Source organism: Haliotis rubra, unplaced genomic scaffold, assembly GCF_003918875.1.
Source record: "Haliotis rubra isolate DU_JTF1 unplaced genomic scaffold, ASM391887v1 Scf9, whole genome shotgun sequence".
Classification (NCBI taxonomy): domain Eukaryota; kingdom Metazoa; phylum Mollusca; class Gastropoda; order Lepetellida; family Haliotidae; genus Haliotis; species Haliotis rubra.
The window spans coordinates 1,253,311-1,397,489 of record NW_025767634.1 but is presented as its reverse complement, the minus strand read 5'-3'; the positions used below and the strand labels follow the sequence as shown (position 1 = coordinate 1,397,489).

The window sequence follows — 144,179 nt, the reverse complement described above, 5'->3', positions numbered from 1 at the left end:
TCCTGAATAATCATATTCTATTATTCTAAAAACACTGTTTGACAAAATGCTATTGTTATCATTTTGTGTTATAGTTATTAAAGTCGAATAAAACAGAGAAGTATATTTGTTTCTTCTCGTAATTAAACTGAAAATGTTACACATGCGGTTTCAAATTATTTTTTGTCAAATATGATGTGTCTCGTCTAGTGAAGTCTGAGAAACAAATGTTCAGACTTCACACTATAATAATCATTTCGAACAGGAAATGAGACATTGGGACCTTCAAATACGTCGAGTAAGACACATAAGAGTGGGTCCTTTTATTACAGTGTGCGTTTCCCTTCCGTCTTCCAAGACACGTATCCAGTCCTTCTCTGCAAGAACCGGGGCGGTTAGGTAGCCTAGTGGTTAAAGCGTTGGCTCGTCACGCCGAAGACCCGGGTTCGAATCCCTACATGGGCACAAAGTGTGAAGCCCATTTCTGGCGTCCCCGGCCGTGATATTGCTGGAATATTGCTAAAGGCGGCGTAAAACCATACTCACTCACTCACTCTGCAAGAACCAGCTGAAATTGGGAGGTCAGGTCAGGTGGTCAGAATGGAATACATGGAACAGAAATATTGGGAAAACTGTACAATCACCATTTCTATTTAATTTGTGAACTGACTTACTCTTCGGATCAATAACTAAGTAACGCCCCAAATATTCCAATATTTCATAAAACATGATCAGACAGCTGAAAAGCATATTTCTTAATTTGAAATTTGAAACTGTGAATTTCGCCTAAGAGGCTGTTAATTTTATTTTTCTACCGACCACTTGCCGCATATCTTAGTCGAAATTCGGATAGCGAGTTTACTTAACGAGGTTATTATGACCTGAAATTAATGGTCTCTTTAAGAAGACTGTATTGCATATCAACGCTGCATGGGTTAATAAGCCAGGTGTGCAAACTTTACTTGTAGCCAAGTGGTGAAGATCAATATCGTTGAATATATTATATTTGCCTCGTGTATATTTGAGTCACATTAACGCATAGCAAAATGTCACATATGATCGGCAGGGTTGTATGGACCGGGAAGGGTGTTACAGAGTGTTATCTACTAAAACCATCCAGTGTATTGCTGCCCGAACTTGGTGATCGACATTTACAAATCAGAATATTGGAACTCCAAACAAAGGTAACAAACGTTTCTCTCTTCTTCCTTATGAAAGTTTCCATCTGAATTTAAATCTTCAGCCAAACTTATTAAAAAAACATATCATAAGCCTTGCACCTCTGTTTTCAACATTTGCCGTTCTCATCTGAGGCAAGAAGAGATACAATACATGTGAAGAGGTATTTCTGTTTCCATAGTGATGGTTAAGTGTGAAAAGATTAAAATGACACATACATATCAGTGCATGAGGACACGTTGAAATCACAACATTTGCGTACATTAAATGTACAAATATCTTAAAATTACGTACATGTGTGTTTTTAATCATGAACAGAGCTTTGTCTATGTGTCTGCGTCGTGGAAATATATGCTGTAAGAGCAAATTAGTCATATTGAGATATAAATGTACTGTACTTCGTGAAGCCACAAAGCGTTATATATGTTATACTTAGGATTACACTTTCTCGGTAAAGTACAGATTCTAGTACATTTTGGGGCTGATCCCAAAGGGGATTCGAACTCACACTCTCGTCAGACATCTACCTAATCGCCAGCTTTCGGTGGTCGGAGCCATTTCAGTTTACACTTGTCAGAATAGTAAGTGTGAGTGAGTTTAGTTTTACGCCGCTTTTAGCAATATTCCAGCGATATTACGGCAGGGGACACCAGAAATGGGCTTCACACAATGTACCCTTGTGGGGAATCGAACCGGGTCTTCGGCGTGACGAGCGGACGCCTTAACCACTAGGCTACCCCGCCGCCCAGTCAGAATAGTACACCGAGTGATTTACACCGGTACACCTTCTATTTTTGTGGAAGCAGCGGTGGTTTAGTGAACTAGATCGCTCACTTTGTGATGCCGAATTGGCACCAAACAGAGTGTATGGGTTCGAATCCAGGATGGCACTTTACCCTAAAAATACTAGAATCTGTACTTTACTGAAAAAACACTATCCCAGGTATAACATGGATTGCTTTGACCTCTTTCTAAAATGCACTGTGCATTCATACAAACATGTTGTTGGTATGTGCCAGCACAAACCGCTCCATCACTATCTAGTATCCAATAACAAGTGTAGAGCAGGTGCGCCGGTTACGGCAGCAGTGGTACTTTGTTTGGAATCAATGTATTGGCAGAGTGATGTATTGGCGAGCTGGTGGATGCGATAAGCTGAAACACAGTTCACAATGAGTCAGCATTAGCAAGCAAAGCTTTCCTTAATTACTCAACAAATAAACACTTGGACGGTTCAATACAGAAATCAGAACAGGATATTGTCCACAACACTGCAATAACAATCTCCACCAACACAGCGACTTCCGTCAACATGTTTGGTTTGGTTTGGTTGCTGTTTAACGCCGCATTCAGCAATATTCCAGCTTTATGGCGGCGGTCTGTAAATATTCAAGTCTGGACCAGACAATCAGGTGATCTACAGCATGAGCATCGATCTACGCAGCTGGGATACGATGACATGTGTCAACCAAGTCATCGAGACCGACCACCCGATCCCGTTAGTCGCCTCTTATTACAAGCATGGGTCACTGAAGACCAATTCTAAACAGGGCCCTCACGGTTCCGTCAACTTGACACTGCCTCTCACGGTGCAAGGTCACAATGTAGTTTTGTGTAGCAAAGATGTTAATGTTGTTCACTGGTAACAGATGTGTTAAATGTTTGATTGGTATTTGACAACAATAAAGGACAGCAAAAGATACTTCTTCGCGGTAAGTAACATACGAGAAAAGTTGAAGATAAAGTTATGACCCCTATAACAAATTTTGAACTTAGTTGGGGGATGTCACACGATGAAGAGAATAGCAAGTTCAAGTTCACAAAAGTCATTAATTGTTTCATTCCCTATCAATCTACTGTAAAAACACACTCAACTAATCACACAATCAATTATTTGAGGTTTCTTTATAATATGAATATATATTATTTCACGAATGACCTGAGAAATTCTGAAATGGCGATAACTGTTACAGTTAGTTGTGAGAAAACTCCTATTTATACTGCCATGATTCCCTTCCGCCGCGATAAATAAAAACATGATCGGCGGCAGTGAACCAGCTGGACACATCGGTGAATAGCTAATTAAGTATCATAATTGATTCTATTTCATTAATTTAACGAACGGCTGAGTAATTGTGTTAATATCGCTCAAATATGGCGACAACTGTTCGGGAGCCAGTATGCGTATCTCAGGTTGGTCCCACGTGTGTTCTATTGGGTTCAGATCTGGTGATATGTATGCCACCGAAACAAGGAAATGTTGATCTGTGCCAGGTAATCACAGAGTAGTCTAGCATCGTTATGTTGGAAAATGGCGCTATGTGCTTCATGAATGGAATTAAATGATTGCAGCTAACAGTGATCCGTCGTACGGGACATGCAAGGGCTTTTCTTCCCAACTCCTTATTCAGATACAACAAACACTTACATAACATGGCATGCTGCACGGTGCACCACAGTTTATTCGTTTCAAACAGAATATAAATAATTTTACACAATATGTACAAACTACATCCATCGAGCCTTAAGTTATAAGGCGCCGTCTCCTTACATCGCTGAAGCAGCTACGAACCCGCCATTTACATCTTGCATTGCTCATGGCATATGCCCCCGATGACTCACGTATTCTAACGGCTCGCCAGCCTGGACATGTCCGTCCCACCCAACAGTGCCAGTCATCGGTCTGTAACATTACACGAGAATTAAACATTCAGTATAGAACACATACATATATACAGACAGTGTATATATCCGCTCTCATAGAAATCACATCATATAGCATCAAATCAAAAATGACCGCTGGTGCACCGCAGCTGAGAATGGCCTAATTCAAATTTCCCTCCCTTTTATACCTATCAGAGCGCCCTCATACGCATAGCATTACTTCCCTTTGTTGTATCTTCCGACGCTAGGAGAAAGAAATTTCATTCTAATTCGTACCTCAAACGAAAGAAATTATATTTCTCCAACTCCTTATTCAGATACAACAAACACTTACATAATATGGCATGCTGTGCGGTGCACATACTGAGACGATTTACAATCCAAGCGAAAGAGACACTTTCAAACGCTTCTCAATATCATCTTTCATATAACCGTCTTTTGCATTTTCGCTTTTCCACCTGCCATGACGCTTAAACATTCTATCTGGAACGCCATTGTTTACGGCTGCAGTAGCTCCACCTGCTCTCAAACTGTGCAGACCAAACTTCGATATATCACTCACATGTGAACTAAACACCTAAATGAAAAGCTCTCTCAAACGAGAATAGGACATGGGCTTATTGTCAGCTCTCAAAATGTAACCATTTTTAGTCTTACTCATATTTCTGAATATAAATTCAGGATCTTTCACTTTGGTAAGCTTCAAATATCGTTCCAACCATGCTACAGGGCACATATTTGTACCTGTCCGGCCTATGATAATCCAGGCCCCATCTCTATAGACATCAGTTTTTGACTTCTGAATAAACACAGCCACGTAAGCTTGACAAAATACTACATCACTCCGAGTTATCTCTAATAACTCCGATGATCTCATGAAACCTGAATAAGCTAACAGGCACATTACAACAGTTCTCATTTTGTACAATGAGCATTCCTCAGCATTGTCTGGTACAATCTTATTCAACAGCTCAACTGTTATAGGCTCTTTCTTAGAAACAGGCTTGGCTAACTTCCTCTTAGCTGCCTCAAGTACGTTTTTTACTAACGTACTCTCTGTGGGGCTTTCTAAACCAACTAAACCATGGGCATGTCTCAAGCTATAATAAGCTGTCTGAACAGGTGAGAAAGTCTCACTTTGCTCACACATTGCTAGCAAATATAAAGAACAGTGCAAAGGTGATACTGGCATATCTGTTGACATATCCTGGGCCAAAGCCCATTTCTTCCATGCTTTAAAACCATAATCATACTTCTTATTTGTGGAGTTTGCTCTCGAGCAAGACAAATACTCTGGAAGACTTCTTACGAGCTCCCTCATAGGTGGAGGTAAAGTCAGTATCTCACTTCTATATACATGTTCAAACACACCTGCAACACGCAAACAACATCATCAGAATATCACACGTAAAAGCCACGTAAATCGTTCCTCATGTCTGCTTGGTACATATGCCTCCTTACAAGTTTAAATCATCCAGGCTTTAACTTGAGGTATCCTTAAAACAACCAGAAATTGGCGAATACTATACAGGAACTAGTCTGTGACACTCCCTGGTAGAACATAATCATAAACACAGGGAGGCACTATCCAGTTACTTCACCCAGGACATAGATAAAGCATCCACTCCGTCACTTCCTGGATTCCAAAATCTTGAGTTACATCAACCTTTAGTATTGTAATATGACGCAAATCTTCAACATCAAATGGGCCCCATTAGGCGGGAGACGCGTTGAAACACACGTAAAATCATCGGCATCGACTATCTTACTTAGCACGCTCATTTTCACATCCATGCATAGATATTATATTCATTGCACAGCTTGAATATATCTAGAGCCAAAGCTTGAAGATCGACTTTCATGCTATTTCGACACAATCGACTCTACATTTTGAAGTAAACCATTTTACTTTGATTCCAAAATGGAAACAAAACTTTCATAACCAACAACACAGCCTTCAACTCTCCAAGTGAACTCCGTGACTCTAATGCCCACTGACCATGTGATGCTTCTACACAGTACCCACCAAAACCGGAATTAGCATCACTGTAAACTACCCGTGTAGGAATCCTCCATAAGAGTACACACTGGTGTCAATATGTGAAGCACTATCTCTACTCAGATACGATATCATTACAGTTTCTTTCACGTAGCCTGGAGTGTCTGAAGGAAACTTTGTCATTAGCTGAGATACCAAGCAACTACTTGCCCAACAACCGAAGCTACAGTAGAGACAAAGTTCTGCTATACTTCCTGATATTTTCCGTTGAGGAATAGACAACTTCATTTGTCTTGTATCTATGATAAAACCTAACCATTCGATCTCTTGAACTGGCTTCCATAGGGACTTACTTTTGAACAAAGCCTGCTTTTAACAAGTCTTGCTTGACAAGTATTGTACATTCGGAAAAAATGAAAGGATACCATCATCTAGAAAAGTAACAATCTTGTAACCTTACGCCAAAAGTTTACCAACTGTCTGCCTTAGTAAACACATAAGGTGCTGTACTCAAACCAAAAGGAGAACAAGAAATTTAAAGGTCTGTTCCTGAACCCCATGCAAATAGAAACTGAGTATGTTCATGGTAGATATTAATATGGTGATATGCAGAATGGATGTCGAATTTTACTAGCCAATCATTCTTTTCTATGTACAACAATGCAGTTCTCCAGTCCTCATACTTAACTGATCAGGCTTTCCACAGATGTTTATTCACTCTAGACAAGTCTAAAATAAGACGCTTCTTACCAGAATGTTGCACAGCTACAGATAAAGGGTTAACCACGTAAGGTTTATCTGAACAATGAGCAATCAACCCTCTGCGCAACAAATCTTGAACAGCTGATGACACAAAGTCAGAATTCTCCTTAGCAGATCTATTGTTCCTTATATTCATTCTTTTAGTCAAGGAGCTTATGGGATTCCGTGAAAGTTTTTTGATGAAAGCAAATCACATATTCTTTTGTGTTTATATGTCAAAGGAGTTTAAAAAAATGTTTGGTTCCAATCTGAATATTGATGCGAAAGCTATTTTTAGCTCAAAATCCAAGATGGCCACCAAAATTTAACCGGGAACTGAAAAAGTTGCAAATACTCGGAACAAAACAATGGTTTTAATATCAAATACCATGCATATTTGGTTACGGAATATATTTCTCATATGCTGTAAGTCACCAGATCTGTTTAGTTTGATTTTAGTCTTAAATTTACATTAAAGAGTCATTTTTAGCTCTAAAAGTTATAATGATGAATAAAACCCCCATTTCTTCACAAGGCATATATTTTGTATAGAACTAGTACAATATGAAAAAGGAATATACTTTTTACCCTGTTTATCAACTATAGAAGAGGTCTTTACATGAAACTGCGACCCAGAAATACTCTTCAAAAAAAGAAACGCACAAGTAATTTTTAGAAGAATTTCTTGCATTAGTTTAAGAGCTATTATTTCATTTAATCCCAATGGTAAAAAGGTGAAAATTCAAACATCACAGCCTTTACTGTTGTGTTTCTGTTCTCTTGAGTCCACAAGATGGTGTCAAAGTCAGTTCTTTGTATGGCCACCATTGGCAGCAATTACTGCTCGACACCATCTCGGCACAGACTGGATAAGTTGACAGTTGTGTACCTGTACAGGATCTACAGCTCTCTGACCATTTCCATATATTTATGAGCTTGGACCTCTCAATACCCAGTTCAAATGTGAAGATTACTCGCTGTAGGAACATGCGCTTCCTGGATTTGGATACTTTTAAAGACAATTTGCTAAACTCAGACCTTATACTTGAGCCACCATCTGATGCTGAGAGTCTCGTTCTGCTATACAATAGAGTTCTATCTGAGGTGCTATATAGACAAACATGTACCAGTGAAGGACAGAGTCATACCAGTCACTAAAACATCTGCTTGGGACTTCACACCTGAAGTTCGACAAGCGAAAAAAGACAAGAGGAAAGCAGAACGCAGATGGAAAACAATCTTTTCTGGAGATTCATCTCCAAATGTATATTTCAGCCAAAAATCACTCAACAACGGTCATCAGAAAAATCAACATCTCAATTCTAAGATTGAAGCCAACGAGTCAAGTCCAAAGTTGCTGTTCAAACTTTTGTTCAGTATCTTGAGTAAACACTTTGAATCGACACTTCCGACATCTGATGACAATGAAGTAATAGCATAGACATTTTCGGATTATTTCTACAAAAAGATCCAAGAACATTCATGACAAGATTTCGTCTTCTGCGGCTGTGGATGAAGCTGATATTCCTCCAAAAATGTTTGATGGCACGCCTCTTACTCATATTGATAGTTTCACTGATATTTACCAACATTAGTGCTGATTATTAACTCTTCTACTTCATCTGGTTATGCCCCAAGTGTACTCAAGTCAGCTCTAGTTAGGCCACATCTGAAGAAATCAAGCCTTGATTAGGAGGATCCAAAAAACTACAGGCCTGTTTCAAACTTAGCATTTATATCCAAACTCATTGAACGTGCAGTCTCCAGTCGTCTCATGGGCCACCTTTCCTGGCATAACCTCTATGAGGTGTTCCTATCAGCCTGCAGAGCACACCACAGCACAGAGACGGCCCTGCTGAAGATCCCGAATGACCTACGATTGGTATTGACACAGGACAAGTGGCCCTGCTCACATTACTTGGCCTAAGCAGTGCCTTTGACACGACTGATCACCAGAGACTCCTCAAAAGACTTGATACAGAACTTGGATTCAGCTTTATCCTGGCTGGCATCTTATCTACAGGACAGGACTCAAACCGTTGTTGTTGGTGAGTCTGTGTCAACCCCATCTAGGCTTGAGTGCGGAGTCCCTCAAGGATCCGTGCTTGGTCTTCACCCTCTACTCTGTTCCACTTGGCTCTGTTGTAGCAAACCTTAATCTTGACCACTTCTACGCAGATGACACGCAGCTGTGGAAGTTATTTCAGCCAAACACAGAGTAAGCTATAGAGCGTCTCTCTGTCAGACATCTGACTGTTGCCAGAACATATTCATGGATGTCATCAAATGCCTTGAAATTAAATTAAGAGAAAACAGAGTCCATTCTTTTGGGACAGGCTGGAAAACGCAAGCAGTGTGACATTACTAGTGTGTGTGTCTGTGGAGCAACCATTCCTCTTTCTTCCAATGTCAACGATCTGGGTGTTGTCATCGATCAAGATCTAAGTATGACAGTACACGTCAAGTATGTTACTAAAACTTGCTACTCCCATCTCCCCAATATCAAAGGCCAGACCGTTTTTACCAAAGATGCCTCAAAAACTCTCTGCTTCAGCCTAGTCACATCTCGTATGGACTACTGTAACAGCCTTTTGGCTGGATCTCCATCTTGTGTCACTGACCAACTCCAATGCATACAGAATTTAGCTGCTCGCATTACCTCCCAGATCACCAGAAAAAGGCACATCACACCAACTCTAAAGGACCTTCATTGGCTGCCCGTGAAACAAAGAATCTCCTTCAAACTATTCTGTCTCGCATACCAGTGCATGACTAACACGGCTCCAGTCTAACTCTCAGATCGTCTTTTGGCTTATGCACCATCTTGATCTCTCAGATCAGGGAATCAACACCTTGTTATCCCCAAAGTCAAACAAGCTAAATATGGACACCGTGTCTTTTCCTATCCTGATGATAAAAATTTTTCTCCCCACATATATTTGTATATCTCTTTTTTCAAAGATTATAACCATTTTAGAAAGTTATTCGATCTGATGACTTGAAAATTATTTCAAGGGATTTAATTGAGAGAGTGTGAAGCAGAAAATAGTGTTTTCTCCCCATCATTTCATTATATTCTTATCTATTTTCAAAGAACTCTGCTTTTAGAAGAAAAACTTCAAGCGTAATAATAAGAAATTGATAAATCATAATCTGATATTGACATACTACATTTTGAAATAAGGACTGCTCCCTTACTCACAGTCTCACCAAACAAAAATAAACATCTCTTTTTTGTTTCATACATAACTGTTCTTTAATAACTTGATTTACATTGAGTTGATGAAATGAAGCAATCATATACTTATGAAATGCACAAAACCTACATCTGCTTAAATTCGTCTGCTAGCTGCCATTTTGAGAGAGGGAGTGTTCATTATATATATTTTTTTAATTTAAAAAAATATATTTTGGGGTTTTCTTTTAATAAAATATTTCATGAAATAGAGAAACACACTTGGATAAAGGTAATAACCTCAGACTTTAAATATTTAACTCTCCCATTATGACCTTCTGACCTTTTGGCAACCTTTTCCACAACCATTTTGTACAGTGCTCAAAAGTACTATTTGCACCATATTTCAACTTGGAACCAAACTTTTTATTTAACTAACATGTCTTATGAATACAAAAAACACAATGTCTTGCTTTCATCACAAAACTCCCACGGGGCTTGAATGCTGTACCCATCCTACCAGACTATTTGTGGGGTAGAATAAAATGGTATTTTGTATCCGTTTTCAATAATGTCTAGAGCAAAATCAACAGCACATATTTCTTTCCAAAACGAAACATGATTTTTCAGTCTACCCTTTACAATTATATCTATCCCATCTTGTTCATATTCATAAAAGTCATTTGTAAGGCCAGGTGCAACAACGTTTACAGTATCATCACGTAATGTATACTCAACTTCAGGTTCTGTTTGCTTGAAACGTATCCTACTCTCTGTCAAGCTTCCCACGTTGCTGAGTTGTGTTGTTAAGCAAGGGACACTGACGTCTCCAGTGGTTGAAGTCGCCACACATGAAGCACGCTCCCGACCTTTGACCACGGCCACGAAAATTATTAGACTGGTCACCAGCATGAGAATCCGTTGAAGCTTGAGTGACTGTCGAGGAAGGACGCTGGATCGACTTGTAAGGATGCAATCGTGCGGAACGAGATGCCCTTGTCTTGATTTTCTTAATCGCTTTGCTTTCCGCTCGGTTGATTCTTTTGTCGTCATCAGAATCTGACGCCAATTCATGAGCCACATAATTGCGCACTGTTTCCCAGCCCCCCTCTGAGGAATCAGCTATTTTTATGTGTTTGTTTCTTGTCTGGAACCTGGAAACTTCTTGACTAATCAATTCCAAGGCGTCATCAGTTTTACCATACTGAAGAGCAAAACGCAACTGTTCTAACTTTTCCAGAGCTTCGGAATTGAAAGCAAACTGAATTTTGTTCCCATATTTTTTCCACTAATAGTCCCTCTCAGCTTTCAATGTGTGTACTTCTTTGGATGTTTTATAAAACTCATCACGAAGACCTTCAATCTTCTCATCAACTTCCTTCCTAATTTCAGCTTGTGATTGATCCAACTTTTTCAAAATGGCGTCTAACTTGTCGCTGTCAGTGTTGACTCCCCCGGGGCTGTCCATAATCAAAAATGACCGCTGGTGCACCGCAGCTGAGAATGGCCTAATTCAAATTTCCCTCCCTTTTATACCTATCAGAGCGCCCTCATACTCATAGCATTACTTCCCTTTGTTGTATCTTCCGACGCTAGGAGAAAGAAATTTCATTCTAATTCGTACCTCAAACGAAAGAAATTATATTTCCAGTGTATAAGATGACCACTCACACCGTGACATTACTGTCACCAAATCTTGTGCCGCCAAATGCTCATTCCTTCGTTCTGTGATCCCGGCCACGTAGGAGAAATCTCGATTTATCACTGAAACAATTCACGAACACTGCTAGGAGTAGTAGTAGTAGTAGTAGTAGTAGCCGCAGTAGCAGTAGTAGTAGGAGCAGCAGTAGTAGTAGTAGTAGTAGCAGCAGCAGCAGCAGTAGTAGTAGTAGTAGTAGTAGTAGGAGGAGTAGTAGTAGTAGTAGGAGCAGCAGCAGTAGTAGTAGTAGCAGCCGCAGCAGTAGTAGTAGTAGCAGCAGCAGTAGTAGTAGTAGCAGCAGCAGCAGCAGTAGTAGTAGTAGTAGTAGTAGTAGGAGTAGTAGTACAACCCCAAAACAATTTCATATTCCACTTGTATAAGTGATAGTCTAGCTTGTTTTGATAACACTGTCTCTAAAACTTGCGAAAGCAAATAAGGGCTTTAATAAAACCAATCAGGGTTTTGATTTTCAAATAAGGACTAAAACATGTCAAAAATGACATATTGTTGTAAATAGTGCCATTAAAATTAGTTCATGGGTTCATGTAAGGGCATCCTTCCTCTAGCCCCCGCCCCCCTACCCCTCTGTTGTTACAAGCCACTAATTAGTACCTCTAGCCCCTCGCCTGGCTGTTCTGTTAGCTGTACTCACTCCCCTGTAACTGAATTAACTGCTACTAAGCTCGTTCGGTTAGGTGTTGGTTGTGAATCCAGCCAAGTACAGCTTTTGCAACTTTTGCAAGCGCCTTGGACTAGAGCACATGTTATGTGAAAGAAATCTTGACTCATACCTGGACATATGATGGACAATATGTATGTTGCGTAAAAATAACTGATCTGACTCTGCATTTAAACAATGTGTCAAGATCTGAATTAATATATTTGTGAATGTAAATAAATATAGAATCTTCATATTTGTTTTGTCCATTATTAGCAACAGTGATCATCTACTGATCAATAATGATCACTAAGCCGTGATTCTCTATTATCTATATCAAGTACCGGTACCTAACGAGTACCTAACGAGCACCAACACCTGACCTAACGAGTAAATTAATAGTAGCAGTTAATCCAGTTACAGGGGAGTGAGTACAGCTAACAGAACAGCCAAGCGAGGGGCTAGAGGTACTAATTAGTAGCTTGTAACAACAGGGGCTAGTGGGACGGGGGCTACAGGGGTGGAGTCCATGTAAGTATGGTGTAAGTTTGAGTTTCAGTCAGTAAACAGTCTTAAACTTTAATTTTGACGAATTACTTGTTGCTTCCATTGCTTAACAGATGTACTTATCACGTATTATGGGGCAGACCTGTTGATATGAGGTTGCTGTCTGAGCTTTTATCTAAACAATAGTACATGTATCTCCCACCCACACGTTGAATGTGCAAAATAGAAACAATAAACATTGAATTGTTTTCAACAGACATTTAAAAATTACCAACCGACTTATTAAAGGTCACATGCAACGTAAAACACAACTTTGCAGATTCTGATACCTTTCGGTATGGACATACCGAAACAAATCGTCAAAAATGCAAATTCAACTTATAAAGTTGAAAAATAACGCGATGAAAAAAAACACGCGAAATCGGAGTTCAAACGTTTCACTAATTTTCCCCAGACTTTTCTGGGGAAAACGGGTTTCAACAGCTGGGCTGCGCTCATAGCACGTGCGCAAGTAAATATGTTCGCGCAGCTTGGAAGCGGGTTGTCGGGTGAATACTCGGTGAAGGCTTTGGTGTGAGCTATTTTTCTAATGTTTTGTTGATATCTCACAGGCGCGAGCTTTTTATATGTTATGACAGTAAATTAACTGTTTATATAATTTCATTTGTCTATTTCACCACACGTTCTTCTTACCGAGACACTTTCTCAGTTCGATACTTAAAAGCAATGTCATTATTTAGCGTTGACAGAATTTCCGACTGATATAGATATGTCGTTGTCACAGACAAAACTCAATGTCTTGTTTTATTGACACCTGTGTGTCTGTCTGCCTGCCTGTCTGCTAATGACAATATTCAATACACAGCTGCTATCACTGACCACATGCAATTTGAACTTAACACCAATCAGGCTATACACCATAAACAAAATGCATTGATTTATGGCCCGAGTTCGGTCTCTGTCACATTATGTAATTACACAGACAGACAGGTGTGATACTTGAACACATGACATGTTATGATGTCTGTTGATTGTAAAATGTTATACACAAAAAATGAGCATGTATTTACAAAACCCAACATCTCTCTATATATATACACACAATTAGCCGTGAAGGCATCTGCAAATGAACCAGCCGTTACACTTGAGTGCACACCCACCCGCTCTGACTGGGTTCGGTATCCCGGCTGCTTCGTTTCTTGGGAAGTAAACCGAAGTACACAATTTTGCACTTTCGATTTGCGATTGTACGCTTATAATTTTGTTTATATAATTTTTGGTAACCAGCAATGTATATTATATGTCATGAATAAGTGATAATTGTGTTTTAATTATGTTTGATTTTTGGGTTGCATGTGACCTTTAAAGTAACACAAGTTCGGACAGTGGATCCAGGAAAACAAAACGAATCACCCATCAACAACCCAGAAGTGACGTGTTTTCTGAACTGATCGCACTGAATTCCTATGGATTTCAATGAAGATGTTTCAGGAACAATTTTGTCATAAATCTGTCATAATATCGTAATAACTGCCCTAAAAAAACGTTCGATTTAGTCAGTATATACTTAACTTGTTCAATAACCCACTACCTGGAACAGCTCCATCCTCATTAATCGATCGCCCTTATTTATACACCAATAATACGACATACTGAACCAGCTCGAGCATTGACAAGGTCAAGGTCGGGATGGGCCGGGCCTTCGGGTATCTATAAAATAGGATTCTGGAATAGACCAATAACACACACGTAACACTACAAACACGACTAAGCCCACTAAAAACGCACACAAACCTACAAAGCATTAGGTGTAATTCTTATCCAAATTGGTCTTCTAGGCCATCAAATCTGTCCAACTGTTGCACGCAGTTCGGAGCAGAACGTTCGTATCGACGTCGATAGACACGTTGTCTCCCATCCCGTCGTTGCAGGAGGAAACACGATTCATCGCTGAACCAAACGTGTCGCCAGTTCCCCAGGTTCCATGCTTGTACCCCGTTGCACCATTGGACACGTCGTTGTCGGTGTAGTCAGGACAGGTCCAACCTTTGGTCGATATGTTCGAATTCCCACTTGTCTCAGACGATTTCTGATGATTTGGTCAGAAATTCTTCTAAGACCAGGCACCTGTCCTGCAGCGTCCGTTGCTGTAGGAAATCGGTGACGTAGGAGAAACACCCGGATGAATGGGTCCTGAGCAGGAGTGGTCACTCTTGGTCTTCCATTTCTGTAACGATATTGGGTCGAATTGTCTGAAGCGGGTGTATCGATGCTATAATCGACATATGGTGCTGTGGTGGTCATGCAAGGGCAGACTGGAACTCCCCTGCTTCGAAACGTCCAATGGCGATATTTCGGTTAGTAGTTCAATCGTTGCATTTTTTAAGTTCGTTTACGTCGGAAATTTCGTAATGAAATGATGAATTTGGGTTTGGCCTTTAATAGTCGATGTCTCTCCCCATGTTTCCGACACATTACACGTGCATTACGTGGAACACGTTTTCTGCATGCACGATTCATGTATTGTTTTCATTTTAAAGACAAACGTTTACAAACACGACAACAACCACGACATGAATAACGGGATTCAAACATAGGAATTGTCTTAATGACCATTGCTGCCATAATATATCGAAATGAACTGCTGCATTTTCTTTTTGAAAAGTGTATGTGTTTTAAGCACTTTGACTTGTATTGTGTGTTTTTATATTCGTGGGTATATATAAACTCGTGTATATGTCCCTTTCAAAAACGAAGGACAGATGAAATTTGTTCGCGGAAAAAAGCAGGCGAATAAAGTCTTTGTCACGTTTCAAATTTTACTTTGTATTACGCTTCGTCTTTTATATATAACCTTGACCGAGCCCGCTCATTGGTGTGTGAGTGTTCACTAAAGCAGTATGAACGTGACACAATGGTCGTAATCAGCCAGTAATATATTCACTTAAATGCATTCTCCGAGTTCGATTTGCTAGACCTATCATTAACACACAACTCAGAGCAGAGATGAAAAAATATATGTTATTTCAGTCTTGACAATATCAATGAATTTTATCTCGCATAATTATTTTCGATCGGATAAAATAAACAGATTGAAATTGCTGCTCTTTGGGCTATATTTCATTCAACAAAAAATACTTAAGATGTGTGTTTTGTAGAAGCTGAAATCAAGCTTCTACAAAACCCACATCTTAAGTATTGTTCGTTTCTTTTTCTTACGTTTCTAATCTTAAGCTGTTGTAAATTTTCAGCTATAGCATTATACAATAAAGGGTCTTTTTTTAGCTTCCACAGAATTTGGTAAGATAGATAACTGACGGGTTTCAGATATATTCTTTCATCCGGACAAAATGTGAGAAAAAGCATGTATGGATAAACGAGGTTCGACTTTGTTCAAGTGTGTGTGTGTTTGTTTTGTTTGTTTTGGGGGGTTTGGTTTGGTTTGGTTTGTTTTGGTGTGTGTGTGTGTGTGTGTGTGTGTGTGCGTGTGCGTGCGTGCGTGCGTGCGTGTGTGTGTGTGTGTGTGTTTTCTGACCTCAGGAAGGAGTGAGTGGGTGAGTGAGTTTAGTTTTACGCCGCTTTTAGCAATATTCCAGCAATATCACGGCAGGGGACACCAGAAATGGGCTTCACTCATTGTACCCATGTGGGGAATCTCGAACCCGGGTCTTCGGCATGACGAGCGAACGCTTTAAAAACAAGGCTACGCTATTGCTCATGTGTCAGGAATGACCCGATGGTCATGTATGTGGCTGGGTTTGCTCACATGTCCATGAACACCAGATGTTACGGTTTTACCATGGACAATGTATATAATTGTATCAGTTTACCGGTACCGAATGGCAATCACTTCAACGAAATGGACGTGTGAATACCAACCTTTTATCACATAAAAATTTGATTTGGCTGTATTCTCCCACCGGACCTGAACATGATAGTTCACCATACACATATCTTATAACGGAGGTGATGGAATCATGTAGTTAATGATCAGGCCAGTATCAATGCTTAAACGTGTCGATGGATAATAGAAAATACTGCAAAGTAGAACCATTTCGCTCATTTCAAAGTATTGTTTGACTGAAGTATTTTAAACTTGTTCCGATAACCACCTCCAAGTCATAGTGTATAGAGGTCTGAACAAGTCAAAGTTCGATTCCGGGCAAGTCAAAACATTGATTACACGACAGTCTCGTTTCCTGCTGACTGGGTTCCGTCCTATCGCGCAACTTAGTACAATAATCAGTCTAGAATTTCGAGACAAATTCATTCATCTGCATGTATAAATATTAATCAGTATTATTTGATAATATATTCAATGGATATTGCAACACTACGCTCCTTCTCATCCTTAGAAAACACGTCGTGCAGCACGCTCTAGCTGTCGTGCAGCGTGCTCTGACAAACTGAAATCTGGAAATCGTGGAAATCTCAAAACGAGGCTCTGCCGCTAGAAAAGTTTGGCGGTCTGCTACGGACGTGATTTTACATCAGTCACATTGTACGTTACAAAAATACACTGAATAAGCGCAAAGAAAACTTAACAGGTGTAACCAGTGAGTCAGATGAATCGTTAAAAACTGTACGAACTCTTCAAAGAGGACAGTCTGTGACGTCTTAGTTAAAGACATGCTGCCTAAACCTCGACACAAAATATAAAAATACGACTTTTTTTAAACTTTAAAATCAAAATTAATTGTAAATACCATTTTCTTGTGACACAAGGAATTAGAATTTAGTGTAACCATTGTTGTTTGTAGTGTCTCTTTTCACTTTCACACGAGAAAATTCGGATCAACTGAAAAGTAGGTCATTGTCTGAATTGGTTAATGAGACTCATGTTTCGGTTTGTGCGTTGAAACGTGTGTCCATGTGCTTGTCACTCTTCATGAAACGATAAAACAAGTACTGGTGGACTGAAGTCAGTGTGTAAGTTGGGGATCATATTAAAATGTGGCATGAGATCTCAGTGGACTAGACCTTCAAGTCTGCCATAATTCAAACTAGGACAACGGCCACCCACACATTCACATATATGCATATGTGAAATAGTGAGTGAGTGAGTTAATTTTACCCCGCACACAGGGGTGCCGTTCCACTAACCGATCTTAGCCCTATGCCAATCGTAAAAACCCCTAAAATCCCAATCTTAGCGTGACGTTACGATCGGCATACCGTTCCACTAACCAATCTTACCTAAGTCAATCGTAAAGTTAAGATTCAAAGTCTAAGTTGCTCATGACCAACTTAGGATAGCTAAAATCAATCGTAGAGAAACCAAAATGGTGGCTTTCCTATTCTATGTGAAAAATAAGAGCGAGCATTTCACCGTGAGCGTCCCCTAAAGTCCCCCATGAAATGAATTTGTATATTTCTGTGATGTAAACAAACACTGCACTGAAGCCTTACAAATGTCAGGCCAGTCTGACCACTGTCGTCATGGGAACACAACCGAGCGAGTCGGTGTAACACATTTGTACAACAATATTGCAACGTCATGGTTAAGAATAGGGACAGCCGTGAAGTGAACAATGTTCTGAAGCAAAAAAGATACAAATATGTTTGATTTCACTGCGCATATTTGGTGGGGGGATTCTAAAGGCAGGCCGCGTGTTATTCAAGACCACTGACAGATTCTACATACGTTATAGCCTCGTCACGCCTTGTTTATTCTGATTGACAAGGTTCAGGCACATATTAAAAGCTCTGACACAATTGACATTTTTAAAGTCCAGACTTAAAACCTGTTCTCAGTATATTACTTATAATCTCGGCTGTAAATATTCTCGTGTAAATTATCTGTACACAGCGCTTTGAGCATGCCCAAGGATGTGGAATAGGCGCACTATAAATATGCATTTATTATTATTATATTATGCTTGATACCCAGCGTTCTCACGCACTTGCACCTGAAACCAAGGTGCTCACTACCCTAATATTTTGCTCTAGGTTTTTTCTCCACGTTTACACTTGGTTGGAAAAATACCCATGAAGGCCCGGTTAGAATATTGAACTTCAATAACCCATGCCTGTCGTAAGAGGCCACTAACGGGATCGGGTGGTCAGGCTCGCTGACTTGGTTGACACATGTCATCGGTTCCCAACTGCGCAGATCGATGCGCATGCTGTTGATCACTGGATTGTCTGGTCCAGACTCGATTATTTATAGCTAAGATACATAGCGTTCACTAACATGAACGCTCATGTTAGTGAACGCTATGCATCTTAGCTAGATTATTTACAGACCGCCGCCATATAGCTGGACTATTGCTGAGTGCGGCGTAAATCTAAACTCACTCACTCACTCAGTTGGTTCGTAAACTACTTTCTATCATTTGCTAGACTATGCAAAGGGAGATAACTCGTGCCTCGCATTCCTCTATCTCTCGCACGAAAGAGTCTCGATCTAAGCTTGGATCGGATCGTAAGATCGGGACCGGCTACGATCGGCCTAAGATCGGGTAGTGGAACGGGTGTAACTTTTAGCTAAGACGATTGTAAAATTAGCGTAACTTGCTAAGATTGATCTTAGATAAGATCGGTTAGTGGAACGGCACCCTGAACTTACAATTGACAGCGCATTGTAGGTCTAAGACAGTACGTATATAGTTGACTACACAGGGTAAATACGGTCTGAACAAGCATCTTAAATTGACAGCGCATTGTAGGTCTAAGACAGTACGTATAGTTGACTACACAGGGTAAATACGGTCTGAACAAGCATCTTAAATTGACAGCGCATTGTAGGTCTAAGATAGTACGTATAGTTGACTACACAGGGTAAATACGGTCTGAACAAGCATCTTAAATTGACAGCGCATTGTAGGTCTAAGATAGTACGTATAGTTGACTACACAGGGTAAATACGGTCTGAACAAGCATCTTAAATTGACAGCGCATTGTAGGTCTAAGACAGTACGTATAGTTGACTACACAGGGTAAATACGGTCTGAACAAGCATCTTAAATTGACAGCGCATTGTAGGTCTAAGACAGTACGTATAGTTGACTACACAGGGTAAATACGGCCTGAACAAGCATCTTAAATTGACAGCGCATTGTAGGTCTAAGACAGTACGTATAGTTGACTACACAGGGTAAATACGGTCTGAACAAGCATCTTAAATTGACAGCGCATTGTAGGTCTAAGACAGTACGTATAGTTGACTACACAGGGTAAATACGGTCTGAACAAGCATCTTAAATTGACAGCGCATTGTAGGTCTAAGACAGTACGTATAGTTGACTACACCGGGTACATACGGCCTGAACAAGCATCTTAAATTGACAGCGTATTGTAGGTCTAAGATAGTACGTATAGTTGACTACACAGGGTAAATACGGTCTGAACAAGCATCTTAAATTGACAGCGCATTGTAGGTGTAAGACAGTACGTAAAGTTGACCGCTCATGGATTGAACCAGCATGTCTAATTGACATCACATTGTATTAACGGTCCAAGCCTGAGTTTTAAGATGACAAACCATTGCATACGAATGTGAGAACGCAGAACTGACAACACGTGGTACATAGGTCTAAAGACGGACGTAAAGGTGTCAGCACGGTATATATCGGGCTCAACTTGAATGCAGAGTAGCCGACACAGTGTACATACGCTGATTTGAGTGTTATCACAATACACATGTACAATCACAGGCTACTTTGTTGGTGCAAATGCTATCGTTGTTTATCGTTGCCATGTCATATCATACCAGAAACATCCTCTGGTACTCTCGAACTAACTGATGATACAGACAACGAGGAGACGTTAGTGTCACTCGCGCTTGTCTCTGTGGTGTACTTCCGGTTTGGTCGTTTCTTTATCAGACAGCAGGAAATGACACGTTGGAATCGACGATGAAGTTAGCCGAAGAGTTGATAATGTCGAGCCAAGTTGATATAACCCCGACCAGGTTGTAAACGTTGTTCCTAAGTTTAGGGAAGGGGTATTTGTAATCAAAGATGTTCACCAGCAGTATAAGTGCACCCGGTGACATGCAGAAGGGTCAGGCCAAACAGTGTAGGAGTGATACTCTTCTCGATTCTGCCCTGTCATCTGAGAGCGCATCGACTTAGAGCGGTACAGGCTGACACTGATGGCGATGTTGCAGATAGTGACGATAACGATTGGAATGAAACGGAGAAGAGAAACTCTGGTGATATAAAGCGTAGTATAAATGTCCCGACTCCGACAGTTTGAAAAATGTGGACGCTTGAGTCGAACTGACTTTAGACAAATCAGTTGGAACAAACTCTAGTTGGACCGACACTGATGGTGATGCTGCTGATGGTGACGACGACGACAGGGATGAAGCGAATGAGGGACATTCTGATGGCGTTTATCGTAGCATAAAATTCCCGATGTTTTTTCCCGAACTCTGTCAGCGTAAGAACTGTGGACGCTTGAGTCGAATTATCTGTAGACAAATCCGTTGGGACAAACTCCAAGGATGAGGGAATCAGGTGCACTATTACCAGAAGACTGCAGATGAATATTGAAATACCCATTGTCTTCTTTGACCACAGTGATTTGACTTTTAAAGGTAAAATCACAGCGCACCTCTCTAGCCAGATAACGACGATCAGTAAACCTGATGTACGACCAAATGCTCGCATAAGAAAAGATCCAAAATATGGAAAAGCTTTTCGGGAGATATATAGTCCAGGTTTATAGTCTAAAGCAATGGTGACCCCAATCAGACAGAAGAGTATCATCGCAATGAGGTGTAGAAAGTCACAGACAGTTATTGAAAGAAGAACCATCTTGGTTGTGTCCCGCATTTTGTGATGTAATAAGACCACAAAACTGATGCCGTTTCCCACCAGCCCAATGAGAGCTGTTACAGGCGTGATGGTCGTGTACATTGCCAACCGGAAGATGACCATGTGTTCAGCAGGGATGACAAAGTAGCCGGGTGGATAAAGTGATTTCGGTGTTGTGGTTGAGTTCCGTGATGATGAAGCTGTCTGCTGTGGAATTTTGGAAAGAATTGACGTCCGTGGTAGAGGTTTCCATTGTAGCTGGATCTGTAAATAAGGTTTACACAACTGTAACCATTGAGCTAATTTCACATTTTAAAGTTGTTGTACGAGGCCGAAATGGTATATTGCACCTTTCCGACTTTGCACGTATTACCATTTTGTAGGAGGTTGTCATGGCTTTGCATTTAGAAATATATAAGCACGTACCTCTCAAAGAAGTTATGTTATCACAGATTTGATATCGGTCGTTTGTACACGTGTAAGGAGGAACAGGGTGTTTATAAACCTGTGAAGTATTGTCGATGTATTAAAAAATATGTCAGTAAAAAATTGTATTGTGTTTTTTTCTTTACCTTCTGTTCAGCGATATCTGACGCCGAGAAACAAAAAAATCCAAAAATCTTTTATACTTCAAGCATTCGGCTTTCAAATGGTTATTATTGGTCAATACTCTTTCATTTAGTACTTCATATATTGTTTACATGTTTCAAGTGTTTTGAACTACTTTAGGCACCTTCCCATTAGCTTGTTTCCACGTGAAAGCAAAATCTGTTCAAACCATTTGCGACACAGAACGAAACAACTCACAAAACTGTTGATGAGGATAACTCTCCCGTGCATATATGTTCCTGGGAGTAACCGTCTAGAAATCGGGGGCTTAGACGAACGGGCTTGAACGGTTGTGGAAACATAATTTGCACCTCATTTAAAAAAGTTCCAACGGGGTGCATGTAGAGGGAAGTGATTGTCCTCAGTCGCCACACCAGACATCCTTTCTCGATAGCGGATAGTTTACAAACTATTTCAACGTGAAAACTGAAATATAACTTTTTAAAAATACTCTACCCATGTTAAGACCCCCACCTATCCCTCAACCTGCTATCATCTCCTCAACCCATGTCCGCTACAATTAAGACCATCATACCTGTGGCGGACATAGAACAATACCCAATCTCTTCAGAGCAGAAGCAGATCCCTGGTTGCTAGTCGCTGCTGAATCGGAGTGTTGGATAAATACAAGAGCATGCTTGTGCAGTATTCATTATTAAGTTGTTTTGTCTTGATGGTTATTATTTTGAAACAAAATCTGATTAGAAGTCAAAAGGATCAATATGATACACCCGTCGTCCACGTGATCATTATTGCTAGCGGTGGGGGTAGTTCTTATGATGTTTTGTAGAAACCAAAGTCTTGTTGATTCAGCATTAAAATATCAGTAACGGACCTTTCCTTCTATTGTTCGTTCTTTATATATCTATTCACCACTTATTCACAAGTGTACTAAACTTGTGTGTATGCCGTCATCCAATCTACCTGTTCACACACCGACCTATAACTCCACCTGCCGTCATCTCATCTACCCATCTTCACGCTCCCACCCATCCCTGCCGTCATCTCATCTACCCATCTTCACACTCCCACCCTTCCCTCCACCTGCTGTCATCTCATCTACCCATGTTCACATTCCCACCCATCCCTCCACCTGCCGTCATCTCATCTACCCATCTTCACGCTCCCACCCATCCCTGCACCTGCCGTCATGTCATCTACCCATCTTCACACTCCCACCCTTCCCTGCACCTGCTGTCATCTCATCTACCCATCTTCACGCTCCCACCCATCCCTCCACCTGCCGTCATCTCATCTACCCATGTTCACACTCCCACCCATCCCTCCACCTGCCGTCATCTCAACTACCCATGTTCACAACTCCCACCCATCCCTCCACCTGCCGTCATCTCATCTACACATGTTCACACTCCCACCCTTCCCTCCACCTGCCGTCATCTCAACTACCCATGTTCACACTCCCACCCATCCCTCCACCTGCCGTCATCTCATCTACCCATGTTCACACTCCCACCCATCCCTCCACCTGCCGTCATCTCATCTACCTTTGTTCACACTCCAACCCATCCCTCCACTCCGCCGTCATCTCATCTACCCATGTTCACACTCCCACCCATCCCTCCACCTGCCGTCATCTCATCTACCCATCTTCACACTCCCACCCTTCCCTCCACCTGCCGTCATCTCATCTACCCATGTTCACGCTCTACCAGTTCGCAGTATTACTATATATAAGGGCTTACTCCAACATGACTATGACACAAATGGTAAGCCTTTACGAGTGTCAGATACGATATTTGAAAGTATAAAACATGATTAATTTACATATATCAAACGAACCTTTGACGAATTTTGACTTAGCTGCATCCGGTTCGAACAAAATTTCAAACATCTACTCACCTAAAACGTTTTAGTCCATGAAATCTCAAAATGACCATCAAACTATGGTTTTGGACAAGAGAAAAGTCTGCAAAACGCACAGTGTATAGTGTCATTAAAAGACTATTGTGTAATTTCATACTATTACTGGAAAACATACTGCAGGACAGGAGTTTTTCCTTAAGTTTAGGTCTTATAACAATAATCGACGTTTTCAAACTGGGAGATGAAGAAAATATCTTTAACCGAAAGAAAATGTCGACACTTTGTACACTATCTGACAGAAGGCGATACATTCCATCATTTGTTTATTAATCTTTGGAAAACGAATGAAAACAACCTTTACACAGATTGTATTACACTAAAACAAATATATAAAAATTAATTTACCTTTCAATAATCCATGATAAGAACTTTGGGAAAGTTGTTCCAAAATGTTATAAAATCATTGTGTCATTGTTTAACACAATCAAATCAAGTAATTCTCTTTATTATCAAGTTGCAATACATTTTTTCTTACCCCAGAGAATCTGTATACATGCATTGCATGTTCGGCAATGACGTTTCGTATCTATCCTTTAATGTGTGTGTGTGTATATTATGAATGGTGTAGAAATGTATATGGCGTTTTACTGCTGATGGCGACCTGAGTGGAAACAAAAGATCAGTTCAGTTTTGAACGAAATTCCTTTCCTTGCCACTTCTTTCCAAGTAGCCCGCTAGCCTGTGGCTAGTAAAAAATCCAGTCGGGACAGTAAATCTCCATTAGCCCGACTGGCTAGTGAATTTTCATGGGGTCATTTTGTTACTATGTAACTCTCTTCGAGTTGTTAGAGTTACAATGCACTTTTACATCATGCAAGATTATGGCCTGATAAAATGTTCTTCATATTTGCAGCTTAATGATGAGACCCGTCTGGTGAATTATTTTGGCGGGAAATAACTTTCAGGCATAGCTGGCCGGAGTGGCTAGCAAATTTGGAAACTGTTTCGCACACTGGAAGGGGTGCATCACATTTCGACCAATACAATGAAGTAAAACTGAATCTATACATGCGCACCGTGAAAATACCAAATGGGAACAAATCCATATACATATTATAATATCAAAGAGCACATATCCAATGACTATGGATCTCCCTTGAGGAACAAAAGCTAGCAAGGAGAACAGCCGATAAATCACAATACTAAAGAGATGGATATAAAATCATTAAAATTAAAATTAAATTACAGTTAAGACCATCATACCTGTGGCGGACATAGAACAATACCCAATCTCTTCAGAGCAGAGAAGATCCTGGCTGCTAGTCGCTGCTGAGATCGGAGTGTTGGATATATACAAGTCACCCATCCCTCCACCTGCCGTCATCTCATCTACCCATGTTCACACTCCCACCCATCCCTCCACCAGCCGTTATTTCCTCTACCAATATTCACGCTTCCACCCTTCCCTCCACCTGCCGTTATTTCGTCTACCAATGTTCAAGGTACCACGACTCTTGTCACTTTTAGCATAAACTATATCCTCGAAGACGAACAATAGCAGGTACGGTGAGCTATTTTGCTGTTGAATCAACATATTCTTGCTTGGGCATAATCCTCAGTTTCTAGAAAACACCACCCCCACAGCCAGCGATATCGATCACGTGGACGACGGGTGTATTGTATTGATTTTTGACTTCTAATCAGATTTTGTTTCAAAATTATAACCGTCATGACATTACTACTTAATAATGAATACTGCACAAGCAAACACTGTTAAATATCTCACACTCTGATGTTTTCGGCACCTGTGTCATTATACGGGTTATTAATGGATGTGAGGTGAAGTCGAAAACAGATCAGCAATCTGATTGGTTAGTGAAGCAATGGTGTTAGGTTGAAAAACCATTGATCACTGAGATATTGAAAAGCGTCTGGCAAACGGGATCCGCTTCGGCTTTGAAGAGATTTGGTATTGTTCAACGTGCGCCACAGGTATGATGGTCTTAATCGTTATTTCATTTTCAATCGTGATGTTATTTATTTTATATCCATTCTTAGTATTGTATGTATTAACTGTTATCGGCGGTAGCGTTTGTTCTCAAGGTAGATTCATAGTCATTGGATATGTGTTTGGTATATGTCTGTGGATTTGTCATATTGGGTGTTTTCACTTGTGTATAATACATTTAGTTTTACAATATGTATAGACTACTGTACGGTCGAAATGCGGTTTACCGATTCATGCTGTACTTGAAATAGAAGTCGATTTTCATTAAGTGGCAAATAAAGTTACTGCGTTGATAGTATCAATTATTCCTATTTGATAAGTATCGGACAAGATTGATTTTACAGCGTTCCAGAACATTAGGGTATTGTCGTTTTCGTTGATAAATGATGGAGTACCCACGGCCTATATGCAGTAATACTGACTCATAACTGGGGTTAACGATTTACAGTTTCTTCCCTTAACATTGGTTGGTGTTTAATGCCGCACTCAGCAATATTCCAGCTAATGGCGGCGGTCTCTAAATAATCGATTCTGGTCCAGACAATCCAGTGATGAACAGCATGAGCATCGATCTACGAATTTTCTACCCAAAAGACATACAAATGTTGTTCACTATTTATGTAGCTCTATTAATAATTCTACTGTCGCGCACTTCACAAATCTGAACCATTTGACGGAAGGCGAGCGGGTTATCATATGAACTGAAAAGAATCCGGCACTTTTCAAATAGTGTTGGTTAGTTTTCCTGCTGATGGCTTTGTTTCTTATCAACGAACATATTACATCAACTGCCAAATTATTTTTTGTATTTCTGATATATGTTAATATATCGGAACATTGCAATAAATAAACCAGGCAGATCCACTGATTTATGTCATAAACATGTGTGTCTTGAACATAAGATGACCATGTATGAAGGCAAATATTTGTAATGGAGTGTATTCGCCTTTACGACCATTTAAGAGGTATTCCAGCTATATCACGATTTGTTTTTGTGTTTTGTTTTTTTGGTTTGGTTTGGTTTGTTGGATGTGTTTAGTTTGTTGTTTGTTTTGTTTGGGTTTGTTTTTTTGTTTGTTTTGTTTTTGGGGGTTTGGTTTAGTTTGATGTTTTGGGGAGGTTCTTTCTGTTTGGTTGTTGTTGGGGGTTGATTTTGTTTGTTTTGGGGGCTTTTGTTTGTTTTTGTTTTTGTTGTTGTTGTTTTGTTTGTTTTTGGAGGGATTTTTTGTTGTCGTTTTGGGGGTTTTGTTTTTTTTGTTTTTGGGGTGTGTGTTTTGTTTGTTGTTGTTTTGGGGTTGTTTTGGGTGAAGAGCCCGATTTGATGCAGGTATTAGATGTATAGCACGTACTAGCACGTATCGGGGCGGTGGGTCAGCCTAATGGGTAACGCGTCTGCTCGTCACGCTGAAGACCCGGGTTCGATTTCCCACATGAGTACAGTGTGTGAAGCCCATTTCTGCCCCCACCCCCACCCCACCCCGCCGTGATATTTCTGGAATATTGCTCAAAGCGGCGTAAAGTCAACTCACTCATTCACTCACTCACAATACCACGTATGGTGTGGACAAACCTAGAATCCGAATGAACTTTGATCTGAACCCACGACCATAGGTTACTGGCACGCCCTGAGGACTCCTTCACATTGTAATAAGGCGACTTCGAGGACTATGCAATCCATGTTCTTTCATGCAGGTTTAATGAAAAACATAGTTAACGAGAATAAATTAATGACAACTGAACCATTGCAGGCTTCAATATATTCAGGACTGTGTAAACACCATAATTCCAACATGAAACATCGATCTGCATAGCGCGAGGCCTGAGCAGAGACGTTGAAAAAATGTCATTTGACTAAATTATACAATACTAGTATGTGAATCTCATTATAGGGAAGCTTCAAGATGGTTGCTGGCTATTCGTCCCTAAACTTTTCATTTAAGTGTAAAAGGAATGTTAGTCGCTGTCTAACTAGTTCCGGAAATGTTCTTTTGTATTGAATGGTGTGTTGTGACGTGATGACCTATTGGCTACTGACTCTCCTTAATTAACACCTTATCTTAGATTTTTACAGCCTCGTTTAGTCAAACACTTAGAGTATATTTATTGCAACATGCGTCCATAGTGGCCTCACCTGTTTAGATTTCAGCCAATCCTTTCTCATGGTGTGTTTTGTTTTTGCCTTCAATAGAGACATTTGCAGCTGCCTCTTGATGCATGTTACCCAGTATCATACATGAAATAGATTTAGCTTCAGAGATCGATCTCCACGTATAATCAATATGCCATTATGCATAGCGTTGAAACAGTAACGCTTCCACGTGTACTTCAACATGATCAATAACAACTACGAACTGATGAGAATAAAGCAAATATTTAAAAGTAAGACGACATCCTGGTGTTTTCATCACTGACCAAACTCAGACATCAGATAAACAAGGGTATTGACACAGTCTTTCCAATGCTTCATGCATGAGACCACGCTACACGTTATCGAGTTCAACCTTTAGCATTGCCCTTGTGTAACTGTGCAACACAGTTATCACATTTTCGCATGAACAAGCCATCATGTTCAGGTGTATGGTCCATCCGATGGATCGCGATTAGCGTTGAAAATCGACATATGAAACAAACGTTATGTGAGTTGTCGTGTCGTTCAAAACACAAATCACAGACAAATCAGTGATTGATATTGTGACAATGTTCCGTATCGACGTGGTACCATGACTTGCAATCAGCCATGTTGCCATATCAGGAGATGCTATGGACGCCTCTTAACCGGATACCCGTAAAGATCCGGGTTAGAATTGGTCTTCAGCAACCCAAGCTTGTCGTAAGAGGCGACTAACGGAATTGGGTGGTTAGGCTAGCTGACTTGGTTTACACATCGTATTCCAATTGCGTACATCGATGCTCGTGCTGTTGATCACTGGATTATGTGGTCCAGACTCGATTATTTACAGCCATATAGCTGAAATATTTGCTGAGTGCAGCGTTAAACAACAACCAAACAGAGAGTGGGTGAGAGAGGGGACCACTTGCTGGTAGAACAGCCAAGATAATCATCAAGCCTGTGTTGTGATATTTCAATGCCACACCTAGATGCTCCACCGGCAAATGTACCGACAAGTGACAAAATAATGATCGTTTGTTAAACAACCTTTTTATTCGGGTGTCCAAAATTATGAGACAAATCATCAGAGTTGGTCTGTCGATTTCATGTGACTGTGCCAATTTGGTTTTGTTGTAGTCATTAGATTTTTGTGTTAGTGAGCAATTCATCGGTCTTAAATGAAATCAAAAGGACTGTAAACAGGAATAGAATTGCCATAAAACCACTATTTACCTATACCAACATTCAGCTGGATTATTGTTCTATATCGTGAAGAAACACAATGCAAATAGTACCCATAGTGTCTAGGATATGGATTTTATAAATGCTATCCAAGATATATGGATATACAGTTTGAATAAACCAACAATTTACTCCAAGTACCAGTCTTTTCACCTTGAGTAATCCCTAGTTGTCGGTCATCCATTCATACAATGTTCATCGCCATTTTGCCTTTTAGGTCCAATAAAATTGGTTTCAGCAAATAAACGATGAGACCGATTATTCTATGGCGTTGACGTTTTGTTTGAAATGCAGAATTAATGTTTCATATGCAGATTACAATTGGTTTTGGTCACTGAATGAAAAAGCTAAACATTTTTCGCAGTGGCACAATATACAATTATGACTGAGTGAGTATGGTTTTACGCCGCTTTTAGCAATATTCCAGCAACATCACGACGGGGACACACATTGTACCCAATTAAATTATTACAAACATTAACACAAAGTACTGTCAAGGACACGTATGTCAAACACATATGTCACACCTATCTCTGTCACTATACGAGGTGTGGTTGAGCTATGAGGAAGGGCGTATAGTACACACTTACCCGGTAGGTATTAAGTGAAATGAAGGGGGTTGTCAGAATAACTATAACATGACAAGAGAACTAACGTTAAACCGTATCCTGATCAACCAGCCCAAATATGTCTCTGTTTTTCTTGGTAAAGTGGCTTCATCTCCAATATTATCCTACTGCCGTCACAATTGACGGGATAATGCTGACTAAAACGTAAAACAACAGTCATTAACTCAACCACATTCATATCAACTTTACTCACTATCACTTTTCGATACGCCATTACAGATTATAGACCTCAACTAAATATATAAAAATATCAGTCGAATGCCTAATGGACTATGGTCATTAATGGGACAGTACGGTCGATTCGCAATTATGGCGGTTGTTACATGTTCCTTGCATGGGAAATCGCTTTCCAAGGTCAATGACATTATGTTTCTTATCATTCAACCAAACAGCCTATTTAGCACCATGACGAAAACGTATAATATACATAAACCATGCGATTCTAAACTTAGTGGACGAGTGAGTGAGTTTGTGTAAACCATGATTTAATACGCCTCCTAATATAGAATATGTCATAGATGTCTGTATCAGTGTTATGAAACTCCGATGTGCCTATAATGCACTCGTACTAGGGCTGTGACGGGTCCACAATTTCTACCCGGGTACCCCGCCCCTATTACCCTACCCTACCCTGATACCCGTTATGTTAATTCCTGAAATGGCAAAATATTCTTCAGCTTGGAGACTAAAAATATCGAGATTTTCAATATGTGTCATCAATGTCCTATTTGCATGAATCGATCAAAATCAGTTAAGAATACTGAAAAAAAAGAATACTGAATATCTTTTACTTATCAGTGTTAGAAGACAGGAAGATATTTAACAATTAACACATATTGTTAACCCTAATTGATAAATTTTTAGACTGACAATATATTGTTTTGTATTACAGAAACCAAGACCAACAGCAATATCACCTGGAAAACCCCAACACAATCATGCCATCTTTCCTAAACCACACAAACGTCAATCAACAACTTGTCAACATCACAACGACTACGCCAAAGTCAGTATATCCACCCGGCTACTTTGTCATCCCTGCTGACAACATGGTCAATTTTCGGTTGGCAATGTATACGACCATAATGCCTGTAACAGCTCTCATTGGGCTGGTGGGAAACGTCATCAGTTTTGTGGTCTTATTACGTCACAAAATGCGGGACACAACCAAGATGGTTCTTCTTTCCATAACTGTCTGTGACTTTCTACACCTCATTGCGATGATACTCTTCTGTCTGGTCGGGGTCACCATTGCTTTAGACTATAAACCTGGGTTGTATATCTCAAGAAAAGCCTTTCCATACTTCGGTTCCTACTTACGATCGGCATTTGGTCGAATATCTAATATACTGATAGTTGTAATATCACTGGAGAGGCTGTGTGCTGTCCTCTTCCCCTTGAAAATCAAATCACTATGGTCAAGGAAGACAATGGGGGCCTCAATATTCATCTGCAGTCTTCTGGTTGTTGTCTTATTCGTTCCCTATGCCCTTGAGTTCGTACCTACGGATTTCCCTAAAACCAAATTCGACAGAAATGATCACAGTTCTTAAACTATCGGAGTTCGGGAAAAACCGGAAATTTTATGCTACGCTGTACATCGTCAGAATGTCCGTCCTTCGCTTCATCCCCATCCTTATCGTCATCGTCTGTAACATCACCATCAGTGTCAGTCTGTACCGCTCCAAGTCCGCGCGCTCCAAGATGACGGATCAGAATCGTGACGAGTCGTCAGCAGAACAGCGCATCACTCAGACATTGTTTGGTCTGGCTCTTTTGTTCTTCTTCTGTATGACACCGGGTGCCATCAATATCCTATCCCAGCTATTTGACTACGAATACAACTTTCCTATAACGCGGAACAACGTTTACAACTTGGTTGGGATACTGGCAGCTTGGCTTGAAATAGTCAACTCCTCCGCTAACTTCATCATCTATATTATTTCCAGCCGACCAATGCGCATGGAGTTCAAACGTGTCATCACGTACCGGAAGTGGACACTTTCAGACCGGAAGTACGAAACGTCCGCAAGCGAAATAGGATTATCAACGATGTCAGTTTCAACAGTGTCATAGTGAATATACATAGTGAGTTAACATGTTTATTTAGTATTTCATTGCACAAATAGACAGTTTGAGAGAAACAAGAAACCTGCTTGCTGAGCGAAAACTATGATAGTTTGGATAAAGTCACAAAGAAAACATCATTCATGTTCCTGGTTGTGAAATGGACTATGTCTGTTTGGTATTTCGGAACGGACCAACATGCTAAAGAGCTACTACACCGCTAAAAGTCGTATTGTAAATATTGAAGCACAAGACTCTGTAGCTCACTTATAAAGAATATAATGACAGACAGGATTTAACTGCACTGGTATTCTGTTTGTAATCTATAGAGATACCTTAGTTTGGATCATTCATACAACGTTTTAACTCTATTGGTCTTGTAATTTTTAAGATGTCGAAACACTGAAAATAAAAAAGGTGTGTGAAAATCAAAGGCCGACGCCTCATCAAATAATAAAACCTTCCAAGGATTGTAAAGTAACATTAAAGGGATAGTAATTTATTGCTGGTGGGTGATGATGATTTTTATGGAGAAGCATGTACAATGTGAATGACCCCCCTAAAATTTATGTACAAAGTAAGTGACCCCTCCTGCATGTCATGTACAAAATCAATGAGCCGCCCTCCCCTTCCAATAATTTGTCAGCATATTTGTCAATGATATTTATGTACATAAAATTTAGTAATGGCAACGCAATTGTTTGTTTTGTAACGCAGCATTCAGCAATACACTATCTATTCAAAAGGTATACCGTAAATAATGAAGTTTTAACCTGTAAATCCAGTGACTGACCATCGATTTATGCGAATGAGATACAATGACATGCGTCAACCAAGGCAGCGAGCTGGTGGACCGCCCGTTCCCGTTATTCTCTTTTTAAGACAAACATGAGTTGCTGATGACCTGTACACAGGATCTTTACAAATAGGTGAGCAAATAGTCAGGTCGTGAATATACATTTGGTCAGCAGTCACACGCAGTGACCGCCCGATCATAATTTTAGTCGGCTCTTTCGTAGAAATTAGATACCTGGCGTATTCAGATCCGGAATCCATTTTGGGGGACTAATTACGTAATGGATAAGTAAAGGACACATGAACGTTTAGTTTCGCTACACAAATTGCCTATAAACGTTTGAGAAACATTATGGCCGGACATGATGCATCGATTTCAACGACATCAGCGCGATTATATTTTGCAATTAACCAAAGAACTGTCTTGATCTGTCCATCTTACCAACTCAGCAGGCTGCAGGCATTGCCATTATGAAAGAGTTCTTTGTCGACGAACAAACCTATGTTTGCGGGTTTCCTAGATACATATCAAACTCTCTGTATCTGTTCTCTTCAAAGCTGTGTATAACAAAATAGAAATGTTACTTCTTTAAGGTTATTGTTTGTCAAGAGGATTTCCCTAAAGAAAACAATATGATCGAGTGGTTTGATTGGGTTTCTTAAAAGTTTACAGATGGCAAATAGACACAATTTCTACATATTAAAGAAGTTGTTGTCCGTGAATTGTGTCCACTTTGATGCCATTTAGTTTGTACAAGTACATCTTTTGTTGTTCAGTCTTTTGAATTGCTGTTGACAAAATACCTGAGGCACTGGTTTGTTTTATGTTTATATTAATTTCGGACAGGTGCTCGAAGCACTCAGGTACTTGTCTGAGGAATCAACAAGCTCCGTAGCTCACCTGAATATTTGTGGAATATTATTATGTAGTTGATAGGTGAAGAATACGAAAACATGAAATAAAATATGACGACAATTATGAAAACATAATTAACTGAAGTTTCGACACAACACAGCAGCAGGTAAATTCCATATGATAGATAGTAAGGTCAGAAAGAATACCAGTTGTTAATGTGTATATCACATACATAACAACGTATGGTATGGATTTACAACTTCTTTAATATTTACAACACGACGTTCATATTTACAAACGTCGTGTTGTAAATATTAAAGAAGTTGTAAATCCATACCGTACGTTGTTATGTTACCTTCCAAATGCCCATCAAGCATCTATATCACATACGTTACATCAAATACTACTAGCTAAATAATGGGGGAATTGGCTGCATTGTGGCTGCAATGTAAGCAAATATCAGTGACTTCATTTCTATGAAGTATGGGCTTTTATCATAATATGGTCAAAGCAAACTGTCATATCTGCGCGCCGATAAATACCTTGTACCGGACTAAAAAAGAATATATTAGATTGACCCGATTTTACTCTGCTTTTATGACAAAAAGAGGTACAGGCAACATAGTTTGCCCATCGAATCCCGTGTCGAACCAAATTCCGATAGAAGAGATGGCAATTGTTGTAGCCCTGCCTTGCAGTCAGTGGGATAGCACTATATGACCGCCTTATTCTGAGGATGTACAAATAGACACACGCACGACTGCACGTCGTTTTCAGCACTACAACATGAGTCAATTGTTTCTCTGAATAAACTAGTTTATCGTTCGTCTTTTTTGTTTTTTTGTTGGTTGGGGAAGGGGGGCTTTTTCTGTTTTGTTTTTTTGTTTTTTTCTGTTCTTTCTTCTTTTCTTTTCTTGTTTTTTCTTTGTGTTTGTGTGTGTGTGTGTGTGTGTGTGTGTGTGTGTGTGTGTGTGTGTGTGTGTGTGTGTGTGTGTGTGTGTGTGTGTGTGTGTGTGTTTGCGTTTAGATTTGCCATTTAGATATTCCTTGAGGGCCAATGTATCCAGACAGTAAGTTAAATTGAAGTTTGGATATTTAGTTCCTTTATGCTAATGTATAGTAAGATATTGATAGGGGTGTTGCGGTACTTTTTCCCATGTGTATATGTCAACTGTTCGGAAGAATCCGGGGACCTATGTGCATGATATCATGTCTGGGCGTCAGTCTCATTAACGTCAGATCTTAAATCTCGGCTACCGTTAAACAAAGATCTATCGACATACCAGGAACGATAGACATCGACTTGACGGTGAAATCAGTCGTACAATCCGTAACAGTCTTTTTGAATACCCCGCTTTAACATATTAAAAAAACAGTTCGACTGGTTTTCTGATCAGGTGACGCCCTGGTTGGTCGGCTGTAATGTTGTTCTGACGTGACCCACAATGAACTTCGTGATAAGGTAATTCTGCAGTAGCAAGTACCCAAATCTGATATCATTGAGATTGGTCTTGGTCAGGAGACATAACCAGTTCATAACTTCAATGACTTAACTTAATCCTTTCCCCAAGAACAGATACACACATAAATACCTGGATGGTTTCCCCCTCTTGAAATAATTCTTCATACGGTCGTACCTGAGCGTCCGGAAATAAACTTTACAATACAAACAGAAAAAAACCTTGAAGTTATTGAAAAATAGAGGTAAAAATACAATAAGCTTCAAATAACAGAAAGGTTGCTGTAGTTGAGTCCAGTTGCAGTTCGATTGGTAATAAGTTCCACCACTTTGGACTTTGAACACAGACAGAGTTCAGCCAACTTTATTTTGGTGTCTCGTATAACGAAGTTCTGTCTTAACGCTCGTGGTTGTTACATTTTGAATCGGTTCATAGGGGGATCTTGGAGAGCATTCATCATTTAACGATGAATAGGTCAGAGACGGAGTACTGAAGACTCGCGGCCCATCTGAATATTCATCAACATAAAGCATCATCACAGATCAAATTATTTGAAATATAGATTGATACAGTCATGTCCTGAAGGTTCATAAGAACAAAAAACAAATTGCGCATTAATAATGAATTACTATCACTGAAGTGGAAAATTAGAATTTCAACAAGCGAGTCCTCAATCAATTTGGGCGATTATGTGAGAAATCACAATCGAATTATCCAAATAAACATGCACATGGGTCACACGGAGGCCAAAGCTCATGACAACATATATTTCCTCAAATACACGCCAACATATAATATTTCCTCAAATAAAAGCCGTGCCTTGATTATATACTCCGCGAAGTGTTTATTTCCAGAATGTTCCGTTATTATCTATGTGATTGAAGGACAGACTTAAAACGTATGAAATTTATCGTATCTCACACTGTATCTGCATTTATCACACAGTAGTGCGGTAGGCGGAGAGCCCAAGACAACAACTTCTACCGTGAGACAATCACGAGGGAAACAGTACGAACCGTGTGCAGGACAGCAGGTGTGTTCTCTGGCCGAGATAAGTTGCTGCGCCAATAACAGGTGACAAAACTGCTGATGGCCCTCCATCTCCGACTCGGAGATATATCTTAAAAGGTCACATGCAACCAAAAAATCAAACATAATTAAAACACAATTATCACTCCTTCATGACATATAATATGCATTGCTGATTATGAAAAAACAAATTAACAAAATTATAAGCGTACAATCGCAAATCAAAAGTGCAATATTTTGTACTTGGGTTTACCTCCCTCGAAACGAAGCAGCCGGGATACCGAACCCAGTCAGAGCGGGTGGGTGTGCACTCAAGTGTAACGGCTGGTTCATTAGCAGATGCCGCCTTCACGGCTCATTGTGTGTGTATATATAGAGATGTTGGGTTTTGTAAATACATGCTCATTTTTTGTGTATAACATTTTGCAATCAACAGACATCATAACATGTCATGTGTTCAAGTATCACACCTGCCTGTCTGTGTAATTACATAATGTGACAGAGACCGAACTCGGGCCATAAATCAATGCGTTTTGTTTATGGTGTATAGCCCGATTGGTGTTAAGTTCAAATTGCATGTGGTCAGTGATCGCAGTTGTGTATTGAATATTGTCATCAGCAGACAGGCAGGCAGACACACAGGTGTCAATAAAACAAGACATTGAGTTTTGTCTGTGACAGCGACATATCTATATCACAGTTAGAAATTGTGTCAACGCTAAATAATGACATTGCTTTTAAGTATCGAACTGAGAAAGTGACTCGGTAAGAAGAATGTGTGGTGAAATAGACAAATGAAATTATATAAACAGTTTATTTACTGTCATAACATATAAAAAGCTCGCGCCTGTGAGATATCAACAAAACATTATGAAAATAGCTCACACCAAAGCCTTCACAGAGTATTCACCAGACAGCCCGCTTCCAAGTTGCGCGAACCTATTTCACTGCGCACGTGCTATGAGCGCAGGCCAGCTGTCGAAACCCGTATTCCCCAGAAAAGTCTGGGGAAAATTAGTGAAACGTTTGAACTCCGATTTCGCGCGGTTTTTTTCATCGCGTTATTTTTCAACTTTATAAGTTGAATTTGCATTTTTGACGCTTTGTTTCGGTAAGTCCATACCGAAAGGTATAAGAATCTGCAAAGTTGTGTTTTACGTTGCATGTGACCTTTAAAAAAATTGTTTATTTTGACATTCTCTCCCGTTCGAATTTTGGAAAAAAACATTTCTGGCTGATTCTTCTTGATTCCTGTCAATTCGAAATAAGTGTGAAGGACCCTTTACGAGAACAATACCGGGCTCACCATACATTCTTGACGGGTGCCGATGGAACATGAGAAAAAGTCTGTGAGACTTTTTTAGTACGAATGCATGATTTACACTTGGAGTACATGTCGCGTAAAACTGATAGAATGGGTCCAGGGATATTATACTGAATGAGTCTGTCAAACCGAAACATGAGTCTCATTAACCAACTCATACAATGACCTACCTGTAGTGAGAGAAGACCATATCAGACTTTCAAAGATATCCTCCCACGATGGAAGTTAACGTGCAGTTACTGTGCAAAGCCGTGGTAGATGCAACCGCTCTAGTCCCATGCAGATTAGAGGCAACAAGCGGTGGTAATCCGGCAAAAAGTGGACCTTTTCCTGGATACTCCTGGTGTATACGCTCAAAATGTCCCATCACTAATGGTCCGAATCCAGCTCACGCAACGAGAGCAGAGCCTAGTATGTGGCTCTTACGATCCTTATAAACACCTCTAGGTGACATATCACCATAGTGGTTTATGCTGAGAGAAACACTTATCTAATCGTCCAAAACAGCCTTGTGAGGCGGGAAAGTCATTGACTCATGATCACCCCCATGAAACTTGAAACATTTGCTATCATCTCCCTCTGACGACATTTTAAGTTAAATAACCTAAACATTCTCCATACTCCCGACACTGTTTGGAGGATCCGGCGATGGTGAAGAGACGGGATTCAAACAAAGTGGTATCCAACACTGCACTCCAAGGCGAGTCCTCCCCAAAAGTAAGTCGTAAAGGAGTCCTTGCCGAATCGGAAAGGACCGAAGTTGGTAGGATCCCTCAACGCTGAAGATATTGCCTGCGTCATGGTCTGGTTGGTATATGACCCAAACGATTCCCAAAATATATAGTCCTCTTTAAAACCTGGTTTCCAGAATCATTCCCGACCGCAGCATTTCTGAAACGATCGGAGTTTCGATCCTCCCAAATACGATCCCCGATAATTGGGGACTCTGATCTCTGTAAGTATCGACGAATCCATATGATCCTCAAAGTCCGCTTAGTAGGGTTCTCACAACAATCCGTGATCGTATCGTCAGATCTGCGACAAACGTCTAAGAGTCTATTCCTCCCTTTGCACATGCTGCAACCCATGTATTCTCATTACAAAATAGGTTTTCTCGGCCAAGTAAGGCGTGGGCATGTCCATGGCTAAAGTAACAGCTTCCATTTCCATTGATACTGATATTGCAGCAAGCCAAGATGATTCTCAAGCGCGAATGAATAGTGACAGATGATGCAAGGGACATTGCTTCTGTAGACACGTGATTCATTGATACATACAAGAACCAGATCCCCAATAGGATTGGTCAGTGTACTAGTGATGATGGATCACAAATGATAGGACATGCAGCTCAATAAGCTAATGTTGCCAACAGGTGACTAGAATGTTCAGATGAAACTCTAAACCAAAATATACTCATTAATGAGTGAGTGAGTGGGTTTGGCTTTTAACAATATTCCAGCAATATCACGGCGAACGCTTTAACCACTAGGCTACCACACCGCCCCGTCATTAATGAAGGGTCAAGCTATTGGTAACACTGTTTCTTAAATGTTTATTTAAAAATGTAATTTTCTGAATAAAATTGATATTTTATACTTATCCTGACTCGTGCTTATTTGCTTGTCTTCTTCCTCTTGCGAGCCTAGTGGAACACTTGTATGTCCTTATTGAAGTTCCCTTCAATAAAGTGTACGTAAAATCACTACTCACCTGAGTTATCCCTGTTTCCTGTTTTGGCGGGAAAAGCGGCGCCACTGTCTTCCCACGCTTCACTCTCTCCTGATAATGAGCCCGACACTTGAATTTGCAGGGAAATCCAAAGTGTCTAGGGGGGAGGAGGTTGGGAGGGCTTACCTCATGAGTCAGGATAAGTATAAAATATCAATTTTATTCAGAAAATTACATATTTTTCCTTATCCTGACTCATGCTTATTTGCTTGTAGAATCCGACGGATTTGGAGGCGGGAAAAAATACTTTATTATTTCGTGTAGTGATTTACGTCAATATATACCCCCCTATGGGAACTTCGTATTGGCACTGTGCTAATCTCTGCTGCTGTTTGTGACCCTGTCCTTTCAGCTGCCTTTTTGATGGGGGGGACCACAATTGTTAACTTTTGGTCCTTTCTTTTTGTTAACATTTATATGTGGATTTTGCAACTCCATTTCTTGATGCAAGCATCAAGTGGAGAAGCGACCCTTTCCTGTACGAGTATTCTTACAAGTACTGGGTCATATCACTTATGCTAGTCGTTAGACGTGCAGTTAGACTTAAGCAAAACTCTGCTGAGTGTAGGCTTGGTAAGTCATGTGATAAAAGAGCGAGACTTCGTCTCAGCGTCTTTGAGGAACTGTCAACTGTTGTGCGACAACCAGTGGGCCGAAATGATGAATGCCTGGGACGTCCTCGGTGGCGATATCTCTCAAGTAGTGGTTTGCAAACACCATGTCTGATTTCCAGAAGCAGCCCTCCATTATCGTCTGTAATGAGCAATTCCCATGTAGAGCGAGTGTTGACGCTAGAGCTCTAATTTCGTGTGGGTTGGAGGCTCTTGGAGGATCAAGTCCTGCTGCCTTGTAGGCCCGTAGTATGACATTTCTGATCCAGATTGATATCGTAGTGCGGGAGACCTCCGTCTGTGTCGCTGTCGATATCGGGACGAAAAGTCGCTTGCACTTGCGTCTCCTAGTTCTGGATCGTTGTAAATATATTTTCAATGCTCTCACGGGGCACAAAGATAAGTCATGCGTATCTTGTGGTCCGAGGACGGAGGATAATGCTGGGACGTCGAATTGTCTGTCCGGTTGACCTGGCAGTTGATTCTTTGCGATGAAATCCCATCGTAGTCCCATATGCACTGTGTTTTGATTTTCATCAAACCGTGTTCTCTCGTAGTCTAGAGCATGTATTTCCGACATCCTGGCTGCTGTTGCTAGGGATAGCAGAAACAGCGTCTTTTGTGTCAAGAATTCGAAGGATGTCGTCTCTAATGGTTCATAGCCGTCACTGGTGAGATGTCGTAGAACAACGTTGAGGTCCCACGCCAGAGCTTTGAATCTCTGTTGTTGGTCCTCCAATTTATAAGAGCGTAACAAGGCCAGTAACTCTGGTACTTTCGTTAGGTTGCCACCTGTCCTCATAGTAATGACTGAGCTCAATGCCGCTAGGTATGTTGAAAGCGTAGACCCTTTTAGCCGCTTTGTTTGCCGTAGGTGACAAAGGTAGTCCGCCACTTGAGGGTGTGATGCTTTTCTAGCTGAAAACCCGTTTCTGGCAGCATATGTCTCGAAGCTTCGCCACTTGTCGTCGTACATGTTGCGTGTAGACTTGCGTAAAGCTAGTGTCACTGCTTTCGCTGCTCTGGCGGAGTACCCTCTCTTGTTCAAGCACGCCTTGATACAGTCCGGCGCTGGCGGTGGAAACACGTACGCGTTTAGTCCTTCCCAGGATATGCTGAGAGCATCCATTGCCAACGCTCATGGATCTGGTACTGCAGAGACGAATGTTGTCAGCTGATTGTTGAAACGTGTGGCGAAGAGGTCTATCAACGGGGCTCCTATCTCCTTGATGATCTGTTTGAAGATCTCGGGATGTAGCATCCATTCCGTGGAGATGGTTGATTGGACGGGAGAGTGCGTCTGCTATGACATTCCTGGCTCCTGGAATGTGGCATGCTCTTATGTGGATGTTCAGATCGTCGATTAGGTCGAACAGTTGAAAGCAGAGGTCTACCAGGTCCAATGATCGTGTTGATCCTTGCTTGTTTATGTAGAACGCCACTGTGGAGTTGTCCGTGTGTACCATGAGATGCGCATTCTGTAGAATGTTGCTCAAATGGAGAATTGCGTTGACTGCTTTCATTTCCAGCATGTTGATGTGCAGACTTTCCTCTTCCTTGGTCCATTTCCCGGATGCCACATCGTTGTCGAGATGTGCTCCCCAACCTTGGAGTGACACGTCCACATACAGATGAGTCTTGCACTCCGGCTCTGCTAGATAGATGCCTTCGCAGACATTCGCTCTCTGGGTCCACCATAGTAGATGAGGTCTGAGGTAGTCCGGGAGACCGAAGGGATCTGGGTCGTCGAGATGAGCATTGATGAGGACCTGTAACAGGCGTAGCTGTAATCTCCCTCTGGCTGTCATGTCTTGTGCAGACGTGAGGAAACCCAACAGACTCTGCCACTGTCGTAGTGGCCACGGAGAGAGTAGGGCTTGTGGGATTGTCTGTTGAATCTTGAGTCTTCGGTCCTTTGGTACGACGATGCGGTTCTGCGTCGTGAGAAATCTGATGCCTAGGAACTGCAGGTCCTGCGTAGGTTCTAGGTCCGACTTGAGTAGATTCACTAACCACCCCAGCTGTGTAAACAGTTTGATGGTAAAGTTCAACTGTAGTCTGAGATGCTTGGGATCTTGATGTACTTGAATCCTGTCGTCGATGTAAACGGCACTGCGTAGACCTCGATGATGTAGATATATGACTATGGGTTTCGTCTCCTTGTAAACAACCAAGGGGCCGATGATATTCCAAATGGCAGGACCTTCCATTGGTAATGTAGCCCGTCCAGTGTAAACCTGAGGTACTTCCTCGAGTCTGGATGTACAGGAATATGCAGGTAGGCGTCCTGTAGATCTATGCTGGCCATGTAGTCCATCGGATGGACGAGGTGGATTAGTTGAGGTAGATGTATCATGCGGAACTTGGGAGGTCTGCTCAGATATTCTCTGTTGAACGTGCTCATATTGTAGATGAGTCAGAACTTTTCTTTGGAGTTTTTCTTGGGCACTAGGAAAACTGGGGAGTAGAAACCTGGCGTGATGTTGGTTTGATCTACGACCTCTATGGCTCGCTTTACTAGTAGAGATGAGACTGCTTCTCGTAACTGCTCTATCTGATGAGTCTTGAAGTCGAACTTGTGAGGGTCGACTGTAAGCGGTGGAGCGGCCTGTAGTTGTATGCGATATCCGTTTCTTAGGATGTTGGATACAAACGGATCTTGAAGTATTCCCCAGTTTTCCCAGTGTAGCTGAAGGCGTCCACCCACTTGTGAAGGTTGTACAGGAACGGCTGGGGGTGGAAGACTCCAGTCGTTCCGAACCCTTCTTTCATCGTCGATAACTCTTGGCGCCTCTGGGTGCCCTGCCTCGTCCGGACCTCGCTCTGTAGTTGCCGACGGGGGCGACGAAAGGAACTTTTTCCGCCTCTGGAGCTAGCCACTGTCTTGTCCCGTGCTCTCTGTATCCCAGGAAAATTGGACTTGCCCGAGTAGCACTGGGATGTTTGCCTAATGACGCTGGCCAGAGTATCTATGGACTTGATCATAAGGACCTCCCTTGAGTCTTTGGTAACTTCCTTGGCAACCTCGTCGATTCCTCCAGCGAAGATGGAAGGAGTTGACCACGGAGCTGTGTAGAGTGACTTGGTAAAGTGGTCACTCCAACTGCAGGAGGCGAGGAGACCTTGTCGACGTGCCAGTGTCAGCGCTGCGGAGATGGATGAGAGATGGTCTGTCATAAACTGTTGGTCCTTCTTCTGCATAAGGAGGGCCGAATATATCATCCTATCTTCTTCCGCAGTAGAGTCTCGGAATTTAGCGATGAGCGTTTCGTTGACTGCCCTTGATCTGTTGAGGCCAAAGAACATGCGCCTGGTCATAGTTTCAACTTGGCCTTGGCATCACTGATGACTTTGAAGTTCTCATCGATCTCCTGTGCCTTCAGGAATGGATCCATGTTGTGGAAGGAGAACTTTTTGGCGTTGAACTGTGGTAGATGCGGCGCCTGGGCTTTTGTGGCTGACTTGAAGGCTGCGTCCAGGTTCTCGGGGCCGCTGCGATGGGATCAATCGGAGGGAGAGTGATCGTGTCGACATCATCCTCCTGCATGAGATAGGTGTGAGCCGGATTATCATCCTTAGATGGTGATGCCAAATCTAAACCGTTGGCCATCCAGTAGCGTATTTCAGCGTCCGAAAAGATGATCCCGCCGTCATCCTCAATGACAGGAGTGTTGAGTATGGGACGTTGATCCTCCTCCGATGGTGATCGAGGTGGAGTCCTTCGCGACTGCGGTGACCTGTGTGGAGACCTGCGCGCAGACCTGCGCGGAGACTTGTGTGGAGACCTGCACGGAGACCTGCGTGGAGATCGGCGTGGCTGATCGTCCGAATCCATAGCAGGCGATGACCGAGTCGTCCTTCGCGAATGCCTTCGCGGATGCTGATCGTCCGAGTCCGTCGCAGGGGATGGTTGAGGCGACCTTCGCGCAGGCTGGTCCTGCAGTGTAGATCTGCTGCCAGATGTCACGTTGATGGAGGGCCCCTCAGAGACGACGTCTGCCTTGGAGCCTTCGCTAAGGCTCGGGACCTCTTTGTGGGCTGGCTGTGACTTCTTCTCCAGGCTGTAACGCTGCTCCATCATCTCCATGATCTGTTGGGAGAACTGCCGCATAAAATCCCCCGGGTTGAAGGTCTGCAGTGGTGGTAGCGCTGCCCTTTCTTTCTGCGGTGATTGCAACGACGAGCCCACAGGACGCCATCTGTTGTCAGCGTAGATACCTCGGGTTGCGTGGAGATCTGCGCTGAAGTCACCGTAGCTGAGACTGGTCTTTTCTTGGGACGAACCTCTGGGATGATGATCGGTTGATCATCGTAGAGTCCCTGTTCCGTCAACGGGACAATCTCAGCTGAGAAAGTCTGTGTTGTCTGCGCTGACTTCCCCTTGGTGGTGGATGACGCCCTGGGGGTGCGGAGTCTGCGCTGGGTGGTTGACGATTTCCGAGTCTTAGGCTGAGACGACGGGATGTCCGGAGTAGCAGGTCTCTTCTTGGAGGTGGCGGACTTCGTCCCACGCCTCTCCTCCGAGGGAAACTCCAGCGGAACATCAGACGGAAGGGGGTCGTCAGACAGCAGTTGACTGGTGAGGGACTCCGCTGATTTATCCATGACTGGACCAACCCGTTTAGACCTATCTGCAGCACGTCTAAGGACGGAAAGAAGGTATTTATTAAATGCACAAGTAGTTAAATGCTTGCAATTAATGCAGTGGGAGCTGAAAGAACATGGTACCGTGCAGCTAGGGCACGATTGATGAGAGTCAGCAGCAGAGAAACGTAATCTACAATTGGAACAGTCTTTCATGAACGTAAACAACTGAACAAACACGGACTAACCCGTGAATAAACAGTGCTAAATACGATTAAATATGAAACCATATTGTTGAAATATACTAGCTAAACCTCTATAAAGTAATAATAGAGGTGACTAACTAAGTAATAAAAGGATATAGTGCCGTATAGGAGACACAGGCGCTCTCACAACCTGCTCACAGGGCGAAGAAGGAGAGAGTGAAGCGTGGGAAGACAGTGGTGCCACTTTTCCCGCCAAAACAGGAAACAGGGATAACTCTGGTGAATAGTGATTTTACGTACACTTTATTGAAAGGAACTTCAATAAGGAGATACAAGTGTTCCACTAGGTTCGGAAGAAGACAAGCAAATAAGCATTAGTCAGGAAAGGAAAAATTATATACATTTGAATGTTTTACAAGCTTTCTTAACAGTATAGAAAAACACGTCAGGTCGTTGAAATGTCATTACTACGTTCTTTACATCGTCCAATACATCGTGTTACAAATGGCACATTTTTTATTCAAATTGTCAATATAGAAATCCACCTGCCACTTAATGTCAGTGGTTTGCACGTGCAAGTCCCTCTATCCATGGAAAGTGGAGGACATAACACATGCATTGATACTTTTTCACTGCCGTTTACTGTTCAGGTACCTGTTTGAAATCGCATTTCAAAATGAGACGTTTTTTGACACTTGCTGAAAGGGGTCAGGCTATAGGCCTTTTGGAATCTGGTCAAACTCATCGGCAGGTTGTTGTCCGCTTTAATGTTGTTGAGAGTGATATTGGTAGACTGTGACAGAGCTTTCAAGCCAATGGGTGCGTGGAATATGCACGTCGACCAGGTCGCCTCAGAGTCACAACAGTCCGAGATGATAGGCACATGATTAACACTGCGTTACGTAACAGATTCCTTAACGCAACAGATCTTCAGACAGAACACTTCAATGTTAACAATGTAAAGAAATCCAGGAGCACCGTTGGTCGACGTTTAAGGGCAGCCGGGCTCCACTGTAGGCCACTAACACCAAGTCACATGCAGTCGCGTTTAAGATGGAGTAGACATCATGGCCGCAGGAATCAAGTCAGTGATCTTGTGTGCTCATCACATATGAAAGCAGATTCAATTTGTCCTTCCATGGTGGTCGGCAGAGGATTTATCGTCGCAATGAAGAGCGAGTCACAGATGCAACTGTGGCCACGCATAACCGATTTGGCGGGAGTTGGTCATGGTTTGGGCAGGAATTATTCTTACTGGACTACTCCACTGCACGTGATCGACGGTAATCTTACCGGACAGCGTTATAGGGACGAGATTCTGGCTCCTATCGCAGTACCATTCCTGCAAGCTATGCATGGTTTTTATGGTCAACCCTATTTACTGCAAGACGAGCATGCCTGGGATGAACTCGATCGACGTGTACACACGTCACCCAGCACCAGTGGATTACCCTGGACTCCGCAGAGCTCTAGTGGAGGAATGGAATGCGATTCCGCAAGCTTTCTTTATGAACTTGATAAGGAGTATGAGAACAAGGTGCACCCGTGTCTTGGACGCTCGAAGAGGGTACACAAGATATTGAATGAGTGCTTCATGTTTGTCATTTTCATTTTGGGGGTTGGTCTATAGTGCTGTTTAAAGTTTGTGTCTGTATGTCACGATGTGTCACGTTTGTCAACACATTAAACATTATGATGATACTATTATTATTTCTGAGAAACCTTTCTTTACATGTGCCATATATCATTTGACCATTTATTACTGACGCCTAGAATATGTTAACTTTATAGACGAGAATAGTTCTAATATCATAAGATACACAAACTATCTGAAGAAGAAAGCTTAACCTTACAGTAAACTTCGCCCGAAGAGAATGCATATTACTATTAGCTTATCCCAATTCTTGCTTAAATTGAATATGAATAGCAGTCCTCCCGGTCTGAAAGGGAGTACTCAAAAGAGGTGAACCACCCCTGCAACTTGAACCGCAAGTGTATCAATGATAGGAAATACATAGGAATGTCAAAACGGGAACCTAAGGAATCTCCAGGATATGCAATGCATAGGAATGTGGAGAGAAGTTCTATAAGGTCAATTAAAATCGCCCAGTTGCAGGAAGGTACCAATGGATATTACAGATTTCACCTTGAAACGTTACACCTCAGTGCATGGTTGAGCTCTTGCCAGTCAAATAGCACCTCCATTCTCCAATCCTGTTTGGCACCAGAAACAGATGTGTACAAAACCGTCAATTAAGACCTTAACTGTCCATTTTTATAAGAATTCAGAAACTAACCCACCAAACAATTTCATAAGGCTTGTATGTTAAAAAGGGAGCTGCAGCAACCTTATTATCTTCATGCTCACTGTAAGTGTAACTCACTTTGTCTCTTGAAATTTTGAAAATAATCTTTCGTGGTTCACAACTTCATATAGCCGTTCTTATGTTACATCCAATTTTGAAACACAAATCAAACCCTTAGAATGGTGATGTTGAAGAGTTTATTGTCATCAAAATGGTCACAGTTTACAGGTCAGAATAAAATGACAATTTCAACATGGACATTATTTATGTTGATCATCCAGCATATCTTTCACAACTTAAAATAAACACAACACATTGGATTAAAATTGTCAAAAAGTTTATATTACAGAATATAAATTACATATTAAAATCTTTTTCACAGTTTGAGGAAACTAGTTGTCAAAAGACAAAGCTAAAAATATCTACAGCCAAGTTTGTTTGAATACTGTAACAACAGCTGTCGAGATTTCAACTGGACTCCGTCAAGTCTAGCTTTTCCAGTGTTCTTTTCCCCCAAAATTCCTCCAGATCAAATGCCTTAAATCCTGAAAAAATGTAGAACATGAATTTATCCACTAAAATTCATACACAGCAATGAGGCTATTATCAGTATGTATTTTGAAAGTATACAAAGATAACGAGTTTAGTGAGTGGGTGTGCATTGCTTAATATCACAGTAATATTTCCAAAGCATCATGGGGGCCTGCAGATGACTGACTGACTGACTGACTGAGTTTAGTTCTACGCCGCTTTTAGCAATATTCCAGCAATATCATGGCAGGGGACACCAGAAATGGGCTTCACACGTTGTTCCCATGTGGGGAATCGAACCCAGGTCTTCGGTGTGACAAGCAAACAGTATTGGAATCTATCCAATTTTAATCCCAACTGACAATCAGACGAGAAATCAAACCTAACTTAACTTTCCTTGTTAGTTTGTGCAAGGTATGCGCAATGATTGTCATTCATTTTATTTTCAAATGAAAGACCAACATAGCAAAAGCTCATTTTGTGTTTTAGACCTGGTGAACTAATATTTTGTTATGAACTTACACACATTAAATGTTCTAACATAAAAGAATAAGACATGATAACCAACCTTGCAATCTGGGATTTGGATTCCTCTCTTTGTACCACAGAGGAGCGTCTGTAACAAAATATGAACTTATTATACAATGAATAATTAATCCTTAAAAGACTCTCCAAATATACTGTAAACCGGAAATATTCTGCGTCTTGAAAATTTTGCGTCAGCGTACCCCAAGCCTGTTCTGCAACGTATTATTTTTGCGAGAATAGTAGGCTTTGCAAAAACAACATTGTTAACTAAAACTACATTGCTTCTTGCATCAAAGGGATGACAGGTTTCTTATTAATCCCTTTGATCTCAACAGTATCAACTCAGTTCTAAGTTGTTTTTGCTGAGCATTGTATTATTTGCAGGGATTAAGATTACCCTGTGTATTTGTCTGGTATATAGAGCCAGAAATAGCAATCAGCTGTGCACACGTTTCCCGGTGAGCTAGTTAAAACATACACAATAGTATAACAGATGAATTCTGACGCAGTCATCAGTAAAATATAATACATGAAACTAGTATTTAACCCAAAGAAATATATCCTAGCATTGTGTTATTTTAATTACAGGTTTTGCTTAATAAATGTAAAATATATATAATCAACACTAAGGTTTTTATACTGACCCTCATGAACATGGAAAGCGGAAGTTGTACCCACATGGAATGAGGTGAAATAAGCATGCCATTTAAATTCACACACATTTTACCAATGCTACTGTAAACTAGCAGTCCATGGCAAACAAGACGGCAATCAGTTCGTGATTGTTGATAATATGATGTGAAATTGGCTATCGCTGTTGGAGGGAAAAACGTACCCTCACGAACGAGGTAAGCGGAAGTTGTACGCCCGTAATATACATCTATTTTGTTATTATTGTGTGCAGAATTTGTCTGTGTATTTTCATGAATAAGATGTCTAAGATATTCTTGATGTAAATTTACCTTTCTTAATATAACTACGCCGAGAATTTTTTGCGTGGGGAAGAGAAAGGCAAAATTCGCAAAATATAAACTGACGCAGAATATTTCCGGTTTACAGTATGCCAAGCTGATAGTTTAGCCATATAAGTAGGTCATAAACTTCAATCAGAAACTTTCAATCAAAACATTTTAGGGTGTCTGAAATGGCCAAGGGAAGCAACTCCCGGTCACTGCTAACAGTAAAAGCAACATATACAGGGCCATCAAATAAATAACCAAGGCAGGCAAGATTGCATGGATTTTTCTGACTTGATACTAGTCACCTGAAGAATAGAATGCCTTTTTCTGGATTTTGCAAGTTAATTTATAACAAGAAGACAAAGTCATCAATATCCCCCGCAATGGCAAAGTACTCTTCATGGATATGTCTACGAGTTATGATTATGTCAAATGTTTGGTGTGTATATAGAAAAGTGGTAGGAGAGTATTGAAAGGTTTTAAAAGTTCTGCTCCAGAAAGGAGCACTACCACCAGTTTCAGTCTAAGTCAAACTTGTTGCCATGGAAATGCAAGGATATTTTATTCAGAAATCCAAGACTACCAAAAGGCACCAGTACAGTACCAGACCAATCTATGTGCCAAGTTTGGTGAAGAAATAGTGAACGGTTTTAGAGTTCTGCTACGGAAAAGAGCACAACCACCAATTTCAATCTAAGTCGAACTTGTTGCCATGGAAACGTCAAAAATATTTAATTCGGCATACCAAAACTACCAAAAGCACCAGTACACCACCAGATGTATGTTTGTGCCAAGTTTGGTGAAGAAACATTGAACGGTTTTAGAGTTCTGCTACGGAAAAGAGCACTACCACCAAATTCAGTCTAAGTCGAACTTGTTGCCATGGAAATGCCAAAAATATTTAATTCAGAATACAAAAACTACCAAAGGCACCAGTACACCACCAGATCTATCCATGTGCCAAGTTTGGTGAAGAAATATTGAGCGGTTTTAAAGTTCTGCTCGGAAAAGACAAATGTGCACGGACACACGCACGGACCGAGTCCATTTTAATACCCCCGCAAAATGCATTTCTGGGGGGTAATATAAAGAGCTGTGACTGGTTCATTGATCAGTTTTCAAAAACAGTTCAATATAACATGTGAGCATCTTCGTTTCTGAAATTAACATTAATGTTTCTTACATGAAAATGTAAAAACTATTGCAAAATACAATGCTTAACAGTAACACTGACATTACGGTTAAATCTGTACACAGTGTATAAAATGTAGCCCGTCCCACCGCCCTTGACGGTCTATATTTGTGAAGGACGGTCTCTTAAATAATTTAGGCCGTCCTTTGGTCTGGGGAAATATTTGAAAAAATACACTTAACTTGGTTTGAATGAAGAGTTTTAGTTTTTGGGACTGGCTGTGTTTGTTCAGGACTGGTCACTTTTTGGACTGCCAGTCCTTGGACAGGCTGACTTTCAAAACTATTTTATACACTGCTATGCAGTTATTAAACATTGTAATTATGTTCATTGCATTTAGAGTCTATGATCAAATGTGTGCAAAGGTATTTTATGTAGAAATCATGCAGTTAAGCAAGAAAACTAAACATGTAATAAACCTTACTTTCTCTTTCTGATTTCTTGCCTACTTCAAGTTCATGTCGAACTTTGTTCCAGGCTGCAATGAGAGAAACATTCTGTTACTGACAAGGAAACATACAACATGATCAGTGGATTCACGATATGATGACATACAGTCATCAGAATTACACATTATCAACATCTTATTTAATTCTACTACTGACAGGGCCCACATACTATAATAACGATGAAACTACACACAATGATAAACAACTCAAACACAGCATGATTGTAGTTCAGCTTCAATGTAGTTAACTCCTCTTATTTGAACTGGAAATATATAGTGATTTATGTGTGGAGACATTAAAGAGAAGAGGAAGACATATGCTTACCATCATTTAGGTACTTTACAATATCTTCATGTTGTTGAGAGATGGGCTCTTGTGGCGCACTGTTGCTCCTATTCACATGAGCACGCTTGCCATTTACATTAAAAACAGGTTTGGGGGAGCTGCAAAAGAAGAAACATAATCCTACTCATATAGTTCGTTTTACAGTAACTAATGACATTAATATGGTGTACTGACTGACTGAGTTTTGGTTTTACGCCTCTTTTGGCAATATTCCAGCAACATCACGGCGGGGGACACCAGAAATGGGCTTCACACATTGTACCCATGTGGGGATTCGAGCCCGGGTCCTCGGCGTGACGAGCCAACGCTTTAACCACTAGGCTACCCCACCGCCCCTAATATGGTGTACACAATGATACCCTGGGTGGCATACATGTTTCCTAACATATGAAAAATAAACTCAGTAATACAGTATGCTCCCTTAACCACAATGCATAAGCATTTCTTGGAAGTGTACCAAGAACATACAGATATTCAAAAATCTGTTTCAAGATGTAATGACCACTTATGCAGGGTTTTACATAGCTTTTCAAAACTGGGAGCCCTGGGGACTCAGGGCATATTTTTTTGAGAGTCCATTTCGAAATTTGGGAGTCCATCAATGATCATGGATGCTTCCCATTTGATAATGATTATGCTATAATATGTATTAGTATCAATGTCATTAGAATAAAGATTGTAAACAGAATGTTTATATTTTAATATGGGATATCATTACAAAGTCATAAAGTTCTTTCCCAGAAGAAAATTATATTGCGTCCACATGGACACACATGATTTTAGTTTGGGGGGTACATCATCAAATTTCTGCGTCCAATATGCAGGAATCATGCATCCCGTAAAACCCTGCTTATGGTGCCCATCCTAGCAGGGTATCTTGGCTCAAAGGCGACTTTCGGTCAACAAACTTGAATCGTGATGCACTTTGAAGTTTCCTGTCTTACATATGTTTGTTTTAGGCATCATAATTGACGGGTGGCCAGTGCAGAATGGACAAATTTACTCAACTTTGCTACCTTACCTAAACACATGCTCACTGTGTCTGATACTTGAACCATGAAAACATTATGCATACATATCATCTTGCTTGAAAACAATGTATGGATTTTATACCAAAACCTTGCTATCACAGTTCAATAAAGAAGTTGCTTTCCATTAATTATATCTGCTTTGTCATCTGTCAACTTCCAAGAAATGGATATCAGACAATATATATGTCAGGGTTCGACACTCATGCTTGTCCACTTGCCCGTGGCAAGTACTAATTAATCAGGGCAAGTAAAATTGCTAAAAGGCTTGCCCGAGTGGCAAGTACATATTTTTTCAACTTCTAACCTCAATTCACTGTGTGGTCGTGTTTACAAATTGCCAAAAGCAACGGCAGACTTCATTGGCTGGGACTGTTTTCCTTTTACCATCACGAGTGACGTGATTGGGTGTTTAGTTTCAATGCAAACTCCTTGTCTCGCTAACGCGTAACATGGGGCAAGTAGTATCTGTGATGGGCAAGTAGTTTAACTTTTCTACTTGCCCTCTGGGCAAGTGGGAGAAATCAGTGAGTGTCAAACCCTGTATGTATCTCCCCACATCCGCAAGTGTGCAGATATTTGTTTACAGTTGGCAAGAGAAAAGCAGAAAGAGGTTTATTGGATATGTGTCAAATAGAGTGCAAGGGAACATCAGGAAAAATCTCATGAGTCAAATAGTGAAGTGTATATTGATCGTAATACACCATTTATGGAGTAAACAAAATGTTAAATATAACCTGAAATATATTTTTTGCCGTTGTTTACTTTTGATACAACCCTACTGCAACCACTGGAGTCAAGGTTCAGTTCAAGACCACACACTAAGACTAAGATCTACTGAAAACATCCCAGATAGCATTTAGACCTTGGCCCAACATTGGCAATGGTTTTGGCAATGGTTTTGCCAACATTGCCAACGTCCGAATGCTATCTGGTATGTCACCCTTTGCTACATGAGCACTGAACATGTTGACTGACTGACTGAGTTTTGGTTTTACGCCGCTTTTAGCAATATTCCAGCAACATCACGGGCGGGACACCAGAAATAGGCTTCACACATTGTGCCCATGTGGGGATTCGAACCCGGGTCATCGGCATGACAAGCCAACGCTTTAACCATTAGGCTACCCCACCGCCCCTGAACATGCTGAAATACCACAACTTTTTCAAGTATATGTATCAACTATGAAGCCAAAGGAAGAGTATCAGCGAATGGGTCTAAAGCAACGTATAGAGCCCAAAACTGTGGTAAAAATAGGATGACTGAGATACATCTCGAAAATCAACTTTCTTCCAATGACTTTTTACCTGATCACAAACTAGACTTATGTGGACGACATTGGTATAAAGTAGATACATAGTCACGTTCTATGGCACTTGCTGAACCAAATAGCATTTACTCTACTTGAACTCACGACCCCAAAATGGGCGTGGTTACACTGCCAGGTGCGCGAAGTGACCAATGGCAAGGTTTGATGTGATTTCATCATCATCTTACAGCCAACACATTTCAGCATTCTCTGTGACGATGCTTTTAATACTTTGGGAACATCATATAAATGTCTCATGTCACGAGACTGACTCAAGTCGCCACAGCTGCTACTGTTAAATACCTAGTGAAATATGGGTATTTACTTTTAGCGTTCTTGCGCTCTTCTCCCCGCTGAACTTGAAAAAACCGACCTTGACTCGGATGGTCAGAATGAACAGTGTTCATGCTTTGCATTTTCATTCAGAGAATCTTCTACATGGTGGTATTAACATGAAACTAACGCGCAGAATAATTAACTTCCGGTATTCAATTTCTTACCTCATAACGGGCTCTCCTGGAGCACGTTTTGATGAAATATCCCGACTTTCGAGGCTATCTAGTTGCTTCGGTGGACCTGAAATTGGTCAAAAAGTGTGATCAACACATTCTAGGAACCCTAATCTTTTCAACGAATCATATCTGACATTAGTGTGTTCCATGGAACGTCTCAAATCTGAATTTTAATCTTACCTCTGCGGGTACTCGCAACAATTTTGCTGGGACCCCTCGACAATGCATACATCCCTTGTCGTCTGCCTGTCGTCTGCGCATCATTCTGCGCTGTTGATGCTATTTCCCTCCTGCTGCTTTCATATGTGGAGGCGAAGCTTTCATACACTTTTATCTTTTGCAACTGCGTTGTTATTACCTTCTTAGTATGTATAATTATGCTACAGACGTCTCACTGTAAATTAATACACATAGCGATAGAATTATACAGAAACTCGTCGATGAAAAACGATGTTCACGTTTCGATGAATAGGGTGCATGTCATAATTGAGAAAGTTATGGATTTATTGTTTTAGCGCATGCAATTATTTTTTTTAGAACATTTTATGCATTCTCAGTTGATTAAACCAGTAAATTAACTTACCCTTAAAAGAAAAACTTTAAATAGTTTAAAATGAACAGCAGCAGTAACAAGCGCCGCTGGTGTAGTGGTATCATGCAAGATTCCCATTCTTGCGACCCGGGTTCGATTCCCGGGCGGCGCATTTTTTTTTTTTTTCTCATGATTGTCTTTTTCATGTATTTCCTGCAACATTGAGTTTTCTCATCCAATGCCCATTTTGATGTGGAAATCAAACATACAGGAATGTCATTTGTTGTATCACAGACATTTGTTGTTTAAAATTAAAAAAGTATCACATTGCAATATGTGAGCTCATTAAAGATACTTTTGCCTTGAACATTGACCACATGTGAGAACAAAAAAAACTTTCCAATTCTGGTACTTGACTGTGAAATCTAAAATAATGGAAACATGACTGTACTGGGTCTTATCACCATTAAATATCTTAAGTGATTGACAGGATGTGTAAGTATAATTAGTCTCAGGCTATCTGACAGGTCCAACACATTTTATTGAAACACTTGGTATGGAATTTCAAATCTTATGACATACAAAAAATAGCAGTTAATGATTACCCTAGTTATTAGGAAAATGTATCAATTTCTCATATGGTATTAATTATATCAGAAAGAGGCAGCTTTATCCCTTCAAACATTAAACATATTTTGCATTCCATTAAGAAAGATTCTATCAGGCTATACAGTGGAGACAACAAAGTCTAACTCGATCATGACATAGCAAAGAAAGCTGGGTTAGAGGAACCCTTAGTTGTAGAATTATGGGAACAAACAGGATCAGGTCGCCAGGCATGCAGACTTGGATAACACATGCACCTCTATCACAGTATCCTGTAGATCACTCCTCTTGATATCAAAGGACTTCATGGCCCAGATTATTTATAGACTGACCTCATATGACTGGAATTTTGTTAGTGGGGCATTGAAGAAACTAGGACTACTCAAGTCAGCAAGCATATTTTCATAACTCAAAACCACATGGTTGTGCATGACAGTGAGTGAGTATGGTTTTACACCGCTTTTAGCAATATTCCAGCAATATCACGGTGGGGAACACCAGAAATGGGCTTCACACATTGCACCCATGTGGGGAATCGAACATGGGTCTTCAGCGTGAAGGGCAAACGCATTCACCACCAGGCTACGCGTCAACTCCTTGTGTATGACAACATTGTAACCATTGTTTCAAATATACTGAACAACATTAGAAACGCACCACCCATATAATACGAAATATCCCCGTCAAACTGAAATGTACCCATGATATCTGAGCATCGTCGGTGCATTTTAGTGTGGTGCATGTCTAATGTCGTCAGTATACTTATGATGCTGCACCTGACGTTTTACAAGTTTTGGGAGGAAATACAACCCCTATTCTTGATTATCATTTAGCCAGCATTTTGAGGACTCGAAACTGATGTTTGATGTGTGAACATTTGTCAGACAAACATTGGCATAATGTGATTACTGAAACGGTGATGTTTAACATTTGTTGTAAAAATTAGCATCAGTCCTTCAGAGATATAATGTACATCAGAAAATTCTTTAAAAGTGACAGTACTTGTTTCATCTTGCATGATATTGCTAAAAATGAAATCAGAAGCTGAGCTAATGTTTCAACACTATTTGACCACCTAGCTGTTCTTAGTATCAGTCTGTTACCTCCAACTCCAGTGCAATGCCAAGTCCAGACAAGCAAATGACCCTTGTGCCTACTCTCTGTGAAAACTCAACTGCTTAATGCAGAATACTAAACATTTGGTCTTATGATTGACTGGTAGAATGCAGATTTCAATGAACAAACACAAACAAGTTTGAACCCCTCTCTCAACCCACAATAGTTTTGTTTCTTGGGATATATTCATAACTTATTAATTTGAGATAAAAGTGGAGTTAGATAGATTAAAGTCAGTTTTGAAAAATAAAGCTGGTGTAAGTACTTGTGCTTTGTTCAAGTGTGGTCTAGTTTTACTGAATAAAGACCATTGGAAAATTCATTCCAATGATTGATAAGTTGAAATGATGGAATTACCAAGCATGTATTTACTAACAATCTCCAAGACTACTCATCAACTCATTCTCAATAGTCTGCAACCCCACAACCACAACCTTATGCTGAGGACATAGACTGTCAAGTGGCATTTAAGGGCTCCGATCATAAACCTGTTCTCAATGTTTTAATTTTTCTACAAATTGGAATTAGTGAGTAAGTTTTGGTTTTATGCCGCTTTTAGCCGTATTCCAGCAATATCACAGCGGGGGACACCAGAAATGGGCTTCATACATTCTACCCATGTGGGGAATCGAACCAGGGTCTTCAGCATGATGAGCGAACGTTTTAACCACTAGGATACCCCACCGCCCCACAAATTGGAATTAAATGTAACTGTCAGAGAAAATAAACACAGAAAACATTTCTGTCTCATTCCAGTGCTACACACTCTGAAGATTAGTGAAATGATGTTTCCACCAGTCCTCGGGTCAAAGTTGCAATTTCTAAGGCTACTAGTGGGCCCATAAACCCATTTGCTTTTAGCAGGAGTTATTACATGTATGTCAACATTTAGTATATGAACTATTTTTTTTTTTTAACAAGGAACTGATGGATAAAATCAACTGATTTCTTTTATTGATTTTTTTTCAGATGGTCACAAACTCTTGCTCCATATTTTAATTGAAATGTGCATAACCTCACCAAAATTAGTGGTCCAGTTGATTTTATAATCACCATAGTTTAATGTATGTATAGAATGAGGTAGTCGTTTATTTCGGGGTGGAAATAACCTATTGCCCAACATCCCAGTCCAGTGTTTTTCTCTGTCGGGCAAGCAAATTTGTATATCACGCTGTACCGGTGTCCAGTTGACTTTCCAATGTTAACTATGTTGCTTATTTAAAAAATGAACAGGAAAATCAGCCGGTATAGTGGAAAAATTATCAGGGCAAGTGATTTTACATGTGCCACTGTACTGGAGTACACTAGCAATTTTAAAGTTATTTCCACCCCTGTATCTGTATATGTATTAGTGAGTGAGTATGGTTTCACACAGCTATGAGCAATATCCATGCAATATCACGGCGGGGAGCATCAGGAATGTGCTTCACACATTGTACCTATGTGGGAAATCAAACCCGGGTCTTCAGCGTGATGAGCAAATGCTGTAACCACTAGGCTACCCCACCACCCTTGTACATGTTATATACCTGAACTTAAATAGTTCACAACAGAAGATCCAACCAATATATTATGGCTTTATTACCAAGTACATGCTTCAATGTAGTAGTATGGACAGTCAACTCCAGATGCAAATACAGTCATCAGCAACAGTGAGTAGTTCATTAATATACTGAACATCATTGAAAACGCACCAGTCTAAAATTGTCCATATTTTCATCAAGATGGATTTCAGCATGACAATGATCAATGAATATAACTAACATGAAGTCGAAGGGCATGTCCAGTTGAAAAAATGCTTTAGAAACAAATTCCTGTCCACAGTATGACTCTTAATTCCAAAATGCATCAACATGCACCCATGCCATGAAAAAAACGAGAATTTCATTCTGAAATCATACTGACTGTGACATGAAAAGCAGGTGTATGAGAACGATTCTCATTGCTTCACTAACGATTGTGAAACGAGGACAGAGATGCCGAGGTTAACACCTCACGAAAGAGAACGTGCACTAGGCATGATTCAGGTTGGCACCAGCAGCAGGGATATTGCTCGACAACTTGGACTTGGCCACTCCACCATAGACGACATCAGTTGACAGGCAGCACCCGTGACCTTCAATGACCTTGGCAACAACGTGTTACGATGCTCCATCAGGATTGCCATATTGACCTTGTCCATATCAGTGATTGAACTAGTTCAACATTGATGTGGGGGTCATCAGTGCTGACTCCATGCCACGCCGTCTACACGCTACAGGGCTCCATGGAGCACTTGTGGGACGAAATTGGTCAAAGTCTTTCGCGGGACAACAGATGCGAAACATCCGGGAACTTGAGGCTGCACTACTGCAGAAGTAGAATGCCATCCTCAAGAACTCTATTCGGATGCTTATTGACTCAATGAGGAGACGTTGAACTGCATGTGTCAATGCAAATGGCGGTCACACGCGATATTGACTTTTCGATTTGACCCCACGTGTGTTTGATCCTTTCTGACTGTGGAACATTTCAAAGAATGAGCGTCTTTTCTGTGTTGTTTTTGTCAGTCGTTCATCTGTTATTATCCATTCAAAAAATATTAATTCCTTACACATGCTTTTAATACTCTGAACTTTTATAAGTGGTGTGTTTTCAATGATGTTCAGTATATATAGTTATACTGAGCCACACCTGCTGACAAGACAAGCAGTCACAAGTAGTGAGCGTATTCAAACAAGGATCGGAGATGAACATGGGAGGAATCGCTTCAAGAATATTTTCATCAATAATTACAATAAGCGGATTCTACATTCAGTGTGACACCGGTGCATACATTAATTTCTCTTTAGATGATGTTGCAACAAGCAGTTATGATGGAGCTCAATAACAAAATACCACTAAAACATCAGAGAAGTCTTCAGAATACCACACAACCTACTAGAAGATACATGTCACATTCTCTATCACATGATTTGATTAGATCATCATGGTGAAGATTTGAAATGATTATTGCACAATTTCAGTCTATCAACAGCAGATAGTAAGTTAAAAAGATCTTGATTTCATATTCTTGACGAAAAGTCCCATAAGATAGGTGTGATCACATTGTATATATGCACAAATTATACTGTATAATTATGTTCTGTGAACATTACTCATCTGGTATCATGGTTATTGCTGAAATAATTTTGAGAGTGAAGCTATATAAAAATTATCAGAGTATATCACTGTATGTGGGGCTCCGTTGTCACTTCCAAGGCTTGTAAACATTATGTTCATCCATAGCCATAAAAACATTGATGCTTTAAGGTGTATTGGTGACATGTCTAGTTTCAGTCAGTGAATCAAACCAAACTGTGTGCAATTCATGGTAGTCAATGAGATCTACTCATGAACCTTAACAAACTAAGAAACACTGAAAGAATTCGTGGAGCAGATGACTGTTATAGCCATGTGTTACACACTGTCATGCAAGAAATACTGCCATTAATGTGCTGTAACCTGAACCCTCATTGGCCAGTGCACTCCCTAGCATCTTGCTTGAACGTAGACTCAGGCTTGATCCACTGATCAGAAAATAATACTACACCACATAGTCTCCAAATACATGCAAGGGTGATCACGGAACATAGTGTGTACAAGCCATTCAAGTATAGGGCTCGTTGTTTTTACATATCTCAGCTCTGACAAAGTATGATTATCATATAACAAAAAATCAGATCATTTTACAAACAGTCATAACTTTAACATGATTTAGCAAACGTGAAGACTTCATTGACAGTAGTCAACATCTGTCAACACTACCTTTCCATCAAAATTCAGAAAGAAAAAGGTGGAGTCCCCACCATATATATACTGATCAAACTGAGATATATTCCTTTGCTTGAAATTGAAATGAAAGGATATTCCACATGTGGAAACTCAGAGTGAGTTGGGTTTTAATTCCAGCAATATCACGTCAGGGGACACGAAGAATGGGCTTCACACATTGTACTCATGTGGGGAATCAAACCCAGGCCTTCGATGTGATGAGCGATTGGTTTAACCACTAGGCTAAATCACTGCCCCAAAAACTCTTATCCATAAAACAAGGAAACAAACTGGTAGCTTTCTCAGTGATCGGACTTGCTACCATAACAGATCTACTGTCCTACTGCTTGTAGAGGCAAACACTCTGCACACATTAAAATTATGACTTTTGTTAAATAGCTCCAAATTTTACAAAACCATTAAGCAACAATGAAACATACAGATACTTATAAATGGTCGGCCTTTGTTTCATCTGATTAAAACACATCCATTATCACCATAAAGACAAACAATTCATGTCACAAGTGAAACAAATACATTAATCAAAAGATATCAGTGACGCCTCATTCTCCTGATGGGTAGGTGGCTGGTTCTGTGGGGGCATCTGCTGTGGAGGGGCACCCCCCTGGAACTGTCCCTGGTTGGGAGGAGGTCCCATGTATTGTTGCTGGGGGTTGTTGTAAACAGCTTGGTTCTGAGGGGGAAGGGCTCCTGACATGTCTGGAACAGAAGGCATTCCATCTACAATTGGGATCAAACAATACCAATGCATTAACAAAATAACGGAGTATGAAGTACTGTAAACATACTTTTTTTCGCTTGGTGCAAATTTCACTTGGTGCAAATTTGACAGTTTAGACTACATCACGCGGTCAATTAATCACGTCGGTCAATTAATCGCGCAATCAGTAATTGCAGGAACTGCCAGCTGTCTCTTAGGCCGCCACTACTCACAGGAAATCCCTACCTGCGCGATATATATACAGTAATACGTTTACTGACGGAAGTATTAAGTACTTAGGAAGTGAGATATCGTGATGCAAATATAAAGAGATGAAAAACACATCTGTCTTATGTTCCAAATTCTGACAATCTGACGATGGCATTGCGAAATTGACTATCAAGGAAATGAACTTCTACCGTACACGAAGCTTTTTGTGATTTCATTTCGTGATATGCAGGAATAAATATAAATACAATCTTAATGAATAAATACTGCTGTATTATTTCTTTCTGAGTCGTTTCATGGTAATCCGTTTTGTATCAAACCATCTGTCACTACGATTGGTCAAAATAGAACATGTGAGGACATGATTTGGGAAATCCATTACAGCGACAGTTAAGTATGATTCTTTATGCTACTATCAGTCGTCATTTTAAGATTCCCGTAGATTTCTGTCTTCAAACTTGATGTGTTATGGTAACAACTCAGAGGTGAGCGTGGGTTTATTCGCTGTGTATAAATTTTTGCAGTAAAATATTTTGCGCGAAAATATAACCTGCGAGATATATAATACGTTTACAGTAGTTATTTTCCATGGAATGCTAGGGACCTATTCTACCCAGGGAAAGTTATACAGAACAGGAACATATGGTTAGACTTTCATAGTTTTGGGTTTACAAATTGTTCAGGTGAATAATCCTGGCCAGTATGTAGGACACATAACATAAATTGATATGGATTTTTTTCAGTTCAAAACAAATTTGTGTACTGCCATATTTGTCAAATCAGTTTTGTAATTCTTATAACTATTATATGGAAAAACAGCCACAGTGTGTTTTACACTTAAAATGTCTTCCAATTATATACTCAGTTGTGTTTTCAATAGTTTGTCTTTACAAAGTGACATAACTTCTTTCACAACATGAAGCATACTCACTCTGCATGTTGAAAGTGTTGTATTCCATATTAGGTTGCATTGATGCGTAGCCCGGGGCAGCAGGTGCTTGTTGCCCCCCTGAGGCTGGCATCTGTGGGGGCATACTGGAGGGAGCCTGATCCGGGTATCCTACTCCACCTGGACCTGCCCCAAAATTACCCTGGGGCGGACCTGCCATTTGACTGCCGTCTGTCTGCGTCTGAGAAGGTAAATGGGCTTGGTAGCCCCCAGGAATTGTTGCCCCTCCCCCAGGTAAATTTGCCCCACCCCCTGCCATGCTGGCCTGTGGTGGGGCATATCCTATGTTGGGAGGCCCTGCTTGGGTGTATGTTTGTTGAGTGTTAGGGGGCATGTACATTCCTTGAGCAGATGGGGCTCCACCACCGGGTGGAATCATATTGGGACCCTGTTGGTTGTAGCCCCCAGTTTGGTGGACTGGAGAGCCTTCTGTTGACCCCACAGGGCTGAAACCATGAGGTGGGCCCTGTTGTTGCAGATGAGGGGGCCCTTGAGGTGGCATTCCTTGGGGTGGCATCTGGCCTGGGACACCCTGTGGAGGCATCTGACCATACATCTGGAACAGTCCAGAATCAAGTTATTTGATAATTTACTTAGTTGTAAGAAGATTACACAGGGAATTCACAGCTGATCAACTGTTAAAACATTATCAACATTTTCTCTGTTGTGAAAATTCACATAGCTGCATTCATACTTCATGAAAATCACTGTCATTTCTGTACATAACTGAAAGCCAGTGTAATTGCTGCAGTTGGTCCTGAAAGTGATTATTTCAGAGGTAAACCAGCCAAACATTTTATTACTAATAACCAAATAATCATGAAGTAAGTGTAATTCATCCTGGAAAGAACATCACTGGCAACCATGCCCCTACCTGTTGTGGCATGCCCTGGGGGTAGCCGTATGCCTGCATCTGCCTCATCTGGGTCAGGTGTTTCTGCTGCTCAAAACGCATCTGCATCTCTCGTTCCTGCTCCTGCAGGCGCTGTAATGCCAACTGTCGCTGCATCTCTAGATATTCCTGAAATCAATACAATCCAGCAAGTTTTTTCAGGGAAATAATTGGTGTTTCTTATGGATATGATGAACTATAGATTTATCTAAAAGATATAAATTATTTTTCACCCAGAGCTAATTTAGATCTGCCTCTTTAACACATTTCGGTTTCAAAGATCATGAAAACCAATAGGAAAACTACAGCATTTATCAAAGTAACATCAAACTCATCTCCTGGCTGCATCACTCATGAAAATATCAACTTGGTCAGGTCATGTGATGACACTCGACCACTGAAACAGTCTCACACCAGAAGTGTTTAAAGACCACCAAAATTAGATTCTTGTAATTAACACTGAGCTAACTTACATGTTTTTTCTGTCTCATGATCTCCAGCTTCTGGGCCATCTGTATCTGCCTCTGACGCTCCAGCTCCTCCATCTCACGCCGACGCTTCTCACGATGTTCCTCACGCAGGGCATCCAGGGCCTCACGGGCATCTCGTAGCTGAGCAAGTTTGTCCTGAAGGCTTTCATAATGACCTGCACATAGTGTTGGTATAGTCAGTGTCATGGGTTCAGTTCAGAATCATAATGGACCACTCAGTGCAAACATATACATGTACAGTGGAAACTGTCCATTAAACATGTCAAACAACTAGCACACCATGAAAACATTCTCACAGGGATGAGATTGTATCTTACCACAGCTAATAAATCTCCATCACAGGGAAGAGTGATAAACATACGCTTTTTCCCATTTTTCAAAATGGCATTGTTAAAGCATGAGCAACAGCTAAAATAGAAAAAGTATCTGCACAAATCTTTCGTAGAAATGTGACAAGGCTTGATAACTTGAAACAAAATCTTTCAGGGCTGGTGATAGGTATTGTGATAGTGAGTTTAGATCTACGCCACACTCAGCAATATTCCAGCTATATGGGGGCGGTCTGTAAATAATTGAGTCTGGACCAGATGATCCAGTGATCAACAGCACGAGCATCAATCTGCGCAATTGGGAACCGATGACATGTATCAACCAAGTCAGCGAGCATGACCACCCGATCCTGTTAGTCGCCTCTTACGACAAGCATGGGTAACTGAAGATTCTAACCCAGACCTTCACGGGTCAATAGGTATTTGTATGACCTATAACCTGATTTAGCAATCCATGCACCATACACATTTTGGTCAACCCAAAAAGACCTTGCCACGACACTATAATTACACAATCTACACAAGCATCTTGATGATCCATCCTTACTTCGAAGGTCCTCTTGCTCCTGGATGTACTTCATTAGTTGAGGGTGCATGTTGCTTATAACAGCAAACAATGACTGTACTGATGAGTCATTGGCAATGCTGCGACCACGTTGTGAGTTACTGCGCATTCGATTGACGAAAATCTCAATGCTGCTGTTGAGGGCATTGAGAAACTGTGCCTGATCCTCATCTGTTTCACCATTCTGGTAGGGTGGGTACGTCTGTATTTGCTGTAACACAACAGTTTAATTTGATGCACACTGATATACATGGGACTAGTCCATTAGTCAAATACTAGCTCTTTCCACTTGTCAAAATTGTGCAGATTTATCTGTTATGAGCAATGGTGTCTACCCTGAATTCAGATTGAAGAGACTTGTGGCAGAAACACAAAATGGTTCGATGATAAGTAGAACTCATCTTTAATACAGTCGCCCAAATCCACTTTTTACAGTACTTTTAAATCTTTTTTCCATACAGAGCAATACCTACACAATATTAATCTTAGAAAATTCCATGTTTCATTATCCAGATTTAGATGCTCTTCACATGATCTTATGATCGAGAAGGGCAGATATTATAATATTCCAAGAGAAAACAGATTGTGCAAATTTTGTGCACTAAATGTAATTGAAGATGAGTCACACTTTTTGCTGGTATGTCCTTACTATGCTGATTTAAGGACAAAATATCTACCACAATATTACTATTCACATCCTACCATGTTTAAATTTAATTTGATAATGAACTCTAATAATACAACTTATATTCGTAAACTTGATATGTATATCCACCATGCTTTTGAACAAAGAAAATAACGTTTGCAAACATTGTGATTGTATGCCATTATTGTTTTTATATTTTGTACTATAGGCCTGTGGCCTCTTCAGTAATGGAATAAAGACATTTGATAAGGGGATAAATACAGGTACTAGCATCAATAACAAACAGTACAATCTTCTCCTGTCAAATACGGTCAGCTAACAGCAATCTCTATCGCCTACAAGTGTTCGAGGAAATGTCACTTTGTGCTACAGTTACCACCATTACTATTGTATCACAGAGACCTGCTAAAAGTCTGTAGCAGGAAAACAAGTGACTGAAAGAATGAGCAACAATCACTATCAGCCAAGTCAGGTCCTGACCACTCGATGGCAAACACTGGTTACTTCGGACCAATTCTTCCATGCAAATCCCACAATAATCTCAAAAGGTGACTGTGAATGGTTACTGAACAAAAACCTTAATAAGGACTCGATAAAATGACAAAGTAAATAATGCCATTTTTCAAGATTGAGATGTGTCAACAGGTTCTTACATTTACCTCCTGTGTCTTAACTGTTGATGTCTTGGGCTCAGTGGTAACTACAGGAGCAGAGGGTGTGGTAGTCGATATTACATTCTGATGCTCAGACTTCTGCTGCCAGTAGTTCCTGTTGAGGTACCTAGCCAACTCAGGGTCCATGTCACTCGTGTCAATGGTGGTCACAGCCTGGAAGATACAACCAAATGAATTGTATGCAGATATTTGTACAGCTGCTCAGTAATGCAATAGCTGTGATAGAGACAATGTACCATATACTCTTTTCTAAATAGAGACTTCTGACATGTTAAAATGTCAGACTTAATTCAATTTATTAAAATCTAAATATTTTAGATATTTAAATACTTACCTTACCTCATGGTAATGTGCATATTACCTTTGCTCATCCGATACAAAGATTGGAAACGTGATCGATAAGTATCCTTGTTGAATGCTATCATGAAACTAGTGACGTGTCGATCTCGCCTGGCGAGCGGAAGCACGTCCCCCAATCCCGTCATGTGGTAACTTACCTTACCTCATGGTAATGTGCATGTTGATCCGACAGTAAGGCAGGAGGGTCGGACACTGGCGAGGACCAGCCAAAACTATCAGACCAACACAGCACAGCACAGTCTTGTTGTAGAGCTGGAACTGATAAGGAAACACAACACGAGAGAACGTGTGTTAACCTTAAGACAACCACTAAGGTGATTAAAAAAGGATTATCACCTAGTGAGAAGACCGCGTCAGTTGCTGAGCTACCATGAGCGGGCCCTTCACATCCTCGACTGCCAGATCCCGTCCATCATAGTGGGGACCGAGCAGTTTCTGTGCAGGGCCATGGTGGACGCTAAGCCCAGATCTCATGCGGGTTGTTGGCGGTAGGGCTAGGCAAATCAGCAGAGTCGTAAGATGCGAGGATAGTCGAGCAAAGCCACAAAGCGATGGTATTCCTGTTGACCTCACCCTTCGACGCAGAAGAAAAAGGAATAAACAGGCGTTTCCTGGTGTGTCTCCTGACTGCCGACTGCTTGATGTACTCTTTTAGGGCCCTGACGGGACACAACCCAAGTTCATCGGTCTCATCACTGCCCACTATAGAAGACAAACGAGGGATGACAAACAAATGATCCGGTTGGCAACTGGTTCTTGGCAATGAAGTCCTAGAGAAGACCCAAATGGACGGAACCGTGACGAGCCTGTTCAAACCGAATCCTGGTGACGTCTATGGCGTGAAGCTCACCAACTCTGGCCGCAGTAGCAAGAGCCAGGAGAAAGACTGTTTTCCTGGACAAGTCCCAAAGGAGGCCTCAGACAAAGGCTCATTAGGACACCCACGAAGGTGTTGTAAAACCACGTTGAGATCCCATGCTGGAAGGCGGAACTTCGACTTCTGATCCTCCAACTTAAAAGCTTTCAGCATGGCCAGAAGTTCAGGAATCTTGGAGACCTTCCTATCAGTCTTGACTACCAGCACTGAATTGAGGGCTGCCAAATAAGTACAAATCGTACCACCCTTCAGATGACGAGTATTGCGTAGGTAGAGGAGGAATTCCACAATAAATTGAGAAGCTTTAACTGGATTCTTGGAGCAGTCAGCACAAAACTTCTCAAACGAAGAACATTTGTCATCGTACAGGCTGCGGGTGGACACTCTGTGAGCACGGGCGATGATCTGGCCACACCAGCCGAATAACCCTTGGATCTCAGTGCTTTCTGAAGATGGCCCAAACGCATAGATGAAACCTGTCCGGATCTGGGTGCAACAGCCGGCTGTGAGGATGCCGTAGAAGGTGCGGCCATTGTGGTAGCAGTTGAGGATCTCCTTCGGCGTGCCGATGTAGTTTGAGGAACCAGGTTCTCGCCTGCCATCCAAGGTGCAACCAAAAGCAGAATCATCCGCTTGGTCTCCTTGAGCTTGGCTACGACCTTGGCAAGAAGTACTGTAGGAGGAAATGCGTAGGCGTCTAGACCTTCCCACGAGAAGGACAGGTCGTCCACTGCCCAAGCGGCAGGATCCGGAAGGGGAGACACGTAGACCGGAAGTTGATGGTTGTGCTTTGTTGCGAAGAGGTCCACTAACGGTCCACTAATGCTTCTCGAGTCTCCCGCCTACAGGTATATCGCAGATATGGACGACTGGGGGCGGGAGCTCCCAGGCGTGGCCACCCAGAACATCAGCAGCGCTTGTACTTGGGTTTGCCGGTCTTGCCCAAGTCCTTTTGGTTACCGGCAGGACAACGTTGGAAGTTGTTGGGACGTCCCCTGCCATGCCCTCTAAAGGCTCCACGAACCGACATCCTCCTGGACTGGTAGAGGTTGGTGGTCCCTAAGCTGGCGCTGACAAAGTGGTGAAAAGATCGGAGCGCAATCTCAGTTTGGGTTTGGGAGGCACGCTCTGAGAAAACATCCAGGATCTTATCCGAGAATAAGGTGGGAGCCGCAAACGGGGCACACATCAGTCTTTTCTTGAATTCATCCTGCCAGGCACAGGGAGCTAGTAACCAAGTTTTCTTAGTCACAGTGGTGGCAGTAAGGCCGAATGAACGTGATCCACCACGTCGGACAGTACTCTTGCCTGCCACCTGAACATAGTGGTAAGATGATCTAAACGGGAAGGGTTATCCTCCGAGAGATCTTGAGACATGGCCCCCGTGGCCGAAGCAAGCACGGAAAGGGGCTTCAACGTTCGACGGAGTTCCTTATCAATCTGGCGATCCTCCCTCTCAAGGAGACCAACCAGGAGATCCATGAGCCGGGGATCCTGAAGAATAGATTCACTGGATTGTCAATCTGGGCCTTCGTGAGGAGGCTCGCTCTGGAGCGTTCCGGAGATGAGGACTGGCGGGGAGGAGAAGTCGTAGATCGCCGATCTGCTGAAGGCGTAGAGGCGTTCTCAAGCTGAGCCGTAGGTGTCGAGGGAACCTGAGCAGTCTCACAGGCGTCGTTAGAAGACATAAGGCGCTTGCGTTGAGTAAAGCATTTGTTCCGAGCAGCTAGGAACGCTTTAAAGTCGGTGGAAGGTAGGTCCCAGCAAATCGAACACTGAGAGGTCCAAGTACACACTGAGTCGACCAGACAGTCAGGGCAAGCAGGGTGGGGGTCTTTAGCCGACTTCTGAGACTTGCACTGATTGCAGTAAACGTGGCATGAAGGATAAAGTGATGTGTTCTCGTTGTCACATGACGGGGATTTGGGGGCGTGCTCCCGCTCGCCAGACGAGATCGACACGTCACCAGTTTCATGATAGCATTCAACAAGGATACTTATCGATCACGTTTCCAATCTTTGTATCAGAAGAGCAAAGGTAATATGCACATTACCATGAGGTTTGGTGAGTTAAAAATATAACATATTAATTCCTCAAAGAAATATAAACATGAAATAACAACCCCTTGTACATTAGCACATGATGTAATAGATGTAATACAGTTCACCCATAAAGTGTCTCTGCCTGAAATGTTATGGTCACCTTTAACTTACATGACAAAATAAGGTAAAGAGAAAATACGAACTTCAAAGCTTCGGACAATTGAAGTAAAACATAACACACATTCTCCGTTTGGCTAAAACAAATAGTTAACATGTTTCACTTTAAGTTAAATATGGTAAAACACATCTCACTGTTTCAACAAAACAATGGCCACAAGCTAGGTTCTGCTCCCAAGCTCATCTATCCCAACATGGATTGTTCCAATATTGCAATAGGTGTGTGGGTATTCTATTGTTGCAGGAGGTGTGGTGTTAGTTCCATGCTTCCATGTGTGAAATAAGTCACCAACTTCACTAACTACCACATGGACCCTTCATATACGTAACCAAGCTCACACCCAAGCTCACACCCAAGCTCACACCCAAGCTCGCCCCCATTTCATACCCAAGCTCGCGCCCAAGCTCACAGTGACTTCTCCTTGAACTTCCAAACTTCTCATATTGACACTAACACACAGAGAATCAGATACATGAGGGATTTATCCATGTTCCTCTGGCAGGAAAATAATTTTTTGTTCAAAAGGGTTTTTGGCCTTGGATTAAATAATATTTTAACAATATAACACTAAAAATGGTAAGATTTGTAATCGTTCTTGCAACTTAAATTAATCAAATTATAGGATATTTTTATCAATTGACAACATATATCTACAATCAGTATGAAAGTGAATTAGCTATGAATTAAATCAGGATTAGGGTTAGGTATTCCCAACTCTAATCCTTACCTGTCCACCACAGAGGCAGGAATGATTGGAATTCACTCCCTAAACAGTAGGTTACACTTTAAGGCCCTGCCTTTACTCAACGCCATACCATTAGTTAGTATTTCAAGGCAGGAACAAGAAATGTGTCATTGCTAATTTGAATATATGCTGACATTTGCTGCAGATTTGTGACCTAACATTGGTTTCTAAGCAAGTCTAAATTAGTCTGTGCATATACATAACAAATCTTAGATTGCACCGCAAGTGTACCCCATATAATTTATTCTGCAGTGATTGTTTTCATTTCAGCATTCATATGATACACACTCATCAGCATTTTCACTGTACTCATTTATTTATTTATTCTATTACAAAATGATAATTTAAAAAGTTGTCCTTAATATTAAATTCCGACATCAAGACCAATTATTAAGAATCCTATGTAGTTTGCCCTAGAAATAGTTGATTATTGTGACAACAATATAATGGTTTCAGCTTTGTCATCTTACATAATGCAAATATACAGTGGAAACCGCCTAGGTAAAGACCGCTTAACTAAACAGACCTGATAAGTAAACACTTTTCTTTGGTCCCGGCAAATTTCTTTTTTAATTATCACTATTAGAGTTTGGTTAACTAAACTCGGATAAGTAAACAATACCGCTTAACTAAACGTCTTCTCACGGTCCCTGGAAGTAAATTACTTAACAAGAGACTGGAAAACCAAATTAGTGATCACCACATAATCCGACATGAGGGGCACGTGTCAGTCTCCAGAGCTCGCTGGCAGCACGCAGTTGACAATACACTGACAACTGGAGGCCAGCCCTGATAAGTGGTCCATTGTTACATATGCATACATATATATATGCATATGGTTGTCATTTGCAGGTTTTTATAAGTTTGGATAAGTAAAATACCTGATAAGTAAACAAATTTGGCGAGTCCCTTGAAATTTTACTTATCAGGTTTCCACTGTATATGATTTCAAATAATGTACACAGGGGTGGAAATAACCCATTGCCCGACATCCGAGTCCAGTGTTTTTTTCTGTCGGGCAAGCAAATTTGTATATCACGCTGTACCAGTGTCCAGTTGACTTTCCAATGTTAATTATGTTGTTTATTTTAAAAATTCAAAAACGGCTGGTATAGTGGAAAAATTATCAGGGCAAGTGATTTTACATGTGCCACTGTTCCAGAGTACACTAGCAATTTTAATGTTATTTCCACCCCTGGTACATAGTGTGATCATAATCAAAGGTGCAAATGACTGACCGCAGCTGGCTGTGACATCTGAGTGTTTTTCCCTGACTGCGGGGAGGAGGATCTCTCATCACCGCTGTACAGGGAGTAGTTATGGCGCAGACGCTCCCTCTGAAACACCAAACACCACAGTCATTATTAATGCAAGATATCATAACAATAAAAATAACAGTCATTATTAATGCACATATATTTAAAGTCACACCATTTGTACACCCTATGTTCAGTTGTACTCAATAATTTCAGAAGATAATTCTGTCATTACATGCACATGACAACAAAAACATGTACATGTATTATTATTATCATCATTATTATCATATTTTATAATCAAATAGTATTTTGACCATTTCAAACTGGCAAGAGATTACCCATCATTCAACACACAGCAAGAGAAATATTTGTGTCTTGAACCAAACCACAGTTGCATCAGTTTGTTTCTCATCCTAATGTGTAGCACAGTGTAATATCAGATAAATTTAAACTAAAAGGTATGAATTTGTGGGTAATATGATTGCTTTGCATGGACTGTTCCATATTTTCAGAAACTGAGAAGCGGGGACACTGCAGACAGAAACATGATGCAGACCTGGTAGGAGGGACCGCTTACCTCATGTTACCTTACAAATAAATCTCAATTGAAGTACAGACATTTGTCACAACAACATTTGAGACAGATGCATAATTCATAAGAAAGTTGAGTTCGTTTCATTTGTTGCTGTCAGAAAAAGAAAAATCACTTTTATTGATTGCATTTTCTATTCCCAGATGTGTTGTCCCTCCTGTTACTTTCTGTCCCTGATGTCACAATTCTGTCCCCCCTGTTACCCAGTTCAGAAGTTACAAGTGAATTAAAACAATTCAACATTGTGCGCTGTTCCGTGTCACTCTACCAACTGAGTCATACAAAATATTTGTAATAATACAGTTAAACTCTCCATCTCCAGGTGAAGGTGTATGATAAAAGATACTTGAAATATTGAAGGTGGCCTGTATCATGCATATGTAAACAATGACTGTAGTGTATATATTTCATCAACTGAATTGGCTTTTTTAATGTGATATATCACAGAATAGAAAAGAAATCTATTTTAGACTGGAAAATATGCACATCATCTCAAAATGTAACATTTATTTAGGTGTATTTATAGACATGGGTAAAGATTACAATGCATAACAATCCCACTCAATTCAATAATGAACAATTTAGTGACTGATGTGAACATTTTACAAAAGGTAAAGAGATCACAAATGTAATGTACACATCATGATTCAGCATTTATACACTCAAACTGTTATCTTGATAGAAACAAACATGTCATACTTTCTACACAGGCCATATGGCAAATTAATAAGATATGTGATCTATTAATAGATATGATCTGACCTACTTTTCTGTTACCAACACAGATATGTCCTGTGTCTGATACTATATACTCCTTTACGGTATGTGGCAAACCATACAAAAGTATAGAGATACTAAATCCTATGTGAAAAGCCTTCCATCAAATACCATGATTTTGGTCACTTATATGAGCCTGGTGTCAACAAAATCAAACAATAGGAGACTCAACGACAAAAACCTACCAGTTTTACTGATCATGTCATATGTACATCCATTATGAGATCCTGTAAGTCACAAGAAAGACAAATACAAACAGTCTATACACATCACTCACTATCCTCCTGTGAATGACATCTCCCATGCAGACTGACAATATGCTGCCACCTGTCACAACTTGCTTCCTGATAAGGGGAGACAACTCTTACCTCCTTCTCCTTGGTTTCATGTTCACTCTTAGACAGAGCAAGTGCCAGTTGCAACTCTTCTTCCTCTTGAAGTTCCTGCTCAGACTTGACAGGTGGGTTCTGCTTGGTGAAGAAAAATTCAAGAGATGACAAAAGACATTAATTTTTCTTGAAAGAAATTCCACAAACATAGAATTTAATGTTGTTTATTTCCATTTTTTCCCATTACAATTACATTGCTGTAAAAATAAGGCCCTGCAAAAGATCAAGATGTATGTATTTCTAAATACTACAAAATGACATACTGTCCACTGTATTCCATTCAGAGCTCTTAATCGTCGTACAAGTTATTACAACTTAAGGGTCCATCTGCCTTGCCATACCTGTGGCTGTTTGGAAAGGGGACTTGCCAGGTACTCAGCAGGCAGTTCATCAGAGCCAGCTTTTGCTGAAGGTCTGTAACAAGCCATAAAGTTATTAAAGGAGACGAGAATTTATTACGAGACACTTATTGCAAGCCACATTTAATCATCAATAAATGTGATGTCTATTTGTTCGTTTCAAGATGGTTACAAATAGCAATTAGAACAAATATCACCTCCATCACTCCAGAAGAGCATTTTGATGAGAACCTCATTTTTAATTCATTGTGGTATTATCTGTAAAAATTTCATATCACAGCCAAAACTCATGTCATCATATATTAATTATCAGTTTTTCAGTCCCACCCACCTGAACAGCAACTACATTTGATTGTCCCTAAATATCAATTGACCTAGAAAACTTTCATGTTCATTCCATACTTCAACAAAGAAAGACAAGCTTTATGTGAATTACATCTGTCAACAGTTCCGTACACAAACAACATAAACATTTTATTTAGAAGAAATACATGACAAATACTTTACAATATGAAAGATTTAGCAGAATATTTACTGTTTCATTTTTTGTGACCTTATCCTGCTTATGCACACACAAAATAAAATCAGAATATTTGGCAACAAGACATTGGTTTACTTACTTGTTGAGATTATCAAAGCAGGCATCACAAACTCGTACTTCACGTTCAATTCCAAACCTTGGTATGATAGAGTTCTTTGAGGAGCACTTGCTGCAGAATACCTCCCCACAGTTACGGCAATGGTGCTATGGAAGAGAAGGTGTGAAACGACATTGAATTGAACATATTGTATTTGTGAAAGGAGTAGATTACAGCAGATCATTTACCATCTCCTCTCCTGTCACATTATGGTGCAAATTTGGAAATTTTAAATATAAATTGTATATTTATATACTTATCCTATCTCACGGTATGCACTTCTCTCTCTTGATTCGACACTGAGTGGAACGATGTTAACTTTTTTCCCTTGGCCTCTCTTGTCCATCCGCCCAAGCACTCCATGCTACCCTCATTATAAGACAGCTTCCTAGTTGTCATGCAAAGCATGCGGCATGCACCACTAGCTACCCATGTGACTATCTCCGAATCATCATTCTTATTCTTGGAGCCACTGGAATATCAATCTTGGAGAATCTGCATAGCGGGGAGGTTGGGCAGGAATCCGTCACGTGAGATAGGATAAGTATATAAATATACAATTTTATATACTTATCCTATCTCAAGGTATGCACTTATCCCACGGTCGGATCGGCGGGACGCAGATACCCTGTGTCTTGTCAGTGCGAACAGTAGAACTGTGTAGACTGGAAACAACCGTAGATAGCGATGCACAAGGGAGGCCTGTTACGACTAGCCCAACTCCTATGCTTGTGAAGAGTTCCTCTGAACTCCTTGGCTTACTAAGCACAACGTCTCCCAGGGAGATGGGTGCTCCCGAGCGATGTGGTGTTCGGCCGCAACCTCCAAAGAAGGACGCAGCTCAGTCAGAAAGGATGTCACTTTGCCAAGATTTTCAAGGTACCCCCATAAATTAAAGTCATAGACAATAATCAGGCCAGCCCCTGCTTCGAGAAGGCCCCCACAGACACCGACCAGGGGCGGGTGAAAGAGAAGCACAACTCGGAAAACTCAGAGTTTTAACGTTCAGTTCCAGTCAACATCAAATTGACCCTCACTCCTTTACATAAGCTTAGTCAAAGGATGAGCCTGGCAACTTCGGAGTCGGAACGCAATGAAATCCACTGGAATTCGGGAGTGACACACTTCACTGACGTAATTACTTCGGAAAAGTAGAGGTCAGGAAACGTGACATGTCAAACCCTTCCACATCATGAAACAGAATCGAGCTCCAGATTCGTCCAACCACCGAGGCGGTAGTATCTCCGTGTCTTAGTATAAAACTAAGTGAAGTAGTTCTAACCCATACGCGATTAAAACATAAGGCAGACATCAAGTTCAGACTTATATTCAGGAAAATACAGGGAAGCAGCATTCCCTATCTGCGTTGGTTGGCCGTAGACAGCTGTTGTGCGAGAACAAGGGGTCCAAACTGGTACAGGTCTTGGACATCCTTGACTGAGAGGTCACGAAGGTAGTGCGAGGAGAAGACCGAGTCAGATCGCCAGAAGCATCCTTCCATAATGGCGTGGAGAGAGCAGTTACAATGCAGAGCCATTGTAGATGCTAACAGCCGTGTCTCATGTGCTGTCGGGGCCCGGTAACCCAGCGAAGGTGTAAGCCCGTAGGATGGTGGCTCTCATCCACAAGGATAATGTGGTGCGAGACACTTCCGCCCTGGATGTTGAGGACAACGGAATGAAGAGGCGCTTGCGGAGACGGCGGCAATCTTTAGAAGCAGCAAGAAAAATCTTCAAAGCCCTAACAGGGCAAAGCTGCAGGTCTTCATTGTCATATGGCCCAAGGATTGTGGACAACGGTGGGATGGTAAAAGTATGATCAGGTTGTCCCGGCAACTGATTCTTCGCTACGAAATCCCAACGGAGACCGAGAAAGACTTTGCCATGCTTCTTCCGTTCGAACTGGACTCTGTTAACGTCCAAAGCATGAGTTCAGAAATCCGAGCAGCTGTAGCTAAGGCCACAAGGAAGAAGGTCTTGAAGGAGATCTTCTCAAAGTCCTTCTGAGCTAGGGGTTCATAGTCCGCAGAGGCCAAATGATGCAGGACCACAGATAATCCCATGCAGGAGGTCTAAACTTCTTAGACTGATCGGCCAACTTGAAGGACCGGAGCAAATACTGAAGCTCAGGAACCCTCGAGACCTTAGAGCCTGTGGTGGTAGCCAGGACCGAGTTGATCGCAGCAAGGTAAGTGGCCAAAGTGGAACCCTTGAGCTTCTTAGACAACCACAAATGCTGAAGAAACTCAGCGACGATTTGAGGCGAAGTAGAAACGGGAGATGTAATGCCTCTGGACGTGCAATATCTCTCAAAACATTTCCACTTCTCATCATAAAGTGAGCGGGTGGAAGTCCGATGAGCAGAAGTGATGGCCATAGCCACTCTCCGAGAATACCCCTTGGCGATTAAGCACTTCTGCAGATGCGCCAAACTTGCAGAGACAGGGTGCGAAGGGATACATGCCACCGATCTGAGTGAGGGTGTAACAGTAGGTTGTCCCGATCGGGAAGAGGAACTGGGTTTAGGTCTGCGAGCTGTGCGAGATCGACAAACCAACTCCTGACTGGCCAGTAAGGCGCAACCAAAAGCAGTAGAATCTGCCTGGTTGCCCGGAGTTTCTGGATGACTCTGGGTAGAAGAGCCGGAGGGGGAAAGGCGTGAGCGTTGAGTCCCCCCCACAAAATCGCCAGAGCATCGAGATCCCACGCTAGTTGGTCTGGTATCGGCGAGACAAACTGCGGGAGCTGATGGTTTGAACCGCGTGGCTAATAGGTCGACTTGGGGCCTTGATAATTTGAAGACCAGTTCCCGAAAGAGCTGTGGGTTCAATTGCCACTCCGTGGGAGACGGCCGATCTGAGCGGGACAGCACATCTGCAATGACATTCCTGACTCCGGGAATGTGTCTGGCTCGAGCATCGATCAGATGGAAGAACCGAAACGCCAGCTGAAGAAGGTTTGGAACCTGAACCTGGTCAATGTACCCGGCGACCGTGGAGCTGTCTGTTTGAATCAGCAGGGAGGACCCCCGAGGTTCCGTCGCCCAATGTCAAATGGCGAGAAGAACCAACAAGAACTCGAGTTTGTTGATGTGCAAGTCCTTTTCTGCCCCGACCACAGCCCGGCCGTCTGATGATGAAGAAAGTGAGCCCCCCAACCTTTGAGCGACGCATCAACGAACAAGTGGTGTGTTGGAATGAACGGCATCAAACAAACTCCAGCGCAAACGTTCTGTTCTACAAGCCACCACTGAAGAAAAGGACGTAAGGGTTCGGGAAGACGGTTCGGTTCTGAGACGAGATACATATGCAGGAAACGCTGCAACGGACGCGGTTGCAATTGTCCCCACCGTGTCAATGCCTGTGCCGATGTCAAGAGGCCCAAAATATCCTGCCACTGTCATAAGGTCCTGGCCTGCGACAGTGCTAACGGAACAAGCCGTTGAAGTTTCAGCCATCTACGAAGTCAGGCCCGGGTGCGTGTCGAAAGTTGCTCCGATGAATTGAAGGGTCTGGTTCGGTGTTAGTTCTGACTTCTCAGCATTTAACAACCAACCTAGTTGCCAGAGAAGCTTTGTACTGAACTACTGAACTCCAACTGACGTAGAAGAACGACTGGGTTCTCTGTGCCTGAATGCAGTCGTCTATGTAACTTTCGAACACGACCCCATAGAGATGAAGAAACCTGGTGATTGGCTTGGTGATCCTGGTAAATAGCCAAGGGGACGTGAAAATTCCAAAAGGCAAGGTAAGCATCTTGAAGGTCTAGGCTGACAAGAAAATCCCCCTTTCTTTAGGATGGTGCGAAGAAGGACGATCGATACCATCCGGAAATGAGGTGGGCGCTGAAGATGGTGGGCATTGAAATGTTGAAAATGAGTCTTAGTTTCAAGGAGTTTTTCTTGGGAATCAGATAGATGGGGGAATAGAATCCCCGAGTGCTGGGCGCCGGACCGAGAGATTGGACTGCACATTTCTCTATGAACGTACCTATGGTGGAGTGAAGAAACTGGACCTGGTCCGCCGGGTAGCTGCGATGTACTTGATGCACTGTCAGCGACGGGTGTCCGATGACTGGAAGTTGATAGCCTTTGGCGAGGAGGTCGGTCATGAAAGGATCGTCTAGTATCGTCCAGTTGGGAGCGAACCTCCCTAGTTCCCCACCCACTGGAGAGTCGTAAATGGGGACGGCTGGAGGTGGGAGTCACTGTTTGGGGCCCCACTCCCAACCCTGGGGTCGGACTTGGGAGGACGTCGGGAAGAAGTGCCATGGGAGGACCTGCTACCTCTAGCTCGGGACGAATGGCCATGAAAACCCTGACACAGTTCCGGATGAGACGGCACGAACCATTGAGGCCTTCTCTGTATCATGGAAACTTGCAGATGACATTTCTGGAGTTTCAATAATTCCACCGAAACTTGAAATTGAGTGTCCCGATCCACCTTCGCCGAAACTTCCCCAATCATGACATTAAACAAGGATTCTGCAGACCACGGTTGACGGAAGAGTTCAGCCTTAAACCTGTCATCCCATGAAGACAAACTGAGCGGGCCGCAACGTCGAACTGCCTGGAGATAACCAAGAAAATGAGACTGCTGGTCAAGTACGATCTGAAATTGGTCCAGTATAAGGGACATACAGCCCCTGATGTAAGCATCCTGATCGGTGAAAGAGAGCTCCACTAATGCCGCAAACGCGTCCACCGCCGAATTGATGCAATTGATCGAGGGTAAGGAGTGACGAATAGCTGTGTCCATGTGAGACAGTTCTCTGTCCTCAACTAGAAAGGCTGAACAAGTCCTCTTCCCGCATAGTGTTTGGAAATCTTCATCCACCGAAGGGGCAGTAGCCAAATGACTGGAAACCATGGGAGTGAGCCGCCGGTATGGAAAATCTAGGCGAAGACAGGCCATCCTTAATCCTTTTAAGGCTTCAAAAGGCATGATCCAAGGACCTAGTTAGATGAGCAATACAAGGCTGTGATGGGAAGGTAATAGACGTCAAGTCTCGTTGACTCATGGAGAAGGAATGAGTTAAATCCTCCGGGTTCTGTGACATAGGGAGGTGGAGTTTCTCCACTATCCAAGCTAAAACTTGAGGTTCATCTACAAAGTCCAAACTTCCCCGTGGGGAATCCACAACCGAATGTGCTGGAGATGTAGGATCAGGTGGAACACCAGGACTAGGCGCCGTAACAGTGAGCAGCCTGTTGTTGATTCCAAGCAGTAGTAAGAGCACTTAACATCGCAGCCAGATCTGGGGGAGGAGTAGCTTCCTGCACAGGAGTCCAGGAATCTGGCACAATCCAAGTAGAGAGACGCGAAGAGGCAGCAGTCCCGTCAGAAGTCGTGCCACGCTCAGATCGAAGCTCGGAACCCTGTTGATTAGATTGTCTATCCGTAGAACCATATCTATGTCTGGAGGGGGACGAACCGGGAGAGGATGCACAAATTGAGACCCGCTGAGGAGAACGGGAGCGAGGAGGGGAGATATTGCAACGATAACGACGATCCCTGGATCTTGAACGATAGGCAGCAGTCAACCGTGTAGGAGATCTAGGTTGACGGGTCGAGTGCGCAGAACCGGAAGTCCCATAATGATGAGAAGACGTAGTCCGAGGAGGTGACTTGGAATGAAGAACCAATCTCAACGAAGCAGAGGGAGACGTGTGCTTAGTTGAATGCGAACGAGTCGAAGAGTGGCGTCTCAGGCGGTGAAGTAGACCTACCAGGTCTATCCGGTGAACAAATCCAAATAATAATAGGAGACTGATCCAGACGACTCAGTGAAAGCCACGTTCGTGCTGAGGAGATGTGTCTGTTGGATCCAACAGAGTTAGGGGAAGTACTCAGCTGATCCAGAGAGAGGCATTCCGCTGAATACCGCTTGGAAGAAGGCCGTTTCGGCGAAAGTCGATTCACCACATGCCGTCTCAGTGAAGTCTTCCGTTTCGGCGAACGTTGTTTCGACGAAGTTCGATTAGGTGAAGTCTGTTTAGCAGACGATCAATCCGGAGAATGCTGAAGCTTAGACTGGTGTTTCGATGAAGACCGGTTCTGCGAAAGCTGTTTCGTAGAGAGCCAGTCTAATTCTGGGGAAGGTGGACAGTCCGGCGAAAGTCGAGGTGGAGGGGAGCAGACAGGCGAAGCGTGATCCGGCAAACTGTGATTCGAACTGGCAGGCTTCGGCGAAGCTTGACGCAAGAAAAAACACTTCTTTTCACCGAATGGGAAGGAGACGGCGAAGTAACCACTGACAGGCGTTGAGGCGAGGTAGACTGGTTCCTCTCACTACTGGATGAACGATGAGAGCGAGAACGGCTTCTGCGCAGTCAGGCGTAGAGATCAGCTGATTCTTGTCCGAAACAGATAAGCCAGGTTGCTGAGATAACTGGTCCGGAGAACGAGAGACAGAGAGCGTAGTTCGAGGGTCCCGCTGTGTAGAGGTATCCTGAGGGGTGGTAGCAGTCTCGACAACCACTACCCGGGACGTGGTCGAAGACGAAGGACTCGGGCTGGAATGTTGAGAGCCCAACAAATTCCGAAGGTCTTCTGATGAGTAAGAATCTGATGACGCTCTCATGAAATCCCCTTCATTCGAGGGAGGGAACTGTGACCGCCGAGCAGACAAAGTAGGACGCTTAAACTTTCCTTTCTTGGAGGGACTGGGTCCGTCAAGTGAAGCGGCATAATGAGCTCTGTCAGCAACACGAGCGCAAGCCCGAGTGTAGTCACCAAACGCCTCTAAGGTAAGATCCTTGCATTTATCGCAACGAGAGTCCCACACAGTCAACACAATACGCATGTGGATCACTCACGGAGAACACTTTATTACACCAGGAGCATTTTTTCCTCTTTTTTTTTGGCTGGTCAGCTTTCCCCATGTTGTAGACTAAGTTGAAAACGTTGAGCAAAGCAAAGTATGTTCACACTCAAGTGTGACAAGAAAGAGAATGATGATTCAGAGATAGTCACTTGGGTAGCTAGTGGTGCATGCCGCATGCTTTGCATGACAACTAGGAAGCTGTCTTATAATGAGGGTAGCATGGAGTGCTTGGGCGGATGGACAAGAGAGGCCAAGGGAAAAAAGTTTACATCGTTCCACTCAGTGTCGAATCAAGAGAGAGAAGTGCATACCTGTACATATATTTTCCTCATGTTGGCCATTTAATTCAAATTTTGACATAGGACCTCAAAGGCAGGAGACAGAGAGATTTATCAGTGAAAATGGTGTATATACTGATTAAAAAAGTGTTCCTTCCTTTCATGAAAACGGGCTATTCTCACATACTTTCAACATGACCAACCGGTGATTGTTTCACACAACTTCCGCAGGCCCACACAAGCTTATCCCCCACCTTCCCCATGCCCAAAGGGGCTTGTCTTCATACCTTCCCAAATGAACAAGGGCTAGTCTCACATACATTCCCCCGACTAAAAGGGACTTGCCTCACATAATTTCCCATGGCCAATGGGGGTTGTTTTACATAGCTTCCCCCTAACCAATAGGGGCTTGTCTCAAGTACCTACCTCACGGGTCTTATCTCACATACATTCCCCCGACCAACATGGGCTTGTGTCACATACATTCCCCCGACCTACATGGGCTTGTCTCACCTACCTTTCCCCAACCAACAGGGATTGTTTCACATACCTCCCCTGACAATCAGGGGTTTGTCAAGCACACCTTCGTCTATCAGACCTACCTTTCTCTGCACCATGCCAAAAGCCACCCTGCATCGGGTACACACATCACTATCCTTCCATTCTGGAGCTTTCTCTGCAGCAAACATGGCATCTGCCTCCTTCAGCGTGGGAAACTTGTAACCTGGACCATGACAAGGTCAATCTCATTAATTTGGAGCTCTTAACCAGTACCACTACACAGTCAATCTCAATTATAAGGAACTTGTCACCAGGACCAAGACACAGTAAATCATTGGAACCATTCGATTGTAATTATACCATGAGAAAAGTATAGTAACTAGTTACTTGACCATGCCATTTCAAGATTTATGAAGAGAAACTTGATTTTCCAAATCTGCAATCTCATTTCCCTGACTACATATGGATTAGATTAGTGACTAACCTTCCATCTTCATGAGATGAAATGTGTCCTGCACTACTTTGTAGCTGGGCTCATTACGAAATGCATGGGACCACACCTGAACCATCTCTAAAATCTTGGCCTTCACTGGGTCGTTTCTTGTCTGTAACAACAAAAACATAATAAACATTGGTATATGGACTTCTACAAGGTGATCTTACTAGACAACAGGACAGTTCACAAGACAAGAGCTTTAGACCAGTGGATAAAGTTCCAGATGGATATGTGACTATTTCACTTTACAGCACTAAGATCATTAAAAGTAAAAGCCAGCAAAACATCACCATATATATACTGAAGCATTTATCAGTTTAACACAAATGGGCTGTTTCATTTGTTTAGAAATACAAGTTGTCACCTTAGCTTGGTCCTTCATGAATTCCATGAACTCTTTGGTGGCCACTTCTCCATGTATAAGTGAACCACAGTTCTTCATACAAGACTCCAGGACCTAAATACAAAAATAAATTCATTTAACACTGATTTTCATATTATTTTGCTTATTTAACAGTCAACAATTTCAGCAATATCGGTAATACCACCATGCGAATAACATACCCTGGACCAAACCAGTCATTGATATAATTGGCAATGCCCAACACTGTGGCCAGTGATACGAAAACAAAAAAATAATGTTACTGAACTCGATCATCCTATCTAAATTGTTACCTATTATAACAAGTTTGAGCATACCTAAAATCAAACATTATTATAAGAAAGCCATAAATCCCCTTGCATCATGAACAAATGCATTCCCACCTTTCAAAAATAACTGAAAAATATCCAATAAATAATTGGTCTACTGCATATTGATATTCTTAGCATCACAGTATCATAAGCAAAGGGACTGGCTAACTTTTATTCTGGTAATCTAAGCAAAAATATCACAACAGTAAACATTTGTGATAAAAATTACTCAAGACTATGTTACTGGACATCGGGAAAGAGCATCAGTTGCCATATTACAGTCCTCGGCTATATTTGTTAGTCACAGACCACAATGAATTTCTAAACCTGCCGTATTAACCATTTTAACAGATTCTGTTGCTATAGTTACCTGTAGAGCAAACAAGGACACATGTGGATTGTCAAACTGGATCTTCTTCCTTATTGCAAGTACAGAATACTTTGGACTGTGAGTGAAAACAAACACAGATATAACACACAGCAAGGATCCAGATATATCATTCCAGGATGACACACTTCCTACTTTCCATTTATTTTGTTGATTTCAATAACATATATCCAACGAGAATACTTTTACAGGTTCAGACTCCTTTTCTTGTCATGAGCATAATTTATATATACAATAACAATATACAATAACCATGTTTAAATCAAAAAAGCAGAAAATAATTAAGTGAAGGGCTTTAAGAAAGGTATGTTCCACTTTACCACTCTATGTATTAGAATTTAACAGCTGTAATAACAGAAAGAAATATTCATTTTAATAACCAGATAGGACGCTGAAAAAATAATACATTCCTGTCCACTCATCCACAGTTCACCATGTTCACTGTAGACTATTTCTGCCCTTCCCACGGCAATTGCCCTTGATATAAGATACCAATTGCCAAATAAAAGAAATATTCTTACGTAACATCTGCCTGTCTGACTGAATCACATAGCTGCAATATGGAGTCCCAGTCTGGCTCTAAAAGCAACTGGCTTGTAGCTTTTTCTGCAAGAATGAATAGATCATGGTTTCTAACCTGTCACTAAAAAACATGTAAATGAAGTGCTATTTTTCAAAATGCTCAAGGGGTTTCAGGATACTGAAAACATTTTTAAAATACTGCAACAAACAGAAGGTCTGCATAAACTTTACCTAAAAAGAATAACGTAAAACAACAGCAACCAAAATCACACATATTCTTGGCCCCAAATACATTACTATCTATAACTTGGAGTCAGTGTTCAGACCAAGCTATTACAAAACATGATTTTCTTTGGAAAAGAATGGAATATAATAAGTTCAAGATGATCTAATACATTGGCGACACAAATATGAAAGATATGTACATATGTCATGTATTTGTTATGAAGATAGAAAAGATTTTGATGTTTGAATAAACATAACTTTTTTTCCAGAGCTGATGATACAGTCATTTGTCGAACGCTTACAGTGTCATCATAACAACATATAACACACAACAATGTAATTAGTTAAAACGTCAATTTTCTTCCAGAAATTTCAGAATGAATATTTCTCTTGAGTCGTTGTTGTAGTGTTACCAAAAAAACTAGAATCATCACACTATCAATTTGTCACTGGTTTCCATGTAGATTTGTGAGGGTCATATTCTCAGTCTTGGTATTGTTTCATGGACCTTCACTGCAGGCATAGGCCTACACTCGCTTGACATGGAAGAGCTCTTTGTTTTACCCGAGTCAGTCAGGTATATCAATGACATATCAACCACTTCAGACATAGGACATAGAGTTGTTTTCAACTTATTCTAAGATCAGTGAAAAGACATATCACAGTGCTGGGTGTATACTGGATCAGAGACCATATATCGGTATATGGTCTCTGACTGAATTAACAGCTCTTAATGAGTTCTAATATTCTCAACAGCAACGAGTTTTGATCATGACAATGACATTTCTGGTTGATAATAAACACCTTCTTCAAGAAAAAAACATGTCTGGTGTAGGTTAAACAATTTTAATAGTTGAAATGATAAACTGAGCAATCATATTTACTACGACTCTTTAAGCATTTGTGATACGCAACACAGGAAGAGGTGGCGGAAATAATAATAACATTATTCAACATGATAATAGGCCCAGAAGGCTTCTGTCGAAGAGTGAACTAGCTGAATCAATTATACAAAAACTAGTGATCAAGAAAATTGTTCAAATTAAACAATTCTTACCAAGAGCTCGATCGAAAGTTGCCGATTTGCTGCTGAACATCTTGTTTCCGTGAAATAATCTTCACTGACTCACTGTCATCTGTGTCTGTCTGGTCAGCTGCAGTATATACTATCTTCCTACTACCTATTTTATTTAGGACGGCACTGAAAGGCCTCTGTTAATAACAATATTTACTGACACATTTCTATACAGAAATGGTAACGTAAACGAGCACAATTTGGACTGTGCTTGCTACATGTTCACACAGACACAGAGACAAACACGCACGTACACCCACGCTTACTGAAATAGGGGGAAATAGTGAATAGCAGTATGTATAAAAACCATACGCTGTTAAACGCAAATTTTATGAGATATGTGAAGGGTGTTCAAGTGAATAGGGCTGGGTTATTATGCACATGATATTGAGGAATAGAACACATGACTAATTCAAAAGCAATTCAAACTTACTTGACTATTATTTTCCCCAAGCGTAGTCCTCATAAGTATGAGCATTTCGCAACGGCATTCATTTGATCTGTTTCCTACGAGTTTGTGATGAATGAGTATACATTGGACCTGCATCAGTTGGGATTCCTCCCGTGTGATGTGAACTGAAACAGAAGAAGGAAAACAGTCCGAAGCGGTGTAAATTCGTAACCATGGAGAATTCGTAGACACTCCCAAAAGAACATTTTGCCAACTTTTTGCACAACCGATGAAAATGTAGAATGAGGACAATTTTTGTGGATACAACTTCTTCATTCTGTACAGGCGACGTTTCGACATAGATCACGAGATTCTAATGTCGCTGTCAAGCAAGTGTTGCTGGTTGTGACTGCCACGTCGACGACGATTGACTTCTTTGATTGTCATTCTAGAAGTTGAAAATGTGTCTTGCACTGTGGAACACTCAACAAATCCTATTCTTGTATAAATAAAGACAATTGTTGCTTAAGTATATGGGAAAATATTGAATACTTTGACGATGTTTTTATTATTATCATTCAGTTCCAATATTAATACATTCTGTGTTTCCTATGAACTGTTACGACAGGTTAGAGGTGTAAGAGAATTCAGGTAAGTGATTTCGTAACCAAAATCACAATATTTTGTTACCATAGAGAATTAGTACATCGGCAATCCCAAGAACCCCCTAAATATAACCAGAACTAACTCTTTCACTGGAGCATGCATGTCGTCTTTGTATTTACATAGTTTTAAAGGTTGTTATAGTGTTGTTCTTTAACATAAGGAAAAAGAAGAAGAAGACGAAAGCACAGACCATATAGTTCATAATTCATTAGTCCAACCTCGAGTGAAAAATATATTTTATTAAATCACTATATCAGATAAATGATAGTGCTTCTTTAAATAAGAAAAGTTCAGTTGAATTTGTACTTTTAGGCAAAAGTTTCTTAGTAAAACCAGTATACAGAAATAACTTGAAGTAGTTTTTAGGGATGCATTATTTGTTTAAGGTCACTTCTACACTCCTTGTCAGCGCGCGCTACCTTCCGCTGTTCCCGTTTCAGATCTATTACAAATCTAGAACCACTGTTCGGAGCTTTACACATGCTTATAAGCTGTACAATTTTTTTTTCTTTTAATTCCAATTTATTATTTAAAAATGTCTAATACATCAAGTCACTAACTATGTACAGTTCACGTATTCAGTAAAATCAGGTGTTAACTAAAAAAACATTTTTTGTTCTTTCCGCAAGCGAGGTTGATGTAAACATCCGGTATCAAATATTCCGAAGTGATGAGAAGGCCTCGCTGAACTTGTCACCTGGATTTACTATGTTTTCACATTTATTCCAAATAATTTGTTAAGTTGCTAGTCATGTGCCTACTCATTGGTTCATCGGGTGTTGGAAAAACTCTTCTACTAAAGAGGTTACAAAGTATCCTTTAATACTTCATTTTGTCAGTCATACAGACCCTGAAGCAAAATATATCACAGAAAGCCCTCACAAATGTGGCAAGTCTAGATTTCCACAGCTTCTGAAAATGAAGAAAGTCTCAGGGCTCTTTACTTTTTTAACTATGAGCTTTTTTCTTTAAAATATGTTCATTTCAGAGACTAGTTGTTAGTCTATACTTCATTATTCCCAGCCAGCTATGCTGGTCGGTGAGATTTCAAGCCAATTTGTTTTAATAATTATATTCAGAATTTCATATATTCTACTTTGGCTACTTACACAGCCACACGGTTATGACACTAACCAGGGTCACAGGATGCCATACATGTGAGTTCCCTAAGTTGTAAAATTGCAAACTTCACAGATCCATAGCCCGAAAAATAGAATTACCTTATCGTGTCATGGCCACAGTAAACAAGTTCAGTTGGGATTGTGAGTTAGGTCCCCAGCAACCCATGGGTTTTGGTGACCAGGTTGATTTCATGTCATCTTTCCACGATGTAGTTCATATGAATAAACTTGTATTCCAGCTAACACCTTGATATAGTGCAAAGTCGTCTAGTTATATGCTGGACTAACCACGATGATGTAGGGTGTTGCACATAATACCACTCACTGGGTTGTCTGGTCCGGACTTGAATATTTGCAGACAGCTATCCTATAGTTGGAGCAGTGTTATTAAACAAAAGTGTATGTTCTGATGGAATTATCAGAGTTGTAGCCATTGAGAACACAACAATCTGCGGTGCACCAACTGAAATATTTCATAACTTGTTTGAGTGGTATTGAGAAAAGTGTATGTTCTCGTTTCATTCCTATTTCTTGCAGCTTTTTCACTAAACATTCACAGTCATTCATAATAGGGCACTGTTTGTGAATCTCATATACAGTTCCAAATGTCCAAATGAGCATTTTCCTTAGTGTTGTGTAGATTACCCCACAAAGGCCACAACAGAGACTGACATAGCGCCCATGACAATACCAACAGTAAGTACAGATGCAGTCCATTACAAATATGTCCAGTATATATTTTGTTAATCATCAAAAGTATAACAATAGAATTTATGTGTTATCATTATACTAATGATAACCATTAAATCATGGCTTGTTTTGGTGACAGTGAAATCATAGCTTGATGGAATAACACATTTACTAATTTTGAACTACAGTATATTTTGATGTTTGGTCCAACAAAAGTAAAAAAACAACAACATATGTATTCCATTAAGATTAGAAAACAAGACACGTTACTTCTCTGCATAATTCTCTTCTCTTAGTAATGAGTGAACACATTTTTCTATGGTAACATGTTTAAGGGGGACTCTGTGGCCCTTAACTGTGCTGTTATAATATCGGGCCGGTGGGGTAGCCTAGTGGTCAAAGCGTTGGCTCGTCACGCTGAAGACCCGGGTTCGAATCCCCACATGGGTACAATGTGTTAAGCCCATTTCTGGTGTCCCCTGCCGTGATGTTGCTGGAATATTGCTAAAAGCGGCGTAAAACCAAACTCAGTCAGTCAGTCAGTCAGTTATAATATCTTAATCTAGAAACCCAATAACACTTGTCATTTCTTTAAGGTTATGAGAAGGATCCCTTTAGTTTCATGATATATTTTGAACACTGTTAACTGGTTGAAGGAAGATATCAATAATTACTCAATATTTCAGGTAGGAACAAACTTGACCACAGTGACACTTGGGCGACGAGATGAGATCACACTCAGAGAACTTGGAGGATCTATGGTCCCCATCTGGCATAATTACTTCAAGGATGCTGGCTCCATTATTGTAAGTCAAATCTGGTTGACAGATTGTCTGGAGTTGGGACTGACAGTAAGATGGTGCACGTAGGGTGATGTGATGTAGAGGTGTAAGTTTTACTTAGACGTACAACTGTTTCGCAAATTGGAATTTGCAGGGAATTTATGCAATAGATTCAGTTCTTTTCAACAGCTTGTGCTAAAACCATTTGAGTGGGAAACTATAACAGCCTAAACATGCAATTTAAGTAGTTGTCACGTAAGTTACCGAATGTTTCCTTACAAATGCTTTTCAGAATAGCTTCAAGATTGCTGTCTCAGTCTTCTCTGCAGTGTAATCTGATTCCAGTATATAGTCAACCTAATAAACCAGTTTGAGGTTGTTGTGTAAAATGATTCTCTACAGTTTTATCTAATACCTGTACATGGTGCACCTGATAAACCTATTCCAGACTGCTGTGTTAATGATTCTGTAGTCTGATCTGATTCCAGTACATGGTGGACCTCACAAACCAGTTCCAGATTGTTCTTCAGTATGATTCTCAACTATGTGATCTCATTCCAGTACATGGTGGACTTGACAAACCAGTTCCAGATTGTTCTTCAGTATGATTCTCAACTATGTGATCTCATTCCAGTACATGGTGGACTTGACAAACCAGTTCCAGATTGTTCTTCAGTATGATTCTCAACTATGTGATCTCATTCCAGTACATGGTGGACTTGACAAACCGGTTCCAGATTGCTGCCTCCTGTATACAGTTGTTGATGGTGCTTTCCCACGCAGACACCCAGGGTCTACCTGTCCTTCTCATCCTCAATAAGACGTAGGTATCTAGTTAATGGATTTAGGTAATCTTTATTTTTAACGAGGTATATATTGTAACATCACTTTTAAAACGGAGCAGTTGCAACAAATGGGTCCTGAGTATAACAGAATGGAGATTTAATACACTGGAGTTTTAAGGAGTGATAGGATGTTTTACACACCAGTCATCAGACAGATATACACAATGTGTCAGTGAGTGAGTTTAGTTTTACGCCACACTCAGCAATATTCCAGTTATATGGTGGCAGTCTGTAAATAATCGAGTGTGGACCTGATAATCCAGTGATGAATAGCATGGGCATCTATCTACGTAATTGGGATACGATGGCATGTGTCAACCAAGTCAGTGAGTCTGACCACCCGATCCCGTTAGTCGCCTCATACGACAAGCATGGGTTACTGAAGATCAATTTGAACCCAGATCTTCAGGGTGCATATTGTTTCGCATATGTGAAGACCTCAGCAGACAGCATGTGAGTATGATTGTTGTCTTATATCACCAGTCAGCTATGCACGATAGTTATTGTAACTGACAAACGAAGACCCTTAGACACAGAGGTTTCATGTCACCAGTATGTTACCTATATTGCAACAGATATACACATTGTATCACCTAATCGAAGACTGTAGCAGACAGAAGGTGATTGTGTTAATGTTGTTTTATGTCACCAATCAACAATACAAACATATATTACATCAGATATGTATAAACGTTATATCACTTATGAAGACCTCAGAAATATGTCACCTGTACTGCAACAGATATACACATTGTATCACCTAATCGAAGACCTGAGCAGACAGTAGGTGGTTATGTATGAAGAGCAGTCTAATGCTATGGCGGACCTCTGCTTGCAGCGACCTGCCGACTGTGATGAGCCATGGGGAGCTGGAGTCAATGTTCCGACTACAGGACATCCTCACTCACTGCCCCAAGATCTCCGTCCTCGAGATGAGTGCCAAGACTGGACATGGGCTGGACATGATCGCCAAGTGGATCCTGCAGCATCACAAGCCAGCGCCACCCCCCAGTCAGGCCCATCACAAGCCAGCGCCACCCCCCAGTCAGGCCCCTGCAGAGTAGGACCCAAGGGGCTGGGGAAGCTAGGCATGATGAGAAAACTTTCAATGGGAAGCTGAGTCTGGGTCCCGATCCACAAGCCTTCATAAAGTTATGAACTGTTGTAACTCTTTAGTTAATCCTAAAGTGATGTAGCGCTACAACCATTTTGTGGATTGGGACCCTGGACTAGTAGTGGCAGATGATAACATGAGATGGACACTGAATGATAAGAGATATGCTCTGGTTTTCTCATCTTCCAGACAATCATGTTTTGTAATCAAAAATGTCATCTTTGACTATTTTTGATTAGTCTGTGACCATAGCCACAAACAAGTCTGATGTACAAGTCTGTTTGGTAGACCATTTTGAATGGCTGCTAACATACAGAACACAGTAAGGCACCACAATGTATATATAGTGGTTTCTTAATAAGGCTGATAAAAGGCATTGATGTTTAATGTCAGTTTAAAAAATAGGTCAAAGTTATGACATACATATCAGCCTTGACAACTAATGTGACATAGGAAAAGGTTGGAGTTGTGTCCCTTAGGTTATCAGGATCTTCTGCTCCAAGTTTATCCTAATGGTAGTGATCATATGCATCCATGATTCTTATTGTGTACAATATGCATTGCTTGTTGCTTTAGTGACATTTTACAAGCTGTGATAAAAGTAGCTGTTGAAAGGTATCCCATATCATCCATGATACGTCTATTGTGACAGTGCCAATCCCTCAGCTCTTGCCCTTATTTAAAAGAAAATGATGATGCTCTGATGTTGGCAGACACAATCATTTGGCACAATCATGATTGTCCAGTGTGACTTCCACCATACTGTCATGATATCTACACTCACTGTGCGAAATAGCCACTGGCCCGCTAGCCCGTGGCTAGTAAAAATCCAGTCAGGCCAGTAAATATCCACAGTCACTGGCCTGACTGGCTGAGTGTATTTTCATGGGGTCATTTTGTAAATATATCAGTCTCTCTGACTTGTTAAGCTATAATACACTTTTAAATCATGCAAGATTATGGCCTGATAAAAACGTTCATCATATTAGCAGCTTAATGATGAAACCTGTGTCTACATTCAAATTTCGGGCAATTAATTATTTTGTGGGCTAGTAACTTTCAGGCATAGCTAGCCCGACTGACTAACAAAATTTGGAAACTATTTCGCCCACTGTGTACACTTGACCCACCCCCACCAAGCCTTGCACAGAATTTCATGTCTCTCATGATGTAGAAATAAACAACCAGTTAATGTGTCCATTGTAAACATGAGCATATATCTATAATCAAAATTACAGCCTCATGCAAGTGAGCATTCATTGTATTTAATCAAGCCAGAAGACTGTCATGTTTGAACTTTTTGTTGTAAATTGTTTTCCTTAGTGTTAAGCTAGGGGGATGGAAATCCTATGCTGTGAGAGGTCTTCAGATGTATTAGAAATGAGACTTTTCAAGGTAAGTTGAGCCCAGGTGATGTCGCCACTTGTTTCAACCATGAAATTTGATTGTACATCTATTTATAGTATCGCACGGGATCAACTTGAAGCTGTATTTCTTAAATGGAAAGGAGAAATAATACAGTAGGCATTTCAAGCATTACACTGGTGTGATGACATGTGTTGCGACTTTTGTTTAAACCTATTGTATTTATTCTGTGTACTGGTGATTGCTGTCTCCATGTACTGTTATAAAGCTGGTAAAATTGAATACCAATTTACACTTTCAGACAGATAATGTAAATGATCTAGACTACCAGTTGTCAGAACTAGCGGCGGCTGAGTGGGTTAGATCACAGACTTTGTGTGCTGGCAATTAGGTGCCTTTCTCTGCGAGTGTGGGTTCAAATCCCAGATGGGACTCAACCCAAAACAAATACTAGAATCTGTGCTTTAGATATGACATATGAAACATTTATTTAAGGTATAACTGTATTGCAAGCATTGCTCTTTCATCTAAACAGGGAATTCTGTATGAAGTTGCTGTGGTAAATGAACGTGTGTCTTTGAAAATTAGGAGCTAGGGATGGGTGTCATTGTTATGTCAGGCACCACAATTCATGGTGCAGAATTGAGACCAATGATACTTGGTTGAAGTTCTGGATCGTCAGGATTATGTATCAAGGTATATGATCACCATACCTATGTTCATGGATTTCACAAAGTGGGTTTCAGCTAACCTGATGATATTTAGTTGAAGTTCTGGTTCGTCAGGATTATGTATCAAGGTATATGATCACCATACCTATGTTCATAGGTTTCACCAGCGTGGTAAATGTTCGTCCGTCATCACTTAGGGCTTTACAACTACATAAAGGATGTTGTTCAGTCCTTCAACACAGTGTCATAGTTACAGAGTATTTGCATGTTAGGAATCATTGTTGAAACTTTGTGATATGCTTCATGTTACAGTATAGAGATTCAGCTAGTCTATTTTATTGCAAGCATTCATGTTGGATATTTTAGAATTGTTATTGATATTTTTTATTTAATTCTTGTTATATGGTGTACAATACAAATATTATTTTATGTAGATTTTTAGCTCTTGCAGCAAACTTTAATGTAGCAAAGATTCTTTTGTTTTGCAGTATTTTTTTGCAACAAATAAAGATGTGATCAACGTGTGAACTTGTTTGTTGCTCTGTGGATGGACAGTAAAATAGTACTACAGGATGCACCTTTGTTTCTTCATGCATTGTACAACCGCCTCCGTGGTGTAGTGGTTAGAGCGTCCGCCCGGAGAGCGGAAGGTCGCGGGTTCGATCCCCGACCGCGTCATACCAAAAGACGTTAAAATATGGTACTTGTTGGTCCCTGCCTGGCGCTCGGCATTAATGGGTACAACAAGGACTGGTCGGCTCGGAGTCAGTATACTGTGTCTGAGTGGGGTATTCATGCTTCACTGCGGCATGGTATCTCAGTGGGCTAGCACTATAAAACCAGCTTCAGTCTGGGCTAGTACAAGCAGCCACACATACACATACACATACACTCGCATGCACGTCGTCATATGAGCGAAATATTCTCAAGCACGACGTAAAACCCAATTTCACCTCACCTCACCTCATGGACTGTACAGTTCCAGTCCCACGGACCGCATTCAGTACCAGAACAGTGGGGAAGCCAAGTTGTTAACAGGGTTTATGCATTTTATCAGCCATTACATCTAAGCCCTTTTTAGGGTCTTTTTAAGGCCCAATCAATGATTTTAAGGAACTATAGAAACACATATCAAACACAAGCATTGTCACTAAGGTGACATAATCCCCCGCCGCAAATTAAACAAACTTAAAAAGTAATGAAAGTTTTAGATGAAGTTAAATGTCAACAAAAACATGACCAGTCAACCTCTCTTGATATCTTCTCTTTAGTTGTTCAAGCCCACAAATATTTTCAAGACTGACTTTGACTTTGACATGAATGTCATAGTGTATAAAAATGTGCAAAAATGGTACTAAAGAAATTGCTTATTGAAAAACATTCAAGGGAAGTCTTGAAAGTCTATGAAGAAAATCCAGTGAATTCAGGTTAACATGCTGAAATCTTCAAAGTGTCGCAGTGACCTTGAAAATTATGTGAAGGTCACCAAAATAGACTGGGCCCTGTGCCTTCATTAGATGAAGCTTGGTGTCAAATATGAAAACAATCCAGTGAATGTTTTTTGGCGATATTTTGCTGACTTTCCTTACATGCAATTTAACATACTGAAATCTTCAAAGTGTCGTTGTGACCTTGAAAATTAAGTGAAGGTCACCAAAATCGACAGGGCCCTGCGCCTTCCCTGGATAAAGCTTGATGTCAAATATGAAGAAAATCCAGTGAATGGTTCTTGAGGTATCTCGCTGACAAGCATAACATGCAGGTTAATATGCTTAAATCTTCAAAGTGTCACCATGACCTTGAAAATTATGTGAGGGTCACCAAAATAGACTGGGCCCTGCGCCTTCCCTAGACAAAGCTTGGTGTTGAATATGAAGAAAATCCAGTGAACGGTTCTTAAGATAGCTTAACATGCAGGTTAACATGCTGAAATCGTCAAAGTGTCACCATGACCTTGAAAATTATGTGAAGGTCACCAAATTTGACTGGGCCCTGCGCCTTCCCTAGATAAAGCTTGGTGTTGAATATGAAGAAAATCTAGTGAACGGTTCTTGAGATATCTCGCTGACAAGAGTAAAACGTTAAGTCCCCTTGTGACCTTGAAAAGGTGAAGGTCACCAAACCTGACTGGGACCTTTCTTATACTTATACTGTGATGAACCTAGGTACCAAATGTGAAAGCCAACGGTTCTTAAGATATTCCGATTCGTTCCGTTGGACGGACGGACGGAGCCTAATACTATATCCCCTGCTTAGCGCTAAATGCGCGGCGGGGGATAATAAGTAGTTGAATACACACCAGGTTGGACAAATGTCGGACCAACCATCAGAGGGAGATAACTCTTAGCTACATTGCTGCACTGGGAAGGATTTGTTCGTGATGGAGATTAACACCCATTGTCATTGCAAGGTATTTTGATTTTATATTAGTTTCTTGTAAAATCAGGGCCTTTTTAGGGTAAATCACCTTGGTTAAAGCATTCACTCATCACACCAAAGCCAAAGTGAGTGAGTGAGGTTTACACCGCTTTTAGCAATATTCCAGCAATATCACTGCAGGGGACACCAAAAATGGGCTTCACACATTGTACCCATGTGGGGAATTTAACCCGGGTCTTCGGTGTGAGAAGTGAACGCTTTAACCACTAGGCTACACCGTTGCCATGGGTTTGATTGATCATATGGGTCCAGGTGTCCCTGGACATCAAATTGCTGGAATGTTGCTAAAAGTGGCATAAAACCATACTCATTCACTCACTGTGCCAAAATTTAACTGCTAAGTTGATAAAGCCAAACTATCAAAGTTTTATTTATAATCATCATTCTCAGTGACATCATTTCTATTATTCTGATAATAAAAATATTTATGAAAAAAAATGATATAAGACCAGAATAATTGTTACTTCATGTGCTGACATAACTGGAATACATGTACTACTGAAAGCAGCATCAAATTCAACTAACTCACTCATCCAGGTCATTTCAGGTTTTTTAAACATTCAGACACTTATCCCAGTGTAGTCAATAGTCATAGGCGTATCCAAAGGGTGGGTGAAAATGAAATGTGCACCCCCACACCCCTCTTTCTTGAAAAGCTGTATCCGCCCCTGAATATTATTAACTAACAAATCGAGCCTGGTTCCTGCAAGATGGAAAGTAAAGTACTATGGCCAGTGAGCTTGCTTTAGCAGTATTTCATAGTCTTGCTACCATCACTCTTGTTTCAGTACCAGTTCATTTGACTTTCTGGCATTATACCTGGCCTCATTTCATTACCTGATGAAGAATGACATGCATCAGTATCACATCACACAGTGATATGCGGGTACCTACCAACCTGTGGAATTTAATGGGTTTTTTTTGTTTGCTTGTTTGTTTTTTAAAGCTTCAGCTAAATTCAGCTTTATGGCGGCAGTATGTGAATACTTGAGTTTGAGCCCCTCAATCCAGTGATAAACAGCATAAGCATCGATGTACACAATTGGGATATGTGTGACATGTCATCCAAGTCAGTGAGTCTGACCACCCGATCTTGTTAGTTGCCTCTTACTGAAATTTCAATGAAGACCACTGACTGACTGAGTTTAGTTTTACGCTGCTTTTAGCAATATTCCAGCAATATCACGGCGGGGGACACCAGAAATGGGCTTAACACATTGTGCCCATGTGGGGAATCGAACCCGGGTCTACGGCGTGACGAGCCAACGCTTTAACCACTAGGCTACCCCACCGCCCCTCAATGAAGACCACTGGCAGAAGCTTGGGATGGCAAGGACTGGAAACCCATCCAGAACCCAGTTAGGACACTTCTGCACAAATTCTATTAACCCATGCACAACCCAACACAACTATATATTTTTTAATTATTTTATTTTACATACTGTTAACAAGGAAACTTAATGATGGCAAAATTTATATTTAAATGTACATTTATTTGTCCTAAAAAGACATGATATTGAAAAGAACATGAATCACATGAACATTATTGCATTGAAAACTACCTTAGCTTGTTGAGTTACACATTTAACATCGTTATACATTGTAGTATACTCAATAACCACAAGTTAAATAATGCTGATAGAAAATGGAATAGTTTTTGTGATAAAGCAATGAGCAAAACTAAGAGATTGTTTACTTTTTAGACATTTCAGAAACCATTAACTTACTCCACAACAAATTTACACTTGAATATGAGATCAAGTCAAACACTGTCAATTTGTGGGTGTGACCACACCCATCACACTATCTCGTCCTCTGATCCCAAATGGTAAATTTGTGCCTAGCAACACCTCTTGACAAAACATCACTGATCAAGGTTATCTGCATAAAAATTATACACAACAGAAAGATAGCTTAGTTAACTATAGAGATTATGCATTGATTAACACATGAAATACCACAAAAAATAGTAATAAATTTTGTTTTCAGATTTGAAAATAAGAGGAACAAATCAGTCATACACATATGTAATGTGCCATTCTAATTTTTGACTGAAAGCATGCCCAGTGATTAAGTTCTGTCGGCTTTACTAGGGAAAGACAGATATTTCCTGAACATCAGCTGTTGTCGTTGTCTCTCCTAGGCCATTATCCCTTGGGTCTTGAACATTGAGATAATGGGGTTTTACATAAAAGGGCATGATAGAGGTCCAACTATACAAGCAATCACAGTTCAACGTGGAACTGCCTGGTGTCAGAAGCAGAGGATGAAATAGAAATGCCTGCCTAGGAACCAGCCTTCAGACTACAGGACATTTCAATCCGTGCTTGAGGAATTCCTCCTAAGATATCAATGATTACTAAAGTAATAAAATCATTCTATGGTAATAATCACAATGTATTTCATGAAATATCAGTTCCAAAACAAAAATGAACCAACCACAATGTATAAAGTAACAATTGTTTGATTATTCTCTTTTCAGTTCCATAAGAAAATAAGAGAGACAAAGAAGAAAAAGGAGTGAAAAAGTAGGTTTGGAAAACTTCATATTAAAGGTTTCTGAGACATTAATCATTGAGAAATAATCCTGAGAAAAGTCAAGAGCAATGTCTATGTTTACAAGTGAAAAAATAAAACAGTTATATGTTATATAATTTACTCTCTACCATGTCCCAATAACACCTTCAAACAAACTGCCGATTCAGGGCAACCTTATCAAACTAGCTTCATAGTGCAGTAAATTGGATACCAAATCAAAATTCACCTTGGATAAAGGTGATACAGGTAATTTGAGGGTAATTATCGGTGGCACTAGAACGAGACAATATAGATACCGGTATGTGAAATCCATATCTGAGGCAAGCATTGAAACGGTGACTACAGCCACTTTTAAGCTATATGATTCAAACAAGCATTCGTACAAACATATATGATATTGTCATCAACAGTGAGCATCACTAAGGCTGCAGCATATGGCCTGCAGATATGTCATATTACTATCAATTGCATTTGATTTTCATAATATACAAAAACAACCAAAATGTCAGCACTTTAAATTGATGAATGAAACTGGAAGAATATGCAAACTTGAAACAAAATAAATAGTGACAAACGACATAACAACATGAAGCAGCACAGTGTAGGTCTTGACACCATCACTACAAACTAAACATAAACAGCAATTGCACATGTACATAAAATGTGGAATGTTATGGACACAAAATGGTAATATATTAAACCATACACTTTGGTTATTTCTTAGTAAAATATCACAAACAGTTAAAAATTGAAGAACTTTATGCTTCAGAAAACACACAAGCATGTAAAGAAAGTAATGTTTGTAACAGCTTTCAAGGATTGCTTCTAGTTCAATAAGGTCTAGTGAAGCCATGACCCTTTCCCCCCATACACTAGGTTCTGTTCAACAACTATCTTCCATTAATTTTCCTTTTCAACACAAATCCTACATAAAGAGAAGTGGGTAATTCAGTTGTGTGGGAGAAAAACAAGAGCTATAAGTCATAGTTTACCATTCTGCTGAAACCCATTGACCCAAATGAAGATCACAACAAATAATAATGAATTCAAACCAGCTGCCAGCATGATCAACAAGCTAGTTCCAACACTTAGAATTTTAGAAAATCACCTGTCTTGGTTGACAGCTCATTGCATTAATTTCAATTTCAAAGGAAAACTTGTGTTCCTCTACTTGTCCATGTTACTTATCAATAATTTGCACCAGTGACAGAAACAGTGTATTTCCCAACATAGAATTACACCTGACAACTTAATCACAATACATTTCAGCATTTGAACATAAATCTAATGTCTGCAGTACTATTTTCAAAGGGCTACTGGAACGCAGAAGTCGACTTAGCTGAAAATACTTTAAAGTTAGGCAAAGAAAAATATTGGAAGCAAAGCAACCCTATGACTTGGAATTTCAGCTCACTCTTTTTCATTATTCCTTATTTCAACCAACTGACAATTCTTAATAAAAAAGTCTTTTTGTCTGTTGATCACTGACTAAAGTTTAAAACTTGTTAATAACTTTATTGAAGTGATTGTAAATTTCTAGTTTCTTCAGGTCCTGATTTCTCGAAACAAACGTAAGTCTAAGTTTTGACTTAAGTTAGAGTTTATACTCAAATTTGAGAAAACGCTGGATAATGCATTTCCCAGAATGAACTGAAATCAATATTAAACTCAAAGTTAGTAGATAATTTGAGTTTGGTGGCTAGATTACTTAAGTTATTTGGGCTTTATATTTAAAAAAATGCATTTGAGTAAAAAATTCAGCTGTTTCAAATTGTCAAACTCAGTTTGAAATTTGAGTAAAAACTTAAGTTTATTTCGAGAAATCGGGGCCAGGGTGCCGTTGTACAAAGCGATCTTAGCGCTAAGGTGACCGTAACTCCCATACCTTAACATAGACTTAAGGTAGTCTTAACGCTAAGGTTGTTTTGTACAACGGCACCCAGGCCATTAATGGCTGTACTGGGTATGTCATGGATGACAGCTGGTGCTGGGTGTGCCATACTGCGGTTAGTGTGGCAATACTGCAGGACGCTGCGGAATGTTCTCACTTCTGTAATAGGAATAGCAATACCACCTGGAATCAATGTATACCTAGAATACTGAATATACAGAAATATTGGGCAAAATTACAGTACTGTGCACTAGACATCAAGCACCTCACCACTAACTGAACATTAACTGGAAGAAAGACTGTTGACAAGAACATATTATCCATCAGTCATGTACATTAGCATCTGGCAATTCCCAAACTGACCACATTAACAGAGGGTAACTATATGCTTGGCATCTAACAAAATGTGGATTAGCTGTTTAAAGATTAATGCTGAGATTGGGTTAAAATGAGTGACTAAATCAGTAAAGATTTATGAGGTTATTCACGATACACACCGCCAAATGGACAAGTCTACATTTCATCTGCTAGATTATACATAGTGCAAGAACAAATGCCATTTCAGTCATGTTAATGTCACTCTCACAAAAATGTCATGGACAAATGGAGGGAACCTAACTTCAGGGACCATCTCAAAAGCTTTATTATCATTATTTCTTTTCGTGATCCAAAATGCTATCTTTGTCCTGTTTATTGCAAATGAAAATTTCTCAATTGAAAGATTCTTTTTTGGATATGAATTCTGAACAAACGATATGATAGCATCAGTAAGGGTGAAAAGAAATTAAATTACATGTGTACTTGAAAAAGACAATTCAAGAGTCACTTTGAGTGCTAGCTGCCAAAATCATTTCACAACTATTTACAGCTATTCTGTACACAATAATCTACAAAAAAAGAACCACTAAAACTAAACAAAATATGCACACAGACTAATAACTGATTAAAAAATGTCTGACGTAATAATTTCAATTGCAACTACATGTCTTTCATTCATGATGTAGAATACTTATTAAACAGCAAACCATAATATATAAATTTTTCAAAGGTTCTCAAAATCATATTTTAGATATAGGATATATCTAGAAATATAATTCATCATATATTTCACCGGGTAATTTATGAGATGGAATTATAATGATAATGAACACAATAGTGTTGCAGAAAGAACTGGCTGTACAATATTCAGTCGAAGCCTTCTTTCACATACAGTAGCAAACATCATTCACATATAACTGGTCCTCACACATATATGCATCATCAACAGGAACTGAAAAAAGTGGAAACTAGGGCTGCAATGATTCATCCAGACCTCAATTCTATTCGATTTTCGACATTGGACCCTCGATTCGATCATTTTCAATTCGATTCTTCATTCAAGTAAAAATATCTGATTTCATTTAACTCTCAAAGTCGGCTCTTCACCATCAAATCCACTGTCAACTTGGCGATGTCTACTAACAATTCTCACTGGATAATTAGCCTGGCTTAACCAATCACGTATCGCCAGATTTCAGCTCTTGAAACTGCTCGAGTTGGAGTCAAAATTACATTCGCGCTGTTTGGAAATAATTTAAATAGATATTCAAATATTGAATCGAAATAGTGATAATGGTTATCGAAAATCGAAACTAAGGTGTCAGATTTGATGAATCGAACCGAATCATTTCAGCCCTAGTGAAAACATGTCCACTCAACCACATTCACTTAACAATAGCTTTATAGAGGTAAAAAGAAAATGGTGAAACTGACCAATGACATTTTTGATTATTTCCAAATTCAATGTAACAAACATCCTAACAAGTACTAGCTAAATAGGATAATTCAAGGAGCTAATGTACAGTTCCCCATACAACAATCCGTACCCATTTTGGGATAAGTCTGACATGAAAAAGGATTTATGAGCCAGAATATGACTGCTAAAAAATTCTAATGTCTCATGCCATAGCTACACAAAGAGATGTTTACCAGAAAATTAGTTGAATGACAAAAAGTTTAGAATCAAACTAATCGGCTGGTTCTTAATTTCTTTTGAGTAGTATAAAAAAGGTGCAACTGTTTCATTAAACCAGTTAACACATCTCCAAAAAGGTAAACAAAGAGATCCAGTATATCCTTCAGCTACTCAACAAAGATAGATTGGTTCAACCGATACATTTGAATTCTCTTCCTAGCCAAAGACCTTTCACACTAATGGTATTTTCATCCCAGATAGAACAGCAACACTGACACTTTGTGATGATGTATATTTGCAAACACTGATTATGTAAATCGTTGTCGCTGAGTGGTAGTGTACCTATGGCACAAGGCAAGGTATGGTCACTTGCATTGCTGTATGGACAAAAGAGTGTCACATTGTACTTGGATCATACCCCTGGATGTGACTCTATGACTCACCAATAAAACCAATCAATGCTTTGTTAATAGTTTAAATGAAACAAGATCATAGGTAATACTGTACATGGAAACCTGGGCAGGAAAGATATCAGTATCTTCATTTAAAAAGTTTAGAATCAAATGGAAGGATTCATGCATTATTATCATGGCATTTCCTGAAAGGGAGATAACTGATTATAGTCAAGTTGCAACATCAAGACCCCTCACAGGAACAATGCACAGGTTTTGGAAGTCGTTTGCTAAAGTTTAGGCCTTGTATCCTGTTCCCCAAAGCGACTGTAGCACTAAGATGATCGTAATTCCTATACGTTAACATTTGCTTACGACAGTCGTAGCAGTAAGATCGCTTTGTGAAATTGGGCCCTGTTCTTGAAAAAGTCTTGTTTGAATTAAGCATACTGAAGCTCATCAATGGGACAGCATCTCTATTCACTCAATCACAGAGTCACACCCACTGGTATTTGTTGTCACTGAGTAGCATGTGTAAGAATATACAGCAACAATATATATATATAAAAAGCTATTCACTGAACAGTTATATTTTCAAATAATGGAAATTACTGTACACAATGTTATGAAGATATGGACTACTCTGACATCTACTGTAACAGTAAGGTAGAGCATGCCTCTAGTCTGTACACATCAGGCCGTCCATTCCATGCCGGAGATGGAGTCCATATTTACATGATATGTGCCTGCTGTGTTTATGTACAGTGCAGCTACTGGGATCTGTTATATACACATGGTTGTGGTGAAGTCATGTCATTAACAAGTGAGAAGTCAAACAAACATCTAGTCCTAGACACCTTTCACGTGAATCTCCACAACACAATACCTACACAAAAATGGCATCTTTTTAAGGTTACAAAACCTTGAACATAACGGTCAAAGTCCTTTTCCAGATTCGGCTGTAGCAGTCCCATGGAGTCCACACTAGTTTCTGAAGTGATCATCATTGATTCGCGAACAGTCATCCCTTTTCAGTTTCCTTCATGAACAAACATGGCACACAAGCTATGCTGGTGGACCATGTCAAACAGATACACATCCTATTTAACCTGACATCACAGCAAAGTACAAAACTACAGCACTATAGGTCAAGGAGTCCCAAATTTCACGCTATAATCTCTTTCAGGGACTGTCTACTTCACACTACCACAAACCCTTAAAGCCAGGGTTACCTTCGGAGTTACAATGACATCAGCAGTGCAACTGTCCTGTATCATTAACAAGACACCACAACATCTTCCTCAGTAGGAGTATAGCACTAAACATATCAATTAATGGTAAACAACCAGCCATAGATCCAAGCTATGCAACACAACAAACAGATTCTATGTTATTCCATTAATGTGTTCCAATACTGGCATCAGTCTTCAACAGTTCATGACAACCCCTACAATAAACACAGAAATTCTCAACAAGGATTTGTGACTTCACAAAGGGTGAGCATGCCACTGTACGCGTCCATTATACAGAAGATTCTTTCAAACAAGGAGCTGGCACTTCAATACTGCGTCTTGCCTGCATCTGTGCATGCATGTGTCCTTTGTGTATGTGTGGTCGATACCGCACTGGGCCTCGACTGGAATCTCGTCGGCCATAGCCGTTGTAAACCTGGTCCCCAAAGCTTTTCACTGACATAGTGTCTCTTGCATCAATATTTGAGGACTGCGACTCTGCCTCTGACTGAGACTAGAGATCGACATGTTATCCCGATCACGTGGCTCCATCGCGTAGCCATCGATTTGCCGTCGCTGGACAGTATGGGGTCGGGGCGGTCTGGAATATGTGTTCATGTTATTGTCTGTCTGGGGGCGTTGTATGTTGCGTGTTTGATCCATGAGAGCATCAATTCTCATCTGAATGTCACGACCAATTGTAGCATACTTCTCAGGAATGTCTCTGTCTTCAGAATTCCGTGCAGAACCTTTGAACATAATTTCAAGGTGTGATTCAAATGATTTCTAACAGTTAACATTGTAACAATAAAAAATAAGATTCAAAGAAAATCATACTTTTATCCTACATATCAGTAATCAAATTACAAAAGAATCTTACATTGATGTTACATCCACAAAACATAAGCTTTCATATTTCAACAGTGGGTAACCACTAAACCTTATATAAACATGAGCATGAAGTAAACATCTTTGCAAAGAAACTCTGAATTAAAGTTTGTGGCAAGTAATATAAGGACATCACTCTTCAAACTCAGCAATTGAAGAAGTGAGCTCTACACAGCTAATTGAAATGATACTAATGATACTAATTGAATGAACTATGTCTGATACCAGGACTGACATACCTGATGTCCGAGTGTCAATGGTGTTTATGTCTCGATGCACAAAGCTCCTCTCCTCTGATGCCCTTTTCTCCTCAGACACTCTCCTCTCTTCAGATGACCTCCTCTCCTCCAATATTCTCCTCTCCTCCAGGGCTCTTGATCCACTGGGCAATGGAGCAGCCATAACAGGACTTGGAGGCACAATCTGTTTTGACTCTGCCACCATGACGGACATCTTGTCTTGGGTCGCATGAGACACCACCACAGGCCCTTCACTGGAGCTGCGTCGTTGTCTAAGATCTGACGAAGCTCTTGATGTATGGCTTGGGCTTTCATTTGGCGAGGATAGGTACCCCGAGCCATTCACTGCTCTCACAGGGTGAGAAGAACTGTCACTTGTTGTATGGGAAGTATGATTTGAACTGTCTGTGGAATCACGTGAAGAATATGAGTCTGTTGGAGGGCGTGGAGGTCGGTGGCTGTTGGCATCATGACTGACATTAGGCCTTGTCCTTTCCTGTGGTCTGTGGCTCCTCCTGAATGTACCACTCTCATGATCATGTCCGTTCAAAAGGTTTGAGGAATGGCTGTGCTTCTCAGTCAACTGAGGAGATTTGACACCGTACACATCACCACTGTGTCCAGAATTCCTATTTAAACTGAAACATGCACCCATCCCCTTATGAGCCTCAGGTTCAGAGTGTTGCCGAACAAGTGGAGCTCGCAACTCGGAACTCCTGAGTTACCTCCCTTCCTCGTGACGTTGGACTGTGGTCATAATAATCTACTTCCTGTGGGCTGTAGTTCTGTCTTCGTGGCGGCTGAGGTGTGAGAGGTCGCAGGATAGGTTTGATGGGATGCTCTCCCATTTCCCGTCTCAACGTGTTTGGCGTCATGGGTTGGGACTGACGTGGGATCTGCTGGGGTGAGGAGGTGTCGAAGTGTACCGACTTTGCACTGGTAGGACTGGAAGGGCTGGGGGGAACATGGTTATTGTTATTGTTATTGTTGTTGTTGGCGTACATACGGAAGATCCAGTGTTTGCCAGTGTGTAAGTTCTGATTGCAGCACTTGGAGAGACTGCGTCGTTGGTAGAACAGCAGGTAGGCTGCTTTGGATGTTACTTGTGACTGGGACATGTCCTTCACCCTTGTGTCATCATATTCATGCCACTGACCATCAATAGGGTTCTTACAATACGCTGCAAATAAACAAAGGCAGACAGAGTGAGTGAATGGTGTATTACAATTTGTACATTAATTTGGCACGTTTTATCAAACAAATCAATGGAGTGATGTGAACTGCACCAAAGCAATTGTGTGATCGACTTCCAAATTCACAATACAATCCCAGCAGGATATATAATATGGCATACAGTAACAGCAGAAGATAATAGTTAACACCATTACCATGGCACAGTAGAATTACGTTAATCAATAAGCCCATTCTCTGGGAAACAACAATAGCAATAGCACCAATTTTCAAATTCATTGCAATTGTAAAAATGCACACAACAGTTCTCCAAATGAAACATTATAGAGCATAACAAATCAAACTGCTAAATCATGTCTGGCAGTTCTGTCCAACTGATTATGGATTATCATACAAGACAACGCACAATCCTCTTTTAATATATGTCCATACCTGTATAATGGCCACCATTCATGTTGCCATAGTGATTACATACAGCAAACAGATCATAAAGCATGTCATCATCCCGCCTCCTGTGCTGTCCTTGCCATTGGTCAGTCTGTGTCCTGGGTGACCGTTCTGCACGTCGTCCCTCTGGACCACATGTTCAGTCATGTTCAGGTCACTAACAGGGAAGTTCACCAAGGTGTTCAGCTTGTTCCTTCTCATGCCCACCTGGAAACATCAGACATAACACTCCAATAAGCCACAAGCTGATAACAAAGTCTTCTAAAGGCAAACAGTCCATGAGCTGAGGCTGATTATCATGTTTTCTGCCCAGAATGTACAACACACCTACTCAGAATATTGTATGTGGTTTCCACTCTGCATATTGTAACATATAATTGTATATAATTATCAGGGGCATGGTGGGCGAGCTGTCTAAGGTGCCAGGCTAATGATCCAGCGAGCATAAGGTGCCAGGATCCAACCCACCTGTGACCAGGTTTAAAAGCCTTGGAGCAGACTTTGTGTGCAGAATCTTTCAGTGGTGTCACAACCCCTAGTGTACAGTACACAACCCTGTGCACTTAAAAGAACCCCCGAATCTGTTGGTAAATGACCAGCGTTGGCCACATGAATAAGTGCATACACATAGTTGTGGGTTATTAGGGCTTTTGGGGACCCTAAAATGAGTTCAACACAACCGGGAATTGGACATCTAGTGTGTATATGTGTGTAAATAATTATTTGCCTACAACACTAATTCAGAAAGAAGCATTTTGCAATAAATATCAAGAACAATAACAGGACTCTTAGCTAAACTCCACAATCGTATATGTTCATATAGCAAGAGGACTATTAAATGAAAATAATGATGAGCCTGACATCGTCAAAATGTACAGACAGTGACATAGATCTGAAGTTCAGGAAAGTTTTTAAATGTGTTTTAAGCTGATGTGTTAATGTCTGCTGGGAAGAGGCAGACTCGAGATCAACAGACTAGGAATTCCTAGCATAAGCTGCTTCATGAGAAAGTGATGTGTATGTATCTGAAAGTTTAGAATTTGAAATAAGTGGTCTGTGTTCTGAAAGTGATGAAACCAGCTCTAACAATCAGAGGTGTTTTTTGTGATTTGAAACCTCCGATTGACCTATCAGAATCAAGTAGTTAGTCTTCATGGAATGTCACCCTTCAAGTGTATTGCAATTATCTTTGACTGTATTGCCTTTGGTATCAACTCAGCAGGCTTCACAGGTGAAAATGATCTTTCCATCTCTAAATTGTGGTCATCTTGACAGCTCACCTGTTTGAACCTCTTCAGGTGTATGACTAGAACATCCGGCAATGACCACAGACCCAGGGTCTTGATGGTGCCCTGTTGCTGCTTCTTACAGTGGGGACAAAGCCAGGCATCGTCACCACTCAACTGAAATAAAAAGTCTTTCATCATCACAGACTAGAAGGTTTAATTCAGTAAATATATTTCCAAAGCACTGTCATCACTGTCAAATGTTCGGTTCTTCCATTTGACTTAGATTGACAGCAGATGCAGCGCTATATTTATACTTTGGTTGACACCCACATTTGCGTGTCAAAGTAATACTTGATGAAAGTCTCCTTTAGATAGATCAGCAGCATAGTAATTACTATCTTGGATTCAAACTCACAGGCTGACCTTATTAGCAAGGTGACACTTGTTTGTGTCGAGTAGTTCACACTATGAGCAACAATATTATAACTGAACTATACAGACACCTGAACATTTAAATTTGGTAACACACTCACATGAGTTACACATCAGTGGTCAATAATGCAAGGAGCATTCATACATAGTAGTCATTTTAGAGTGAGTGAGTGAGTATGGTTTTACACCGCGTTTTGCAATATTCCAGCAATATCAGGGCGGTGGACACCAAAAATGGGCTACACACATTGTACCCATGTAGGCAATCGAACCCCGGGTCATCGGCGTGACGAGCGAACGCTTTAACCACCAGGGTACCCCACCGCCCCAGTCATTTTAGAAGCTACTTAGGACGAGTTAAAGAACAATTGTCGCAAATAATTAGAATATATATTCTATCTTTGACCTTAGCTAGCAGACACTGTATCTTCACAAGCTAATGTTTTGCATGTTTAACTGACCTTCTCCTCCTGTGTGTAGAGTTTGAAGCACTCGTCTAGTGATGCTGTCGGACTCAGGTGCTGTGAGATACGGAGGTGGTGGACTGATGGGTGTTCATCAATGTTATCATCATCGTCCACAACAAACCTGCAAGACACAATCAAGTGCTGCAAAAAAAAACTACACAGCTGTTTCTTAAATTCTCAAAGTTACACTTTTACACATTTCAAACAGCAGCATTCCCCAGCTGCCATTACCAAATCAGACACACATGTGACTAATCAACTATATATTGAAGAAGCAATATCAGTCTTGTGTTAATACATGCAAAGGAATGTTTGAAAATCAACAATAGCTACAGAGCTCAACTGGCTCACACGAACAACTGCTGCAATTTAGCTTGGTGTTGTTCTGTCACAACCAAACTATCAAGGTGGATGAAACAGATTTTCCAAAACACTAACTCTTTGGCTGGCTAATTTCACAAATGACTCTTAAACATTTTCAACCATAGTGAAGGTGTTTATATGCTTATCATTTTACAAGATGTGACGATGACTTCATTTCATCATGTCACTACAACTGTAATGAAGAAGACGTACGCCTCTTTAATCTGTGTGTCCCATTCAGCCATCAACTTGACATGGACAGGCCCATAGTCTTCTCCATAGTATGTCAATACTCTGAAACGGATCACAATATTTCATGAATATTTTGGATTCAGAAACATTTCTGTCTTCCAAGACATGAAAGTAACAAAAAATACCAAAATGTGTAAATACTAAACAATGACAGACAAAAAAACATAACCAACAGTCACAAGTACAAGTCTTGTCAAAACAATTTGTCTGAATTTGTATTGTAAACTCAGCCAATAATAGTTGATATATTTACAAGAAATTGTTTGTACAGTAATGTCTTGAGACAATGTTATTGTTTTAGAAGGATTCCCTAAACCACAGTAAGTAGTGCAGCAAGTAAAGTCCACTGACCTGTCCACTGCCTGTGAGTATAGAGGCATTTCCACATCGAGAGGGAGGTACTCCTTGCTGGGGTGACAGTCCACAACTTGTAAGTTGAATAATACTGATTTCTACAACAGCATAAAAATACATTGAGAAAGTGGAATTACATTGCCTGACAGTCAGTGAACCACATTATTTTCCCTTAAACCCAGCCCTTGATTAAGCAAGTCAAGATTTTAGATCATGACCAAATCATCAGTGTGTAAAATTTGAGAACTTTTCTTTCCACTGAGAAGCGAAATAATGACTTGGGACATACCTTGTTCCAGTACGCCCACCTCACTTCATGGAGAGAGATTTTAATTTTACTTGAACAAGTTTAATTCTCCAATGATAAATGTTAGTAATTCACATTTATCCCATATGTTCTGTTGTGTACGCTGATCAAAGGGAGACAACTCCTACCTGGGTGAGGGCTTCTGGCTTCACTGCATCCCCCATGCAGTGCAGTATTTCTTTCTGGAGGCGTTTGTAGGTGAAGTCTCGTGGTACTCGCAAAACACTTGGACTGCAGAAGCGGAAACTGAAATAACAAGAACCAGCATGATAATAATCAACCATGAAATATTTATGAATGGAATTTCTCCCTGAGGATCACAGCAGTTATAATTCAAAAGTTTAAGTCAAACCTGGTCCATCTTTCTCTGACTTTAAGAAAGCAAATTTTAAGAACATAAACATATCTAGAAAACAGAAAATTTGGAAAAATAAAAATAATGTACACAATGCATATTTCACCAAAATATCAAGCTACCATATATGATCATTATTTGGCATAATTGTAACGTCATCCTGTGACAAGTTTATAGCATGTTCTAGTGCATATTCAGGTGTTTTTGCAGGAGTGTATGTAGTTAGGCAAATTGTGAGTTAAATATAAGAGTACCCAAAGCCTTTTGGTAGCTAATCCGATCATTCTGTCCCATCATATTTTCTAAAGCATGAAATTCAACAAATTATTCCCATTACTGGGGTACTCCAAAGTATACAGCTGCAAGATTGCTCAGTGCTGCATTAAACAGATTATCAAACAACCCAAGGTTGTGAATGCTAGTGAATATAAATACATGTAGATGCAATAATGTTAAGGTAACTACTTACAAATGCTTTCAGCATTCTGTGAAGATTTTAACACACCATACGTCTTTTTAATCTTTTGAATTCATTTTCTATGTTTACAATTAATATGACCATATCAGATAATAACTGTCTGATGACAACAAGCAGCAAGTAGAAATTAGCACATCTGGTGCAGCCATTTCTGAGGAATAACTAGAAGTAGAAAAAACACTTGGGGATGACGGCAACTATGAAGATGATTGTGATGACAGTGGTATCATCATCAGAATCCATTACATTTGCATATACATAATTATTTTTTCATTAATTGAATCATAATTCCTTCATTTTAATTAGCTGGTCAAATGTTATTACCTTCGGTTAGCAGAGAATGTAAAAAATTAAGCCATTCCCAATGAAGTGGACTACATTCTGTTGATATCCTCCAGTTACATGTTTTTACTTTAAGAAACATATGTGTTTACTCTCAAATACCATAAACAATGGTTTAAACATATCACTCACTCATACAAACATAACTTTATATTTCAAAACAAGCCATCATCTGATTGTATTTAATGTGTCTGTGAAGTGTCACACACTCGCCATCTCAAAATGTCAGATGTCTGAAAAAATATAAAGTAAGTTAGAAAATCCCAGTAACAGTGAAGGGAATTTCCTACTTGTTCACCTGTATCATTTTGCATATGACTGTTTATAGAAATTCCTGCCTATTCAACTTCAAAATCACCCTTAGAGGTGGAAGGCCAACAAGAAATGAAACAGCAAACATACAGGCAAATGCTGATTCCCACAGTTTCTACATCAGTTTTTCAATGCATACCTCAGTGAACCCCCAAATACATATTCAGTCTTTAATTCAGTATAATTTGTCCTGTTGTAACAATCGTCCTTGGAGTGTGAACAATGGGCATGGTAATATATTATTCCTGTTCAGCTACTTACAGTCCTTGTGGGCTGGTAGACTTCTCCACGTGTACTAGGAGGATGTGTATGAAGGGGAGTCTCGTAGCGGGAGGAAGCACTGGCAGGGTCATTGTCTGGCAATGTCTCAAATGCATAAACTGTTTCTGTCTCTGGGATGTCAGAAAGAGGTTGGTCATCTCCATATGTTGAGCGGAACCCATCCTCTGACATCTGACACAGCACAATCTGCAAAATACAAGATCACTACTACAGGAAACTTTTCACCATGATGGCTGATATTTCAATAAAAACATGAGTGAGTGAGGGAGCGAGGGAGCATGCGCGTGCGCAAGTGTGTGAGTGAATGATCATGGTGCATGGTGATCCACAAAACTGACTGATCTAAATTGGCTGTTGAATGAGTGTATTAATATCATTGTGCTTCTGCAGTGAGCGAGGTGAGATGAGGTGAAACTGGGTTTAAATTCGTGCTTGAGAATATTTCGCTCATATGACGACGTGCATGCGTGTGTATGTGCGGCTGCTTGTACTAGCCCAGACTGAAGCTGGTTTTATAGTGCTAGCCCACTGAGATAACATGCCGCAGTGAAGCATGAATACCCCACTCAGACACATTATACTGACTCCGAGCCGACCAGTCCTTGTTGTACCCATTAATGCCGAGCGCCAGGCAGGGACCAACAAGTACCATATTTTAACGTCTTTTGGTATGACGCGGTCGGGGATTGAACCCGCGACCTTCCGCTCTCTGGGCGGATGCTCTAACTACTACCCCACGGAGGCGGTCTGCAGTGAGTGAGTCACTAGGAACATGTCTGTTGTTTAATGCTGCAATCAGCAATTTAACAGCCAAATATATACCTAAATGATATAAATAATGACAACATGGCAAGGGAAGGGAAACCAGTGACTGATGTAATGGACAAAATCCCATCTACTGGTGCTCAGAGATAAATAATCAGCCACACAGCCACACCCACTGCCTGGCCACCCAATCCCTGTTCTTATAAGCTCAGGACACAAACACAGGACCTGGAATCACCTACAGATATACAGGAAATGTGATGCTGATGTGAAAATGGTACAGCAAGAAATCTGTCAGCAGCAGAATTTCTTAGTAATATTTCTCCTGGTATATAACAATGATATACACAGGTTCAATGCTGATCTACATACCCTGGGGTACACTTAAGGCTGTAATCTCGACTGTTCCTGAAGACCAAACAATGGTGTTACCTATTCCATGTGTAATGCTATTGACAGCAGCAAAACACTTAGTCACTCATCTGTGCTTGTCTACACGTCCTATCCCTAGCAGCAGATACAGACATTTCCTCTATCTATTGAAACAAATAATTGTGCCAGAGACAAATGTCATTAAGACATTTTCATATTTTTTGATAGAATCACAAAAATACAAAATCATCTTTGAGACATTTTTAAAACAACCCCAGATGTCAGCAATGTCCTTGAAAATGAACCAATCTGAACCCACATAGCATAAAATATGTCACTAAAATTCACATCTCTTACCAGCCCTTGTCCTACAATTCAAAATGATTCATGGTCTTAGCCAAGTGTTAATTTCTTTCCCTTCATGGAAGCAATTTCCCTCAACTCCAATCTCCTTTTTGCCTAAACCTATTCAACTGCCTTTCATAACCTATCCCCCACCGTAATCAATATATTGTATAACCAGCGTGGACATCAAACCACCATCATCAGCAACATCGTCCACTGCAGCAAACTCACTTAGCTTCCCATCCTAGATCAATATAAACAGCCTTATCTACAGATTGTTTGTACTTATCTACTGTTTGGAGGCCACAAAGGATCCTCTTCTGCATCCAACATCCTGCCCTAATCATTACCAAGACATTATGTTTAGATCATCAAGTATGTTGGCTTGCTCAATCAGATTACAAGGTGGTTTCTCTGGGGTTTGTATTCAACAACTACATGTGTTGGTCGGTGCCTAAGTGTCAGTTGTAGAGTTAATGCAACAAATTGTCTGTTTGTAGTTGCCATACACATGAAAGGACAAATTGTAATTCCTTCAAGTTGTCTTATGCCAAAGGTCAAGTGAGTGAGTCTGCCATACTACATGAAAGGACAAACATTCCCTAATTCCTTCAAGTTGTCTTATGCCAAAGCCAGTGAGTGAGTGAGTCTGCCATACTACATGAAAAGACAAACATTCTGCCTAATTCCTTCCAAGTTGTCTTATGCCAAAGCCAGTGAGTGAGTGAGTCTGCCATACTACATGAAAAGACAAACATTCACCTAATTCCTTTCAAGTTGTCTTATGCCAAAGCCAGTGAGTGAGTGAGTCTGCCATACTACATGAAAAAGACAAACATTCCTAATTCCTTCAAGTTGTCTTATGCAAAGCCAGTGAGTGAGTGGAGTCTGCCATACTACATGAAAAGACAAACATTCGCTTCTAATTCCTTCCGTTGTCTTATGCAAAAGCCAGTGAGTGAGTGAGTCTGCCATACTACATGAAAGACAAACATGTGCCTAATTCCTTCCAAGTTGTCTTATGCCAAAGCCAAGCTCTTACCAGCCCTTGTCCTACAATTCAAAATGATTCATGGTCTTAGCCAAGTGTTAATTTCTTTCCCTTCATGGAAGCAATTTCCCTCAACTCCAATCTCCTTTTTGCCTAAACCTATTCAACTGCCTTTCATAACCTATCCCCCACCGTAATCAATATATTGTATAACCAGCGTGGACATCAAACCACCATCATCAGCAACATCGTCCACTGCAGCAAACTCACTTAGCTTCCCATCCTAGATCAATATAAACAGCCTTATCTACAGATTGTTTGTACTTATCTACTGTTTGGAGGCCACAAAGGATCCTCTTCTGCATCCAACATCCTGCCCTAATCATTACCAAGACATTATGTTTAGATCATCAAGTATGTTGGCTTGCTTTCAGATTACAAGGTGGTTTCTCTGGGGATTCAGCAACTACATGTGTTGGTCGGGTGTAAGTGTCAGTGTGCATGTTTTAGAGTTAATGCAACAAATTGTCTGTTTGTAAATACCTGCCATACTGCATGAAAGGACAAGAAGTAGCCTAGTTCCTCGAAGTTGTCTTATGCCAAAGGTCTGTGAGTGAGTGAGTCTGCCATACTACATGAAAAGACAAAAATTCGCCTAATTCCTTCAAGTTGTCTTATGCCAAAGCCAGTGAGTGAGTGAGTCTGCCATACTACATGAAAAGACAAACATTCGCCTAATTCCTTCAAGTTGTCTTATGCCAAAGCCAGTGAGTGAGTGAGTCTGCCATACTACATGAAAAGACAAACATTCGCCTAATTCCTTCAAGTTGTCTTATGCCAAAGCCAGTGAGTGAGTGAGTCTGCCATACTACATGAAAAGACAAACATTCGCCTAATTCCTTCAAGTTGTCTTATGCCAAAGCCAGTGAGTGAGTGAGTCTGCCATACTACATGAAAAGACAAACATTCGCCTAATTCCTTCAAGTTGTCTTATGCCAAAGCCAGTGAGTGAGTGAGTCTGCCATACTACATGAAAAGACAAACATTCGCCTAATTCCTTCAAGTTGTCTTATGCCAAAGCCAGTGTCTTATGCCAAGTTGTCTTATGCCAAAGCCAGTGAGTGAGTGAGTCTGCCATACTACATGAAAAGACAAACATTCGCCTAATTCCTTCAAGTTGTCTTATGCCAAAGCCAGTGAGTGAAACAGTCAGTGAGAACGTTATCTAAGGAGACTTACATCCTTATGATAACGTCAAGATATATACTAGCCCAAACCTGTCATTCCACTGACCCACCACTTTATTGAGCCACAGAGTGAAATATTGAACCTTGTGACAATATGGACAGTCAAGCATAAAAAGAACATGGCCTTTCGAAATAAAGAATGTTCACATTTGTTACTGACCATCTTTTTTTAAAAAAATATTTCACAAAGAACTTAAAATCTGCTTAGAGCATGACTAACTATAATTGATGACAAAACTGTCCCACTTACATTTCCTTTTTCTTCCTACACACATATTGACAATAATATTGGTTTTCAGTTGTTATCCAACTGAACAAATTCCCAAGCAAAATAGGGTTTTCGCTTGATCAGTCATCTGAACAACATCAAGCTGTTAGATAAGCTTCCCAGCAAAGATGAAATCTATAATTCATGGAAAGGCATTAGAAGAGGCCATGCTCATTGAATTTCAATCAGTTGATTGTTGGCGATACCTCCAGTAGGCAGCTAACTCTAGACACATCACAGTAACCTTGTATTCAAGAGATAAATACTATCTAGTCTTATGAATAAGATATTACTGATTAACCGTTTTTGTTCAATAATGGCGTCAAATATCTTTAGAGAAATGCTAGCCTGAACTAGTTAAATATATAGCCTTGTGCTGTATGTCAAAGAAACCATGAAAATAGTATCATACCATTGTTCAGAAACAATGGAGTGTATTTTATTTCATTATACAGCTGCCATTATGATGCATTGATCTACAAGATAGGTTTTATGAACAATACAAAAACAGTTCTCCGTCTTCAGGATATCAATAATACAACATAAAAACTATGTGACATGATCAGGGAATCTTCATTGAATAATTGTCTACTTCCATCATTTTAATTTTTAAATTATCAAACATTCTTCTTCACTAAGTTTACCCATGCCAGAGCGTTTTAACTGTTAAGGGTACTCTGAACATTAATCAGAGAAAAGTTAAAGTCTGTTTACAACATTTATTGTACATTGATATCCTGGCTTCCAGGCTCGATTCAGGAGGTTAATTGACTCTCAAATCATATGACTCCAATAGCCCTAAATTCTAAGCTTCTTTTTCAGTTGAATTCAGCGGTATAATATGGAATTATTATTTTAAAAATAAATAAAAATTCTAAAGTTGCTGACCACATTTAAATATTTAGTGGTAAGCCAATTATTTCACTTTTTTTCAACACATAAAAAAAATCTTCCACTATCAAAATGGGTAAACCCTCCAAAATAAAGAGTCAGACCAATTCTAGAAATTAATGTGCGTTAATATAAACAAATTTAAAGTCTTACCAAAGTACACATAAATGCAGAACATTTAACAAACCCATGTCTAGAATACATCTGTGAAGTGGTTCGAAACAGGCATTTGAAGCATTTATTTGCACATCAACAACAAGCTCATTTGCCGCTGCACATAGTTGAAGTAAGATAAGCATATGCCAGGGATTCCATCCTTCACAGCGGTGGTACAACATGTAAGCTTACATAAACCCTTAAAGAACATAAGCTTTCTCCAGGAGCCTTCTCCGTTCACCAATCCTTCCTGCTGTGAGGGTGCTTACAGAAATTACTTCAATACAGCCACAGTGCTTTTTTAGTGCAACAGGAAGACAATATGCATATAGGTCTGAAATCCAATAACATCATCAGTACATGGGGAATTATGAGCAGATATGACTGTGTAAATGACCCTAGGAATTTCTCCCAGTCCACTAAATAGCTTTGTGGTTTTTACAAAGCTAATGGGAGTGGGAAATCAATGGCCATCCGATGAAGACTCTTACTTTCTTCCTTTTCAGCCATGCATGTACACAATATGGGAGCCGACGGGAGACAATGGCCAAAGATAGCTTTTCATTAAAGACCATTTCCCTTTTATCTACACAAGAAGCTCTTGTTAAGTTATTAGTGTGCCATATTACATCTCTATTTTGTAGATGAACTTCTTGGCTGTTTCCAAAGAGATATTCTGTCTATGGCATCTTCATTTTTTAAAGGAAGAGCATCAAAATGATCTCTGAAGACTTTTTATAACATACAAGCTTATTTCAGTTAGTTACAGGTAGATTATGCTTTACTATAATTTTTTAATGAATATTTTGATACAATGTTAAGGTAAAATGTGGATAAATTAGGCCATTTCATATCAAATTTTTAATAACTTTAAAAAAATCACTTTGAATTATCATTTTGATTTCTCAGTTTAATCTAAATACTTCTATAAATAAATCCTGTAGAGATTACGCAAAAGACTTCAAACAGAATTGCATGAGGTTGTCTTCATCAATTAATTAATAACCATAAGAACTCCACATGCCTTTCTGCTTGACATCAACATCACATTCAATGTCATGTCCCATGTGTCAGAGAAGGGTTTTGCTTCATGTATCACTCAAGAAGCCAGTAGAATGTCAGGTAAACAAACCACAACCCAGATTTCTCCAAGAAAAAAAACAAAAACATGGCATACTGGTTGTGTTTGTGGTTATGAGACATGCTTGACTGAGTATCTCACTAGAACAAGGCTCCAGATAGAGGTTTATAAACAGGTTTGTAACTGTTAAGACAATGATTGGTAGCAAAATACAAAAATGTTAATAACTTTAATATAAATATATGGTCAGTCATCAAAATATATGTATATGTCAAATCAACTTCCCTGCTGAAAAAGGAGCAAGCAGTTCTAAAGACTGCTTCGACATAATGCGCTGCAGTGGTAAATTACAATGAATTGTCCAATGGGGTTACACATATATATATGAACATTATTTATAGCTGTACATTTAGGTCGAGTGGGTGTTATAAGACATCATATATCTTTTCATTGCAGCAAGGAACAAAAAGAAACAGAAAATGTCTAATATGGTCTTAATTCTCATCCAAAACACCCTTCAAGGACTGACATCCAAACAGATAGTGACAAGCTTCACCAAGTACATTTTTCCTTTGTTCACTGTCAGTTGTAAACAAAGACAACAGGCCATCTGGGTTTTAAACACAGACTGTGTACTTCTAACTACCTTGACAACCACTATTAGTTACAATCACCTGAACCAGGTTCAACATAATTATTCCAATGATACATTCTATCACTACTGCAGTTACAAAAATGTCCAGGTCATGAGTTGAAATCAGACCACAATCTATCAAGCAGCTGTGATGTCAACAACATTCCAGGTCACTGCATATACCAGTGCTCTAATTCAGGTGTTGAAGAATTTGATAATAGATAACACTCAAATATAAAACAAACAAGTTTAACACAAGACATCAACATTCATACAATAGTTACTAAAATGGACTCAACATATTTGTTTGCATTGCCCGCTATCTAAAAAACATAGAATAAGGTTAGAAATTAATTGTGCATTCCACATACTTCACAAAGGATCGGGTACAGAGTTGCCATCTACCAATAGGTTAAGTGGTAGATCCCATTTGGGAAGTTACCACTCCTTACAGAATTTTACAAGTCTAACACAGTCAACTTATGTTAATACTGAACATAGTTTAAACACCCCTGGCATACAGCTTGAAGTGTTTGGAGATTACCATATTATTGATACAAGAGATCAACAGTGTTCCAAATCAAGGGAGTGCCAGTTTCTTCCAGGTCTTCTCGCAGGGTATCCGAATGAAGGGACCCCCCAAATTGTTATCTGGTAACATTAAGGTGAACGGTAAGAATGAGTGAGTGAGTGTAGTTTTATGCCACATTCTATGGTGGCTCAATGATAAGAATCCATCCTGTTTCATGAAGTGATCGTAACATTATGTCATACCATCACTTTGTTTAATGGGACCAGGATCCCGACCTTCATGCTTCAAGTCAAATACTGGGCTGAAGTTTACAGTCAGACAGACATCACAGACAATATTTTGATAATAATCTGAGTTCACTGTTACTACACTAACAACCATAGAGGGATACGTGAGAAAAGGACTAAATAACAGCTGATCGACCTTAATTGAAACATACCGAGTCTGCCTACAGCAGTGCTGGAATTGTTTCACTTTGAAACTATATCTCTAAAGATTTTGAAATAACTGTCCTGCGTATAGAAGCGACACATGAGACTGGATCACACGTGAGAGCATTCATTCCCTGGGCTCAAACAGATTAAATTTCCATACTTTTTCCTTACAGAACAAAACACAAGCAGCATGACATCTCTGTTATCTAGAATTTCCTACTGCTGAAAATACCACAGAAAGTTAAACTTTGAAACGAAGTATTAAATGTCAGCTACAAGAGAAGAACTCAATGGAAGAAATATCATGGTGATGTAAAATGTAACCTATTAACATTTTCACTAATTGTGCTCACTATCTCTATTAGAAATAAAATGTGAAGGCAATATAAAACTGTCACAAATGTCTTTGGTGAAACTGCACATGGCCCAATGACCTTCCTGCAGAAATATACTATTATCATAGTATCTAAGATGGGTAACATTTTCAGAAACTGATGTGATATCTGTTCATTATTGAGACAAGTTATCTGTAAAATCGTGGCTGGACTTTGCCACATGGGTGCTGACATGTGGACGACAGCAAATGTTAAAGGCAGCCTATGGGCCTCCATGCATGATAAAGTCCTTTCCTTCCATCATCTTCCATGAAGCTTGTATCTCTATTCAAGCTTATTGACCTTCTACCACTGAACAAGTCTTCATGAATTGATGGTATTTGGTGCAAAAACTAATTGTAAACTGAAAGAAATGTGCTCTCTCTCACTCAGAATGAAAATATACATAACTATCTTTTAACTACAAGTGTAAGAGAGTATGCAAGACCTCAGTGTTAAACATTTACAGAGCTGGAGGCATGCAAAATCAAACGGCATAGCAGTAAACCTCAAAGACGCACTTTCAAACACTGCAATGTCCAAATAAGCTCAAAGCACCAGTGTGCAAATATTCCGTCTATTTAATCTTAAGATTCAACAGTTGTAGCAAGTGCATCAGAAGCAAAACTTATATGTGTTTGTTCAGAAAGTCATTAAATACATACGCAAACAAGTTCCTTCATATTCAATCCCCAATAATCTTTCAAACATATGCTTTTTTCATTTAGGAAGAACTTTTGGTTGCATGGTCTGTTGCTGACATACCTGTGTGTTTTGAGATACAAATGAAACGAAACCAAAGAAAAACACAACAAAATGCAACATATTCTTCAGGGATGTCTTGAGAATCCCTCAACACTCATGGATGACATAGACACATGGAGGGTTAGTCATGGGCTGTAATGTCAAGACATGAGTTATCTCCCCTTCTCCAGCTGTACCAAGTTTCCCCACCCACATCCCCTCCTAACTCCACCCCCTCCGACAACACTATCACTTACTTCCCTTGTGACTCACACAAGTACAATCTCCACCTTGAGTGAAGTTGAGATATGATTACTGTTATCCTCCACAAAGCAAACACAAGACAAGGTAAATTCAGGAAACAATACTTGAATAGTCTGGGCTGTACGTATCAGTAGAGTTGGGGCTGGATACGCAGAGTTATTGTTTAAGAACAGCCTGTAAATTAATATATACAAGAGAAAAGGAATTTTAGCAAAACAAATTGATATTTCCCCTCAACATTGATATCAGATATTTTGTTTGATATGGTTGTGAAACATCAATTGGGAATTTTCCTGGCTAGGTTCATTTCCTATATCAACACATCAAGCTCAATCCAGTTTAAGAACAGATTATATAACCCCAGAAATATTAGTCACATGAAACACTTAATTGTATCTAATTACCATTAATACATCATGTACAAATTGTACATCTTAACAGTCATACAGAACAGCTCGTATAACAATTATGTTACTTCTTCAAAATTATCTGATTTACTGAAATAGAATATCAAATTAAAGATACATAGCAAAATTATTGGATATTCAAATGTTAAAAATATTATCTAGATGAACAGCAGTGCACGAAAAATCAATAGATCATTTGAAAAATAAATGTATGTAACTCTGACCTTTGTGTCTATATATAAAGAACCCGTTTTAGTTCAAATTTCAGATTTACAATTAATATTAGAATGGATTAACCTATATTGTGTCCTAAAACAGATATGTAACCAAGCAATCACCCTCCACTTCAATGGTCATGTCCAACATCAACAGTGAGGCCATTTACGTAACCAAAACATATGAAGACACTAACGAGAAATTAAAACATGTTAATTGACAGTTGAGACTAGTTTAGGATTGGTAATGTTTGTTTCTGCACCTGACCTGGCTTAAACGAAGCACACTTGATGGATGAGCACTGGGAGGTCAAGGTGAGGTCTGTAACATACGCTGTTTATCATCTCAACTGGCTGACAAGCATGCCCTATTACCATACAACTGTCACGATTCTGCCTTCCATTAAGACAGAGTTAACTGTGCAGACAATGTTTCATTACAATCATTTGTATTCAGAACAAGGTCATTCTGACAATTTAACAAACCTGAAGCTGTATCTCACCATTAGTTTCTTCTTCAACATCATATAGCTTATATCATCAACACCAGTGGTAAAACACCTTAATTTGTTGTTAAAGACTGATTTCAATATAGAATCTTTGACAGAATGGTAACCATTCATCATAAGACTTGACTTCCTTAGCTTTTGAGTGAGTATGATGTCACAACCCTTAACCAGTATACAAGCACTATGATCATCATTGATTGCATCATTGAGATAGCTCAATAGCACTACCAAAACTTAGCAGCATATGAGTGTAGGGTTCACATCCTGAAATATATCCAAGAATACCAACCTCTGATGCTGGTATCCGAATGTCCTTTGAAATCCGGTGCCGCAAGTCTCTCACTGACTCAAACGTATTCATACGCAGTCCTATTTTCAGCTGCTTCTGTCCTGAGTACACAACATTCACAAAGACTGGTCGAGGACATTTCTGTGGAAGCGGTAGTGATACACACAAGTAAGGGTCAAACGTGTTGCTGTGCTTCCCACAGTGGGGACATGTTAGTGATGACCGATGTAGCCCCTTGAAGAGATGCGATACAAAACTCCCCTGACTTGAGGACAGCGCTTCATTCGACAACTCCTCGTCTGATCGCATGGCTGTATTCTGAAAAAACAACAAAACGAAGGAAAATTATAAGTGGGGAAGTGAGTGAGTTTTCCAACACTTTTAGCAATGTTCAAATCATATTGTGGTGATACATCAAAACCCAGGCTGTGGTTGAGCAAACACCTAAACCACAATGCTACCCCATTGCCCACATACAATGATGAAGTAAGTTTCAAAGACGTGTAAGCTTTCAAAAAACATACTAGGGCAATCAAAACAGAAGTTATAGAAACATTTCATGTTCATAATGAGTATAGAATCATATGAGCATTGAATGTTTATATTTTCATTTTGCTTTTCACAGATCTACCTCAGCACCACAACTATCATAATTCTTATTTTCTAAGTCTCAGAGCTATAGTCACATTGTGAACTGGAGGGCTGGCTAACATTAGCAGGTTGACATTGCAGAGGTATATAAAATTAAAAGAGCTTCTGGAGATCAAAAGGTCTGTGCATCAGATCTTTTGTATGAAGAGGACCAAACAGATCAGTGGTAAGACGCTGACTTCGGACAACAAAGTCAGGAGTTTGAATCCCTGCAAGGGGGCTTAGCATCTCCATCGAAGAGAACTGTTCTGTTCATAGTGTAATGATGACTTTGAGAAATGTACTTGTGAACATGCAACAACAGTGTGAAATCATGCATGGGATTGACTTGAATTACCATGTTCATCACTGACAGATACTGACAGGAAAATAGAATGATGCCTTAAGCTGTTCCAGTGTTTGAACAAGCACAAGATTCGGGACCCTAGTTTTCCTAATTTGAAATATTATGGGGATCCCAGCAGATATGCACAATATAGGTATAACCTAAGGACATCAGGGCTCATATTATTTTCTGACACTGGAAACAATCATTACGTGATGATTAACACCGCCAGCATCACAATATCTAGAATGTACAGAGGCAAAAGCCATCACTAGAGTTCTCTGTTTATTTGACCACCTCCCACCCCCACATCCCTCCAGGAAATCCCATACACTCAGATGGTCCCTTTCTAATAAATTCGTCTGGATCAATGCTACAGAAACAATGTTGGCAACATCATTGCCCAGGCCGCTGGGTTCCTGGTATATGTAAGGCCTGACTAACAGGGTTTCACTACACCATTGCATGTTAATGAGACCCTGCACAGACAATCAGCAAATGTAAAGTAGGCTTGTCCACTTAATTTGTTCCTCAACTCCAACAAGTCTCATTCACCATAATATGTCAATAACTGATTCTGTACATTGGTATATGAAACCATCGCAAGAAGTACCAAGTAATCTCTATAAATAGCTTCATTAACGAATTGGGATTCATTCAGAAGTGTAGCTGACTGGCACAACTTCTCCATCTCCATGCCGTGTCCAATTCAAGCTGCCGTATCATCCATCAGCATGTCTACAGCATCTATGTCTACAGCAGCATTGATCACATGAACCTTCACAACCCATCCAAACTCTACTAGCCAACAATTACATGGCCCACAGAACATTCCGAATCCGCAAAGACCCTTAATTACAAAGGGAACCGAAAAACGAAACCAATGTGTTTGAGCTTGGGCTGATGACTGCCACTAACAATCAGACCAATTCCCTAATCTGAAAACCAGCTATTTAGCAAGTATTGAGCCATAGACGAATCCATCATTCCAATTCAGCATATGTCAAAGTTAGTCTCCCACCAGGTCACCGTAAGATACATGGTAAAAGTTTCAGAAGGTGGGCGCCCATATCTTCCCAAATATATCATATTCAACAAAACATACAGACTCTGAATACAATTTTCAGCTGAAAACAGTAATTTTATCAATCATCATTAGCTGGGCTTACTAGATCAAGCAGTATTTCACTAAATTTGGGCTTTCTACTCGAGTCCCAAACTGAACATATACACATTTTGCAAAACTGCAGACATAACTTGCAAATATAGTGAATAGGATGTAAATTGTAAGTATAAGTGAATGTCCACTTAAATAGTGTTAAACAAACAGCACTAAAACACAACCAAATCTTCATTACCACTTGCCCATTCATGTTTAACTTGGACTGACAAAAACATATATACAACAAAAATACAATTTGTGTACATTTTTTATATTGTTACAATAGCTGTCTTTGTTTGGAATGAACTGCGTTGTATTTTCTGGCAAACCAACATGCTCCAACAAAAGCAGCTTACAAGAAGAACCAAAACAGCATCATTGACTTACAAAGAGTTAATCTACAAATGCCATAAACATCATGGGTCACATGATAACAGGTGAGTGGCCTACAAAAAAGGTGACCTGATTAAGGCCGAAGCGCCAGCTTGAGATTCCACTTTGGTGGTATTTCATGGTCCATTGGCTCAATTCAGGTCTGACAGAAAGGTGTTGTGCTTGTAACTTGATGCAAGCACCTTTCAAAAGTGTAAAGAATGACTTCAGCTATTTCATGGAGTTGCCTTGAACAGAGTGACAGTCCGGTAAACTGCTTGCATATCAATGACATACAAAGTTAAATCGACTGTGACGCCCCACTTGTGTGCGTTAGTCATACCCAGGTTGTAAACCCCAAACCAACCTTGCTGCACAGTATATATCAACAATGAAACACACAACACATGACACTCACACTATTGTTACTCTGTCATATAAACACTGAATGAATAGAGAGTAAGACTTGCTATATTATTTTTCAAAAGGCTTGATTTTTGTTTTACAGACAGTAACATATGGAGACCTTCTGTGCAAAATTTACTGAGGTACAAACATATTTTTCTTTACATGTCCGTATTGCACCTATGCTGTGTATTATTTATGCACACTGGCGGAGACTATCACTAGTTGTAAGACAGGCAGATCTACTAAAGTTGTAATCCAGTAATTCATAGACCTCAATAATCTGTTTCACAAAAGAACAAATCTGAAATAAGGTCTGGTTTGACATAGCTCATGATGTCCAGTAGAAACCACATGGTGTCTATATCATACAACTATTACTAGAAACTATATCTCTTTCAATTTTGGCAATGTAAAGTTATTTCTGATTATCGCCTACATTTGTTGAAGAGTATGTAACATCTACATTAGACTAAGGCTTAGTCTCTGAATATATATAATTTTGATAGTAACAAACAAGCTCGTTTATATTGAAAAGGAGCCCTAGGGAGACCAGAGATTTAGAGGCCTGAACCTGAAGAAATCTAGACTTGCTTTATTTAGGGCTTTAGCACTGCAGAGAGAGAGCTTGGCAGTGGGGAAAATAATGTGGTTCAGGGACTGTGAGACAGACTACATCTACATGGGTACACCAAGCTGTTGCTGTTGCTGCTGCTCCTGTGGCCATTATCAGGAGGATCTGACATCACTGGATACCATGGACCCTGTGGCCAGTCAGTCCACAGACATGTTTATGCTTTAGTTCACTGACATGCAAATTAATATTAATATCAAGCAAAACTTGCAACACTGGATTAATTTTATGAGCATATGAGTGTTTTAGAGAGTAGATTCATTTCAAGTCTCTCTGGTTATCTTGTGACCAAGGGATTGATATGTCTTGAATTTATTTCAAGTGGAAATAACAGTCAAGAGGAGACAATCCATCACCTCCAGAACAAGACAAGAACAATGCGCTGCACCCCAGTGAGTCAGCCCTATCTCGTGACTGGCATGTTTTATCAGACATACCTAACCCAGGTATTTATCCACACAGTTTTCATAGCAGCAATGTTCTGACCACTGAGTCACCTTGTGGCTGCTTAAGGTAGTAAACAGTGTTTAATAAATTTCCAGAAAACTAACCAGTTTTAATGACAGATCACCTCTTGAAATCAATCTCTGTCTTAGTCTCATTTAAATTGTCAAACTATTTCCTTGTGACAAATTAGGACCTGTCTCTCTGTCAGCGATACCATGTAAATGTCAGCCTTTATTAGATTATCCAACTTGTGCACTGTGGAACAGATAACAATATTCACCATACAGTCCTGGTAGTTAGAGTTTCTCCCATGATCATTTCAATATTTAACTCAAATTTGATACACCAGATCCTTTTGATGACCCAGATTTGTCTTCAGAAATACCAAAAGGTTTGGCAGCATAGCAAACCATTTCAAAATATTTATCAATATCAACAGTTTAAGCGTAGTAAGTATTGTACACATGTGTGCACTTGACCCAGTATGTTTACTATCACAATGTATCGAACAAAGTCCTCCACTCAATGTCACAGCCACTGCGCCGTACCTGTGGTAATATACTTGTCTTACTTTCAAAACTGTCAAGGGTGGGACAGTGTACAAAACATTCCAACGGTTAAGGAAGTTGTGTTAGATATATGTTACAAAGGTTACACCTCAAATAGTTTCGTAGCCTGTGGCAGTTTGCCAGCTATTCAAAGTATGTTTATTACAGAGATAGGAACTTTTTTAAAGCTGTCATTATAAATGGCGTAATATCTTGTCTGGTATGCTACACAGGTGTGTCTCCTCTAATCTTAAAGTAAATATCAATTCTGTGGCATCATATTTAACATATTGGTACTATATATCAATCATATCACAATATTACCACACAGGGTTGGGTCCTTATAGCCATGTTAACAACTGATACAACAACCGTACCTCCTATGGTGCAACAGAGACTTGCAATAAGGATAGTGGAAACATTGTCTAGTTTAATGAATGACAGGTGGGACATGATCTATGGTGTGTAAAATTTACAACAGCAACAAGTAACATCAATTTATACTCTGCCTACAAGGAAACTATTGTCATATCCTGAATGTTTATAAATGTTCAGGGGCGGTAGGGTAGCCTAGTGGTTAAAGCGTTCGCTCGTCACCCCGAAGACCCAGGTTCGATTTCATCACATCGGTTGCATGTGTGAAGCCCATTTCTGGTGTCCCCTACTGTGTTATTGCTGGAATATTGCTCAAAGAGCATAAAACTATACTCACTCACCAACTAGTAACGTTCAATAAACAGTATTCTAAATAAACAATGAGAGTTCTCTGAAACAATCTCATGTGAAGAAAGTCATGTTCAGCTGTCTAGAATTTAATGCTTCTGCAGATGATCCCTTGATCCCTCTTGATTCCTGTCACTGTGAAATCAGATTCAGTCACATACAGGCACCAAGTTGGCCATGACCCATCTGAGAACAATCCTTCTGTATGACATTTACAGGTGCTGAAAACAACCGTATCACCCCCTTTCAATTATAGGTAATACTGCATCAGTCCTGTAAGGTGAGGATGAAGAGGGTTAACAGTTTGTAGTAACCACGGTGACACAAGTGCCAGCCAACTACGCCCTCAAGTTTACAACAAAAGCAGTGTGACAATACCTGGGGTCACAAGATGAACGTTTTCACAGTCTATGAGAGAAATGACTGTAATAGGCCTGGGAAAAACACCTCCAGTCTTCAGAACATGAATGATCTCAACTGAAACTGCTATCGGCCTTTGTAAGCTAGTCAAGGAAATCATATGTAAGAGAGATTGTTAAGGACCAGGCATAACATCATTAGTTTCATTTCAATATTATATTGAGTGCATCAGAGGAAACTTAAAGAGGAATGACACAAACAAGTTTACCAAAATTATGTTAATTGTAAGACCATATGTTAAGGGCACCACTGAAGGAATCATTTTCAGTATTTTGCTCACTAAATTTCTCTAAAGACATTGTCTGTACACATGCTAATGACTTTAATTTCCAGGACAATTCATGGGCTTGTGCTAGCAACTAATTTGCAGCTGGCCCTGCTTGAATGACATTACAAACATGTTAACTGTCACATTTTCTGTCCATTTTATTCATTTTTAATTTGTTACAACATAAGCATTGAGAACTGGTTCAGAATTACAGCCCTCAATTGCTTATCATCAAAGAAGACTTCTATCACTGGATTTTTATTTGTTCTCAACATAATAGGTAGTGTCTGGCTAGCAGTCTAGACACAACAACAGTTGACAAGAAGGTGTCCCTACAAATCAACACTAATCAAACTTGTAGAACCGGACTTCAGTAACCTATGCTTGTCGTAGGAGTGATTGAGTATAAGTTTACCCCGCTTTTAGCAATATTCCAGCAATATCACGGCAGGGGACACCAGAAATGGGCTTTTCACATTGAACCTTTGCAGGAAATCGAACCCATGTCTTCGGCGTGATGAGCGAACGCTTTAACCAGTAGGCTACCCCACCGTCCCCTTGTGGTCAGAGGCGACTAACGGGATCACATGTTCAGACTCGCTGACTTGGTTGACACACGTTATCGTATCCCAGTTGCGTAGATTGATGCTCATGCTGTTCATCACTTCCTTGTTTGGTCAAGATTGATTACAGCCCACCATCACATAGCTAGAATATTGCTGAGTGTGGTGTATTAGAACAAACAAATCAAGCTTGTAGGGAATTATATTCTTGACCAAACTGGTATAAGCAATTATCAGCTTCATCAGTCATGTGAAAATATTTATGTTAAACAATTCTAGTTATCCACATGTTCATACAAGTTGTTGGAGAGTATGCATACAGGGAAGCAGCAGGTTGTCAGTGAACCAGATGGATGACTCCATTACAGGTAACCTCAAAATGACCATGGTCAACTGGGGTTATCTGGAGTATTTCAAATCCACATAAGTGATTACCCTGTCATTTCATGACCTGGGTGTAGTTCCCATCACTCTCAGTTCATCACCTTTGACCCACAAGTCAAGGTCATCTGGTCTGTCAGCATCAGCATTCAAAGCCATTAATAATACATTATAGAACCTGATGCACCTCCATGAGTCTTTACAACTCAAATATATAAAACCAAAGGACTTCCAAGTCCATTTTGAGGGTTGTCATAAAAAGTATGGCCACGCATAATCAAATTGGCTAGATACACGGCCTGGTATGGAACCTATACATATATTTCTGGAATAAAAAAGACAAACAAAAGAATTCTGCATCAGTAAAAGGATAGGAAGGAATGTTTTATGCTCATATAGTCAAGCCATATCACATAGGGTACACCAAAGGGTTTAATGACCTTACCTAGTGTTTGGCATGAAGTGCTGATGCTTCAACCACTGAGCCACCCATGATTCAGTAAGCACATCAATGGTTGAACCTGATGTCATCACAAGCCTTAGCAGACAAACAGTTCAGGGTGTTCCTTAATGCAGACTATTCTGTCCTACGATACACATTAAACAAATGCAAATGATATCCACTGCAAGGACTGACTGACTGACTGACTGAGCGAGCTTAGTTTCATGCCGCTTTCAGCAATATTCCAGCAATATCACGGCGGGGGACACCAGAAATGGGCTTAACACATTGTGCCCATGTGGGCAATCGAACACGGGTCTTCGGCGTGACGAGCCAACGCTTTAACCACTAGGCTACCCCACCGCCCCTCCACTGCAAGGAAGACAAGTATGGATATTACAATGCATTTAACTTATTCCACTGACACATCACATACAATTTATTTGATTTCTGTTCTGATGTGAAATACAATCAAATTTTAAACAGTAGATGTCACATTTCCTGCATAGAGTCAAAATGTTTCTGATCAGATGAGTACACCAAAAACAAAAATAAGACTAAGGAATCTCATTTACTTTCAAATTGGTCACTCTAGATTCAACAAAACGAATGCACTTGAGAGTTTCCAGGAATTGTTAATACACAAGATGGAAGCCTACTTTTCACCACCATGTACCACAGGCAACATTCCTTCGAAAAGGGAACATCAGTATATTAAGGAATAGAACATAATCTAAGCATATTTAACCTTTATCATTAGTCGTCTGAAATGAATGTTTATTTTCATAAATCCACAAAACTGACATGCAACAAAACTGTCATTAGTCCTTCCCTTTAACATTTAACTAGTCTTCAACTTGCAGATGCATGTTAATGTTTACTGTGCTTAAGATAAAACCTTTTTGAAACCTCTCCATATTGAAAGCCACTTAATTTAATTTGTAATACCTTTTTGAAATAACATAATTGTGGCGGGCAGGATGATGAAACATGATGTTGGACAATGTAAGCGTTTTTTTAAATAGGGAATGAGTTTGCTCCCATACAACATCGATCATTTCAGTAATGGTGTGCTGAATATAATCAATGTTAAAGTTGTGTTGAAAATAATGAGAACAGTCCCAACAACACTACCTATGATACATCCTTACACTATATCACAGAAACACTCCAAACAAGAGATCTGTACTCTGCAAACCTATCCAGACACTGAATAACCAATCCATAGTCTACACAACCTGTCCACATGCAATAGAACAGATCCATACTCTATGCAACAGATCCATATTCTAAATATCCAATCCATACTCTACACAACCTACCCATACTCTACATAACAGATCCATTCTCTAAATAACCAATCCACACTCCCCACAACCTGTCCACATGCAATACAACAGATCCATACTCTATACAGCCTATCCATATTCTAAATAACCAATCCACTCTCCACAACATGTCAACATGCAATACAACAGATCCATACTCTATACAGCCTCTCCATATTCTAAATAACCAATCCACACTCTACACAACAGATCCATACTATTCACAACCATCCATACTCTTATTTAGAGCCACCCAAGGTTACTCTAAATACTCTAAATAACCTATCCATTTCTATATAACCTATCCATACTCTATACAACATATCCATACTCAACACAATCTATCCATACTCTTTACAATATATCCACACTCTACAGAACAGATCCACATTCTACACAACAGAAAATACTTTATACAATCTATCCCTACTCAACACAAGCTATCCAATCTCCAATAGCAGATTGATATGTACACAAAGGAAATAACATCAACTGTATAAGCCTCAAATATCATGCAGTGCCTACAAAGCACTGAAGCAGTGAGTTTACAGCGTACTTGTGAGACAAAGAGAAGTATGTCTGGCACAATGTTTACATTATGGAGCAGTGATGCTTTACGTTCTATGGAAACGTCAATGGTCTGTATCAAACACAATACATCATCTATGGCATGTCAAAATATATTGAACTTGCCAATATCTGACTCATGTGCTTACATCACCCCCACAACAACATCTAAACTTTATAAATAGATCACAATACAGTACAATCTCCAATTCCATTTTGCACGGATTTTTTGATGTGACAAAATACGACAAACACATTGTTACTTAAAAAACTGTATTAAGATCCTTGTGAAAACAACAGACATATATGTAAATACTGTATAATTAAATACTTGATTCAAGAAATGAGGACAGGGGAGAAATTAGTTGGGCTAGTTATCACCGAGAGATCTCAAAGCTTTAAAATCACATGGGACAGTTTTGAACATGTTTTACAAGCCAGCAAAAATATCTGTGTCAACACAACCTACAGGGAAAGTATTGTGTTTCAGATTCACGAGAGCAGTTATTATGTTGTTGACAATGTTCCATGAGTCATAAAAGAGTTCGTACATGACAGGTGAAAGAGTTTCCCCTCAGACATCCAACAAAATGAAGTTCATCCTGTTTTCATTACAAGCAGTACAATTTCACCAACCATCATTTTATAAAATATGCATCATGATAACCAAGTTATTTCATATCAAATCATGAAAGTTTCTACACTATATGTATGTCTAACAGACTAAACTGACTACATGTATCTCCTGACTTCACTATGAGTGAGTTTAGTTTTACGTCACTTTTAGCAATATTCCAGCAATATCACGGCAGGTGACACGAGAAATGGGCTTCACACATTGAATCCATGTGGGGAATCGAACCCGGGTCTTCAGCGTGACAAGCGCACGCTTTAACCACTAGGCTACCCCACTGCCCCGACTTCACTGTGAGGAACATACCAAAGGTATCCTTCTGGTGTATTAAAAATCTTGTTCTTTTATAGTTTACCCATATCCAATCTTCCTATTACTGAGTGCAGAAAAACATATTTTCACTGGTTCACTTGCATTCCTAGAAACAAATATCAATTTTCTAGCAGGTGAGATGTTGATAAAGGTCTCAGTCATTATACATTTTTTTCAATATTTTCTTTTATGCATCATAATAATGAGTGCCTCAAAAGAGATATCTTCCACAATATGCACTTGTATTGCGAGAAAAATGTTCCCAAACACACAAACCCAGCGAGCCTTATACCGTCCTCTCATATCAGCAGCCGCCTTGTTTGGTGATTGTATGAATCTTTGATGTAGACATTTATGGCTGCTATCCATTTTTTGTATCATTTTCTGTCGGTTAACTACAAACGCACCCGATCTGGATGTCACCCTAGTCATACTCCAGACAGTAATAAAACACTAATTAGGCGTCCTACATGATGGATGAACATTTTTCCTGGCCAAATCAATCAACTGTTGATATGATTAAATAATCACCAGATTTTCTTACATAGCTGAACTAGCAACCTGGCAACGTACAGGTAAAAAATTACACAGATTAGATAGAACTCATTTTCTCCACGGCTGTTTTTTAACATATCTCATCTTTCCAACCTGTCAATGTTGTTTCCTGAGCAGACGCACAAAATTAGAGCCATACATATTCTTTAAAGACAACAGGACTTTGAAATATATCACAAAATTGTTATTATAAAAGTAGTCTAATCCCTTAGATTTCTACTGAATTAAAAATATTCTGGCCAAAATGAAAACACTTTACAACTGGCTCATTCAAGAACTGAGTACGTGAGTTACTATTACCCCACTTTTAGCAATATTCCAGCAATATCACGGCAGCATAGAAGAAATGGCTATACCTTGTTTCTAATCACTGGATTTTGGAACAAGAAAAGATACAATAGATACTATGCCAATCAAAAGACTGAAAGCATCAACCTTGTACAGAAAACATTGCAATGATCCCCTGTGTACATACAATCGGAAAGCACTAAATAGTTATCGGCAACTAAGTCTGGTTTCCTTCTAAATGATCCTAACAAGTAGTCACTTCATCCCCAACAAGTAGCTGCTTCATCCCAAGTGTCTTGACCATCCAAAGCTCTCTCATCAAAACAACATGATCATGATGATGACGAGGATTTAACTTTTACCCACTGCAAACATCTTCTACACTTCATCTCTGTAAACAGCAAATCTAAACAGCCATATCACCATGAATTTCATACCAAGGAAGCAAAATTTCAGCCTCCTTGAGTATGCAGTGGGAGCTTTTCATATTAAGGAGGTTCTAATTTCAGAGTCAACATTTTGTTTGGGCATGTGGCTACAACATGTTTAGCAAAAACACTGCATCGCCTTGTGTCAACATGTTTACAAAACACAGGACACAAATTGTGACCCATCTCTGCTTATCAAGACCAGTGCAGCAGGCCCAGTTTTTTCTAACATCCATGTACAACTCCTGAATTGAATTGAAGGTCACGGCCAACAGTAAGTGACACTTATCATCACTGTCTACATGTAGCGTTCTTCCTATCATGTGTGAATTAAATCCTCTGTCAATGATGCAAAAGCAGTGACGTCACTCTCCAGTTTCAGCAATCATCTAATTTTGAACTAGGTTTTCTGTAGTTGCCGTGGTGGCTCAACGGTCTAGGCCTCTGACTGTGTGCTGGCAATTAGGGGCCTGACTCTGAGGGTGTGGGTTCGAATCCCAAATGGGATAATACCCAACAAGAGTATTATAATCTGTACTTTCCTGAGAAATTGTAATCCCAAATATAACATATGTGATCATATTTGATCACTTCCTACATGGCATTGTGTATTCATAGGCTTTCTGTATTTTGATGATGTCTATACTTTTATTTGGGGGACATGATGGTTAGTATATCAACAGTATTTGACGTTAACCACAAACCTTGGACATGTTTAGGAAAGAAAAGGTTACTTACAGTGAATATATTTTGGTGATGACAGTGAAATATATACACCTAAACACAGCACAATAGAACAATTGTTTCAAAAAAGCTCAATAACCATACTTAGATTAGTCTTGCAGCGACAACAGTCTACATGACATGTTCTGTGCACTGATGGCATAACACGCTGTAGGTGCAAGAAGTATTTAACTGTCCTCAAATATATTTGGTCTTAGCTACTCATGTTTCCTCTAATCGTGTTATGTTCTTTATATCTTTCTTGGCATACAGGTAGGGAGTGAGACTTATCTCATGTTTGACTGTACGTATTTGCTACCATAATAAACGATTGACAAACTGTTAATGAATATTCAAACGATTGCTGACATAACATGTCCCTTCCCTGTAGATGCATTTTTATTTTGATTAATATTCCATGCACCATTAATATTGGGATAAACTGTGCTTTGTTTAAATAATCATAACAATGGTCTAATTTTATAAACACAGGAAACATATTTAGGAAGAATAAAGGAAATGTGATTCCTGAATGAAAGTGTTACTGTGTTGGCTGGAACACATTCAGTTTGAAAATGGCTGGTATCATAAATTTTCTTTCTTCCTTGTGACTATGGTAAATTTGAAACACACAAATCTAAAGTTAGAGCATAGGAAGTAGTATTGCTCAGAAAATATTGTGTTATCTACATCACGTCAACCAGGGAAATACAATAACCTGGGAAAGACCACTGGCTTTAAAAACAACATTTTTAGAAAGTGGTTTTAATACTATTATCCATGATGATGCCTTAAACATTAGGAAAACTTACTGAAGCTAGTTTCTAATCTAGCATGTTGAAAACTACACAAGCCATGTTAGTTTGGTGATTGAGAACATGAAGGTATCATTTGAAACTAGCTCAAATCTATTTCCATTTCTGAAAGACAACAAACCTCCACAAGCCTGGACTCCTTACAACATTACAAAATAGGTCTGATCCACTATTGACAACTGACTGCATGACAAGATAATCCAGGGCCCAAAGCAATCTTAGCGCTATGACTATCGTAACTCAATGTTTAAGTATGGGAGTTACTTTACCCTTAGGGCTGAGATCCCCTTTGACTGAGCCTCGATCTATTTCTGACACCTCAGACAGATTGTATAAGAAACAAATACAAAAGGTATTATCAGTTACAGCACCAACATCTACACCAAAATCTTCATAACAAGCATATTACAACACAACAGACTCCATGATTGTCACTACAGGTGACTAACGAGATCAGGTGGTCAAGTTTGGTGACACGGTTGATGCATATCATTGTATCCCAGCAGCGTACATCGATGTTCATGATTTGAATCACTGGATTGACTGATCCAGACTCAATTACTTACAGACTGCAATCATACAGCCTGAATATTGCTGAGTATGGCATTAAAAAACAATACAATACAATACACCATAGCAGGAAAACTTTGTTGATCACGAGACGCACACAAAATAAAATTCAGGAAAAATGACTCATCTCTTTCCATCACTGGCCACAATAATGACTACATACAGGCAACTATTGATAAAAGAAAATATGTCAAGTCCTCCAAAGTATACATTTAACACAGGGTGGAGTAGTTTGGGCACGTGCCTTCACTGCATCAAGCCACATTCAGACTGGATGGAATAGGACCCTAGTGCATTTTACATTCTATTATAATAGGCTGAACCCATTTGCCATCACAGTTTGTTTCAAGTGTGACTTGAATAACACTGTGTTAAAAACAGACATTCTATCAAATTACACTCAAGAACACTACAGATACTGTCCAAAGTTTGTAATAAGAGATAAGATTGTGACACCCTTCTAAAACCAGACTATGGTCATGGGTATTTATGGTAACAGGACGGATATGTAATACAGCTGGATCAAGGATACTAACATGGATACCTTGCTCCATGAAACTTGCTCAGTTCCTAACTACCCTCGGAGGAAGGCCTCATAATAATTTATGACAAGTTTCTACCGCCAATATTTTATCTGAGATGTCAGGGCCAAAACATATTGGGAACACAATACAATTTCCACTGATAGAACCCGCACATAATACTTCACAAAAAACATGCCTGACCTCTTCAGTTTAAGCCACTCACTAGACACCTGTTTCATAGCCTAATTCCTTAACAAACAAACGCGTTGTGAAGTCATGAAATTAGTTTTACCTCCTGTATGGCATTTGACAATTCAGATCAATTTCTTTGGCCTATTGTGAATCAAGCTGCTATAGCGAACTACAAATCACACACCTGAACAATAAATCATATTTATCTAAAGTTTGTGTGTCGAAGACAGCCCCAGGTTATAACAACTAGGTCATCAACACTCACTGAAAACACTCCAGCTTCTTAAACCCTTTTCACATGCCACAGACATGTTCTGAATTTTTAACAGTTACAAACTTCGAGGACCATAATATTCAATTCAATATGGGAGCAAAGCTTAGAGACTAAGCCACTAGACAGGCATTTGTAGCCAGCTGACAAAAGCAAAGGCTGGATTATGAAGAGAGGCAGATACAAGACTCCATATTGGTCATGTTGTGGTCAAGCGGTCTTTGTGGCCATTTCCATAAATAGCAGTAAATAGTACAGGTGACAATTCCTATCAATAACACAGGTCCGAGGAGGTGTGTAAATATGCTAACAGGCTTGCTCGGTCACCTCACGGTCACATTTGTCACGCAGTGTGATAGGATGAGGTCCACACTCTATTTACAATGTTTGCCATTAGCTCGGTACCTGTTGGATGTGCGAGCATGGCTGGAATCATGAAACAATTAACCGCACTTAACACTTCTTCTTGGGGCCAAGGGACAAACAAAACTAGGTTAAACTGCCCTGCCGTCTTGTCTCACCATTATGTCGAAATACACAGGAATAATTGCCAATTTAAGTACCTTGTCCTGACGATAGCCAAGGTTTCAAAATGGAATGTCTTCATTTTACAACATTGTTTAACTGACTGACTGAGTGAGTTTGGAATTACACCGCTTTTAGCAATATTCCAGCAACATCACTGCGGGGGACACCAGAAATGGGCTTCACACATTGTACTCATGTGGGGATTCGAACCCGGGTCTTCGGCGTGACAAGTCAACGCTTTAACCACTAGGCTACCCAACCGCCCCTCAACATTGTTTAAATGTAATCAGAAAGAATGTTGTTTTATACCAGGTTATATACCAGGTTGGCTTGATGCAGGAGGATGTCTAGATGGCTAGTGATGGTAAGAATGAAAAGTTATCTTCTTTGGACAAAAATGAACCTTTAGCACTCCAGACAGGATTAAGATGTGTAAAAAATACACATGAAAATTAAAAATTACCCTAAGTGCATGAAAAGTTTTTTAAAAAACAGCATAAAAACATTACTGTGTAACCTCATCCTTATCCTGTTCAATACGTACTTCTTTACAATACATACTTCTTTACAATACATACTTCTTTACAAATCTTTGTGTACTGATTGAATGTAGGCATCAAACATGCATGAACTACTGCAATGGATAATGCCAAAGACGTAATGTGTCTCTCTATTGTTAGACATGGATATCACTGGTGTTTTTATGCGATATATTACACACTTGGGACTGAACACAAATAGATACAACTTAGAAGTAGCCTGTAAGATGTTTTTGTTTTAAAATGTATGCTTATTGGCATAAAAAAATGAGTAGAGAGGACCCAAGGGAGCAAAATATATTCAATTCAACTGACAACATTTTAGTAGATACTTAATGGCAAAGAAAAAAGAGGGTAATTCAAGATTTTATAAACGTGAAACCAGTACAAACTTGAGCAATAACAAGGATAGTCCAAAGATGCTTATGTTTACAATCAAGGTAATCTAAAATTTTGGGATCCTGCTGACTGCAATGGTCATGGTGTTCAAGTGAATGAACCTGGTCAGAAAGAATCTCTGAGTTATATTCACACAGAGCAACACAAGAATGAGTTTTCGAAAGTATATGCCAAAAAGCCATCAAACAGCTCCAGCACAAGACCACATCAGGAGCCCTGTCGCTTGTGTTGGTTTTTCATGACCTGTGACTTGACAAAATGACCTGAAAGTGTATCAGCCTTGATCAATGTTTAGATAATAGCAAGGTGAGGTTTGCTCAAGAAATTAGTTTGTTTGGTTTCAGTGTGTAGATGTGCAGCTCTCAATGAACCAGCGCGACCTCCCCCAAACAAACACACCTGTCAAACACAAGGTATGCAATACTAGGCATAGCAGGATACAACCAGATGGCTTCTCCACAACAGTTCCACTTCTTGTTTCCGTCCACAACAATACGTTCCTGTGTTACTTAAATAGTCATTATAATAATGATCGAAATTCATACATAATTAACTTTCTTTCTCAAAAACTGTTTTCTTAAAAGTCATGTGATGTTATCCAAAAAGATAAAAAGAGTTGTCAGGGCAACCATTTGAAAAAAGGGACAGGGCTCCAGAAAAATTCTGAACCATTAAGTATTAACTCATGTGGTATCACCACATAGGTTACAGATAGTTTTCTTTGTGTTCTACATGTAGTTTAACTCCTTTGGATCTGTCCGGTATTTTTTAACGCATGCACAGAACCGTAGACCTTTTTCAGAAATAATTCAGCTGTTTCAAGAGGTTTCTAATTTTTGTTCTTTACCATGTGTGCAAGATGTCGCCTAAGCTGACAATAGCATTATACATGGCTCAGTATATATAAGACCTATGGCATTTGCACATTATTCACTGCAGTAGAATTCATGTACATATGATACCTGCATTCGATCTGTAGATAAACATCTGTAAAGAAATACAGGTAGAAAGCAGAAAAGACTAGATTGGGTAACTACTCACCCTGCCATGACACTACACTGTTTTCTGAACGCTTCATGAAATTTGTACACAGCCCAAACTTAATGACACATTTTATGTACTTTAAACCTCTATTAATTGTTCTATTATATTGTTTTTTGTTACTTGGGATGCCTCATTTGACTAGGGCAGTCAAATATTCCAGGGCATGATTTGGCTTTATAAAACATGCACTAGTGTAACTTACTGTTGAAAAATGCAACCTGATATTTATGTCTACATGCACCAAGTGTAGAAGATAACCATTCCATTTTGTGTCTGTCTAACCCCTATTACTTGTTCGCAGAATATTGATCTTTGAACACAATATCTCGAAGCTGTATTTACCTTACTATATCACTAATCTCTGTGTCATGTTTAATTTGTTATGCTTTATTTTGCTTGACATGTGGACACTTTAAGATAACATGCACGTTTCCTGCAAAAAGTCACAAATGTATCTGATTCTGGCAGAACTCCCGCCTATGTTAAACCTTTGATAAATTCAAGTGATCAGTATGCAGCCTGTTTTTGTCTGGTGTAGCTACCCTGTTTTCAAGTCAACATGTACCTGGTGCAAGTTACATCTGGTTCCTTAAATCAAGCCATGTATTCATACTTGGGAACAGAAGGTCATCAAGATAAATTATTTGGCATATAACTTCATAAGCATGATAAGCACATTCAGAATGTAGGTCACTCTGACATGTAACGTCTTGAGAACTAACTTCACAAATTCCTCAAACAATTAAGAGATGTTTTACTGTGGTACACACTTGATACCATTAGACATTTAAATATCTGTGAACTTAATTTACCATATTTCAAAAACGTACAAATCTTCTAAACAATGAATCGTATTGTTGAGCCTTTCTAAAACATAAACATATGACGTAAACATCAGAATTGTTTAAATGATGGTTTTTTGTTTCGAGAAGCACTGATGTGTTTTTAGACCTTGCTTGAATGTCTCCTTTGTATGTGAAACATGTGTTCAAGTCTGATGTCTGTCAGTGCTCAGCTGGAATAGCATACTGCACAAACTTCTGATCAATGCTCATGACCGCAAATAATGTTGATTAATTCTACCAATACCTGGACAGTGAACCCCAAAACAAGAACAATGGACCTAATCAGAATTTCTAATGATAATCTTCATTTTCTTTACAATGCATTTGTGTCACAACAGTTTTGCAACACTGTAAAACTAAACAATGACATAATTCTCACTGAGGAATTTCTTCATGCCAGGGACGTAGCTACCATTATACTAGAGCTGTGACGATATATTGTAGTATCGATAATCAAGATACTTTTTGTTATCAAAATACACTTTTAAAGAAAATAACTAATGATAGCATATCGTGATATGCATCGTATCGAATCGTATCGTTCCATGATATCGCAATACGTATCGTATCGTGAAATTTTTGTTTCATCACACCTCTACATTATAGTGAGTGAGTGAGTGAGTTTAGTTTTACGCCGCACTCAGCAATATTCCAGCTATATGGCGGCAATCTGTAAATAATCGAGTCTGGACCAGACAATCCAGTGATCAACAGCATGAGTATCGATCTGCGCAATTGGGAACCGATGACATGTGTCAACCAAGTCAGCGAGCCTGACCACCCGATCCTGTTGTTAGTCGCCTCTTACGACAAGCATAGTCGCCTTTTGTGGCACGCATGGGTTGCTGAAGACCTATTCTACCCCGGATCTTCACGGGTCAGCTACCATTATAAAAAAGTCCGGGCTTACACATGATTTTTGCTATGAAAGCTGGGCAAGCCCTCAATACTGTCGAAATATAAAGCTTTGCAACCTATCGAGCTTACACACAAAAAATGGCTTGCTACGCACCATTATGCAACATAAGAATTTTACCAGTGATTATTTGTCACAGTGATGACATGAGGATTGAGTTATTCCCAAAACTACTTCAAGCTAATAAAACTTTTGTGTAAGCTTTACCATTTGACCTCAGACAGCATGCAAAGCAGATGTACACTCAAATGACATTGGGACCAGTATATATCTGCTGTCTGAAAGAAAATATCTTTCACCTACCACTCAGTGGCTCTGAGCACAGTCAATTCCAAAACATAGATAGAAATTCACTATTATGATATCAGTGTTGGACAGTGTGGCAAATATGTCCTCCTTGATGTTACATGAATGATTATTGATGATACTATTGTGGTTATTCTACATGTACAGGCTCAGGTCAAAATTCAGGACTCACGATAGAAAATGGCAAAGTGAAGGCCAACAAAACATTTTAAACAAAAAATCAGACATCAACATTTTGTTTAAAGTTCAAGGCCACCAAAAGCCTTTGAAACTGAGCTGTCAGCCAATTAACTTCTTCAAAGTTCAGGAACCTTTAATCTCAAAGCATCACCACTGATGCAGAGCCTGTTCCTCAATTAAGTCGTTTGTAAAAAGAAAGCTATGTGAAATATATCACCTTCGGCAAACATAAGCTGTCATAAATGTCAACACAGTTTACCTGGTATTTGACTGACACACGAGAAATACATGAAACATTCAGTGTCACTATCGGTCTCTATCCAAACATGCCTGAAGTCACACGCAAAATAATATCACTCAAGGATATTTCCTCGGAATGAAATAATGTTTCAGTTGAGCTTAGTTCTCACTTAATAAACAAAGGGATAAGGCTGAATGGTGGCGATGACAAACAAATGTCATCAGAGATTGGAACTGAAGTTTGTTTACTTGTCTGTAATTACTACTAATTTGTTCTTGGGTCAGATTTACCTACTTCAGCACTGATTTGACTGTACCAAAACAATTACTCTTGGATTACTTGTTTTTTTCCAAAATCTCATCTGGTCGCATCAACCACTCATCCAAAATGAAGAGTGGATTACCTGGATTTAATTTTCACTATCTTTATTAACTTTCAATATGCCTTTCCACAAAACACTACAGACTTGCTGCCTTGTCTTTAGGGATCAAAATTGATCACTGTTTGAACATAAAGATTCTGACTTATATTTAACAAGTTTAAAGATGTCACTGGCTGAAATATAAAGAAGTCATTTTTGGGCATGTTTGGAAACAATGTTAGAAGATAAGTTAAAATTGTGTATAATCATAAATATATTTGGGCATAATGGAACAAACTCCAACTTTCCTTTGCATACTCTTTACTTCTGTTTGCCATTGACAGTGTTCATCTATCAACCCATTTTGAAGCCGGGACGTCCGTCAAAACATGACTAACAATCAAACTTCATGGACAGGTATGTTCCCTTAGGGTCAGCATAAATTTATCTTTTCCAGGTTACCTTCAATTATTTATATGCCTAATTCGACAGTTTTATCAGGGCTAATTTCTGTCTCTGCCTGAAGTGATAATTAATGTCACTTATCCGTTTATACCATTTAACAAATATTCCCATCACTTCAAAATTTGATTACACAGCATTTTTAAACCTATGTAAATGTATTGTATTGCAAATTGAATATTTCCTTGATATTGTAATAAAATGACTTATTGTAACTACCATATATTATACTTGAGCCATAAATCATGACAGCTAAAGGCCATCAAACACTTCTTATTGATTCTGTATATGTTCTGTATGGTTTTCTTATATTACAGGGATCAACATTAACATATCTTATTGTCAATTAACTAAATTTACTATCATCTGTCACCCCCTATACATAATCACATCTCTGAACCTGCATCATTTCATGATAATGTAGTTGTGAGATAACTGAAAGATCATGATGACAACCAATTGACAGACAGCAGGACACTGGACATGCTGAGTTAGGAGACCATCACCTGACCTTCGACCCTAGCTTAACAGCTATGAAAGGTGGGCCTCACCATGAACCAGGAAATCTACACTGGGTAGTCAGAGACTATAGGATAGTCTTTGAAATGAAACTTATTACATGGTTTACTGAAACAGTCATTACAAACACTAACAATTTTCAGCTATACATACTTGTTTACTTATTAGATAGTAAATAATTTGCATCTGTCTTTAATCAAATGAGGTCAAATAAAAGCTTAAACATAACCCATACACAAAAAGAAGAAAATGTCAACAGTATTTTGTGTGTAAAATACCCTGGCACCATAGGATAGAGCCAAAATGCATTTTTTACAGCGACATCTCACATGTTCATAACAAAATGTTATTAAACATAAACCAAATGAAACCTGCTTTTCAATATTTACCTTCAGTGGTTTGTTTTTCTTTTTAATGTTGGAGTTCAGGTCTTCATGCAGTCTGTCCAGCAGCCACAACAAAAACTCCTGTGCATCATGCTGAGAGCTACCTTCATACTGATGATTAGCTTTCCCAACGATAGACTTAAAATCCCTGGACACTTCAGCACTGTATCGGTTTGACCAAAAACATTTCAGAAGCACTGCCAAATGCTCAGTCACATCTGCTTTGATGGCACCTTTCCTGATATTTCTTAGATTTCTCAAATCCTCTTTAACCACACCATCAACAAAGTATTCCACAAATGAATCTGTGTTCCCTAAACACTGTAAAATTGCATTCATAAAGCAAGTGTTCCCATGATTGTTGAGGCCGACTGTTCCAGGCGTCTTCTCCCACTTCGGGCCTGTGAAGTTTGGGTCGGTGATGAGGGGTCTTGATGTTGATTCCGACTTCTCGTGCTTTCCTCTTCTGGATCCTCGAAGATCAGTTGCATCATGAAAGTTGTCATTTCGACGTCTAAGTGTCGGTGTCCATGTCACACGAGATGACGGATCCTGTTCGTGTATGGAGCTGGCAGAAGATGAACTCTTCATTACACGATTCATTAGTTTCTTTATTGATTTAAAAGATGTCTTACGCGACTTACTTCGCCTTTCTGATGGCCCTATGGTTCGCCTTTCTTCGGGAACATCGGAATAGTAGTCTTCTCTTTGACTTCGTCTGTCAACAGTTGTCAACAGTGCGCTTGTGCTTACCTTTCGGTGGCCTGAGTTCAAAGGGGCACCTACTCCTGTGCTATAAACACCATCGTCGTCGTCGTCATCCAAAATATCTCCCTCAGATGACGCTCTTTGTCTTCCACCTGGAATCGTTTCAGACATTGTGAAAGAATGAAGAAACAAAGGGACAAAATCTCTTTTCACCGGAGATATGTTTCCACCTGTAGACTTAGCTTGACATCCATGTTTACGAAAGCATGATGGGTAATTGATTCCCATAACGAGGCCGGGTCTCGTAAAATATTCTCCTAACAGCAACCCTTCTTTACGCTATATTTCTAAGTCTTCTGCTGATTCTAATATTGAGAAATATCTCACCCGAAATATAAATCGTAAGTAAACACAATGATATGTGCGATCAAATACTGTCGTGCTAAGTAATCACTGCACCGGAATGTGACTCGAGTGACTTACTGTCTTGGCGTCTGTCCAATTAACATTACGTAAGCACCTTATCACATGAACACCTGTAGTTAATTGAGTTAATGATAATGCAGATTTAATTACAGCTGTGATTGACGCACACTGATGACTAGGGCGATCAAATCATCCCCTTGTTAATTCCCTTGTTACAGATTATCACAACAGTTTGATTTCTCTTTAACCGGTTGGAAGTAAAGGATTGGACAGAATCTGAAATGAACATCCACACATAATATCCCATTCAATTGTTAGTTTATGCAATGATTTTCTTCAAATATTCATGTAAATAAACATATATAACATGTGTTATATTTGGGATTACACTTTCTTAGTAAAGTATAGAATTTAGTACTTTTTCTGGGTGTGTTGGCGATTAGGTGCCTGAGTCTGAGGGTGTGTGGGTTCGAATCCCGGATGGGACTCAACCCAACAAAAGTACTAGAACCTGTACTTTACTGAGAAAGTGTAATCCCAAATATAGCATATGCTACATTTGACCACTTTCTAAAATGGCGTTGCGTAATATTAAACATATAACTGGTTTTTAAGATAAAGTCTTAACGTAAATAGATTAAGGATAGATTTAGCAAATATTTTGTTGTTGTTATTTACTTTTTTAGAAAATGGTATCTTAAAGTTGTTGGAAAAGTGTAAACATAGACAGTCTTACTTGAAAATTATTATCCAAATTATGTTTTACACGGAATTCAAGTGCAGACAACTGCAACACCGAAAACTTCAGTGAAAATGTTTACATGAAATGAGGATGTTTCCAAAATAAAAATGGCCTACCT

General features: G+C 40.0%; 5 protein-coding genes and 1 non-coding gene across 8 annotated transcripts; 2 read left to right on the top strand and 4 right to left on the bottom strand.

The window, feature by feature from the left end:
- Nucleotides 1-6,512: 6,512 nt before the first annotated feature.
- Nucleotides 6,513-11,205, bottom strand: LOC124263889. Its single transcript, XM_046698616.1, is given in 4 exon segments — nt 6,513-6,720; nt 10,258-10,312; nt 10,563-10,941; nt 11,059-11,205. Coding segments are annotated over 4 exon segments (789 nt in total).
- Nucleotides 11,206-46,931: 35,726 nt separating this feature from the next.
- LOC124263792 (MAPK regulated corepressor interacting protein 2-like) lies at nt 46,932-53,916 on the bottom strand. Its single transcript, XM_046698500.1, has 6 exons — nt 53,786-53,916; nt 53,594-53,669; nt 50,735-50,853; nt 50,386-50,439; nt 47,851-47,898; nt 46,932-47,296 (listed from the first exon to the last, which is right to left on the bottom strand). Exons 1-6 carry the CDS (start codon nt 53,835-53,837, stop codon nt 47,220-47,222), a joined length of 426 nt encoding a protein of 141 aa, XP_046554456.1. The 5' UTR covers nt 53,838-53,916; the 3' UTR covers nt 46,932-47,219.
- A 322-nt stretch (nt 53,917-54,238) lies between these two features.
- Trnag-ccc lies at nt 54,239-54,309 on the top strand. Its single transcript has one exon. It is a non-coding gene; the product is annotated as a tRNA-Gly (tRNA).
- Nucleotides 54,310-58,404: 4,095 nt separating this feature from the next.
- Nucleotides 58,405-84,443, bottom strand: LOC124263791 (hepatocyte growth factor-regulated tyrosine kinase substrate-like). Of its 3 annotated transcripts, none has more exons than XM_046698497.1 (16): nt 84,347-84,443; nt 83,064-83,148; nt 82,525-82,600; nt 81,826-81,918; nt 81,450-81,570; nt 81,067-81,188; nt 73,345-73,469; nt 72,707-72,779; nt 72,345-72,446; nt 70,587-70,685; nt 65,126-65,299; nt 63,809-64,037; nt 62,915-63,087; nt 62,424-62,570; nt 61,532-62,105; nt 58,405-60,371 (listed from the first exon to the last, which is right to left on the bottom strand). In XM_046698497.1, the coding sequence occupies exons 1-16, from the start codon at nt 84,384-84,386 to the stop codon at nt 60,190-60,192; spliced, it is 2,415 nt and encodes an 804-aa protein (XP_046554453.1). In that variant the 5' UTR covers nt 84,387-84,443; the 3' UTR covers nt 58,405-60,189. The 3 variants fall into 3 exon arrangements, with proteins under 3 accessions (XP_046554453.1, XP_046554455.1, XP_046554454.1); XM_046698499.1 differs by having other exon boundaries at nt 65,132-65,299; XM_046698498.1 differs by having other exon boundaries at nt 72,345-72,443.
- A 1,535-nt stretch (nt 84,444-85,978) lies between these two features.
- On the top strand, nt 85,979-90,363 carry LOC124263881 (ADP-ribosylation factor-like protein 16). The gene is made up of 5 exons (XM_046698608.1): nt 85,979-86,233; nt 87,183-87,238; nt 87,919-88,038; nt 88,722-88,837; nt 89,698-90,363. The coding sequence occupies exons 1-5, from the start codon at nt 86,173-86,175 to the stop codon at nt 89,921-89,923; spliced, it is 579 nt and encodes a 192-aa protein (XP_046554564.1). The 5' UTR covers nt 85,979-86,172; the 3' UTR covers nt 89,924-90,363.
- Nucleotides 90,364-98,925: 8,562 nt separating this feature from the next.
- On the bottom strand, nt 98,926-143,153 carry LOC124263880 (ubiquitin carboxyl-terminal hydrolase 31-like). The gene is given in 13 exon segments (XM_046698607.1): nt 98,926-103,204; nt 103,583-104,762; nt 105,206-105,311; nt 105,314-105,427; nt 106,501-106,623; nt 107,343-107,469; nt 107,925-108,005; nt 108,315-108,415; nt 108,753-108,870; nt 110,373-110,428; nt 110,430-110,579; nt 120,912-121,229; nt 142,189-143,153. Coding segments are annotated over 12 exon segments (2,676 nt in total). The 5' UTR covers nt 143,065-143,153; the 3' UTR covers nt 98,926-103,204; nt 103,583-104,256.
- Between the last annotated feature and the right edge of the window lie 1,026 nt (nt 143,154-144,179).

What these genes read in the sequence shown, in the direction of transcription:
- LOC124263881 (XM_046698608.1), top strand. Translation starts at nt 86,173, where the DNA reads ATGTGCCTACTCATTGGTTCATCGGGTGTTGGAAAAACTCTTCTACTA. An exon ending in AGGATGCTGGCTCCATTATT is followed by an intron (nt 88,039 to 88,721) that starts GTAAGTCAAATC and finishes ATCTCATTCCAG; the next exon opens with TACATGGTGGACTTGACAAA. An exon ending in CTTCTCATCCTCAATAAGAC is followed by an intron (nt 88,838 to 89,697) that starts GTAGGTATCTAG and finishes CTCTGCTTGCAG; the next exon opens with CGACCTGCCGACTGTGATGA.
- LOC124263791 (XM_046698497.1), bottom strand. Translation starts at nt 84,386, where the DNA reads ATGTTCAGCAGCAAATCGGCAACTTTCGATCGAGCTCTTG. An exon ending in TCATGAAGGACCAAGCTAAG is followed by an intron (nt 81,571 to 81,825) that starts GTGACAACTTGT and finishes TTGTTGTTACAG; the next exon opens with ACAAGAAACGACCCAGTGAA. An exon ending in GGAGCAAGAGGACCTTCGAA is followed by an intron (nt 63,088 to 63,808) that starts GTAAGGATGGAT and finishes CACTATGTGCAG; the next exon opens with GTCATTATGAAAGCCTTCAG.
- LOC124263792 (XM_046698500.1), bottom strand. Translation starts at nt 53,837, where the DNA reads ATGTATGCATTGTCGAGGGGTCCCAGCAAAATTGTTGCGAGTACCCGC. An exon ending in TGTAAAGTACCTAAATGATG is followed by an intron (nt 50,440 to 50,734) that starts GTAAGCATATGT and finishes CTCTCATTGCAG; the next exon opens with CCTGGAACAAAGTTCGACAT. An exon ending in CAAGAAATCAGAAAGAGAAA is followed by an intron (nt 47,899 to 50,385) that starts GTAAGGTTTATT and finishes ATTTTGTTACAG; the next exon opens with ACGCTCCTCTGTGGTACAAA.